Below are 135,471 nucleotides of genomic sequence, written 5' to 3'. Positions count from 1 at the left end.
TGCATGCGTGGGTGCTAAGTCGCTTCAGCTGTGTCCCGACTCTCTGTGACCCTATGGACCGCAGCCTGCCAGGCTCCTCTGTCCATGGGATTTCCCAGGAAAGAATACTAGAGTGGGTGCTCATTTCCTCCTCCAGGGGATTTTCCCGATCCTGGGATCGAACCTGCATCTCTTACGTCTCCTGAATTGGCAGGTGACTTCTTTACCACTAGCACGAACCCCCCAGAGGCCATGGGGAACCATCAAAGGTTTGGACCTGCGTGCACAATTAGAGCTGTGTGGTTTCGGAGTGGAGAATCAATACAGCAGGTAGGCTGGCAGGAAGACCAGCGCGGAGGAGGCTCAGGAGGTCCAGGGGAGAGAGACAGGCTGTGAGGGAGGCTCCCTCTCAACCTGGCCCAGACCTGGGATAGCAGTGGTGGTGGGGCGAGGGAAAGTGGGCACAGAGACCCTTCAGGCAGGACTAGAGCTGTGCTGCGTCTCGGCTGACCCCTGCCCACTCCCACCTCTGCAGCGAAGAGAGGCTCCCAGGCAGGCTTCCGTCGTAGATAGGGAGGAGTTTATGGCAGGAGGTGACTCCATGGGAGTCTTGTCACTTGGGCACAGCCAGCACCATCTGCTCAGGCATCTGCCTGCCTGGGGTGGCGCCTGCTAATTGCCTTGGGGGTGGATACAGGAAAAGGCCTGGGAACTTCCATCCCCCACCGCACCCCATCACAGAGGGGCAGGGGATAGGGCCCCAGGGCCCTAAGAACAAATGGGCCAGGTGAGAATCGGGGAACCAGGCCAGACATCTACACAATAAATCTTTTTTTTTTTAGTTGCACTGGGTCTTAGTTGCAGCAAGTGAGATCTAGTTCCCTGACCTGGGAAGGAACCTGTGGCCCTCTGCACGGGCAGCTCTGTGTCCTAGCCACTGGACCACCAGGGAATTCCTTACACAATACGTCATTATAGAGGCTCACTGTGTTCCAGGCCCTCATCTCTGCAGTTGACATTCAGGGAGAGGGAGAGGGACCACGAAGGGCGCCTTGTGAAGAAAATGGGCCAGTGGGCAGAGCCAGCGCTAAGAGGGGGACCAGTGTGGCCGAGGTGCTCCCCTAGGGACTCCTTAGGAGGGGAGGAGAGGGACTGGGGAGGGAGGGAGAGGAGACGCAGCCAAGCGGAGAGCCGCTCCTGGCCGCGCTTCCGGAGGATGCTGTGGGCTGGGGGCTCAGACTCTGATTTCGACACCGGGAGCCCTTGGCCAGTTCCTCGCCCCTCACCCTCAACGCGGGCTGCCGGCGCGCATTCCTGCCGCCCCTGCTCGTGCGGTGGGCCAGCCCAGCCCGTGGGAAGGGCCGGGAGCGGGGGCCCGCCGTGTGCCGGGGAGGCGGGGCGGGGCACAGCTGGGCCACCCGTATGTGGCCCGAGCGCAGAGGGACCAAATGGGACAGAAGGCGGCCTTTCGTCCCGCGCGGGGAGGGGCGGCCTCGGCCTCGGATTTCGGGGCACTCACCCTCTCCCCCGCCTCGACGCTGGGCCGAGAGGAGGGAATTCGCTCGGGTTTAGGGATGGAATCTGGTAAGGTGTTTTCCCGCTGGAACCTCGTTTCCCTACCTGTGGCTCAACTGGCTAAGCCCTTCCTCGGTTTTATTAATAAGGGCTGCTTTGGATGGAGCGCTGAGGTCCACCAATCCTGTGACCCGGCCTGCGCCAGCCCTAGCGGAGGAAGCCGGCTCGGGGAGGGGAAGTGCCCAGCGGGGAAGGACCGACGTCCCCCGCGGGACGACTGAGCCCAGAGTCCCTGTCCCGGAATCGCCGTCAGAGCGCTGAGGGCGCGCCCCTCCGCAGGCCAGACTTGGAGCTTCGGCCCCGCGCTGGCCCGCCTGGGTTTTTCCCCTTCAGGGCCACCGGGGCGGGGCGGGGCGGGGCAGGCCCAAGTCCCCGCGCCCCCAGGCTGCCCGCGGGGGGCGATCCGGGAGGGACGGGGCGGGGCGTGCACGTGCGGACCGGGGGCGGGCGCGCGGGCAGCCGGCTCCTCGGTTCCCAGACCCCCGCCGCGGCCCCACGTGGGCGCTGCCGGGCGTCGGGGGCAACGCGCGAGGCCCCGCCCCCGGGCCCTGGAACCAATGAGCTCGCGACGAAGGCGGGGCCTCGCCAGAGGCCACGCCCACTAGGCGGAGCCAGGCCGGGGCTGTTTAAGAGCTCGAGCCGCGGGCGGGGCGCCGCTAGACGTGCGGCGGGACCCCGGAGCCTCGGCGCGGCTGAGAGGGGCCGGGCGCTCCGCGCTGCCGCCACCCCACCATGCTCAAGCGCTGCGGCCGCCGCCTGCTGCTGGCGCTGGCGGGCGCACTGCTTGCCTGCCTGCTGGTGCTCACGGCCGACCCGCCGCCGCCCCCGGTGCCCGCTGAACGCGGTCGGCGCGCGCTGCGCAGCCTGGCGGGCCCCTCGGGGGCGGCCACGGCCCCTGGACTGGAGGCGGCGGCGGCGGCGGCGCCCGGGGCGCCCGTCCGCGAGGTGCACAGTCTGTCCGAGTACTTCAGCCTGCTCACCCGCTCTCGCAGAGACGTGGGCCCACCGCCCGGGGGCGCCCCCCGCCCCGCTGACGGTCCTCCGCGGCCCCCGGCCGAGCCGCTGGCCCCACGCGACGTCTTCATCGCGGTGAAGACCACCAAAAAGTTTCATCGCGCGCGTCTCGACTTGCTTCTGGAGACATGGATCTCGCGCCACGAGGAGATGGTGAGCCCCGGCAGGCTGGGCAAGTGGGCAGGGGAGGAGGTGCCCTCTTGTCCAGCTGGTGGCAGCATCCAGTGGGCGCCAGGCTGCCTGTTTGTACCGCTCCGGGGAATATCGGGTGTAGCGATGCCGGTTCATCCCCTTCCAGCCCAGTTTGCCTGATGTGGAAGCAGGGTGGGGACTCATTCCCCAAACACCACCGGCCCGTGGCCTGTGGTGAACCTTCACCAGCCACCAGAGCTTGGGGCTGGCGCCTGGTGATGCTTCTTGCCCTCAAACACTGGAACTTATCAGCTGGGAATTACTGTCCCCAAGCCTCCCCAAGGTGGATTCAGCGTGGGGAGTCCTCCCTGGCCTCATACCCTTCCCGGGGAGGAAGACTCTTTCCTGAGAAGTGGAGTGAAGGGTTAGGACCCCTGGGCACAGGGCCATACCTGTCCCTCATCCCAGCCTTTGCAGTGGGACGGAGGACAAGTCGCTGTTGAAGTTGGGGGTGGGCACTGGTGGGGGCCCTGGGGGTCCATCTCAGGAGAAGAACAAGAGCGCGCACACTGGGCTTCAGGGTGTGTTCTGGGGCCCTCTCTCCACAGCGCAGAAGTCTCTGGAGCCTGGAACGCAGTGCTTAGCACATCCTAGTTGAGCACTGACTTCCTCCACACACATAAAAAGACACACCCCACTCTGAAAAATCTCCCTCCAGGCTGCAGCTGGATGGCTGGGTTGGGGCAGGATGGGGGCAGAGAGTGAGCACTGCTGGGGAGGGGGTCGGGGAATTCCCTGAACTGGGAGATACAAGGGACTGCCTGGGTATTTGGGATGAGGGTGAAGCAGCCTTGACTGGGCTCGGGGCTCAGAGAAGACCCCAGCTCTCTTCCTCCCTCGAGGCCTGGGGGCCTTCTGGCCTGGCTGAGCCGTGTTTTGGGGCAGGGCCCCGACGAGGTCACGATGAGGGCCAGGGGAGCAGGGTCCTCCTGGTCCCAGCGTGGGGAGGGGGCCCTGGGAGCCCCACGGCAGCCTCCTGGGAACACGGCGTCCCTTTCCCAGGGGCTCAGCAGGCCGGCAGGAGGGGGCGGCGGGGGCTGCGGGTTTTGTTTGGCTGCTGGGCCGTTAGGATTCCCAGCGCCGGGCGGCTCTCACGCCGGCCGCTCGGGCAAGGTAACAAAGCCCCTTTCTCCAGTGGAGAAAGGCGTCCGGCCTCTTGTGTGCAGCTATGTGCTCCATGGGAACCGCCGCCGGCGCGCTGGCCACTCAGGTTGCCTGGCGATGACGGCCTGCGGGCCCCCCCTCCCTGAGTGACAGCACTTGCGGGGCGCTGTCCCTGAGCCAGGCACCACCCCCAGGACTCTGCCTGCCTGCTGTGTGAACTTTGGCAGTGCTCAGCCCTCTCTGGGCTGCCACCAGATCTGAGCACCTCTCATCTTGGACTCTGAGGACTTCCTCTAGCAGAGGGGATATGGTCAGGGGGTCTCGGGGAGCAGTCCCGGCCGAACCAGGTGACCCTGGGCACGCCCAAGGGCCTCTCTGGCCCTCAGTCTGCTCATCTCTGGAATAAGGAAAGCGCTGGCCTCTGGTCGGGGGCTGTGAAAGAGGACCGCCAAAACCTGGAGAGGCAGGAGAAGCCGCTGTCCCCACTGAGGGTTCCCTCAGGCTCCCCTTTGCTGGCTGGGCACTCCCGGGAGGAGCTGAATCTGGCTCCCAACCGTCGGGACACATGTCGGGTCGTGTGTCCTGTCTAGCAAGAACGCCTCTCACGGTGTCCTGTGGGTGAGGGGTCCTTGAAACTGTTTCAACGGAGAGACCTCTCCTCCTAACCCTGTGCAGGGTGGTTCAGACCCGGTTTGATGGGGGAGACTCCGGGAAGTCAGGGCTGCAGTGGGGGAAACCCAAAGAGGCTGTGTGAGCTGAAAGGGGGGCATCTGACCCGGGTTGGGGAGGGAGGGACTTCCTGGAGGAGGTGCCATTCGAGCTAGACGGAGAGTAGGCAATGCCCTGAAAGGGCGACTGGGCACCTTGAACACGAGCTGGGCATGCAAGAGACTTCCAGCCATTGGAGTGGCTCTGGCGGGGGTGGCAGCAGGGCCCACGCTACAACAGCCCTGAGGTCCAGGCCGAGGGGCTGGGCCCTCGGCCTGCACTTTGCTCCCCCGTCCCTCCCAGGAGTGGGCCCGGCTGCGGCGGCTGCCACCGCAGAGGCCACAATTGTCGGGGGGAGAGCTTGGCATCCTGTGTTTCTTTGAATCGCAGCTCCAGGAACAATGCCGCTTCCTGTGGGTGTCCCCCCGCCCGCCCTCCGCCAGCCCTGCCGCCCCGCCGCCTGGCTCTTCCTCCCCCAGCCCTGCCGTCGTCGGGGAAGTGGGGAGGGGTCCGCGGGGCACGGCTGGTGGGGACCAGCATCTCCTTTGTACCGGGGCGTGACCGCAGGCCAGGGCCCGCCTCTCGCTGGGGCTCCGTTTCCCCACCTGTACACTTGGAGAGGGATGGTGCCCTCCTCCCTGCTGGAAGAAGAGAAGGAGCCGGGTGCTCTGCTCCGGGCGCGTGAGCTCTGGTTACACCCATTGCACAGAGGGCGGAAACTGAGGCTCGGAGCTGTGGGTGAGGCCCATCCCCTCCTCTCCTGACTGCTCTGATGTGGCGAGACAGGAGGCCCGGCACCCTCACACCCCCACGCTTCCAAGCGCTCCTCTCTGAACAAAGGTGACTTTAATCTCCGTAGCCTTGGGCTGGGTTTTTGGGGCACCACCGAAGCGCGGGAGAACAGGCCTCGCTTGATCTCATTAAGAAGGCATTTTCCTTTTAATCCAGTGGCGGCAACGCGCGTCTGCACGGGCCGGCCTCGGCCTCCCACGGCATTCCTGGGCCGAGATGCCGGCGAGCAGGCAGGGGGCGGGATGCGAGTCCGTGCGTGTGGGCCCCTGGGGTGTCTTCTCGGGAGGAGGGGTGCGTGCGTGCAGCGGCCAGGAGGGGGCCTACCCTCCCTCCCCCAGTGCCTTCTGGGCCCACCCAGCTGGCAGCCTCACCTGAATGTGTGGCCTGGGTCTGGGCTCAGGCTGGACCGGGAGCTGGGGCTACCAGGAGAGGGTGGGCACCCCAGGTGGGACCCCCAGCCCCGAGTACACACGGCATCAGGCCTGCGCGCCCCGGCCCCTCCCTTGCACCCGTTTGTACCAGGAGGAAACGGGCCTGGTGGCCACGGAGGTGGCAGTGGGGGTGTCTCCTGCTGCCCGCGCTCACAGCACCCTCCGCCGGCCTGGGCTTTGCACTCGGCACGCCCGGGTGCGCTGGGCGGCACGCGCTGGGCGGGCGGCAGAGGAAGGAACATTCCTCCCCGTGTGCCGACGGGCCCAGGCGGGCGCCGGCAGCGCCTGGCCCCTCCCCGTCGGCCCCCCCTTCTTCCGTAGAGCGATCCTGGCAGGGGTGGAGGAGCCAGTTTGGCATAGCTGGAGCTTCAACGCGGCCTCAGGCAAGGCCCGTCTGTGAGCCCGGGCCGCGGCCGGGGGTGCTGGGCCGCGGGGGTGCAGGGGCGTTGACCCCTGTGCGGGGTCCGTGCGGTTTCCCGGCCCAGCCCTACGGACTTGTCAGCGTCTTCAGAGAACCCTGGAGGCTGCTTTGGCTCAGGGAAGGCGACCGGCTCTGTGGGCTGACCACACGGCCAGCGGTGTGAAGGGCCCTGTCCTGAGGGCCCAGCCTGGGGGACCGCGGGGCTGTGGCCACACCCCTGCCCTCCAAACCTCGTGCCCAGCCCAGCCCAGTTAACCAGGCCAGCTGTATGGTAATGGGCCGTGTGGCCACTCCCGCTTAATGCGGCCGAGTTCCCCTCGCAGCGCGGCCCGGGACAAAGCTGGCGGACAGTGCCTGGTGACTCACCCTCCCTGTGGGCCCTTTGTCCGCCAGCGCCTGGCAGCCGCCCAGCAGAGGCCTTTGTCCCCGACTGATTGAGATTTGGCTTCCCGAAGCCGACCTCCTCCGCCTGTGCCCTGCCCCTCCCGCAGGCCGGGCACTGTGTCAATAAGGGTGTGTGCCTGCCAGGTGCGCAGGGCGGCCGCGAGCGGTTACCTGGCGGGTGGGCGGGGCACCGCACCTGGCTCGTGCCGCTGCAGCTGCCACCGGTGACCTTGGGCGCAGCTGCGCGGTAGTTGGGGCTGGGGTGGGGGTCCTTCCCGAGCCCCCAGTCCACTTGCACTCATGGTAAGCCCTGGAGCCCCGCTCTGCATGGGGGGAAATGGAAGCTCAAAGGTGCGGTGTGGGCACGAGGGGCCTCAGCCCTGGGCCCTGCGGTGGCCGGGGTGGCCCCCCCGAGCTGCCCGTTCAAGGCCACGTTTCTCCCTGCAGACGTTCATTTTCACGGACGGGGAAGACGAGGCACTGGCCAGGCGCACGGGTGAGCCCTGGACGTGGGGAGGCGAGGGGAGGGTCCTGCCCGGAGGAAACTGTTCCCTTGGGAGAGGTTGCCAGCGGGGGGGCGGTGCCAAGGGCCTGGGAGGGCAGTTTACTCAACGGGTTTTCTCAGCGCCCCGCCCCACCACTCACCCCCCACCCCGATTCTCATGCAAATGAGGCCCTTTCAGCCCCTGGGCCCTTTGAGCTGATGTGACGGCAACAGGTGGCTGGTGCTGGGAAAAAGCCGCCTGAATGGGCAGGGGCGGGGTGGGACGGGGCGCCCAACGAGGTGGCGCTGGGGGGTGGGGTATGCAGGCCCGGGTCAGCTCGGGGGAGGGCTTGAGTGGGGCGGCCGCTGTAGGCACTGCTTGGACCCTGGCGCCCCGGGACAGACTGCCACCCCCCCACACCCCTTCTTGCTCTGCTTGCCCTGGGCCTGCTGTGTGACCCCAGGCCAGGCTGCCCTCTCTGAATTGCCTTGGACCCACTCACAGCCCCTCCCTTGTCCGCAGGCCACGTGGTCAACACCAACTGCTCGGCCGCCCACAGCCGCCAGGCACTGTCCTGCAAGATGGCCGTGGAGTACGACCGCTTTATCGAGTCGGGGAGGAAGTGAGTGCGGCCTCTGGCAGGGCCCAGGGAGCATTCCCTGGTGGGGCTCTGGCCCTGGCGGTCCCACCCGCACGATACCCGCCCTGACGGCCCTGCCCCCTCTCCCCAGGTGGTTCTGCCACGTGGATGACGATAACTATGTGAATGTGCGGGCCCTGCTGAGGCTGCTGGGCAGTTACCCGCACACGCAGGACGTCTACCTGGGCAAGCCCAGCCTGGACAGGCCCATCCAGGCCACGGAGCGGGTCAGCGAAAACAAAGTGGTGAGTGTCCCCCCTCCCACGCCAGCCTGCACCGCTTCACGGGGAGGAGGCTGGGGGTGCCCCGCAGCCTGGCAGCGGGGCTCTGGGAGTCTCACCACGTCCCCCCGTCCCCACAGCGTCCTGTCCACTTCTGGTTTGCCACTGGCGGGGCTGGCTTCTGCATCAGCCGAGGACTGGCCCTGAAGATGAGCCCCTGGGCCAGGTGAGTGCCCTGGGGTGCAGGTGAGGCTGCCTCCGATCTCCCAGGGTCCCCCCACGGCCGGCCTGGCGCTGCTAATCTTCCCAGCACCAGTGTCCCCAAACCTTACATCCACCGGCAGGGTGAGTCGTCCCCACTTCCACCCGCCAGCCACCAGGGGGGTCAGGACCCCTTCCTGCATCTGGTAGCCCCCCCCACTCCATGCGCAGAGAGTCCTCAGGCTTGTACGGAGGAGGGGGCTGTCCGGGGGCTCAGGGAGGCTGGGAGCTGCCCGCATGGGAGCCCCATCAGGGACGCCCACAGGGCACATCCACCTCCTGCCTGAGCCCAGCTGGCCGAGCGGCACGCTGCCCCCTCGGCTCACTGCGGCCCTCGGCCCTTCCCTCCCGCAGCGGAGGCCACTTCATGAGCACGGCCGAGCGGATCCGGCTGCCTGACGACTGTACCATCGGCTACATCGTGGAGGCGCTGCTGGGCGTGCCCCTTGTGCGCTGCGGGCTCTTCCACTCCCACCTGGAGAACCTGCAGCAGGTGCCCGCCTCCGAGCTCCATGAGCAGGTGCGCATGTCCGGGAGAGGAGGGGAGGGGCAGACAGGAGGGAGGGAGGGAGTGGGCAGGGGGCCGTGGAGGGGCCGCAGCTTTGAATAGGTCACCAGAGGCCCGGCCGTTGGTTGCCACCCAGGCACCCAGATCTGCCCAGCAACAGTCCCGTGGTCCATCCATCTTGCCTCTGTCTTCAGCGGGACACCTACTGTGAGCCTTTCGGGTCTTCCCTGTACCCATAAACATTCCCTTGCCGTGACTGGCGAGGCCGCCGCCCCAGCAGAAGCCCGCTTGGGCTTTACTCCTGGGGCTGCAGAGCAGGGGGTGCAGCGTGGACCTTGCTTCTTGGCCCCGAGGTGGGCAGAAGGCCAGGTTGTCCCCTCATGCAAAGCTCACCTGTGTCTACCTTGGGCAGAGCCAGGGTAGGCTGGCCTTGGCACCCCAGCCCCCACAGGATCACTCTTTCCGACTCCCTGCAGGTGACCCTAAGCTACGGCATGTTTGAAAACAAGCGCAACTCCGTCCACATTAAGGGGCCCTTCTCGGTGGAGGCTGACCCGTCAAGGTGAGGAAAGGGAGGCCTAAAGAGGGCGGGTCACCGAGGTCCCTCGAGGTCCGCTGCAGCTCGACAGCCCCCAGGGGTCTGCTAGGGTGGAGGAAGGCCCCCAGCCCGCACGGATGAGTCCCCCAGGGGTCTGCTCGGGTGGAGGCAGGCCCCCAGCCCGCACGGACGAGCCCCCCAGGGGTCTGCTCGGGTGGAGGCGGCCCGGCCCGCACGACGAGCGCCCCAGGGGTCTGCTCGGGGGGCGGGGGGGCGGGGGGGGAGGCGGCCCGGCCCGCACGACGAGCGCCCGCTCTGTCCCCGCAGGTTCCGTTCCGTCCACTGCCACCTGTACCCGGACACGCCCTGGTGCCCCCGCTCTGCCATCTTCTAGCGGCCGTGGCTGAAACCCCGTCCCCGGGCGCCCCTGGTATCCAAAGGGCCCGAGGACCCCTGTCGTGCCACCCCGGTCTGGGCCCTCAGGGCCACCCCGGGGCTGTGCCTGTGTGTGTGCTGTGTGCCCATCCCTGTAGCAGACTGCTGGGCAGCTCTGCTCTGCCAAGGGGCAGGCAAAGTCCCGCCTGTCTGTCTGTCTGTCCGTGTTCCGCCCCGGAAGGATTTGTGTGTCGGAGGTCACTCTGAGGACAGTTTTGTTACCCTTTCGGGGTCTCTGGGCAGCGTGGGGCCCAGGGGCTGCTCTGCAGGGACGTGTGGGCACCGCTCCGTCCTGCTGAGTGCAGGCCCGTCGCTGTGGGCACCTGGCCCCCCAGGACTCTGGCTCCCCGCTCAGAGCCCCCAGGACAGCTCCTTGTGTTCAGTGCGAGGAAGCTGGGTTTGGGGGAGTGCCCTGAGCCCCCTCGCGCTGAGCTCTGGCCTGGGTACCACGGCTCCGAGTGACCATGGCCCCAGCGACCTTGCCGCTGGGTGCAGCATCCCGGGCAGGGGTCTCCCCTGCTGTCTCAGCCGGCTTCCCTTTGTGATGGGGAGTCAGCTGAGCATGTTAACTCCTCTCCAAAGTAGAGAGAAAGTCGCCCATAGTGGGCGTGTCTGTAAATAGCGTGACAGTGTTTTTACTGTGATTGTTTTCTTGGGAGGGGGCGGGTAAAAAAGTAGGGTGTTTTTGTCTGTGTTTTCAGGGGCTTGGGGAAGGTGTTATCTTTTCTGTGGATCAGAAAAAGCAGAAGCCAAACTTGGGATAATCTTTGTTGTTAAAGCTGATGGAAACGTCTAACACTCTGTGTATTTATGTGTCATGGTATCTGGCCTCTCCTTGCCCACCTCCTTCACAGAAGTTGTCTCCTCCCAGCCCAGCTCGGCGCACCTGACCAGTGAGGTGTGTTTTGCCTGCTGTTTTTCTTTCTGCAAGACATAGCTAGGAAAATGAACGATAAGGGAAAAGTTCTCAGGGAATCGACGTGTGTTGCTATGGTGACGTCCTTTGCTGTGAATAAAGATGCTCTTTGGGGCAACCTGGGGGTCCTGGTCTTGGCTGGAAGTTGCACCCGAGATGCAGGTTCATGGAAGCTGGCTCTGGGGGCTCGTTGGCACTCGTGTGGGGTAGGTATGGAGAGACCACCCCCCAAGCCAACTATTGTGGGACGGAAACTTGGGCTCAGAATAGCAACTTGTACGTTCCTGAGAGGCCCAGGAACTTGGGTGGCCAGCCTAGGGCACCCTTAGGTGTAGGCGGAGATCTCACGTGATCAGACACGCTGCCCTCAGACTCCGCAGCCCTGGGCTGTGCAGACCCGGTCTGGGCCAGCTGCTAGGGAGTCCAGTCCTCCCTTGAGAGCAACAGGCACTCTCCATGGTTTGGCCTGGGACCTCCTTAGCCAGCTTTGTCTCTGTCATAAACCATCCAGGCCACCTTCTTGCCCCCATTGTGCAGATGGGAAGACTGAGGCTCAGAGCAGGTGACATCCAAGGCCAGGCAGCTGGGCTGGTGGAGGAGAGCTCCAGGTCTGAGATTGGGCTGGCCTGGATCCTGGCCTCACCCCCCACCCCGCCCACCCCTGCCCATCCTGTTGACCCTAGACGGTGGTGATGTTTTCTACGGAAGGCAGCTTCTCAGGCCCTTCCTCAAATCAGCCTCTGTGATATGGGGTGGGGAGGGCCTGCTCTGGCCTCTGGGGGAGTCCCCTCCCCTGACCCTCCCTGGGGCCCGGGGCCCTCACTTCCTCTTCCTCAAACAGCCCAGACAGGCTGCTCCCCTACCCTGACCGCAGCCCCCAGCCTCCAGCTGCCCCCCCACGCCCCGCGGGTCCTTGCTGGGATCTGGGGCTCCCACCTCCACCTCTGCTCCCTGCTGCTCATTTTGTACCCTGTTGGCACATCAGAAAGCAGACCAAGGGTAGAAGAGCGACTCTCCTCCTACCCCTGATGTGGGCACAGAACCCCCCCAACCCGGCACACTCCCCTACTCAGCACTCCCACTGGGCCGGGGAGGGTGCCCCTTCTGCATGGCCTGGCGGTGCCCGCTCTGGCCCGGGGAGCAGCCGGCCGGCGCCTGACCCCACCTGGGCCTTGCACAGCCCTGAGTCAGCGTGTGGTTTGCCCAGCAGCTGCCCTGGGGGTGCGGCAGGGACAGTGCAGGGAGAGACAGCCCTTTGCCGTCACACGGCCTGACCCTGTCTGGGGGACGCCCCCAGAGCCTGCTGTTCCAGGCTGGGTGGGGGTAGGGTGGTCACAGCGGAACTTGCTGCTGTGGGCAGAGGCAGCGGGTCTCCTTCCGGCCAGCGTGAGTCAGAGGAGCCTCTGCCCGGAGCGGACCTGTGGCCCGGCGCCCCGCCCCTAGTGGGTGGCATCGCCTCTCCACAGAGCGGCGGGGCCCTGGGGCCCAGGGGTGGGCATCAAGGATTACAGCTGGTCCGGGCTGTCCCGGCAGCAGAGCAGGGAGCCCGGGGTGGGGGTGGGGGCAGTCCCCACCTCCATGTGGGAAACGGGGGTCAGCGCGAGGCAGCTGAGTGCCTGGCCTCCGGGTGGGGTCGCAGAGGGGCATGCTTGGAGCACCCTGGCCCGTTCCTCCTCAACACGAAGCTGAGCGAGGCGGGACGGGCTCCGTCCTCAGAAGGGGAAGTGGTACAGGAGGCCTTACAGGAATGGGCATCCGCCACCCGGGGGTGCGGGAGGCGGCCCTCCCCCAGTGAGTCACGGAGTAGAGAGGTGCCCTCCCTCCTCCTGTGGGCACGACTGGGGTCACCACGCCCCACCCTTGGTGGCATCAGTGCGCCTCCCCGCGCACTGGGCTGAGGGCTGGTTGGAGAGGGTCCTGGCGGGCTCAAGGGGCTCCATGTCCCCCAGCCTGGCCCTCCCAAACGGCGGGTCACTGTGGGCTTTCAGAAACAAAAACTAAAAGCACAACCCGGGGACCGCTGGGTGCCCCAACCCCGCCCTCTCTGGCTCCTGAGCTGCCCACAGGCGAGGGCCTGGTCAGCTGGCCAGAGCAGAGGCTGAGCCACGTCTTGGAGGGGCTGAGACGGGTGCCAGGGCGCCAGGGCGGGGCCCTGCTCTATTCCGTTGAAATGAGCTCCCTTCTGCTGGGCATCACGGTTAGCTGCCCTGAAGAGGCCCACCTGGGCTGGAGCAGGAAGGCTCTGCAGAGGGCAGCGGCAGAGGAAGACACTCCAGGCCTCGACACAGCCTGGACGAGGGGCGGAGGGGTGCTCATCAGGGTGTCTGGAGACAGGGTGGACTCCACGGCCCTCGTCCACCTGGCCCATGGCTGCCCACGAGTCTGCATCCACGCTTCCAGAGGCCAGGCCTTGCTGCAGCTTCAGCCAGCCCTGCCCTCTCTGAGCCTGGGGTCCGGGCAGGGACCAGAGCCAGCCCCGTTTCCTGTCGAACCAAAGGCCAGTCCTGTTGCCGCCCCAGCCCCGACCTCAACGAATGCTCCTAAAGGCAACCTCTGCCCCAAGTCCAGCCCAGGGCTGGACACACAGAAGGCACTTGGTCCATCATCACTAGGAGGGGGGACCAAGGGGCCTGGAGGGCTTCTCCTCTTGGCCCCTGGAGGTTGCCCAGATGATGTTGCCATGCTGAGTTTGGGGGTTCAGAGCTGTGGCTGCTTCCCCCACCACACGCCCCTGCTCCCCCTGCCCGGGCAACGGGCAGTCCCCTTGCATAACCCGCCGCGGTCCTTGGGCGCCGCCTGCTGGCCAGAGTTGGTGGTTTCTCTCCCAACCCCGAATCCACCTTCCCCAGGACCCTCTTTTTGGGCTCCAAAAATCACTGCAGATGGTGACTGCAGCCATGAAATTATAAGATGCTTGCTCCTTGGAAGAAAAGCCATGACCAACCTAGACAGCATATTAAAAAGCAGAGACAACAGTTTACCAAAAAAAGTCTGTCTAGTCAAAGCTATGGTTTTTCCAGTAGTCATGTATGGATGTGAAAGTTGGCTATAAAGAAAGCTGAGTGCCGACAAATTGATATTTTTGAACTGTGTGTGGTGTTGGAGAAGACTCTTGAGAGTCCCTTGGACTGCAAGGAGATCCAATCAGTCCATCCTAAAGGAAATCAGTCCTGAATATTCATTGGAAGGACGGATGCCGAAGCTGAAATTCCAATCCTTTGGCCACCTGGTGCGAAAAACGGACTCACTGGAAAAGACCCTGATGCTGGGAAAGATTGAAGGCAGGAGGAGAAGGGGACAGAGGATGAGATGGTTGGATGGCATCACCGACTCAATGGACATGAGTTTGAGCACGCTCCGGAAGTTGGTGAAGGACAGGGAAGCCTGGCATGCTGCAGTCCATGGGGTCCCAAAGAGTCGGACACGACTGAGCAACCGAACTGAACTGAACCTGATCGAGAGGTGCAGCCTGAGTGGGAGGGAAGACCGTCTCTGCATCCCCTTGCTTGCTCTTAAAAGTTCACATCACGAATCTTTGGTTATTATCAATATTTGGTATATTACCAGTATTTGGAATCTACTAATTATTACCAGTATTTGCTTTCTGAAGTACATGTGCTGTCAAGAGGCAAGCTTGAGCCTTCTGCTGCAGACCACCCAGGCCACTGCCCTGTCCCCTGGCTCTGGTGCATGGCTGGTTGCTGCATCTCCTTATGGCCCATCCTGGTGGAATCCCCAGATACTTGCCAAGTGACCGCTCATTTCCTTTTTGAATGTGGTGGTCACAGCTGAGCCCCAGTCACTGGGAACTTGGTGGGAATGCCGATTCCCGGGCGGGCTCCTCCAGCAATCTGTCCTGCCCTTGTCTTTCATCCTCCGAGGACTCGGCGCCCCCTGCTGGACATTTGCTGTCCTCACTCCTGAGGATGCCCTTGCCGCCACTAGCCCATGCCCCTGCTCCAAACAGGCTCACAACCTCTGCCGCCCCCTCCCCGATGTGGGTATCCACAGACCCCCTCGTCCTGGGGCGATCGGGAATCCTATTTCATGGCCAAACTCTCCCACACTGCTCCTGGGGACTTGGTGTCGGGGACCCTTCCTGTATCCTTGGCATCTCCTTCCCCAACGACCAGCAGGCAGCCACACGCCCACCCGGTCTTGGCTGCCACTCCACCCAGACCTTACCTACCCCGTGGCCGCAGCATCCTACCTTGCCTCTGCCTGCTGTCTGTCCAGCTCCCATTTCCTGACCCCACGGGACCCCAGATTCCTCGCCCCTGGGCTTGTCCTCTCCTGGCTGAAATCTCCAGGTTCAGTCACGCCCTTGAAGTCACCTTCACTTCCCTTGGCCTCTCTTGCTTCCACATCTTCTCTTGGCCAAATCTGCAGCCTCTGACCTGTTGCATCCGGCCCGCTGCCCGCTCACTACCCACACCTGGGTGTCTGGAGGGGCTGCCTTCCAGCCTGGTGAGTCTCACCTGAGTTCCAGACCAAGTGCCTCAGGGGCCTTTGGGAGGCCCACTGCCCCTCACACAGCAACCCCACTTCCTCTCCAGCCTCCTCTACCTCGTAAGACCTTCTGCACCCCAGCCCCAAGCTGCCCATATGCTCTTGGCCCAGCAGGAGGGGCCACACTCCTGTCTGCAGCCAACCCCTCACTGGGACCGAGGTCCCAGCCCCTCTTGGTAACTCAGGAACATCACTCCTCCAAAGAACTCTTTCCTTTTCCCGAGTGCAGCCATCTCCTCTGCCTACGAGATCATCACCATCATAGCATTTCCCCATCTTCAAACACACACACACTTCTCTGGGTCATGCCCCCTCCAGCTATAGCAGGGTTTTTCTGCCTTGCAGCTAAACTCAAGAGGAGAATCAATTCCTGTTGTCCCCACACGGCACTGCAGAAGCACAGAGCCTCAGATGTGTTCCCTCACCTTTAAGAGCTTATGTAACCTGGGCCTCTTTCCCCAGGAATCAGGCAAATCGGAAACCACTGGACCAGGCTGCTGATGTGTGCTGGGGGCAGAGGCTCTGCCCAGTGGCCCTGCCAGCCCAGGCACCCACGGGGGTGAGAGCCAGAACCTGGGTGTCTTCCATGGAGCCTCGCGGCTCCCTTTGCCTACAGGTGCACCCGGCATGGGAGACAGATTCTCTCCTGGGAAAATGTGCCTCCCCCAATTCCACAGGCCCTGACGATCTTCCTGTGAGGTGGGGGTGTGTGTCTTGCCACCCTGGGTCATGTGCCCTTGGACAGCACTGTGCCTTCCCCAGCTGGCTTCTCAAATGAGAACAAGAATGATCCTTCCTACCTCGGAGGGCGGGGGTTGGGTCCCTGCTCAGGCCACTGATAAGGACTCTGGGGAGGCGCCCCAGGAACCGGAGCCCCGCCTCGGGTTACACCGGGGGACTCAGGAGATGTTCCTGGGGACACACCATTTGGCCTCTGCCCTCCTCCAGCAGCCCTGCCCAGGGCCAGCTCTGTCACCTCTCCTGGTGACCGGAGACGGGGACCCTCCGCACAGCAATTCTAGTCTCCTCAAGGCCTCTCCAGCACAAGATGTACAAATAGGTCTTTCAAGACTAGAAACCACCGCTCCCTGCGCCAGCAGCTCCGCCCACCCGTGTCACACCCCGCCCATCGGACCTCGCCCCATCAGGCCCGCCTCCCGGCGAGGCCCCGCCCACCAGACCCTCCTCCCACGGGGCCCCGCCCCGTCAGGCCCTTCTCCCCGCCCACCAGACGCTCCTCTCCCCGAGGCCCCGCCCCACCCTTCTCCTCACGAGGCCCCGCCCACCAGCCCCCGCTCCCCGCGAGGCCCCGCCCACCAGGGTCCCCCAGGCCCTAGTGGCTCCCGCACGTGGCCGCCTGGCCACAAACCTGGGAGGGTGCCAAAACAACTCAGGAATAAGAGGCCTGTTTTTTAAAATTTGTTTATTTTAAAACATGAAACCCAAGCTGAATAGAAACCACAGAAATTACATTGACGAGTTTTAGTATTTGCCAAGAAAAATAAAACCCCCAGCGAAATAAAAATCAAACCCCAAACCATTTTACAAAAAAAAAAAAAAAAAAAAAAACCACACACACACCCAGAAACACAGCGACAGCACATACAGCCATGGCCCTATGGAAGTTTGGAGAATGCCAAGCGGTTCAGGCCTCGATCCCCGCTCAGAATGCTAAATCGATCCTGGGTGGTGGGGGCGGGGACCGTGGAGGGGGAGTCTTAACAAAATAACTTGGAGAGATATATGTAACAAGTATAAAGTGGTGTGGCACACAACCATTATGGTTTAAAAAAAAAATCCCGCACAAGAGGCCCCGGTCCCTGCTCGTCCCCCTTTTGGGACCATCACCCACGCACCCGCTCCCCGGCTGGGCAGGGATCCTGGGACGGGGAGGGATTGGCGCTTGGACTGGGATTGCATAGTGAGATGGGGTGGACATGGAGGGGACATCCGATCAGGCCAGGGGACCTGGGGACCGGGAACGTGCGCCTGCCCGCGGAGCCCCATCGGGGAGGGACCGGCCTGGAAGCCCTCCTACACGCGGAGCCCCCGGGGCCCTTGCCTTCTCATCCACGCGGTCGGGGACCACGGCCCGAGAAGCAGCAGGGCCTGCGGCGGGGCGAGGACCGCAGGTGCGGGATGTGGAGGCCCTGGGCCCGGACTGGTTAGAAGGGCCTGAAAACAGAGCAAGAAGAAAACCAAGGGCGGGAGGCCCCCCCCCCCCCCCTCACCCGCTCAGGACCGAGGCTTGGTCTTGCTGCCCTTTCGACGTCCGCGTATTCCTTTGTGCACCATTGGTGACTGGGACGAGCTGGGCGGAGACTCGGGCGGGCGGGCACGCGCACGCGCACTCGCAGAGCTACTCCAGCAGGTCCGCCACCGGCTCTCAAGCTTCTACATTCACATTTCGGTGGCCTCGCGGCCTTTGTGCTTCTGAGCCGCCCCCGGGGCAGCACAGTTGGCGTTCCCTCGGGCCGAAGCAGAGGCAGGGAGGCTCCACCTGGGCAGGGGCGCCCAGAGAAGAACTGGGCAGTTGGGCTGTGGCTCTGGCCTGGGGGGGGCCCGGGACAGGGCACCGGAAGCCCCTCGGTGAGGTCTGGCCATGCGCCAGGGCTCAGATGCGCGGCAGGGGGCACCTCTGTTTGCCCACTCACTGCCCCCTCTCCCGGGCAGCCTCTCCCCTGTGGTTAGAGGGCCAGGGGCCACTGCAGTCTAGCCTGGGCCCACCCATCCTTTTGGTCCCAGACACCAGCACACAGAAGAGACCTTGGAGAGAGGGGAGGCGGCTTCTCTGCGGGCCGCCTTAGGGAAGGGGCGCTGCCCTGCCGCTCCAGGGGGAGCCCCCCACAATGTCTGTAAACTGCCGGGCCTTGCGGGCGCCGGTGGCCTGTGCCCCCGAGGGGCGGCCCTGTGGCTCTCTGCTGCCTCTGGAGGGACACAGGCCAGAACCGCACCTGGCCTCTCGGTGGCCAGCTGGCTGGGCGGGGCAGGCATCTCCCCGCCTTGACCTGGGGACGGCCCCACCCTCTGCGGTAGGAAAACACAGCACTGTACACGAAGCCAAAAGCACCTTAGGAAGCCTTGCTCCCACTTCACAGGTAGGAGCCCGAGGCCACAGGGGCCTCGGTCCTACAGCCGAAGGGACGTTCATTCCTGAGGACATGGTCCCTCGGGGGCAACACCTGCCCAGGGAGGGGTCTCCAGGCCCTCGGGCTGCCTCTTGGTCTTGACCCCCCCAGCAGCGCCCCGAGAAGAAATGCCTTCTCCACCCCAAAACCCAGCCGGCTCTTTGGGGCTTCATCTCCGGCCTGGACTTGGCCTCACGCTCGTGGACCGTGGGGTGCCCAGGGCGATCTTTCTCTCGGAGGCTGGAGTGAGGTTAGTGGTTAGTCCAAAGAGGGGCGGCGGGGGCCAAGTGCACCGTCACAGCCGGCTCGGGGGCAGCTCCCAGGCCGGCCTGTCCTGGATGCAAAGGGAACCGGGAAGGGGTGGCAGCCGGCCTGCAGCCCCAACCGCCCTAGAGATGACAGATGTGGTTAGTGCAAAGAGCGAACTGGGCGGAGCTGCCGAGTTTCCGGGGGTGAGGGTGGGGGTGGGTGGCAGGGGGTTTGGCACCAGGAGGGCGGCCGGTACTAGGTCAGCAGCCTGGGCTCGGCAGGCACCTGTCTCCTGCCACCACGGACGGCCAGATGCCACGGGCGGGGGCTGCTGCGGGGAGAGAGCGGTGCGGGGAGGGAAGCAGAGAAGGGGGTACCCCCTGGGAGGCTTCTGGCAACTGAGGCGGAGGAGCCTGGGGTGGGGCGAGAGAAGGAAGGACAGATGCTGCAGGTGTGCAAGGGCGCCGCGGGGGACTCTGCACGCGGGAGACAAGCAGGCGGGCGCACACGCCATCGCTCGAGACGCCCGGCACCGAGGGGGGCACCGTGCCCGGCAGCCTGTGGAAGGAGAGGGGGCAGACGCGGCCCAGCTGTGTGTGGGGGGCGGGCGCCAGCAGGGCGGAGGCGCGTGGGGGCCCGGGCAGCGCGAGCAGCACCCCCAGGTGTCCAGGCTTGTGACGGAGGAGAGGATGCGGGCCCAGAGCCCCCGCGTTGCCCCAGGAGGCAGGCCAGGTGTCTGTCTCCGCACCCCTACAGGAAGGGAGGGCAGGGTCGAGTGGCGGCAGAAGCCCCCACGGCGGGCCCGGCGTACGCGGGGAGGGTCCGGCAGGTGGCCATGGGTGCAAGCAGGGAGGCTGGCACGGGAAGGAGCGGGGCGATTGGCACGTGGGGCGGGTGGCGGCCGGGCGTCTAGTGCCCACTGCTGCTGGACTCGGGGCGAGGCTGGCTCGTGGCGAGGTACTTGGCTCTCATGCTGGAAGTGTACTGGAGGGAGAAAAGGGGAGGCCGCCGGTCAGCGAGCGCTGGGTGCGGCTGGGCAGGGCCTTATGGGCTGGCGCAGAGGCAGAGCGGACAGCCCCAGGGGATGCGGCTCTGGGGAGCCCGCTGGTCCAGGCACGGTAGGCGTCCGGAGCCCCGATCCCCAGGCCCAGGAGGAGGACCGGCCCCTCTCCCAGCGAGGGGAACCCATCAGCTCCTGACCCCCATCTCGGGCATGGAGCTGGAGCGTGGGGGTGCCCCCTGCACTCCACACGCCCAGGACCTGAAGGCCCCATAGCGCAGCTGGGCGGCTGGGAGGAGCGTATCGGCAAAGGCGGGGCCAGGTTGTGTCCAAGGGAGGGTGGGACAGTCCCCAAGGACCCAGATCGCCAGGGTCAGAGTCACTGGAGAGGCGGACCTGCAGCCGCTCTGCCCTGGCCCCCAGGGAAGGAGCCGGAAAGCCACAAAGGCCCCTGGGGCCCGGGTGACACTGCCACCCACTCAGGTGGGAGCCAGACTGTGGGGCCTGGCGGGCCACAGGCACGGACGGAGGCCGCTGGGGGTGGGGACAGCCCACCCATCTTGGCCCTCATGTCCAACCTGAAGTGTGAAGGGCTCTCTTGCTATACACACATATGCACACGTGTGCTCAGAATGAACACATGTGGAAGAGATGTGTGCTCAGAGCAGGCGGTGTACAAAGGGCCACACGCCCATCGTGGGGACAGAAGCCAAGGTGTGTGCCTAGGCTGCCAGCGGGAGGGAGCCGGCCCTGTGGGCACGCACCCCGCAAGCCCCAGGTGCCCACCGTGCGGGCATCAGGATGGACTCTGCCCCCTGGGCTCGGGGAGCCCTCCCAGGACTCCTGGTGGGTGGCCACGGAGGCGAGCTGGAGGAGGAAGGAGCAGCGGGCACTGGGAGCCGTGTCATCATTCCAGGGACATGCAGCGGGGGTCGGGGGGCAGCTCAGAGCATGGGAGGAGCCGTGGCGGGCGCCAGCACTGGGCGAGGGTGGCTGTGGCCGTCGGCATGCGTGCTTCTGCACGCGCACGGTGACGCCTCGAGGGCCGGGTCTGCTGCCCCACCTGGGGCTCCAGCGCTCGGCCTCCCAAGCCCAGGCACCCAGCACTGGCGAGCACATGCTCCCAGGCCTGGGGAGACGGTCTCCTCCTCACGGAGGACGGCATGGGCGGCGGCCACCTGCAGCCGGACCAGGCGTGAAGAGGGGCTCTGCAGGAGGCTCGCTACCCCTGGAGTGAGGGTGACAGCCCAGGGCCAGGGTCACTGAGACCCATGTACCTGCGCTGGCCCTGGGGCCTGCCGGAGCGGGTGGCAGTGAGCAGTGGGCATGAGGTGCAGAGGTGTGGGCGGGCAGGCGGCGCAGGGCGGGGGGCCCAGCTGGGTCAGTACCTGTCACTCTGAGGACACGGCCACCACAGCCTTCAGGCACTGTTCAGGGGCTTAAACTGCCAGCCCGTGTGGCCGCCAGAGTCCAGGGCGGCCAGATAGCGCTAGGAGAGTGCGGGGCAGGAGGAGTGCAGGAAAGAGAGAGAGAGAGGGCAGCCTCAACGCCAGGCGAGGACCAGCCCGGGGCGGGCCACCGGGAGCCCGTGCAGCCTGGGGCCAGGGCAGGCCCGAGGTCAGTGCCGTGACGCGGTGCCCAGTGGGGCCACTGCACCAGGGGGCGTGTGTATCTGAAGCCAGATGGCCCTTAGGTTCTCAAGCCTGTTCCTGGAGGCCTGCCACCTCCAGGAAACGCTCCAGGACCCCTGGCCTCGTAAGGTGCTTTCTTTGGCACCAAACCATCCTAACCCCTTTTTCACATCTCATTCCCAAGACCAGAAGCGAAGCTAGAAGAACCCAAGACCAGGCCCATCTGGAAGAACCTGGGGGGAGACCTGGGTCGAGTTCAGGAAGCTGAGAAAGCAGAACAGGGCTCAGGTAGGCGGAGGTGCCCTGGCCTCCTGGAAGAGCTCGCACGCACAGGCCACTGGCCCGCCTGAGGGCCCCGGCTGGGGCTCCCCCTGCAGCCCCGCACCGAAGGCTCAGGGCAGCCTGCGGGGCCTATGCCGCCCGGGAAGCCACCGCGGGCATGAAGCGGCGGGGCGGAGCCCCCACCCTGGCCTTGGACCCCCCACTCCAGCTTCTGCCCCGAGACTTACTGAAGGCGGCGGGGACTCGCGCCCAATGAGGGGGGTGTTCTCACAGCGAGGGTTCTGGAAATTGGCATTCTGGCTCCTGAGGTGAGGAGAGGGCCCTGGGTCAGTGGGCTCACCTGGGAACCAGGCAGACCCCATCCCATAGATGGCCCGCTAGTGAGCGCCTGGGGTCCTGAGCCTAACACACAGAGAGGGCTGCGAGCACACCCACGGCCGCCTCTGCCCACCCTAGCCCGGCCGGAGCCTCGCCCACCCGCCCCAGCCCACCACATGTCCAGGCCTGGGGCCCTTGGCCACAGGATCCCACGTGCTGACCACAGACTCTCGGTCTAACAGTGGTCCCTGTGGCCTCCACCCAAGGATGTGGCAGCAGCAAGCACTCAGCCCGGGAGCCCTGCCCCGTGTGCAGGACCGTCTCTGCCCTGGCTCCGCCCCTCGCCCAGGCACCCCAGGGCAGCGGCCCCACCCCGAGCTGCCTACCCAGTGCCCGCCGCGCTGCGCGCGCCCGACTCACATGTACTCGGTGACCGGGGCGTTGCTGACGGTGTGGGCCGCGGCTGGGATGCTGGCCTCGCTGCCGTAGCTGCCAGCGCGGGATCAGGCCTGATGCTAAAGCGGGGCCACAGGCCAGAGGCCAGCTCTAGGGCAGACGTGCCTGCTTGCAGTCCTGGGTCCGCGGGGCTGTGGGTAAGGCTCCCGGGACACAGGGGTGCTGCCTGCCTACTAAAAGGCGGGGCCGGGGCTGTCCGGGGAGCACAGGGGCCGGTGCCCGTGGACAGCCCCAGCCTGCAGGACGGGGCTCAGGCAGGGACCCTGCCCCCGCCGGCTGCTCACTCACCCGTCTCCCAGGCTGGGGGCCCCTCTAGGCCGGGCGTGAAGAGGGAGTGCCCACCTCAGACCCATCGGCCTAGTGGTGGCTGCATAGCCCCGGGAGCGTCAAGGGGCGGGGACTGCACCTTGGGGAGTCGCGGAGTCGCGGCCCCCGGCGCCGTGCGGCCCCCCAGGCAGGCCCAGGAGTACTCACCTCTTTTGCTGCCAGGTGTGCGGGACGCTGCAGACGACGGAGCTGAACATGAGGGCCGTGACAAAGGAGAAGAGGGCCAGGTAGATGAGGCCCTCGACGCCGTCGTAGCAGAAGCCGGTAAGGGCCTGCACGTAGTCCTGGGGCCGGGTGGAGGAGAGAGAGCAGGAGATGCACAGGGTGAGATGGAGCGCGTGGGCCTGAACCATGCCAGACCCAAGGCGGGCAGAGGCCCCGTGACCCGCCCCGCCCCCGCTGCCCCCTCCAGCCCCTCCCCCAGCCGCTCCCCCTCCTCCCACCCCTCTCCAACCGCTCTCCCTACTCCCTCAGCCACTCCCCTTCCTCTCCCAGCTGCCCCCTCCTCCCACCCCTCCCCCAGCCGCTCCCCTCCTCCCCAGCTGCCCCCCTCCTCCTGTCCCTCCCCTAGCCGCTCCCCCTCCTCCCCTAGCTGCTCCCTCTCCTCCCCCAGCTGCCCCCTCCTCCCGCCCCTCCCCCAGCCGCTCCCCCTCCTCCCCAGCTGCCCCCCTCCTCCTGTCCCTCCCCTAGCCACCCCCTCCTCATGCCCCTCCCCCAGCCACTTCTTCTCCTCCCCTAGCTGCTCCCCCTTCTCCCGCCCCTCCCCTAGCTGCTCCCCCTCTTCCCCCAGCTGCCCCCTCCTCCCGCCCCTCCCCCAGCCGCTCCCCCTCCTCCCCAGCTGCCCCCCTCCTCCTGTCCCTCCCCTAGCCACCCCCTCCTCATGCCCCTCCCCCAGCCACTCCCTCTCCTCCCCTAGCTGCTCCCCCTTCTCCTGCCCCTCCCCTAGCTGCTCCCCCTCCTCCCCCAGCTGCTCCCCTCCTCCCACCCCTCCCCCAGCTGCCCCCCTCCTCCTGCCCCTCCCCTAGCTGCTCCCTCTCCTCTCCCAGCTGCTCCCCACAGGGCCCAAAGACAGCTCTGGGAGGCTCTCACCAGGTGCAGGCTGCGGCAGTCCACCAGGGCAGTGAGATGCTGCAGATTCACCTCTGTGCCGTTCAGCACCTCCTGAACACGAAGCAGGGGGTCCTGGGGGGTGGGCACCACGAGAGGTCAGCACAGCGCTCAGGAAAGGGTGGCGAGCCAGCCAAGGCGTCCCTCCACCCCTCACCTGCCAGCAAGAACCCCTCCTTGACTGCCCCCCAGCCTTGGCACAGGCCCTGAAGACCCTGGGCTTTGAGAAAAGGTGACCCTCCAAATCTGTGCCCTGGCCTTGGGGGGCGGCTGAAGGCATGAGGACAGCGGGGAGCGTGGGGCCCACAGCGCCTGTGCACACGCCACCGCTGCGGGCCTGCACTGTAACGGGAGCAACAGCAAACACGCATGCGTCTCCCGACACGGACCTTAAGACTGTTTTAAGGAACAGTTTAAGACAATGAAAATTTTCACAGTATCTTAAAGGACAAAACATTATCCAGAATACTCTGAGCAGTATGACCCTGGTGCTATAGTGTGTGTGTGTGTGTGAGCATCACTAAACCTACCCAAGTCCTTGGGGGCATGAAGGGAAGGATGGAAGGAGGGGAGGACCAGATCCCCGGCAGGGTCCCCCAGGAAGCACCTGAGCAGTGACTGCACCTGCCTTCCTCTCAAGGTGACGGGAGGGAGCTCGCCGGCTCCAGAGCTGGCCCCCAGCCCCTCACCTTGGTGGCAGGATGCTCCCACGAGACAGTCTTCAGGAGCTCAGCCACCACGTCCTGCATCTCCACCAGCGCCTTGTGGCTGCCCGACAGCTTCTGCTCCACAGAGAGGCTGCTGAGTCCCGTGCGGGTGGGGCGGCCCGTCTTCCTCCCCGAGGTCCCCAACCCCCCACAGGGCAGGCTGGCTCCAGTGCCAGCAGCTCCCGCAGCCCCAGGGCCGTCCAGCCCGTGGGGCCCCGAGCTCCTGAGGTGGGACGGCTGTGCCCAGCAGTCTGCTCTGTGGGACACCTTTCCTCAGCCCCCAGGATGAGCACACAGAGACAATACAGACCAAGGAAAGTACAGCATCTTTAAAGTAGATACGCAGTCCGGAGGACCCAGAGGGCCGCACGGGACGTGGGGTGACGGGCAGTGGGCTATGTGGTTTCCCTTCAAATCCACATCGGCCCAGACAGTGACTCCACACGGTGGGCACAGGACCCCTCTGCCATGGGACACTCCCAGGCTCCTGCTTTGCCCGGGAGGCATCCGGCTCTGTCGTAAAGGGCAGCCCGGGAGATGCAAGGTGCCCAGGGACTTGGAGGCATTAAGCAGGCCACCCTGAAAGGCTTGTCCCCACCAGAGTGGGGACCCCAGGGGCCCTGACGAGGTGGGGGGCCTCGCGGTCGGTGGGCGTCTGGGAGTGGGGGCCAGGGCACCAGATGCTCTGCAGAGGCAGGGCTGAGCTCTCACCTGCTGGAAGGGGTTGGCGGCGTGAGGTGAGCAGGCCAGGTAGTACTGCAAGATGTCTGCGGAGAGAGGTGAAGGCGGCCCAGTGACTCCGGCTGTCCGCATGCGCTGTGTGTGTCTACATGCCCATCTGTGTACACGTGTGCGTGTGTCCACGTCTGCGTGTATGCTGAGTGTACGTGTGCTTGCTTGTATCTTTCCGTGCATGCGTGTATCCGTATGCACGTGCCTGTGTGTGCATGTCCGAGTGTAGGTATACCTATACTCAGATGCTCCTGTCTGTACACACAGATGTCTACGTGTGCACGACTGTATACGTGTGTTGCACGTACTTGTGCACGTGTCCGTGTCTGTGTGAGCGTGCAGCTGTGAGAGGGAAGTGGTCTCCAGGGAGCCTGGGGCCAGGGCCCAGACCCTTCTGCCCTGAGCCGTATTCCTGCAACGGGCACAGTTCCCTTGGAGGGCTGCCTCATCCCTCCCCTCCCTGGGAGCAGCAGACAGGCCATGGTGGGAGGTGGGGGGCAAGGAGTCAGAGGTCAGCTGGGCAGGCATCTGCTCACAGACCAGTTGGGCAGAACAGTTCTTAGGCCAGAATGTCACCCCAAAGAGGGTGCAGGGGGCCTGCCTGCTCATCCCCATTAAAACAGGTGTCCATCGTGTCCAACACTCAAAGACGGGGATTCACGCACAATTCTGATTTTGCAAACCTAGGGGTGCTGAGCCCAGCCAGAGCTGAAGAAAATCTGTACCCCAAACACTTAACCCTGGCCCCGCCCCACCCTGTGCCCTCTGGCCCCTCTGGGGGGCTTTCTGGGGTCCAGCGCTGGGTGGGCACTGGGAGCAAGGCCTGGCAGAGCCCAGGGCAGCCTCTCCATGCCGCATCTGTACTTGGCCCTGAGGTCTGGGCTCCTATGGAGCTTATGTTGGAAAACAGAAGCGAGCACGCACTTGGCGCGAGCCGCCTGTCCAGGGAGCCGGCACGTGGCCTGACCAGACGGCCTGTGGCTCGCGGGCAGGAGCGGGCACTTGCGAGTGGTTGGGACTCGACCGCAGACTCACCCCCGCTCAGCACAGAGTGCTCCTCCACCATCCGGGTCACGTAGGTGTCGGGGTCCACACAGAAGTCACTGGAGCCCTGGGGTGGGGGCAGGCAAAGAGGATGGGATACCAAGCTGGGCCCCTGAGCCCTCAGCTCTCAGGGATGGAGCCTGGCCCCCCAGCATCTGTGTGTGGCTCAGGAAGGTGGTGCGGCTCTTTGGGGCTGGGGGTGGGGACTGACTTGCTGTGTGCGTGTGACCGGTCCCCTGCCTCTCAGGATCCCGGTGTCCCGCGGAGGAGAGCAGGGAGGTGAATGTGGCATCCCCACCCCGTCCCCATGCTCCGCCAGCAGACAGGCACCCCCGCCCCTCCGTCACCTACCACAGACACAGCCAGCTCCAGGCCCAGGGCGCCCCAGCTGATGATCAGGGCCAGCACCCCCAGCAGGCAGACCCTTGGGGCAGAGAGAGTTGGTTGGCTCTCTCCAGGCTGGGGTGAGGGCTGCGCCCCACACCAGGCTGGACCCGAAGACGAGGGAGGGCGGGTCAGGGCTGACCTGGGGGATGGGTGCCACAGCTGCCCCAGCCCCTGCCTCAGGGCCCTGACTCACCCTACCAGGATCCCCTTGGAGCTGCGGATGAGGCCAACCAGCACCAGCAGGCAGATGGCCACGTCAAGCAGCAGCAGGCCCAGGTAGCCCAGCCACCTGCAGGGACACGGCACGCCTAGGCTGGGCACAGGGCCAGTCCCAGGGTAGGAGCAGGGGGTGCTGGGCAGAGCTGGGCAACAGCCTGGGGCCCAGAGGAGCGTCCACGGGCAGTTCTGGGTATGGAGATTGGCCTCTGACCTTGTAACAGACGTCCCCATGGGGGACTCCTGCCAGTGACCACCAGTGGCCCCAGCCCCTCCCCCAACAGGACCTCAGGCACTGGGAGCTGGAAGCCGACCGGCCCAGAGAGAGGAGCGGACACCAGCGGGGGCAGGCAGGAGAGGGGGACGCACCTATACCAGTCGTAGAGATCCACCTGCTCAGCCAGCGCCTCCAGCGACACGGCTGGGTTCCTCCAGAAAGGGATGGCCGCCGTGTAGCCCAACAGTGTCTGCAGCAGGCCCTGCAGCCGCTGGACCGCCCGCAGGGGCTCTGGCCGCGTGGCCAGCTGCCGCTCCAGGCTCTGCAGGCTGGGCTCTGCCGTGCGGTTCAGGGCGGCTGCGGTGTCCCACACCTGCTCCAGGTTGGAGGAGACAATGAGCCGGGGCTCCCGCACTCTCCGGCACACGCCCACGTCTTAGTCTCACACACATGCACATCCACGGGTGTAGGAGCAGGAAGAGGCCACCCCCACCGACCCATGCGGCCACTCACGCGGTCCTGGACCCCTGCCACCGTACGGTTCGCGTGGCGGAGCGAGTAGGTGGCCCGATGGATGCCGTCACTGGTCTCCCCGTTGCCATAGAACCCCACGGCGATACCGGCGCTGGGACAGGATGGGGCCGCGTGAGGTCGCGGGCCTGGGGTCTCCCCACGGGACTCGGCCTGCCCGGCCCCTTCCAGCCTGGCCCCGCCCATGCCACGCCCCGACAGCCCCGCCCCTTCCAGTCGGACCACGCCCCCGACGGCCCCGCCGCGCCCCGCGCGCTCACCTGCAGACCAGCGTGGCGATGATGACGCACCAGGCGGTGCAGCAGCAGTCTGCGTCCAGGTGCTCCTCGCTCTTGCGCCGCCGGCAGCACAGCCAGAAGGAGTAGAAGAGCAGGAAGATGAGGTCCAGGGCGAGGCAGGCCAGCGCCGCGGCCCCCAGCAGCAGCAGCGCCTGAGAGTGGTGGGGAAGCAGTGTTGGAGCAGGGGGTCCCAGGCTGACTCTGCACCCAACCCCAGGAGCGGCCAATCCCACCGGTGTCCCTGGCCCAGGGGCCACAGGTCCCCAGCACCTGAGTGATGTGCCTGTGCTCACCCTGACCTGGGACCCCAGACTCAGCGTCTTCGTTCCTAGACATCTGGGCACCGTCGAAGCCCCACTTGCGGGGGTCAGGTGGGCAAGACCATGGGATCACCTCTCCTAACCCCTCCCAGGCCTTCTCTGGACACCCTTTGGCTGCCCTTGCTGCAGAGACAACCAGCCGTCAGGGGGACCTGGAAACACCTTTCTCATCTCTTAATTCTCAGCGGTGTGGCAGAAAGCCTGGGCAGCCATTGTGGGGTGGAATGCCCCAGGCCCACCCACCCCTGCAAGGCCTCCTTGAGACCAGAAGCTCAGCCACTGAGGCACTAGGACTGCTGGATCACAGCCCTGGTGTGCAGGGACTGTCTCCCGGGAGATGGTTGCCAGGCAGCAGATGGAGGATGGCACTCCCTACCCTCCCAGGAGCCAGCTGGCCCCAAAGGCCTCCTGCCCGGCCCAGCACCCCGGCTGACCCTCACACCCCAGGGCAGGGCTCTCCCCTGCACCCCCGGCCGTGGTCCCTGAGGGCTGCTGTGCTGTTTGGGGGCCTCTGTCCTCCCTATGAAGTACAGAATGGGCACCTTCTTGGGAGAGGCCAGGGCACCAGTGAGGTTGCAGCGTAGGTGGGTGGGCCTGACAGGACCTGACCACCTGCTCACCCGCTGGGCGGCGCAGGAAGCAGCCTGTGTGCTGGCTCCAGAGGGGCCGCCACTCATCACGGTCCCGGGGGCTCACGTTAGAGGGACTCTGAGGCCAGGCGGGTAAGTGTGTTCAAGATCACACGGGGACACCAGCCAGGCCACAGCAGGGAGCCTCTGGTGGCCATCAGGGGCCTGCCAGAGAGACAGGTGCCAGTCACGGGGGTGAGTGCTCATCTTAAGGTGCCTAGCATCAGCTGCAACCCCCACCCCGCCCAACGCTGCCCACAGCAAACTAAAGGGTGCTTGGAAAAGCAGTCTTGTGGGTGGGCTCTGCCCGCGCATGCACAAGCTGGGCACCAGGCACAGGGGCCGCGGATCCTGCAGGCCCCCTCCTCACCGGTCAGATGGGTCACTGCCTCCATCCTGCCTGCAGGCTCCTCCCCTAAATCCTCAACCAGAACCCGCCGGCAGTGAGCTCCCGACCCCACGCCCTGCCTGCCTCAGCTCCCAGGATTCTGCAGGCCCCGATGACCAGCCCCAACTCAGCCCTGCGTTGGCAGCAGCCACCACCCCCTCCTCCCCCAGCAGGAGGCTACCCTCTGGTCCCCAGCAGTCCTCTGGCCAGCTTTCTGCTCCACAGACCTCGTACCTCCTCCTCTCCTGCCTGACCCCACCCCACCCCCAATAAGCACATCTACACACGTCCTCTCGAGGAAATCCTTCCGGGGGTGAGGAAGCCAGGGATCAGGGGTGCAGGGCAAGGGGCGCCCAAGCTGGGGCCCTGAGACCACCCAGCCTGGCAGCGAGCGAAGCCAGTGTCTACAGGGTCATCAGGACTCATCAAAGAGCTCGCAGGCCTCGACCACAGCTCAGGCGGAGCCAGTACCACCCACTCCTGTCCGTCCTGTGATAAGCGTGACTGGCCAAGCAAGACCCCAGCACCTGGGACGAGCCTGGGGTGGGGCTAGGGTGAGGGGGCACCGCTCCTGTGGGAAACGTGGTAGGTGCCAGGGCCTGGCGGGCCACCAGCAGACACAGCCTCTGTCTGCGGGGCTGCCACGCTGGTGGAGGAAGCAGGCGCCGAGGCCTGCAGGGTGTGAGCCGGGGGCTATGGAAAACCCAGGAAGCAGGCCCAGCGGGAGCAGCAGCGCAGGTCAGCGTGGACGCAGCCCAGTCCAGCGGGCCAGGGAAGCACGCTCCGGGCAGAGGCCGCCACAGCTGACCGCCCAGAGGGCACTGTGCCAGGCCGGGCGCTCAGGAAGCGCTCCGGGATCTCCTAGGCTTTGATTTGTCTTTTTTATTGTTGTTACTGGTTTTCTTTTTTTCCTTTTTTTGGTTTTCCTTTTTAAACCACGAACCGTACTACCTTTATAATTACAACACAAACCCAGAAACGTGTTAGTAGCTCTTTTCAGCCAGGCGTGGGAGGCGCCTGGCCCGCACCCAGCTCCGCCGCGTGAGTCCCAGCGCGCCTCCCTCCCACAGGCCCGCTTCCCCTCCTGGGGGACCGACATGCCCACGCCCTCCCTGGCTGCCACGTGATCGTGATCGCGGGAGCCGGGCGGTGTGCGGTGGAGCTGCAGTGCCCCAGGAGCAGAGGTCAAGGGGAGGGACGCCCTGGGAGTCGCCACCAGGAGGCCGAGGACCGCCTGCTGCTGGACAGGGTGGAGTGGGGGGCGGGGGAGCTCCTGCCCAGGCCAGTGAGCGGCTGGGCCCGAGGGGCCCCGAGTATTGGGGTCAGACGCTGCTCCGCCTGGTACCAGGAGCTGACCTAGTCAGTGCCCCTATGCCTCAGTTACCCTGTGAGTAACACAGAGGCAGGGCAGCACCGAGGAGGGCGTGAGCTCACAGGTGTAAAGGCTGAGAGCAGCGCCTCCATCGGGGAGCCCCCCGGGGTGCCGCTCCCACGCCAACGCCGCCCGGGAGGCTGGGTCCCCACTGCCAGAGAGGAGTCCAGGCCGCTCACGGACAAGATGAGTGTGTGCCTGCTCACGCCCACACACGCACGTTTATGCCCGTCCATGGCCACACAGGTGCACACGCTCCCTTGTGCCCACACACGCACACTCACACCCACACGCGTGCACGTGAAGGCGTTGTCCTGAGCCCCAGCAGCAGCGGGCGCAGCAGCCTGCACTGGAAGCTCTGTGAGCGTGGACGGGCCTGGATGCTTGTCACAGGCACAGCTGCCTGCCATGGGCCCTGCAAGCCACAGCCCTGGGGGAACAGCCGCTTCCCGCCCCCGCCCAGCCCCACCTCACAGAGCGGAGCCCACCTCCAGCGCCAGGAAGGCCTGGTCTGGGCCGTGAGAGTGAGCCCCTGTCCTGGGGCTCAGAGAGGGACAGCTGGGGAGGAGGCTGACTTCCAGAGGCTTCCCTGGGGACAGCAGAGACCCCGGGGGCCAAAGTCTCCCCCTCAGCCCAACGCAAGGAAGCCGACCCCTGCCCTCCTGTCCGTCTGCCCAGCTCCAGAAGGCCCTTCCTGGGTGAGGGCGCTCCACCACTTCTGCGCTGGGCCTGTCTGCCCACAGCCCCCTCCCCCCCGCCCCCGCTGGGTGCTGGAAAGGCCTCGCTAAGCTCATCAGCCTGGCTGGGGTGTTGCTCCCTCTGGGCCTGAGGCCTGGCCTCCAGTGGACACTCAGAAACACGAGGCCCCTGCCCCCCACCCGAAGCTCGGACAGCACAGTTTCCCCTTGGATGGGGCTCGCCTTAAACCACGACCCCCCCCGCCAGGCTGCTGGTGGGGCCCCCTGTGCGGCCCCAGCAGGTAGGCTGCGGGGGCCGAGGCCAGGACAGCCCCCCTCAGTCCCCTCAAGGAGGTGACAGCATCCTCCAGTTGACACGGGGTGGGGCCGGCCCTCGGGGCTCAGGGTCCCAGGCCCCTGACTCAAACAAGCCGGGCCCACGTGGGTGCAAGGGCCAGGGCAGGGCGGGGGCGCCTGGCCCCGGGCAGCAGCCTCCTCCAGCCCAGGGTCCCAGCTTGCCCTCTGCCCTCATCCTGAGGCCAGATTCCCAGAGAACAGCCTTCCGCTGGCACTCCCGCGGGTGCCCCTCCCCTCCAAACCGCTCGGGGTCCCGGCTGAATGGGAAATGTTTGGTCAGCATCTGGGCTCTGACCAAATGGAATTTTCCATCTGTGATGGAAGTGACGTCAGCACGCGGCCAGGCACTAGGGATCCTGTCCTGACCGCGGGCCACAGGGCTGGTGTCAGCGCCTGGAGCGTCGCAGGCTCGCTGCGAGGCCTCGGCTGGACACACATGCTCCCACTCCTCCAGGCCCTGCAGCTGCCGTTTCTCAGCCCTGGACCACCTGGCCCCTCCCAAGGCCCTGCAGCCCCTACCATGGGGCGTGTCCACCAAGGAGGCCTGGGCCTGGCCCTGTGTCCACATGTCCCACGGGCTGGGGGCCCTCAAGCCCCCACCCGCTCTGGAGACGCCTGACGAACCAGTGCTTGGGGTCTGAACTCACTCCGTCCAGGGCGGGCCCAGGCCCATGTCTGAGGCCTACTGGGCGAACCAATGAGGCCTCCACCTCCAACAAGTCCTCCCAGCGCAGCAAGGGGAGCAGGGCCAGGGGCCGCAGGGAGCGGTGGGCTGTGTGTGCAGCTGGGTGGTCCCAGCAGGGTGCAGGGAGCCCCAGCTCAGCCTCAGGCCGGCTGGCTGCAAGTGGGGGGACCCCGGCCAGGCCTGTGAGGGGAGGGCCACGCAGTGCCACCAGATGTTAATAACAGAAGCCCCTGGCATGGCGCTCAGCTCCACTGCAGACAGAGAGCACGAGGCTGCGGGCCTGTCCCGTCCACTGCCTGCCGCTGGCCTGCTCCTTCGGCACAGCCTGGACACAGGCTCACAGCGTCGGCCCAGCTGCACTGAGGTGCCCCAAGCCAGCAGGCTGGGAGGGCCAGCGTGCCACCCTGGGGCAGCCCTTCTGTGTGCCACCACACAAGGCAGGTCCAGCTGGGCGTCCTGGTAGCACGTGGCCTGGAGGCCTGCGAGGGGGCGCGCCCCACGCGGTGAGCTCGGCGGAACCGCGGACAAACTGCCGGCGAAACACCCGGTCCTCCCACCACACAGCCACTGTGCCACCCGGCAGCTGACCCTGAGAGCTGGCCGGCCCGCTCAGCCCTCTGCAAGCCGCCACGGCCCGCAGCCAGGCTGGGAGACCCTCCCGGGCATTCTGATGGGAAGTGGGGGCCTGCAGCGCCCCGCCTGCAGGCCCTGAGGCTGCATCCCTGTCACCCTGCCATCCCAGCTCCTGCCCCTTGGCCGGCCTCCTAGGGGAGACAGTGAGCACCCCGGGGCGGGCACGGCAAGGGAGACTTGCAGCCAGCAGTCCAGGGGAGACCGGGTGGGCTCTGGACGTCCTCCAGGTCACGTGGCTAGTGGGCGGGATAGGATCTCAGCCTGGGTGTATGACTGCAGCCTGAGGCCTCACTGCTGCTGGGTCAGGGTCTCTCCCTGGGCTGGAGCCCCCGAGAAGGCCACAGCCAGCCGGCCTGCCCCCCACCACGCGGGCCCTGCCCCCCCTCATGCCAACATTCTCTGGGAGGTAACATGACCAGGTGGTAAAGGGCAAGGCTCCCAAGAGGAGGCAAGTCCAAATTCCACCAGGGGCCTGTGAGCTCACGTGTCCACGCGCTGGCCACACCTGCCTCCCTGGGGCAGGGAGGCCGGACTCAGCACACACTGGGCCCTCGGCCCAGAGCTGGTCCCCAGAAACTAGCACACAAGTGTCCAGCACCGGGCCTTGGCCCTGGGGGCATGGGACCCCCAGACAAAGCTTCTGCTGGGCTGGGCAGGCATCTGCCCGGATCTCCGCAGTGCAGAAGGGCTGAGGCTGTGGGAGCCAGACAGAGCAGGGGAGGGGCACAGAGGCTTCAGGGGGCGTCCCCTCAACCACCATCGTGGGGGTGGCGGGTGCCAGCAGGGCATGGTGAGGCGTGAGCACTCCCAGGAAGGGACAGTGAGTGAGAGCCAACCAAGGTCCAAGCTGCAAACCCGCACCCAGGAGGGCCCCTGGCAGCTGTGACTAGGCAGGGGATCCCCAACAGCGGAGCGAGGGCTCTGTGGGACGAGGTCAGGGCATGCGGGCGGAGTGGGGGGAGCCAAGGGACTCTCCAGCGCCTCCGGGGTCATCCTCCCTGGCCCTGGGACTGCCAAAGGCCCTTCTCCAGAGCAAGAGGCCAGGTAAGGGCGTCCAGGAGGCTGGCCGGACCCCACACCCAGGCGCCATCTGGGAACGCATAGAAGTCCTGGCTGGAGCCCTGGCCTGGGGAGGAAGGGGAGGGGGTCTCCTGCTGGGAAGGCCCCAGGCCACCTGGCACTGCCCACTCCCCCAGGGTCTGGGCCTGAGTGCCCTGGCAGCCCAGCTGTACCCATGGCCTTGTGGGTCCCCAGACCACCTGGGGCAGAGGTGGCCCATCTTCTAGCCCAGGGGCCTGGGGCCAGTAGGACCCCCAGGGCCCCTCGCACTGACATAACGGAGGCAGGCCCGGAGCCAGCCCAGGCCTCCTGGGGAAAGTTCTGGAAAAGGCCCCCCTCACCTCCTGGGCCGGGCTGGGTGGGAGCTGAGCTGCCTGTGCGGCAACCCCACCCCCAGCACACTCACTGTGGCTCCCACACGCTGGCCAGAAATTAAAAACAGATTTTCCACCAAACCAGGCTTGGGTTTCACAAATTCCAGGATGGTGAGCTCGTGGCCGTGCCGGGAGCGCGGGAGGGGCCCAGATTTCGGCCGAGCCCCCCGACCCGGTCTGAGGTCCAGGCTGCCAGCGGCACCTCCCCTCCTCACTCACTGCACGCCCGCGCCTGGGGACCGGCAGTGAAGAGGTCCGGCGGCGTGGGGCTTGGGCTGAAGCCGCGGAGAGACGCCCAGCCCAGGACCCCTCCTGCGCCCCCCAGGCCTGGGGCCACGTGCAGGGAGGCCGAGACCCCGCCCTCGCCCCGCCCGCTCGCGGAGGCGACACCGAAGAACCTGGCGGCGCTGCTGCCCTCGGAGCCGCGAGTGCGTCTATTTCCGTCCCGGCGCCCTAACGCGTCTCCCGACCCAGAGACTCCGCGCTCTCCGCCAGCCGGCCTGCGGGCGCCGGCCTCAGACGCGGTCAGGAGCTGCCAGACGGGCGGGCGCACCAGCGGGGCCAGACCGGAGCCCTCGCGGCCCTGGGCGCCCCGCCCCACCCCGGGCCCGCGTCAGCCCCTAGGGGTGCCCGCGGTGGTCAGGACCCAGGTCAGGGTGAGCGCAGCCAGAGCAGGGGAGCCTGAGGGTGGCACCGCGGCTGGCACTCAGAGGCAGACAGAAGGGGTCACGCGGGCTTTGGGCAGCCTGGCCTCACCCTGCGCTCTCAGCCCACACGGGACATACCCAGCCACAAGGGGGGCCCTGCGGAAAAAACCAAGCCCCGTGAGGCATCTGCCCTCCGGAGCCCACCAGCCCCAGTGAGGGGACCCAGGAAGGGCTGGGGCACATGGGTGGGCATGCAGAGCCCAGGCCTGGAGTAGGGAGGGTGAGATGGGGCGGGGGTGGGGGGTCATAAGGGCCCCACCCGGCCCATCCGCTCCCTCAGGCCTGGCCCAGGGGGTCACTCCACCCTCCCCTTGCCCTGTTCCCTGAGGCACACCTCACATCGGGCACCTGCCCAGCTCTGGGCAAGGACTAGAGCGGCCTCATGGGCAGCCGGCACCAGACGTAGGCCGGGTCCTGCCTCGGACTCTGGGCTGGAGGCCTGGGGGCCCGCTGCAGCCTTCGCAGCTGTGTCCACAGCACGAGGGACACGCGCTGCCTCGGCAGACGTCCACTGCCTGGGCCCTCAGGAGTCGCAGACGCAGTTCTGGGGGGCGTGTGCCATCCCCGTCTGCAGCAGGGACCCCGGGGCAGGCCAGGGCCCTCGGTTCGGGGGTGTCCTCCAGCAGTGAGGGGCTCCCCGCGCTGGGCACCGGTGCCTGGGGTGCGTCATCTGAGCCTCGCCGCGCGGAGCAGGAGCCCTACTGCACCCCCCAGCACCCAGGGAAGCCCCTGAGGGCCATGGGTGCGTCCCCGCGCAGCACAGGGCTGGGGCGGGCTCCCTGCAAACCCGGGAGACGGCATGAGCGCAGCTGGGCTCTTCCAGGGTCCTGCTGTTCCCACCCCGCCCTTGGTCACATGCCCCCAATCCCTCGGGGGCCACATGGGGTGCTTTCCACATCTGTCACCCAGTCCCTGGATGCAGATTCGGTTCCTCTTCCCCAGCCAAGGGCTCGGCAGAGCTCCTGTGGCCAGTGGGGGTCTGGTCCCATCCGCTCCTGAGTCCTCCTGAACCGGAGTCAGTGGAGGGAGCCAGGGAGCCACCCAACCAGCCTCGGACCCACACACAGGGCTGTGTCTGCAGGCAGGGGAGTGCCGGGCTGGAGCCGGAGGCTGCCTGTGGATTCCTGCTTCTGATGCTGGCTGGCCAGAGGCCTCAGTTTCGCTTCTGCAGGGGTAATGGGGTCCACCCCCAGGGAGGCCGTGTGGCTTCCCAGAAACATGCTTACGACACAGCCCAAGCCTCTCAGGGTCACGGACACCTGGCCAGAGCCTGATCCAGCGCCCCTGGTCAGAGTCAAGACAGCTGCCCGCCCTCCCTCCACGTCCCCGAGGCCAAGCAGCACAGTGCTGGGGACAGAACCAGGAGCCCCGAAAAGCCCCAAGATGGGGCCCAGCAGTGCAGACCCTAACCCTGACCCGCACAACACCAGGCCCCTCAGCAGGCGCAGATCTGGGCAGAGGCAGCCGCCCCTCCCAGCACCGTGACCCTGGCCAAGAGGCACACAGCCAGAGTCGGTTTCACCTGGCAGGGGCTTCCCGACCCCACCCCCCATGCATGGGCCCTGCACCCCCAAAGCCCGGCGCACAGATGCTGCCCACACAGGGGGTACTCAGCTTCTACACCCCCCTTGGCGCTATTCCTTTGGGGATGTTTCCAGCACTTGCAGCCTCAGAATCCTGACCTGAGAGGTCATGGCATGCTGGGCAAGCTAAGAACCCAGGACCAAGGATGTGGTCCCCAGGCTCGATGTTTAAAAGCAGGTGACAACTTCTAGTCTCAGGCGGCACCCTCCCCGGGTTTAAGGCAGGGACAGACTCCAGCTGTAGGGACTTCTTCCCTGTCTCCATGCTCTTTCCTACTCTCCAAATATTCCACGAAGGTGTCTTGGTTTCATAAACTAGAAGAGAGGCGAGAGACGCAGGTTGTAACCAAAGCAAATTTTCTTCTGAATGTGGGGACGATGCAGAGAGGGCCAGCCTCACCCGCGGGCACATGCAGACCCAGCCTGAGTCCGGAATGAAACCAAGGGCACATGCAGACCCAGCCTGAGTCAGGAATGAAACCAAGGTGCTGTAGTCTATTCGAGGAGACCACCAGCCCAGTGGGGCCCCCAAGTGGCCCTCCAGGCTGGGCTCACCCCCCACCCCCCACTACCCTGGGCACAGAGAACTCCCAGCTCAGGGGCAGCACTTTCAGACCCAAGGGACTCCCTGGGCCGAGGCCCAGGCTTCTCTCTGCTTCCAGGCCTTTGCGTGTGCCTAGAACACTCCTCCCCAAGGTCTCAGCCACCTCAGGCTTATCTTCAGGGTCTCAACAGGAACATCCAGGCACTCAGGGCTTTAATAAATAAACGGGCCCCACACACTGGACTGGCCTGGAAGGTGAGCTGGTGTGCCCACTGCATACCACACTCCAGGTGAGTCCTCACCCTCTGGGTATTCCAGGAGAGGGAGCTCCTCCTACAGGAAGCCTTCCCTGACTGCCGGGCTTCTGCGGGCCTAGTCGACCTGATCACAGCCCCACCACACCAGGCTGCAGGCTTCTCTAGCTCACAGGTTCGAGCCTCTCCTGAACTAGCAGAGGCAGTGAGCGAGAATGAGAGGGACAGAGGGCAGAGAGAGGGTTTGAACTCTACCTCAGGACACAGCGGGTGTGGGAGGCTTGGGAGAGAGGGGTTGGGAAGGGCTGGTATAAGTTAAGGGGGCAGTTCCCCCCAACTGGAACCAGAAAGAAAGAAGAAAGTCAAGTCGCTCAGTCGTGTCCGACTCTGCAACCCCGTGGACTGTAGCCTCCCAGGCTCCTCCATCCATGGGATTCTCTAGGCAAGAGTACTGGAGTAGGTTGCCATTTCCTTCTCCAGGGGATCTTCCCAACCCAGGGACTGCAGAGTCTCCCACATTGTAGGCAGACACTTTACCATCTGAGCCACCAAGGGGAGCCCAGAGAGATGGTTAAAGCCACCCAAGTGGGTCCACCTTCACACAGGTGGGAAGCTACAGAGCTGGGGCCCAGGCCTGGCGCCCCCAGCCAGGCACTCCCACTCTAGTCTGCAGAGAAGGCAGGCTCTGAGACCAGCCCTACCCCCGCCCCCACCTGCAGCCCTGGCCTTCACTGTGGACTCCAGATCGGCCTCAGGCCACTCCAGGTCACGGGCTGTGCAACCACCAGGAGGCCTCCTCCCTCCTCCGGGTGGAGTCCTCCCCCTACATCCCACCACCAGCTGCCCCGGGGTTTGGGGAGTCCTGGCACCCTGGCAATAGCCCAGCCCCTGGGGAGTCAGACCAGCAGCCAGGCAGGCGGAGGCTGTGGGGTGGAGCAGCACAGAGCAGACCCCAGAGTCCCTTCCGCCCACTCCCAGTGCCTGCCAGCCCACCCGTCCCAACAGTCCCCAGAGAACCCACCCTCCTGCAGTCTGTCCACTCAGCAAACATCATGAGCCCCCAGGAGGCAGATGGACGGGCCACAGAGTCCCTCCTCTCCGGGATGGAGGCCTTGGGAACACGGGAGGCCAAGACCCTCAGTCCCCAAAGTAACTGCAAGATTTTAGGATGAAAAATCCGATCTGATTCTGGCTCCTCGAGGGGCAGGAACAAGAGGCCTGAGGCAGGATTCTGGTCTACCGCCCACTTACCACTCACAAGAGCTGACTCATCAGAAAAGACCCTGATGCTGGGAAAGGCTGAGTGAGGGCAGGGGGAGAAGGGGCAGAGGATGAGATGGTTGGATGGCATCACTGACTCACTGGACATGAGTGTGAGCAAACTCCGGGAGATGGGGAAGGACGGGGAAGCCTGGCATGCTGCAGTCCATGGGGTCACAAAGAGTCGGACACGGCTGAGCGACTGGACAACAACCCGCTCGGTGTGTGATTCTGGGCCAATCTCCTCTTTAAGCCTCAGTTTGCTAATCTGCACAATGGAAACAGTTATGCTCACCTTCCAGGCTTGTATGAGAAAAGGCTACTGAGAGCCCCAGTGAGCACCCCCACACAGGGTTTGGCCCTGGGGTTTCCAGTGGGTTTCACCGGGCTCCTGGCAGTGGAAACAGCACAGCACAAAGGCTGGTCTCCCCAGGCCACACCACCCCCGCTCCTGCCTCAGGCCCCACCCTCCCCCTGGATGGCCTCAGAAGCAGAGGCCCCTCTCTGCACAGCAAGAAGAGGACACCAGGCCCCTGTAGCCCAAGTGGGCGCCAGGCACAGACGGGCCCCCAGGCTAAGTGGGGCACCCCAAGTCAGGAGGACAAGGGGTTCCCCGTCCGCCAGCGGGACAAGGGCAGCTGTCCTCGCACAGCTACGAGTGCTCCACCAGGGGAGGCAGGGGGAGGCCCCAGGCGCGGTCCTCGCCAGACCATTGCCCACCTGCCCAGGAGGGGAGCTCCGTGGGCAGCACAGCCGGCACAGAGCGGGAGCGTGGGGCCCTCACATCCCTCCCAACACTGCAAAGGAGGCGCCCCTGCCCAGATCTCAGGATGGCACGGGAGGGCAGGGGCAGGCCGCACGCCCGGGCCCAGCTCGCTCCACAGCCCCGAGCCGGCGGTGGAGGTGGCGGGGGATGGAGACAGGCTGGTTTCCACACCGTGAATTATTCAGTGGTTAATTCTGCTCCTCGAAGAGGAGGCGGGAGAGAGAGTGAGTCAGAGCCCTCCCACAGCAGGGCAGGAACAGCGCTCTCGGAGGAGGCCGGGGCACCAGCCGTGGTCCTCTCAGGGGCAAAGGGCCCTGCAGGAGGCCAGGGTCAGTGGGGGTCAGGGCGGCCCGGCCACCACATGAACGCCTCCACTGGCCAGAGGCATCGGCCTCTTGCTCACTTCCCACTGCAGGTCCAGGCAACTCAGGGGGCACCCCTAGGAGGGATGGCGGCCAGGTCAGCCGGGGTTGACAGCGTGTGCAGGTGGCAGCCCACGGGCCAGTGGGAAGGCTGTGTGGGTCACAGACACCCTGGTGCCCCTGGAGCTTCAGGACTGACGACCGGCAGAGAACTTCCTAAAGTAGGTGGCAGCAGAGCCTCGGGGACAGGTGTGGCAAAGTCACCCGAGGGGAAGCTCTGGGGGTGTGCAGGAGCAGTCACCCCACCCTGGTCAGCCCCACCGGGCTGGCCTTCTACAACACGGGCGTCCAGTTTTGTAAGAATCCTGCTGCCTTGGACATGCCTAGGCCAATCCCTCGCCCCCTTTCTAATCTGCTTAGAAACAGATCAGCAGGGCTGGGGAACCAAGCACCAGGTAAGCGCTGTGTGTGGGGCGGCAGGCTCCCTGCAGAGCTGGGGTGCTTCCGGTTCTCCTCCTCTGGGCAAGGGAGGCTGTGAAGACAGAGCTCTGAACGGGGGTGACTCGAGCCTCGGATGCTGGACGCCTGGGCCGTCTTGCGAGCAAAGCCGCTCCCCCTACTCACCCTAGGGCTCTGCATTCATCACCAAAGAGGAACTCAGACATGCTCTGGGTGACCAGGCACCCCAGTCACTGGGCCTGTGGAATCCGGATCCCCAGGCAGGAAGGAAGTGTCCACAGCCTGGTGCCCTGGCCCGCACTCAATGGCACTGGCATAGTGGTGGGGGTGGCAGTGGGGCTTGGCACGACCCCAGACCTAGGGCTCCACTGGTAGAGCCTGGTTCCTCAGGGAGAGGGCTGCAAAGGGTCTGTGCCCACCCCCACCCCACAAGCTCTGCCCAGACTCAGCCCCTTTCCAGCCTCCCAGCCTGAGGCCCATCTTTTGTCCCTGTGGCCAGGCCTCCCTCCGTCCCTCCCTCAGGGCTACAGGCAGTTGGATCTCCGGGCAGGCACTGTGTGTACACTCCATAGCTTGGTCCAGGCAGGGGGTCATTACCAGCCAGGGAGGACTGGCATCCACGCAGACCACTCACCCACTGAAATCTTGGCAGTGAGTGGCATTTCCCGGCTGGGGCTGAGGGGGCCAGGACTCCCCTCCTGGCTGCACCACTGCTCTCAAGCATGGACGTGGTTTCAGAGCCCTGGGTCCTCTGGGTCGGGGGCTCTGTGGGCAACACCCACCGACTGCCCCTGCTCAGGGGCCTGGGCAGACACACTGACAGCAGGCAGAGGGGTCTCCATGGAGGGGAGGGAGGCGGCTCCTCCTACCCCAGCAAGGAAGGAGGGTCTTAGCGACTCCAGAGGAGAAGGCTAGAAACGGGAGGAGGGCTGTGGACCCTCCATGCGGGCTGGGGGGGGGTCCCCTTAGATTCTACAGCAGGGGAACCCCGTGACCAGGAGGAGACTCTCCAGAAGAACCGGGTGCTGTGCCCCACAAGGAGGTGTGGGCCATAATCCTGGATGCGGGGTCGGGGGGAGCCTTTAGACCCTAAAGGAGGAGGGGACCATGACACTCGGGGGGAAGAGGGCCCAGGGTCCGCGGAGGAGGGGGCCGTGACCGCCGGTAGGTGACAGGAAGACTTTAGACCTTGCAGAAAGCGAGGGCCGTGACCCTGGGAAGGGGGATCGTGACCCGCGGGGAGGGGGGCCGGGACCCTCGGAATGGAGGGGCGGTGACCCGGGACCGGACCCGCGACCCAGGGAGCCCGCGTCACCTGCTGGTAGTCGCTGTCCTCGGGCCGGAACTGGCTGCTGGTGGCCTCCCAGTGCAGGTCGAAGTGGGGCAGCCGGTGCAGAAGGCTCACCCACCAGGGCGCCGCGTAGCTGACCCCGGCCATGGCGGGCCGGCCGCGGGGGCGCGCGGCCGTCGCGGGGCTCCCTGGCTGGCCTGGGGAACGGCGATCAGGGGCCCGCCGACCCCGGCCTGGCCGCCCGCATCGCCCGCGCGCTCCTGGGCCCGGCCCGGCCCGGCTCGGCCCGGCTCGGCCCGGCTCGGCTGCGCTCGGCTCCGCTCGGCCGCCCGCGCCCGCCGCCTCTTTGTTCGCCGCCGCGGCCGCCGCCGCCGCCGCCTCCGCGCGCCCCCGCCCACCGCCCGCCCGGGCCCGCCCCCGCACCGCCATTGGCCCGTCGCCCGCCGGCCACGCCTCCCGCTAGCCGCGCTGCGCGCCCCGCCCCCGGGCTGCCATTGGCGGTCTGGGCGAGGCCCCGCCCACTAGGGCCTCCCTTCCGACCGGCCGCAGGGCCCCGGACGGGGAAGGCGGTCTGGACACGCCAACCCGCGCCGCGGGTCCTCCGTCTGTTGCACGTGGAGCGGCGCCTCTCCCGGGCGCGCGCCCGTTGGTGGGACCAGTGCACGTTCACACGTCGGCTGCAACGCCAGGCAGGGGGCCCAGGGGCCTGTCTTCGTGGTTTGGTGACCTGCAGCCGAGTGATCTTGGGCAAGTCACTTAACCTCTTTGTCCATCAGTGTCTGTAAATAGGGAATACGATAACTGTAAAAGGCTCAGAGCCATCAGAGTGCGATCCAGTGGGAGTAAGTGGCCGCGTGAGGGGAGCGACTAAATTCAGTCCCTACTGGGCCTGCCTTTGGGGACAGTTGGGTCTTTTGTCAAGACCTAGAAGAAAGACCGTGCCCTATCCTGGTATTCTTGAGCCTGGAGATTCAGGCAGCTGCCAGAAAGGGCTGAGCATGGACTTTGAAGCCACACACACGGCCACACTTCCCAGAGGACGTCGTCATGTCTGTTACTGAGACAGGGAGGCTGGAAGCGCGGCAGTGCCAGGCCCTGCACACCCCTCTCTGTGTACCCCGGGGGCAACAGGTGCTTCCTCTTGGCTCTGGCTTGTCACCACCTTGGGGCACCACTTCTGGACCTGCTGTGTTCTGAGAAACAGGTTTCCACACCCAGGACTCTGCTGTCTGTTATGCTTGGGCTCAGCCGACTCTGCAGCTGGGCTGGGTTGTTGCAGGCAAGGACAGTTCTGGGCGGTGGCTTCCCAAGGGGCCTGTCTGTCTGTTCACCTGACCGCCCTGACTTGCCCGCTTTCCTGTGATAAGTCTGTGGAGCCCCAGTGGGACTCCTGCAACGCTATGGCTTCTGCTCTCCGGTAATTCACGGACGCCACCCAACTGGGGAATAACAGCTGGTCAGAAAGAAGGTCACATTCTCCATTATTAAAGAGTCTGATTCTAGTTCCTGTTATAAGCAGCGGGTCACATGTTCACAGAACCCTGGCTCCACTGTGATTCCCAAGCCCCCAGACCATCCTAGCAGGCCTACCAGGGTCCCCATGTGGAGGCATAGGTCCCTGAGTTCCTTTCTTTTTTTAAACATATATTTATTTATTTGGTTGCACTGGGATCTAGTTCTCTGACCAGGAGTGGAACCCAGGCCCCTTCATTGGGAGCATGGAGTCTTAGCCACTGGACCATGAGGAAGTACCCTCTCACACACACTGAGTTCTTTTCTACCTTCTAAAAAACATCACAAAATTATGCATTTTTCTCTGGTAGTGTCAGAAAACCAGACCCAAACGTTGTATAAATGATAACTTGGGTGTGTGGGGTTGAATCCTGTCCCCACAAAAGATACATCTAAATCCCAACTCTCGGTGTCTGTGACTGAAATCTTATCTGGAAGTGGGGTCATTGCAAATGTGATCGAGGTAAGATGAAGTTGGATGAGATTATGGAGGGCCCTCCTCCAATGACAGTGTCCTTATTAGAGGGAAACTGAACACACTTCAGAGACACAGTGATGCGGAGAGAATGAAGACGGAGGCAGAGACGGGGTGATGCGTTCACAAGCCAAGGGACGCCAAGGGCTGCTGGTGCCACCGGAAGCTGGGAGAGAGGGTGAGGCAGATCCTCTCTCACAGCCTCTGAAGGAACCACACCTGGTGACACGTGAGCTCAGACTTCAGCCTCCAGAACTGAGAGACAAGACCTTTCTGTGGATTAAGCTGCCCGACGTGTGGTCTTGTTACAGCAGCCACAGCAAACGCATACACCGGGCTCTTCAGAGCTTCCGGTGGGCAGGCACTCCAGGTCTCTGGTTGCACAGAATGGCAGAGGGGCTTGTCACTGATTAATACTTGCAACAGACTTGGTACATGAACACTTTTCCCAAGGGGATCCATGGAGGAGGAATGATAAAGGAGGTCCAGGGTAGAGAGAAGGAGGAACCCTCAACACGCAGTTCTGGGAAAGCGCTGCCAAGGCCTCTCCTAGTGGAGCCTGAGCCTGGGACTCAGGTTCAGACCTCCTCAACATAGGAGGTCCGGTGTTGCTGAGAAAGTCCCCGTGGAACTGAAAAGCTCCTGAGAAACTGTGCTTTCCTAGGGCTAAGTAGGCTCCGGGGCCTCTGGGGTCTGGCGCTTGCAGCTACGGGATCGGGATCCCAGCCTCTTTACTCCTCTTTGATCTGCAAAAGAGGCACCCAGCCGGGGGAGGGTTAGAGAATGCCAGGTGGCAGGGGAGAGCACAAGGGAGACTCCCCACCCTCCTTTTGCCTGGTGCTCACTGACTGGAGCTGCTGTGGTTTTTCTGCCTGTCCTGGGACCCCTGCGACGGGAGACTGACTTTAACCCCACTCTACAGATGGGGCAACTGAGACCCAGGCCCCACCATTGCTTGGGAAGGAGTACAAGAATCACCACCCAGTCAAGGAACCAGGTTCAGCCTCATGCTGTCGGCCACAGACTAGATGACCTGAAATAGGGCTCCAGTGGCCTGAGAAGTCAGAGAGGACTTGGTGTGCAGTGCTGGCCACTGGCCAGGATGCCAAGGGACAAGCCTTCAATGACCTTGCAGTGTGACTCAGGAGGAGGCGGCTGATGGGGAAATCGCTGGTCTTCCCCTGGCTACAGAAGCAGTCCAGGCCGCAATAAGGAGCCACGGCCTCCAAGCCACTCCACCATGGGGACCCGGAGCTGGGGAGCCCGGAAGAACTCAGCAGGGCCAGGCCTGCGCCGGCAGGAAGGACCAGCTGAGCCATGCTGAGCACCTGCACCCATGACCTCCTCTGGCCCCCAGACAGGTTCTCACATCACAGAGCGGGTGGTGAGGGGTTTTCAAGGTTCAGAAACGAAGACATTTGCCCCCAGTGGACACATTAAGTGGCAGGCAGATGGGCCTCAGTTTCCTTTATTTGAAATAAGACTAAAAATAGTCCTGCCTCCTGCGGAGGTCGTGCATTCCAGGCTGTGTGCGCCAGCTCCCGGGAGGTTCCATCTTGGGACGCTGTTCTTTTCTTGCTCTCAGTCAGATCTTCTCGGCTCCAAAGTCCAGGTCATCTCCTTTCTTTTCTTTTAAAATTAACTACTTCCTATTCTAAGTCACAGGTCCTCTGAAAGTGAAAGCCACTCAGTCTTGTCCAACTCTTTATGACTCCATGGACTGAATTCTCCAGGCCAGAATACTGGAGTGGGTAGCTGTTCCCTTCTCCAGGGGATCTTCCCAATCTAGGGATTGAACCCAGGTCTCCTGCATTGCAGGCGGATTCTTTACCAGCTGAGCCGCAAGGGAAGCCCAAGAATACTAGAGCGGGTAGCCTAACCCTTCTCCAGTGGATCTTCCGGATCCAGGGTCTCCTGCGTTGTAGGCAGATTCTTTACCAACTGAGCTACGAGGGAAGCCCCGAGGTCCTCTGAGCCACAGCCTTTTCATGGCTAAAGTGGGTAGAGTCCTGCTTAGCTCACGGGACGTGAGGCGTATGTAAAGTATTAACATGACACCGCAGCCCAGCCCTATTCGCCACAGCAGAAAGCTGAGAACAACCCAGACGCCTGTCAGCTGGTGAAGGGATCAGCAGAAAGCACCGCCATGGGGTGGACTGTGACTCACCAGAAGCAGGCTCGAAGCACTGGTAGCTGGTACAACATTGCAAACAGCGTGGTCAGTGAAAGAAGCCAGACCAAAACTTTGGAATCCTGGAGCTGCAGGATTCCACTCGATCTGAGTGATCCAGGATAGGCAGGTCATAGACACAGGAGGAGGAGGAGCTGTTGCCAAGGGCTGCGGGGGAAGGCCAGGGGTTTCTTTTCAGGGCGACAAAAAGTTTTGGAAATACATAGTGATGGTTGCATAACACGGCACAAACTCAGTGATACTGAATTGACACTAAAATACGGTTGAAAGGGTTCTGCATGCTCTGTCGCAGGCACAAACGGCTGCATGTGACGGGGCCTCGCTCAAGGGCCCGGACCACGTCTCTCCCCCTCCCCCTTCCCCCTTCCCCTTCCCGTCCCCTCCCCCTCCCCCTTCCTCCTCCCCCTTCCCCTCCCCTCCCCCTCCCCTTCCTCCTTCTCCTCCCCTCCCCTCCCCTCCCTCCTCTCCCCTCCCCCTCCCTGGGAAGTAGAGCTTGTGAGGGACGGCCGGTGATGAGAAAGTCTTCAGAGAGAGCACTCTGAGGGCTGAGCTGCTCAGAAGCGTCCGGTAGGAGCATCCGGAGCTGAGGAGGAGGCCGGCCCGGCCAGAAGCTCCCCAGGGTCTGTCTCCCAGGCCAGGAAGGTGGCAGGGTTGAGGCTCTTGAACGGTTTGTCCCAAGACCTGGAGGCGCCGGGAGAAAGGCCAGGCAGGGGCTGGGTCCCCAGACGCCGGGGCGGAAGCCAGAACAATGGAATCCCCTGTGTTTGGAGCCCGTCCAGCACGGTTCATATTTTCCATGAGAGCAGGCGGGGAGAGAGGAGAGAGTGCGAGGCTGGGTTTCCCCAGCCCCCGCCCGGACGCTCAGCCAGCCCAGCGCCTGGTCCCCACAGTCCGCTGGCCACAGCAGAGCCTCAGGAGCGCTGTTGTCAAGCTGGCTGCGGCGGAGGTGCCCTGTGGCTCTGGAGGCTGGGAGAGATGCCACAGAGCCAGCCCGCCAGCCAGACCTGGCCAGAACGACAGGTGCACACCTCAGATTTGCCCAGCACCCCCCAGCCAGCCGCCTTGCTTATCCAGAAGGCCTCTGGGAGCCAGGAAATCAGCAGGGGTGCCCTCGGAGTGGCCAGGGATGCTGTGCAAAGCCCAGCACGACCGCATCACGGTCTCTCGCTCGGCGCCTACTTACTCTTACTTCACACACAGTACTCACAAGGCTGGTCTCTGTGGCCCAAGCCCAAGGCAGACCAGAAGCAGCTCCTGCGGGGAGGTAGCCCCGGAGTGACTTGAAGAGACTGGCACTGGGTGAAAAGGACTTGCAGAGGCCCCTCCCCAGGGTAGGCCTCTCATTCCCGCCCTCCCGCCCCGCGGCGGCCTAGGAGGCGCGAAGAGCGATGAGGCCGCAGTGAGGAGTCACGGGTCTGGGCTCGGTCCAGGCTCTGCCCACCCACTTTGAGCCCTTGGGGGAAGCCCTGTCGCCTTCAGGGGCTCAGAGTTCAGCAAACCCAGCTTCCCCATCTTGCCGCTGGGAGGCTCAGGCTCCAGGCCACAACCTTGACCCAGGAGAATGCAGGAGCTGTATTCAGGAGGTCTCCTTACTCGAAGGAGAGGGTGACTGTGCGCACACACACGCATCTGTACAAACACCTTTCGTGCCCAGAGTCTCACTGAATTCTTGCAGGAGGCAGATGGCCACCATCTCTGTTTAAAGAGAAGGAAACAGAGACTTCAGAGAATTGGGTGCAGAGACAAGATGGAACCCTCCGTCCTTTTTTATTTCTGGTTTAATTCTCTCCAGTGCAACCCACTGAGAGACGTATCTCTAAAAGGCAGAGGTACTGGTTACCTTAGGGGGGCTTCCCAGGTGGCTCAGTGGGGAAGAATCCGCCTGCCAATGCAAGAGACGTGGGTTCGATCCCTGGGTCAGGAAGATCCCCTGGAGGAGGAAATGGCACCCCACTCCAGTACTCTTGCCTGGAGAATCCCATGGACAGAGGAGCCTGGCGGGCTGCAGTCCATAGTGTCTCAGAGTCGGACGCGACTGAGCAACTGAGCGTGCACACACATGGGTTACCTACTGCTCAGACAACCAGCACTGTATCTGTTCTCAGCTCCGGGGGCTGGCAGCTTGGGCCCGCTGGGTGGCTGCGTCCCCCAGAGCCCCAGGTGCCCTGGGCTGCGCTCAGCCGGCCTCGGTGGGAGGTGGTGCTGACTCAGCGGTTCCCACGGCTCCAGCTGGCGACCTTGGGCACCCTCACCTCGAGTCTCAGGGAGGCCAGAAGGTGCAAGCCAGAGGCCCGAGGTCTGGTCTGCTCGTGTCCGCTTTTGTGATGCTCCGTTGGCCAAAGCCAGTCGCAGTGCCGAGGGGCGGTCAGGACAGGACGAGCAGGACAGATCAGGGTGTGGGTGCAGGGCCACGGCTAGGACGGCCTTGATTCGGGGCTCTCCAAAATGGGGAAGGACTTTGTCAAGTCCTGCCGCTCTGCGGGATGGTCTTCGGTCGCCGGTCTGTTCCGCTCCACCCTGGGAGCCTCTGGGAGCAGCTGGGAGAAGGGGGTCTGGAGGCTGAGGTGCACGCGGGCTCCTCTTGGCCGCCTCCCACACTTCCCTCCGTCTCCAGGAGCAGGGGGGCTCTCTGCCATCCCACCCCCACCTCATGGGCTGGGATCCAGCGGGGAAACAGGGACTGTGCCTCCCGCGGCCCTGAACTTTGGAAACGGCCCAGCAGGGTGGGCGGGCAGAACTGGAGTTCACCGCCCCCATCCCAGGCCTCAACACCTGCCTGGGGCCGTGGGCCGCCGACCACACTTCCCCGTCAGGAGCCGCCAGCTGCTCCCAGCTTGGTGACTCTCCCAACTCTGAGAGCAGAGACCCTTCCACCGGCAGCTCTCCAAGCCTCGGCCTCTGCGTCTGCAGAAGTCCATAGCTCTCCAGGGGTCCCAGGGGCCTGCTGGAAGGGACTGTTCAGAGCTTGGCCCAGTCTCCTCCCCTCCCTGTAAACTGGGTCCCCCCCACCCCAGGGACCAGCTCAAGTCACTGGTGGGGGGAGGGCTGCCCCACGGCCAGGAGGTCTCTGCCTTGCCTGGTAGACGCAGGCCACTGGCTTCCATGCTGGGGGGGACCTGGGTCCCCAGATCCAAAGCTGGGCCAGACAGAGCTTTTTCCGTCACACATGGGGAGGCCTGTTTCTCTGCCAGGGCAGGGCCTGGGGACTCAACGGTGAGTCAGGCTCCCCCCACGTCCCCAGGACGGGTGCCTCTCCTGGGGAGCCCTGGAGGCCGCCCGCTCCTCAGGGACATGTGACCCCAGCCTGGGTTCAGGAGAGGAGGGCTCCCCCACCATTCCAGCCACCAAGAGCTCGGACAGGAGGGGTGCTCATCCATGTGCCGGGAGCGTCTCCCACCACTGGGTCTCTGCGGAGGGTGGAGCCATGCCCTTCTCTCATGGGCCCTCCCTGGCTCCTGAGCCTCAGAACCAAAGTCGCCCACACCTGCCTCTCCTGCCTCATCCCTCCCAGAGGGCCTGGTGGGCGGGGTCAGGCAAGGAGCAAGGCCACGGCTTCCACGATGATGACCTATCACAGGATGACCACATGTCGTGGGATGACATGTTCTGGGATAGGTGCTCCGTGTGTGTGTCCAGAATCGACACCATCAAGGCCTCAGAGAGCAGCCCTGGCCGGCGCAGGCCCGTACAGGCCAGGCTGACGGCCACCCAGAGACACAGCGGCTCCAGCAGCGCCTGTGCCCGACCTCTGTGGCGGCTGGTGAAGTTTTCCCGACTCAACGAGGACCAGCGCCGGGACACCCAGGGCGCCAGGCATGCCGTCCGGCTACGTGGAGCGGCCGGAGGACACGTCCCTGCTAGTCGGGGCCTGACAAAACGTGGCCCACTGGAGCAGGCATGGCAAAGCACTCGGGCATTCTTGCCTTGAGAACCCAGGAGAACCCCTTCTTACAGATGGGGGAGCTGAGCGCCCCCAGGTCACTGGGCAGGACGGCCGGGACCCTCGGCTGAGGGCCTTCTGCCTGTGGGCTCAGCGGCCCCTTCTTCCCCCAGACACCCCAGCTGGTTCTGCGGCGTGGGCGGGGGGCGGGGGAGAGCTGGGGGTCCTATCAGGCCGGCCCGCCTGCTGCCCAGGGCCTCCCCCTGCCCTCTGGGCTCACTCCGCTCGCAGACGCCCCCACCCTCCTGCTCCCTGCCGAGGAGGCAGCTTCACTGGGCACCGGTGGCCTCAGCCGGGGGTGGGCAGCATTCACAGGCTCCTCACCAGCCCTTGGGGCCATTGTGTGCCCTCCCGGCAGCCAGCCTTCCTTCCACCTTCTGAAATGCAAATCCAGCCCCGTTGTTCTGCCAACAGCCCTTCCCCATTCCCACGGCTCCCAGCTCCCAGGGAGAAGGCTGAACTCTTCAGCAAGTGTGCCAGCCGCCCCCCTCCACCCCACCGTCTCAGCCTCTGCGTGGCCCCTGCTGCTCCAGCTGCCCCCTGCCAGTTCTGTCTCTGGGGTTGAGGGGGGGGCGGGCTGATGGTTCCCTCAGCAGGAAGACGCCCTCCCCACCTGCTCAGCCTCAGCCCCTCGCTTCCTCTTCTGGGTGTGTGTTGGGGGGGTACAGCATGTTACTGACCCCCTGGCCACTGCCCCCTCCACACTGTGCCCCCAGGTCTCTCCTGCCAGGGCCCCCGCCGCCCTGCTGAGGAGTGCTCAGCCAAAGTCCTGCCGACCTGGAACCTGGCACCTGGGCAGGTAGGCATTGGGTGGGGAAGGGGGGTACTCCAGCCACCCCAGAGCCCAGCCCGGGTGAGAGGCAGACTTCGCCTGCAGATGAAATCCACCTTGATGCCGAGCACAAGGTGTCTTTCCCCCCCAGCGCCCAGCACGCTACAAGCGTGCAGGAAATCTTAACTCGCGGGGAATGAACTCGTTTTCTGAGAGCACAAAGGAGGGAGGGGCTGATCCCTGAGAGCTTCTCAGCAGTGCGGGCTTGGCTTGGTGGAGAGGACATTCCTGGCTGGGAAACAGCCCAAATGAGGGGCCGGCTGGAGGCGGGGACGGCCTCGTGTTTCTGGAAAGGGCGGGGAGTGGTGGGCCGAGTTGGGGCGTAGAGGGGATCCGGGGCGCCACGTGGAACGTGGAATGCACGTGAGTCTGTTGGGAGGGGAAAGGCGTGTGTTTACACTGGGTTTTACACTGAGGACCACAGAGGCAGTGTGGGGAGGAGGATCACAGGGCCTGACGCTGGAGGAACAGGGAGGGGAGGGCGGCCACCCCCCGCGTCCATCCTTCTCTTCCTCCTTAGTAACACTCTCGTTTGTGTTGAGTGCATTGCCACCCAGAATCAAAGACACTATTTCCAGGCTCCCTTGTAGCTGGATGTGCAACTGTTCTGACCCACGGGATGTAAGTGGAGGTGTTCTCAAGTGAGAGGACGCCCCCTTTTACCTTCCTGCTGGCTGAACTGCATCTGTTGTGGCTGCAGCTCAAGCAGCCACTGTGGACCACGAAGCCTTGTATTCAGAAGCGGGAGGCAACAATAAGAGAAGTGGAATCCCACAGTATTTGTCCTTTTCTGTCCGGCGTATCCCACTGAGCATCATGTCCGGCTTATCCCACTGAGCATCATGTCCGGCTTATCCCACTGAGCATCATGTCCGGCGTATCCCACTGAGCATTGTGTCCTTAAGGTCCATCCAATATGGTACCAAGTATCAGAATTTCTTTCCTTTAAAAAAAAAATCCTTATTTAGGGACTTGCCTGGTGGTCCAGTGGCTGAGACTGTGCTCTCAATGCAGGGAGCCTGGGTTTGATCCCTGGACAGGGAACAAGATCCCACTTGCTACAATTAAAAGTTTTCATGACTCAACTAAAGATCCCATGTGCCAAAAGTAAGACACAGTGAAGTCAAATAAACAAATGCTAAGAAAATAAAAATATTTATTTATATTTATTTATTGGAGCAGAGAAAGTTTTACTGCAAGGCCATGCAAGCAGACAAGATAGCTCATACCCTGGGAAGCCTCCAGCTCCTCAAAGGACTTTGGCAAAGCATTTTTACTTTATATTTTCCCCAAACTTTAAACTTTCTGTTTTGGGGTATAACCGATTTATATTTATTTATTTGGCTGTGCTGGGTCTTAGTTCCGGCCTGTGACCCCTTAGTTGAAGCACGTGCGATCTAGTTTCCTGACAGGGATCGAACCTGGGCCCGCTGCATTGGGAGCACGGAGTCTTAGCCACTGGGCCACCAGGGAAGGCCCTTCCTTCATTTTAAAGCTGAAACATATTCCACTGAATGGATGAACCCTGTTAAGATTGTCTGTTCACTCGATAGACCTGGCTAGCTTCCACCTTTGGGCTTTTGTGAATAATGTTGTAAACACGGGTGTGCAAATACCTGTTTGAGTCCATGCTGTCAACTCTTTGGGGTGTAGGTGGAGAAGTGGAATTGCTGGATCATGTGGTGAGTCTACGGACTTCCCCTGGGAGAACCCGCCTGCCAATGCAGGAGATACGAAACAGGTTCTGTCCCTGGGACGAGAAGACCCCCTGGAGGAGGGCATGGCAACCCACTCCAGTATTCCTGCCTGGAGAATCCCATGGACAGAGGAGCCTGGCGTTTGCAAAGGGTCAGACACGACTGAGCAACTAACTTTTAACTTTACGGCGCGTCTATGGACTGTCCCTGTGAAGAATCCGCCTGCCAATGCAGGAAACTCAGCCAGTGCAGGCTCGATCCCTGGGTCAGGTAGATCCCCTGGAGGAGGGCATGGCAGCCCACTCCAGTATTCCTGCCTGGAGAATCCCATGGACAGAGGAGCCTGGTGCGTTACAGTCCATGGGGTCACAAGGACTTGGACACGACTGAAGCCCCTGAGCATGCATACATGGAGTCTATAATTGACTTTTTAAGGAATCACCATTCAACTGTCCACGACAGTTGTCATCTTAAATTCTCACCGTCAGGGCACAAGATTCCTGCCTCCCCATCTGCTCACCAACACCTGTGAGTTTTATTTTTGTTTTTATAGTAGCCATGCTAACGGGTGTGAGGCCTGTGTCATTTTGGAGAAGATGTCAAGACATCTGAAGAGAGACGGTGAGGAGGCGGCTGGAGAGCCAGGCGTGGGTGAGGAAGACTCGGCCGGGGGAGACACCTGTGGCTGTCCGCGTGGAAGGAAGAACCGAAGCCGGGGGTGATGTCACTCTGTGTTCACAAAACCAAAGTTTGCGTTGTTTTATATGATTTCAAATATGTGTCGCCAAATTAATGCATCATGAGCAAGTTGGCTTTTTCCAGTGTAATTCACCTCTATAGAAAGTATCGCAACTTTCAGGTTGGTTTTTGTGGGCGCCTCAGGAGAAATGGTGGAGCTTCACACGCATCGCTCCCCGAGGCTTCAGTCAGAGTGTGTGTGTTTGCTCTGCCTGTTGCAGCGGTGTGCGGGGGGCACGGCATCATCAGGAGCTGGGCGGTGCCTGGGGTCTGAGGGGCGCCTGGGGGCTCACCAGGCTGCAGAGCAGATGCTGGGGCCTCAGAGGAGCAGCTGCTGGGGTCTGGAGACTGCGGAGGGTGAGGAGGCTGGGGGACATGGCGGGGACGCCTGTGATTCTCTGAGGTGGGGCCTCTGGCGGGGGGCAGGTTAGGGGCAAAGGTAAGTCAGCGCTGGGCTAAGCCAGGTTTGAGGCACTGGAGAGGCGTGTGTGCAATCGCCCACGTCCACACTGAGGGTTCTGGGTGTTGGGGTCAGAGTCCTGGGGACACCCATGTCTGACCGACAAGCGGAGGAAGGGTCGGTACAGGCCAGGGTGCTCGGGGAGGGGCCCCTGAGTCCCCAGCTGCAGAGAGAAGGGCCGTCCCTACGCTGAGCAGGAGACCCTCTGAGACGGACGCCAGTGGACGAGGCTGCTGTGAGCAGGGACAGCAGCCTTCTGCCATTTCCACGCGCTGCGCCCACAGCCCCCTACCCGCAGGCTGCCAGCTCTCACCCCTGCAAGCCCGGCCGGAAGGGAGGGGCCGGGAGGCCGCCTGGATGCAGCCGGGAGCCCTGGCACACACTGGACCTGCTGCTTTGAATCCGGGCTGTTCTGGGCTTCATTAGCGAATAGCTCAGGGGCTCCCCGTCTCCCTATTCAGAAAGGACATGGCACCATGGAAACGTTCCCCCAGGGCCCCAGGCAGGACCGTCTAATGCGGCTCCAGGCAGGACAGGCAGCACTGGCCAGAGGCCACGAGCTGGCGACCGGTTCCTCACCCCACATTCACACTCTGACCCAACGACAGCTGAAAGAAACCAGGGGTTTGCGTTCCGACATTTCCTCTCTCTGTTCCTCTGTGACTTTGAGGAACCTTGTACTTAAAATCATCCTGGCAGGGGCCTGCAGCCTCCAGCGAGGCTCAGGTGCACCTTGGCAGACCAGACTGGGGCCACCTCGAAAGTGAAGAGCTGGAAGGCGTCAGGAGAGGGTCCCGTGTGTGTGCATACGTGTGTGTCCACAGGTTCACACCCACGTGCCGCCTCTCTTCTTGTTGGGGGGGGGCATACTCCATTCTCCTCCCACCACCTCCCCTCGAGGCTGCCTCTCTGCTGCCGGACCCCAGCCTCACGCAAGAGTGGGTGCAGCAGGCTCGTGGCCAGGCTGAGGTCTGACAAGCCCTGCTCTCCTCTGCTGGAGCCTCCTGAAGCCCAGCCCGCTCCTCTGACAGCACCAAGTCTCCCAAATGAACGGCTTGCCCACAGGGCACAGGGTGACTGGCTCGGGCTGGCGCTGGAGCCAACCAGCCAGCCCTGGAAGGGCTTCAGACAAGTTCAAGGGCCCGGCAAGCCACCGCGAGCAAGCCAAGACACTGGTGCACCTCGTGCTGAGATTTTCCCACAAAATGTTGGAAAACAGTTATTTTTCTAGAAGTCAGCTTTTTGAGGGGTCCTTGGCATCTGTGTGATTCCTAAGTAAGTTATTCCTCCTCTGCTCCTAAAACAAAAATTAAAGACTGAGGGGGAGAAACCCCCCTCATTTTCACGTTGTGATGCTCATGCCCTCGCTCACAAGCGAGGAGGAGAAATCCGAAGAGACAGCAGAGGCTGCACAGCAGGAAGCTGACTGTGGGGCCCCCACCCCCAAGCCTGCGCCGTGCACGGAAGCCCAGGAGCCTCAGTGACTGCACCCCCGAGGGTCGTGCATGAAAAGCCACAGGTCTGCGGGGCAGTCCAGACAAAGACCCGCCAAACAACGTTTATTTACAAAAGCCGATACCGCGCAGAGGGAAACCTGATCCCTTCCAAAGGTTCACGGATAAGTTAAGCGTAAGGTCGGGAAACTACACGGCCGTCACCGGGGACAAGTGATGGCGCCCCGTCCCACGTAGGCTGCCTGCTGGCGTCACCCTGAGACTCCCTGACGAGTGAGACCTCTGGCACTGAAGGAGGCTCGCCTGGCTCTATTAGCTGCTGACAGACCCCGGGGAGCTCGGGGAGCCCCCACTCCCCCCACCCCCGAGTCCTGGGGCAGCAGCCGGCCGACCCGGAGAAGCTGTGTACGCCCACCCTCCGGTCCTCAGAACTTCTGAGACCGAACACTGCTTCCCAAACCACAGCAGGGATTGAACTGGCTTAGGTGGGTTCTCGGGGATTTTAAATATTCAGACCTTGAGGGTGAACGTGGCTTTCCCAGAGGGTATTTACTGCTCAAAAATGAAGCAGAGCTCTGCAGCACTGGCCCCGGTCAACCTGAGCTGGTGGCTGTCCCTTTCCTAACGCACTTGGTCCTGCTGCTGGGACCAGCGCTCTCGTCCCTCTACGGGGCGCCCTGGTGGGGCAACGCCAGACAGGCGGGCACCGCGGGAGGCGGGCACCGCGGGAGGCGGCCCTCTAGCCCAGGCCCTGCTCCTGTGCCGCTCAGGCCCTAGAACCCCAGCCTGAGCCCCGGGCCCTGCAAGCCCGCGGGCACCTGGCATTCCCCAGGGGACGGAGCCGCACAGTGTCAGAGGGTCACAGCCTTGCGGTCAGCCGTTCACTGAGCTGGCTGCAAGACTCCACTTTTCCTACATCAACATTGCCGGACGCAAGGAGCACAGGCATCTACGCGTTTACAATCCTCAGGGCCATTTTCTTGTAAAACTCGGGTTCGGGGGCTGACTTCGCCCAGCTCTGCTGATGGCTAGCCTGCTGCACACGGCCTGGTCTCCAGGCCCTGGGGCGGTGGTGGTGGTGTCCTGAAGGTGATCTCTGCTGCAGGGCCCAGAGCCTTGGGCTCCTGAGTAAGGACTGAAGCTCAAACGCCCGGTTTTGAGTGGGTTGTGGGGAGCAGGACCCCTGGGGACGAGCAGGCCCACGGGCACCGCCCCCACCACCTCTGGGTGCCTCCTACGGGCCTCAGCTGAGCCGGCACCAAGAGGAGCAGCGGACCCAGTGGACGAAACAGGGCAGAGGTCAGCCGGAATCCAGCCGCGTGAGCCATCAGTCCAATGGGGAAACAGACGGAAAACAGTGGATTTGGCGGCTCAGGGCCAAATAAAGAAAAAAATAACTCAAGCCCGGTCCCCAGCCGGTGTTTTCTCAAGCTACGGTATGAATAATACCTAAGCGGTGAAGGGGGCCGGGGTCCCCCGAGTGACCCGGGGTGGACGGGGCTGGGTTGGGAGGTCGCCGCACGCATAAGCCAGAACCACACAGGCTCCTTGGGCCACACACCTCGTCGGTGCTGGAGCCAGAAGCTTCTGACCACCGTGAGGAGGGCCAAGAGATTCCTGAGAGGAGGACATGTCTGAGCCGGAGCCCCTGAGGTTCAACACCAGGAGCTGTAGGTGGGGTGGCCTGGGGGTCGGCGGGGACAAGACCCAGGGTGTGGGCAGGCCCCTGCGCTCAGCTGAGAGCCGGCTTTGTGCCGTCAGCCCTCCCTGAGCTGCACGGCCCGCCCCGGGAGAGGCTGGGCAGCAGCCTTGGGTGTTGGGGGCCTGGACGCCCTTAGGCTCCCCCCGTCAGCCAGGGCTGATCTCCCAGACAGGAAGCAGACCCGAGCTCCTAAAAGGCCCTCATGTCCACTCCCGCCCCAGGCTGCGGCCCCTCAGAGCTGGGTTCTGCATGCGCTGGGCGCGCGGGGCAGTCCCGCGGAGTCTGCAGCACCTGCCGCTGGGCTTGGGGGACAGCAACACCCCTGCACCAGCTGTGTGCTGTAGAAGCGGCCTTGATGCTGCTTCTGTGACTGTAATTTGGTGTTTTTCTAAGGCTTAATCCACTCAGTGACCAACCTACCCCCAACCCCTGACTGGGATCAGTGCCCCAAGGGAAAGTGGCAGAAGAGCCTGTGTGTGGGGGGGTGAGGCACACGGGCCATCTGGGGGCCCTGATGTTGCCGACGTCTCCGGAACTGCGTTCTGTCTCAGGAATGGAGAGACTTCCCTGACTGTAGGCCTGTCTCCTGCTCACTCGCTCTTCCAAAAGGCACAGCAGGTGCGTCCAGCTTGACCCGCTGGCAGAGGCGTCCGGAGGGTGATGGAGCGCCATCGTCGGTGCCGTCCATGTCTCGGCCACAGGGGCCCGAAGGGGCCATGCAGACCGTCTCTGTGGGCTCCCTGCAGCCCTCTAGTCCGGGGAGAAAGTCTGTGGGCTCTGAAGACCACTGCGGGAGGGGCAGCCAGGGGTCAGAACAGGGCGACCCCTTCCCAAAGGTAAAGGAAAGGCCTTGGGTCCCTTCAACAAACAAGCAAAGGGGCAAACAGAGAGAAGAGGCAGGGAAGGCCGAGGTGTCCAGCAGGTAGCGTTCTTTTCCTAACAAGATACATTACTCTCCAATCTCTAGCCTGTCCTCTGAGCCCGGCATCCCTGACGGGCGTCACGGCATGCAGGCCAGCCGGGGGCCTAGGGCAGGCAGGCGCTCTTCCTCGTGGGCAGAGACGGTGCTAGGACGATCTCGTCGGAGTCGTCGGAGTTCACATCCTCCGCGGGTGTGGGTGCCATGGGCTGCAGTCCCGAGACGGGGGGCTCCGCTGAAACAGAGACGGGGGGTGTCAGGGCCACGCTTGGGGCCCCAGGGTGGACAACCGGCCCGCGGCCCACTGCACAGCCCCACCCCCATGCTCAGCACCAGCAGGTTGGCAAGGCACCCACGAAAGGGAGGGGACACGGGGCTGTGGCGGAAATTCTCCATGAGTCGCCCTTCTGGCAGAGTCCAGGGGTCTGGTGGCCGGTGGCCCCAGCGTCCGCAGGAAGACATGAGCCCTGAGGAGGAGGGGGCGGGGCTGGACGGGAGATCTGGGGACCACTGTGACCATCCACTCCTTTTCCCACACACGACTACGCTCTCCATCCCCCAGCTGAGGCGAGGCTGGGGCACTGCCTGCGGGCCACCCTGCAGACCACCTCCAGCCTCCATGGCCCCTGGATAGGGAGCGAGGGAGGGGCCGGGGCGCCTTGCTCTCACTGCTCCGCAGAGTGGAATAAAAGAGGCGCCGATCCCCGATCTGAGATAAAAGAAGGGAGGAAATTACGGCCCAGCCGCTCTGCACATGCTGTGACGGGCCAGCTTTTTCTCTGTAACTTCCAAGAAAATGATTAAAGTGGAAGCTTCTGAAATTAAAAACATCAGTTTTCGAGGTTATCTTCAGTTATTTTCCTTCAAAAATACTCTCACAATCAGATCAGAGAGGCACTCACTGTCCAGTTTTCATGGAGACTGCTTCCTCGTGTGAATAGGAGGCCTGACAGAGACCTGCGAAGGTGCCCATCAGGCAGGAGGGACAGCGGCCGCTTCAAAATGACACACGTTTAAGGAGAGGAGAAAAAGGCAGCACAAACAGACACTTCAGCCCTGATCGAAGCCTCTAAAGGTCACCCAGCGTGGGGTCTGCTGACATCAGAGTCAAACTGGGTTCTGGAGGAAAACGTGCCGGCGTGGGGAGCTTGATGAGTGAGGTCTGGGAGGGAATGTCCAAGGTGGCTGTCCCGGCTCTGACAGAGCCGGGGGGCGGGGGACTGAGCCGGACAGAGGGCGATGTCAAACGTGGGGCTTCCAGGTCAGTGAGGACGGCTTTCTTGCCTCTCCCTGCCATCCTTTGGAACTCTGCCTTCAAATGGGTATATCGTGCCTTCTCTCCTTTGCCTTTAGCTTCTGTTCTTCTCTCAGCTATTCGTAAGGCCTCCTCAGACAACCATTTTGCCTTTTTGCATTTCTTTTTCATGGGGATGGTCTTGATCACTGCCTCCTGTACAATGTCACGAACTTCGAACCTCTGTCTATAGTTTTTCAGGCACTCTGTCTATCAGATGTAATCCCTTGAATCTATTTGTCACTTAGGGATTTGATTTAGGTCATACCTGAATGGTCTGGTGGTTTTCCCTACTTTCTTCAATTTAAGTCTGAATTTGGCAATAAGGAGTTCATGGTCTGAGCCACAGTCAGCTCCCGGTCTTGTTTTTGCTGACTGTGTAGAGCTTCTCCACCTTTGGCTGCAAAGAATATAATCAGTCTGATTTCGGTGTTGCCCATCTGGTGATGTCCATGTGTAGAGTCTTCTCTTGTGTTGTTGGAAGAGGGTGTTTGCTATGACCAGTGCGTTCTCTTGGCAAAACTCTATTAGTCTTTGCCCTGCTTCATTCTGTACTCCAAGGCCAAATTTGCCTGTTACTCCAGTATCTCTTGACTTCCTACTTTTGCATTCCAGTCCCCTATAATGAAAAGGACATCTTTTTTGGGTGTTAGCTCTAGAAGGCTGTAGATTCTCCAAGCCAGGCTTCAACAGTACGTGAACGGTGAACTTCCAGATGTTCAAGCTGGATTTAGAAAAGGCAGAGGAACCAGAGATCAAATTCCCAACATCCGTTGGATCATCAAAAAAGCAAGAGAGTTCCAGGAAACATCTACTTCTGCTTCATTGACTACATCAAAGCCTTTGACTGTGTGGATCACAACAAACTGTGGAAAATTCTTCAAGAGATGGGAATACCAGACCACCTGACCTGCCTCCTGAGGAATCTGTATGGAGGTCAAGAAGCAACAGTTAGAACTAGACATGGAACAACAGACTGGTTCTAAATCGGGAAAGGAGTGCATCAAGGCTGTATATTGTCACCCTGCTTATTTAACTTATATTCAGAGGACATCATGTGAAATGCCAGGCTGGATGAAGCACAAGCTGGAATCAAGACTGCTGGGAGAAATATCAATAACCTCAGATATGCAGATGACATCACCCTTAAGACAGAAAGCGAAGAAGAGCTAAAAAGCCTCTTGATGAAAGTGAAAGAGGAGAGTGAAAAAGCTGGCTTAAAACTCAACATTCAGAAAACTAAGATCATGGCATCTGGTCCCATCACTTCATGGCAAATAGATGGGGAAACAATAGAAACAGTGAGAGACTTAATTGTTTTGGGCTCCAAAATCACTGCAGATGGTGACTGCAGCCATGAAATTAAAAGACGCTTGTTTCTTGAAAGAAAAGCTATGACCAACCTACACAGCATATTAAAAAGCAGAGACGTTACTTGGCCAACAAAGGTCCATCTAGTCAAAGCTATGGTTTTTCCAGTAGTCACGTATGGATGTGAGAGTTGGACCATAAAGAAAGCTGAGCGCTGAAGAATTGATGCTTTTGAATTGTGGTGTTGGAGAAGACCCTTGAGAGTCCCTTGGACTGCAAGGAGATCCAACCAGTCCATCCTAAAGGAGATCAGTCCTGGGTGTTCATTTGAAGGATTAATGCTGAAGCTGAAACTCCAATCCTTTGGCCACCTGATTTGAAGAACTGACTCACTGGAAAAGACTGATGCTGGGAAAGATTGAGGGCGGGAGGAGAAGGGGAGGACAGAGGATGAGATGGCTGGATGGCATCACCAACCTGATGGACCTGAGTTTGAGTAAATTCCGGAGTTGGTGATGGACAGGGAGGCCTGGCGTGCTGCAGTCCATGGGGTCGCAAAGAGTTGGACACGACTGAGCGACTGAACTGAACTGAACTGACTTCCAGGTCAGATGAGCCTGGAGGGCAGGGGACTTGGCCACGGGATCCCACACTCACCGGAGCAGGGTGGCGGCCTCGGCGCTCCGTCCTCTGGAGCCGGCCCCTTGGCGGTCTCCCTGCCGCTCCCCTCGCTGTCTCCCTGCCCTGCGATGGCATGCAGACAGAGGCTGTCATCTGCACAGACTCGTGGTCACACCACACGTCTTCCCACCCGTCTTGGTCAGAAATGCCGCTCCTTTTGTAGCTTTTCCTTGATGGGAAGCGCCCTTCCCTTCCCACGACCCCCTTTCCGCGAGTCCATCTTCACGACCTCAGGGCTCAGCCCTGAAAGCCCATCTCGGGAGGTTCCCGCCTGCAGGCCTCGCTCCCGAGCCAGGCTGAGGACCGTGCTTTTGGTCTAGTGACCGCTCTGCCCCCAAACACTGCCTCTGCCCATCTCTGGCCTCACCGTCCAAGCAAGTACAGACAGAGCCTTCCCAGTTACAGGAGGGAAGGGCTTGGAGGACAGTCGGGATCAGCTTTCGGGCCAAAATCGACGGGCAAGTGGTCTCACCCCGTGCTCTGTCTCACACAGGAGGGCCCGGCCGCGAGGGCCTGAGTGCAGAGCGGGGCAGAGCGGGGGCAGGCCTCTCCTTGGGCGGCCGCCCCACCGCTCCAGGGGTTTCTGCGCTGACGGCTGGCAGGTCTTAAGCAGGCAGAAAAGGAAATACAGTTTTGCTTAAAAGCAACAAACAGGAAAAACATTGGCCCAAAGGAGGGAAACCACCTCACTGTGGTTAGAGCTGAGAATAAAAATCAAAGCCACAAAGCTCGGACCGTGCGGCTGGTGGTCACCGACCCTGGACCCAGCTCCGGGCCCAGCGCCCTGACGCGACTACATGGCCCGGCTCCCGGGAGGCTGGCAGCTCTTTCGGTGTCCACCTCAGAAGGCCAGCCACCCCCGTGTGAAACCCAAACGAAATGCACTTACCGGGACCGGCCGCAGGGCAGGGTGGAGAGCAGGGGGCCCTGGGGGGTGGCTGGGCCGGCCTGTCGGGAACCGCAGCAGTACTGGCCCCGGGACCGGGGTCGCTGGGGAGAGAGACACCTGCCGGCTCAGACCTCACGCAGGCCAGCCCCAGGCCGGCAGCTGGGGCCCCAGAGCCGTGGCCAGCACGGCCAGCCGGCACCCGACAGGCCCAGGTCCTGAGATGGGGGCTGTGAGGGGCCTCAGACGTGCCCCCCACCTCCCGGCCTGGGCCCCGACCTGAGCTCCGCCCCTGGCCCGCAGTCAACGCCACTTGGCCGAGTCGAGGGCTGTGGGGCTCTGTCCAGAGGGAAGGGAGCTGTGGACAAGAGTGAGGGTGGATGAGGGGAGCTCTGACGACACCCCCGTCTTCCTGAACACGGCTCAGGCCACGATCTCCTCCAGGAAGGAACAGGGTCTCAGGACAGGCCACAGCCAGTCTGCAAACCAGTGGCTCCCAGAGCCGCATGGACTCTAACGCTTCCAGCGAGAGGAAACGGTTCCACGAAGGGCTCCTCTGAGGACGGGAGCCTGGGGCCCCCAGCAGCGAGAGGCGGGTGGAACACGCTCCGGTCCCTCACCCTGTGCCTCCCTGGATGGCAGCCTGCTCCCGCCCGGTGGTGTCTGGACACAGGGGCCTGCAGGTGGACCGACCTGTGCCTGGCCCGTGCCAGGTGTGCCCGGAAGGCAGACTGGATGATGGTGACGGCCTCCTCTTGCCACGGGTCTCCCTCGGCCTGGGCAGCAGGGCTCGGGATGCGGGGCTCGGGCGAGTCCTGGGGCGCAGGGAGCGGGGGAGGGAACCGTCTGAGACTCCTGCCCCCTCCCGCACGGTAAGGCCTGTCACCCTCGACCCTCAGCGCAATCTGATTCAGGTGGTTCCTCTCGTTACTTAGGTTAATTCTTAAGACTCTAGAGATCCTTAAAATTTATGTCTTGTGGTTCACAGGGTTGGGGGTGCTCCTATCCCACTTTAGGCCTGTCTTGACGCTGCAGTGGAGACGGTACTCCGTGTCCCAGCGCCTCCACGCCACTCAGCTCCTGAGCTCAACCCTGCCAGGTGCCCAGGGGCAGGGGCCAGGGGCACACCCAGGGCAGGGCAGGATGCCAGGGCCTGGAGACGCCTGCACTTGCCCTGTTTTGATTTTTGGATGTGGACCAATCTTAAAGTCTTTATTAAATCCCTTACAATATTGCTTCTGTTTTCCGTGTTTTGGCCACAGGCATGGGGGATCTTATCCCCCCGACCAGGGACTAAACCCACACCCCCGGCTTTGGAAGGTGGTGTCTTAACCACAGGACCGCCAGGGAGGTCCCAGCGCTTGTCGGTGGATGGAGTGTGAGAAGAGATGGGGAGAGAGAGAGAGGGCTCGGGTCCGAGGGCAGCCCCAATGGTACCTGGGTGGGAGGGCTCGGCATCCTGGGGGGTTCTGAGACACAAGCTGCCCTGGACAACAGCCTTGCCCGAGCTAGATGCCCCCGGAAAGCCGCCTGCAGCACGGTAGCCGCCTGGCAAGAGAGACAGACAGACAGAGGTCAGTTTCCCTGGAAGAGGCGAGGCTCCCGCAGCAGGGGTCCTGTCAGCAGAGAAGGCGCCCCGCTTCCTCCTGCCCTTGAGGCTCCTGCTCCTCACTCGCCCCGGACCTCTCCCAGCCAGAAACACGCCTGGCCTCCACAGAGAACCGGCCCAGACGCTGGACCCCACGGTAAAGCAAATCCTGGAATACAAACGAATCGTCGGGTAGAGGCTCTCCCGTCTCACCGCTAGTGTGAGTCCGTTACCAGGTGCGTTTGCTACCGAGGTAGTTACTCCATTTCCCACACTTCATTCTGTGTGTGTCTTTGTGGTCGAGCAGGGTAGAGCGTGACCTCACACTATCGCAGAGGAATGATTTATCCTTTAACCTTGCTCTTGAGCGCTTTTCTCTAGAAACTTGCGTGGACGCTTTGTAAGCTCTGGGATCAATGGGCCGGGTTTCAGGAGCGGTGCTGTCATTTCCATGATCCCGCTTCTAGCCCCAGTCAGCAACAGCAGAGCCCGAGGACGGGCCTGCAGCCCTTGTGAGGCTCGGGAGAGCGGCAGCCTAGGTGCCCGCATCCCGGGCGCACCCTGGCTCTCCCCTTCCCAGCAGGCTCTGCTCGTGACAACTCTGCCCGGGTGCCCTTCCTCTCCTCCCGGTCCGGCGAGGCCTCTCCTCCTCAAGGCCCCGTGCAGGGACGCCCCGGCCGGGCAGGCGGGACCGGTGGCCCCACGGCGCCGGGGGCGTGCCCTGAACCCACCTTCCAGCCTGGACTGGCCTGCCTTACGGTCCGTGCTCCGAGGGCCCTCAGCTCGCGGACGCAGAACTGAGGTCCGCACGAGTGTGCTGAGGGGATGCTGTGAGTGAGACGGAAGTGTGAAATCATCCACGCACCAACTGCACGCTAGCAGCACTCAAGTGTTTCGACTCGGTGTTGGGGTCTAGCCTGATTTCGTGAAGACAGGGACCCCCTCCCCCACAGGCAGTGGAACCAAAGTGAAACGTGTGCTTTGGAAATTGGTGAAATGAAACTTGCTTACTTCATCCAGAAGAGCCCTTTCTTTCTGAAAGAGAGAGAGAAGTGGCGAGTTAACACGAGGGTGAGCTTTTTGCAGTGCTGTGTCTGTTTCTCGAGCCCACCCTCCCCCCACCCACACCACGGTGCTGGCCTCCCTGACTCCCTGGGAGCAGCAGGTGGAGCTGGGGGAGCCGGACACGCCTGCAGCAGCGAGGGCGAAGCGGGCGGCCACGGTCAGGACGGCAAATCACTGCGGAAAACGCGGCCTGGTGGGGGTGTCTGCCGTGAAGTGACTCGTGGGGACGCGCTGTGACGGGGCTGTCTGAGGCTCCGGACGAGGGAGGCCCCCAGCTGGAGCTGTCCGAGCACAGGGTGCCCTCTGTGGAGGACACGCTCACCCTAACCCTAACCCGTGCAGGCTCTGGGTCCCTGGCTCCCGAGCCTGAACACGCATCAGAATCTCGGGGGCAAGTGTCTCGAGTGTGGCCACAGTCCTGCGGTTTGCAGCATGTCCTTATTCAGAGAAGATACACACGGAGGCCTCATAATGTCTAAAACTTACTTGCAAACAATTCCAGAAAAAAACAGCACGTGTGGAAAATAATCATGACTAAATGTTAACTCTTGTTGAATCGAGGTGGTGGGCAAGAATCAGAATCTCACTGAATGCACTGAATCCTTTCAACTTGCTGTGTTTTGCACACTTCTGTAATAAGTCCGGAAGAAATTACAATAACAAACCTCCACTGCCTACTTTCTGGAGCTAAGATTTTACAACGTTCAGGTAAGCAGAGAACTCTGGTTGTGCTTGTCCGGCTGGGGGAATGAGGACTGAGCTGCGTTTCATAAACCGGAGGGCTCCCGTAGGGCCCTCCACCATCAGAGAGCCCCTGCCCTCTCTGCAGGCCACGCGGGGGTCCCCCCAGGGCTCGGGTCCGCGCTGCCCCAGCTCACAGGCACCAGTGCGGGCCCACGGCCCCTCTGGCCCGGCCCGCCTCCTCCCCCCAACCCCCAACAGCCTCTCCCTGCCCCTAACAAAACACGGTCCCAGGAGCCCTGCGGAAGGGCAGGAACACACTTGGGGGAGAGGATGTGCCCGGAGCCAGCGTTCCAGGGAGCCGGGGACCCGGCCCGCCACTGTGTGAGCCCACCAGGAGGGTGACAGAGCCTCCAGACCTGCCGCTGCACCCCCAACTCCCACACGCCTCCAAGCGCGCCTCCCTCCCGCCCCTCCACGCTCACACCCTGCCTCCCGCCAGCGGGTGGAGCAGGGCCGTGGGGCGCTCACCTGCCGCTGGTACCCCTTCCACCTGCGCTGCAGGACCCTGGCGGCCTCGTCTCTCCTCCCCTCTGAGCAGGTGGAGGGGGGCCGGGAGGAGCCCCCCTGGCTCCAGTCCGGCTCAGCATCCGGCTGGGAGGGGCTGGCGGTGGGGCTGGGAGGCTGGCTGGGTTCTTCATGGGTCTGCAGGGAATTCAAGGTGAGAAGGATGAGCTCCAGGGGGTTCCGGGGGGCAGAGAAGATGGCCTTCGGGCAGGCAGTGGCAGGATATGAGAACACCGGAGACGCTTATCAGACCAGACTCTCTAATTTAGAGGAAACTGTGTCCACAGTGCTCAGAGGCCCACGGGTGCACACGGTCCGCTCTCCCGTGAGGCGGCAGGCCCCGTGGTGCCACCCAGGTGACCGCGACGCCCTGTCTGGGCTCGTGCACCTGGGCATCCGTGCGCGAGTGTCCGCCTCGCGGGGGTCCTGTCACGGTCTTCCCTCCAGTGCAGTACGGGATTACGTAGGTGGGACTTCTGAGGTAAAAGGCAAGAGATCCCTAGCTTGGTTTTTAAGGGGGAAAGAATCAAGAATTGCTATCACGACCATAAAAATCGCACTTATTTCTACTATTTTAGGGTCCACATTTATTATCTACAGGGAAACTTCTCTGTAAACAGAAAAACATTTGGACTTTCTCACGGGAAGACCGCAGGCTCTGTGCAGACACGTGCTTCTCAGTGGAGAAGTCCGTGGGGCGAGCTGATACAAGTGGTATGATGAACTGACCGTCGTCGGTTAGTCCAGAAGCCCAGGACTCAATGGCACCACTCACAGAAACCGACAGTGATGGTAAAACGAGACTGTCACCGAGGGCTTCCGGAGAAACTGCGTGTGTGGGAACAAGTGGGACCTCAGAGCGTCAGCTTAGGGCTCCCCCACCTCCCCGCACCGGCAGGAGGTGAAAACAGATAGCCCTACCTGGGGAGCCGCCGCCACGGGCTCATCTTCCTCGTCCTTCTTACTTCCTTCCAGCTCCTGAAACTTCCTGGTCAGCGTCTGAACCTCCTCTCTAAGGTGAGAAGGGGGAGGACACCTCACCTGCCATGACGCTGTGTCAGCGTCTGGAAGTGACAGCAGGGGGCTGCCTACCGAGCCCCGTAGGCCTGGGGGACCCCACGGCCGCTCACGGGAGGAACTGAGGTGACCAATGACTAGGTAATAAACAGCGGGAATGGGAGATACAACGCATGTCCTGGCCACAGATCTCAAAGGTAAAGTAAAAACAGTTCTTCACCACATACCCGCCCATTCTGATTTACTTTAATTCTAGGCTTCTGACAACGTCTAGTCACGTTTATTCTGAAAATAGTATTTTTTTGTTCCTTTCAGTAATGTGTATCTTACTAATTATTCTGAGCACCAAATATTTCTGCTTGGATTTCTAATCTACTTTTGGGGCCTTTGTTATTGAGATAAATTCACAGAACCCCAAGCCCACGTTTTTGAAGTGTGCAGTTAAGTGGGTTCTCACTCACAGTGCTGTGCAGGCGTCATCACTGCCCAATTCCAGGGCGCTTCCGTCCCCTAGAAAGGAGCCCTTTAACCTGACACTCACTCCCACCCCCACCCCACAGCAACCACCATCCACTGTCTTCTCGAGGAATCTGCCTGCTCCGGGTATTTCCGAATCAGACGGTCTGAGAGCGTCTCCGCCTGCCTCTGTCACGGCATCACGTTTCTGAGGCTGGCCCATGTTGCAGCAGGGGTTGGGCCTCACTCCTCTCTAAGGATGTACTTCAGTTTTTTTAATCTGATGGACATTTGCCTTGTTTCTACGTTTTGTCTCCTGGGTCTTATCCTGACCAGGGTGTGGAATCCGGGCGTGCTCTGAGGCTGCCCAGGAAGACATGCTGGAGGAGGGGGGCCGTGAAGCCCAAGAGCCAACACCGGCCTGACCGTGAGGGGCCTCTCCCCGGAGGCCGGGTGTTCACCCTGAAGGCAGCAGCAAAGCCATGAAAGACGTCAGGAGAGCCGCCGTGTGATCAGGCTGGAGCTTTACGAGAGCCGCTCTGGGCCCAGGGCGGGGGTGGGCCTCGGTGGGGGGCAGGCAGGGAAGTGGGGACAGCCTGGCACCACGTGGCTTCCTGATCCTCGCCCGCTCACCTCAACGCCTTCTCTCTCTCTCTTCTCTCCCTCTCTCCCTCCTTCATGCTTTCCAGCTCCTTCTCCAGCTCGGCCTTCGTCTGCAGCAGCTGCTTCACCTCCAAACTGAACAAGAACCAGAGACGTTTCAGCGTCACTGAAACAGGCTCACAGTGCCGGGGTCATCGGAGCAGGGGGAGCTCTCGGAAAAACCAGCGGGTCCGGCCTCCTCGCTTCTGCGCAGACGAGGGCGCCGACAGGCCCTTCTGGGTGACGCTGGGAGCCCGGGGCCGCCTCGTCCGCTCAGCCGTTTACCGAGCACCTGCCTGTGCCAGTGGTGGCCAGGAGCAGGGCGGCCACATGAGGCGCAGGCCCCGCTGTCGTGGGCGTCACCAGCCCAGGCACAGGCATTAGCCAGGGTCACACTGTTCGGTGATCGACCTGCACTCAGATAAGAGCTCCTGGGGCTGGCAGTGGGGGGTGCAGCCTGAGGACCCCCGTCCCCGGCATCTCCCCCCAAGCTCTCCCGTGCCCCACAGGTGACACGTGGCCAAGAACGTGGCTTTAAAATGTTCCACTGCTCACTGAGGTGGTGACCTCACATGAATGAGATACATGCATGAGTCACGTCGTAAAGGCTCAATGAGTAGAAACTGTTATCACGTCACGCGGTGGCTTAGATCATCAGAGATGCTCTTCAGTGTGCCAAAGAAAGTGGAAGTGAAAGTCGCTCAGTCGTGTCGGACTCTTTGCGACCCCGTGGATTACAAGGTCCATAGAATTCTCCAGGCCAGAGTACTGGAGTGGGTAGCTGTTCCCTTCTCCAGGGGATCTTCCCAACCCAGGGATCGAACCCAGATCTCCCGCATTGCAGGCAGATTCTTTACCAGCTCAGCCACAAGCAAAATGACTCCTAATGTTTATAAACCCAGCGCATGGATGCACTGTTAGACTTCCACTGGAGGTGAAATGATTTGCCTTCTGCTGTGAACCACAGACCTAAACGTGCACAGAATCGGGGAGGGGGGTCTCAGAAGACAAAGCCGGGTTCAGGAGACATGGGCAGGGCCCGGCTGGGCGGGGCCCGAGGGTCTCTGCCTCTAAGAGGTCCTGTGTGACGCTGAGGCTGCTGGCCCCCAGGCCACGCTCTGAGCAGCAAGGCCTGAGAAACAGCATTTCCGAACTGCAGCTGGAGAAGCCACAGGTGAACAGGAGACAGGCGTGTCTTCTGTGGGCTACAGAGCCAGAGGCGAGAGAGCAGAGAGGAAATAAACCAGACCTCAAGGCTCTGCTGTCCACATGCTCATAGTCGCCCTGACGACTCTGTGCTCTTCAGCACCAGGGCCTTTTCTGATGCACAGATTAGAGATCGTGAGCAGAGCACGGAATCTTTAAACCCCTGTGTGTGAGCTCTAATGGAGGGCCGACATTTTACACAGACCAATGAAAATAAGTTCTTCTCTAAGAAAGAATTTGGAAAGCCCTCTGGAATTTCGTGTAAGATTTCCATGGCACTCCCCACGCATTTGATAACGAAATAGGCCAGCGAGTGCCTCCTTGTATCACCGAAGCTGCCCTCGCCTCACGGGTAAACCCTCAGAAGATTAATAACCAGGTACAGAGGCTTGTGTGACAGCCGCTGTGCCCTGTGCCTCCCCAGACCCACGGGCAGCTCCGCTGCAGCGACGGCACGCATCAGCGGGCGTGCCCTCCCCGCCCCCCTCGCCCTGGAGCGGGCCACCTACTCTCTCTCCTGCAGCTGGGTGTGCAGGGCGCTGCGCTCGCCCTTCAGGCTCTTCACCGCTCCGTGCAGACGCTCGTTCTCCTGCAGGTGCAACGTGGGGCTGGACGCCGAGGGGGTCAGGGAGGTCGACCTCGCCGCCTCTGAAGCCTGGGGCTTGGGGCTTTCCATCGAACTGAGTTTCTGGAGGCGACACAGGCATCTGTTAGATGTTATTTCTGATTTTACTTTCCTAGAAAAGGGACAGCAGCCAGAGGGAACCTCCACCCAGAGAGGGGGGTGGGGAAACCTCTGTGTGTGACCCGAGAAGCCTGGGACCCTGCCCGGGGAGAGGGTAGCTCCGCAGAGTCCTGGGGGCGATGGCAGGGAGTGGGCCCCAACCCCGTCACTCTCCCCCTCCAGGGTAGGGAGGCCCAGCCGGCTTGGGGCGGGCGCTGCAGCAGCTGGAGAAGGTGAGCCCAGTCTGCCCCTCCCTGTGCTCGCTGGCCTGCTGGCCCCAGGATGTCTGCAATGTTCTGTCCCAGGCTGTCAACCGGACGGACAGGCCCGCTCCGAGCCTGAAGGTTCCCAGCACCCTCTCCCACCGATGTCAGCATCACCCCACGTGGAAAAACGCTGCCCACTGGCTCCTGGACTGCCTTCAGGCGCCTTGCGTTCCTGACGGGTTTCGTTCTTAAATTACCCGCAGTTTACAGAAACTCTGTCTCCTGCCTTTGTAAACAGGTTCGATTTTTATTTTTACTGTTCCCCTCTAGGTTGACTCTGCTCCAACAACTGAGAGCTCTGACTCTGTGTTTTACCAATACTGGAACAGTGTAGACACGTCTGACCAACCTCAACAGAATCAGATTCGCAAATTCACGTGGGGGACGTGAGGACCTGTTAACTTCCTGGTTGGTAAAGTGCGGATGCGCAGTTTTCTGTGAACTCAGATACTACACAAGCGGTGAGAAAACCCGCCTGGTAAGTGACTGGCGGCACAGAGCCCCCGGGTGCCCGTCAGGCTGGCTCTCTGAAAGGCTCGGGGTCCTACGCATCCCCGACGGTTACCTCCAAAGCTGGAAGTGCTGTGGCGTGCTGTGTGACCACGCCTTGCCGTCTGTGACCCAAGGGCAGACTTGACACGGCCAGGCGTCCTACCTAGACCCTAAGAGTCTCCTCTGGCCAACTCATCCCATGCGTAGCTGTCCCTGGGCACAGACGGCCCCCCTTATGTCCCGGGAGCAAGGCTCCTTCTGCCCACTTCCTGGGACCTGCCCCTCTTGCATCGGCAGGGTTGGGGAGGGAAGGGCACGTAGGGGCCCACCACTCACCTTTTCCAGCTCTGCGATCCGCCGAACCAGCCGGGGCTTGCTCCAGTCTGTGTAGCCTGCTGGGACAACGGGGTGTGAGGGACACACCTCCACAGCCATCGGACGGATCCCTTCGGCCAGGACCTCCTGTCTGGGGCACGGCCAGACGGCTCCCCTCCAGGGACGGCCCCCAGCCCAGGAACCTGTGGTGCCGGCACGGCTCTGCGGTGACCACTGCTCCTTTCAGCTCCTCCGTGCGACCTCTCCTGACTGCCCCGCCTGCCAGGACAGCCCTGCTCCGGCTCACCAGCGAGCCCTGCGGCCGATCCCAAGCCCACCCCGGCCCTCGTCCTCCCAGACCCAGCGGGACTCCTCCAGCGCCCACTCCACCCGGATCTGTGGGTGCTTGGTGTCCACTACCCGCCCAGAGGCTCCACGGTCACCCCCCACCCCTGCTCACGGGCTGGGCATCTGTCCCCTGACCTGGTAAGTCCCAGGTCCAAGTCTCCCTCCGGGGCCCCGCCCTGACGTCACCCGTGTGCCTGATCCCCGTTGGGCCCTCGAGCACAGCCGCAGCCTCCCCCTGTGGCCCCCCTCTGCCCGCACCGGCTGTAGCCAGACCTCACGCCGCCTCCCGCCACCGCGGAGCCCCGGGCCAGGCCACCAGCAGCCCCAGAGGACCCTGCAGGGTGCTGTCCTCGCGCCCCCTTTCCTGCGTGGCCTCCATGCAGCACAGGAGCGGGGCTCCTCTCCTCTCCGCACAAACCCGCTGCCCTCTGAGTGGCCTTCAAGGCCCCGTCCGCCACCGGCCCCCGCTTCCAGGGGCTGGGCCCGCTGGCTGCCTCACAGTGCCAGGCCCACTTGGGGCTCTGTGCCCGCTGCCCAGAGCGCCCCTCCCGGCTGTGGGCACGGCTGACCCCCTATCTGCCCCTTCCCAGTGCTATTTCAGCAGGTCAGCCTCTCCCACCTGCACGCACCCCCACAGCTCTGCCCGGGGCCCAGGACCATGCTTGACCCATGGCAGGCTGGTGACACGGGGCAGCCTCCCCCCACTGCACGGGCCTCCACGGCTCTGCCTGGGGCCCAGGACCGTGCTCGGCCCACAGCAGGCTGGTGACACGGGGCAGCCTCCCCCACCCGGCACGGGGGGCTCAGGACCGTGCTCAGCCCAGGGCAGGCTGGTGACACGGAGCAGCCTCCCCCCACTGCACAGGCCTCCACGGCTCTGCCCGGGGCCCAGGACCATGCCCTGCCCACGGCAGGCTGGTGACACAGGGCAGCCTCCCCCCGCTGCACAGGCCTCCACGGCTCTGCCCGGGGCCCAGGACCGTGCTCGGCCCACGGCGGGCTGGTGACGTGGGGCAGACTCCCCTACCCGGCACGGGGGGCCCAGGACTGTGCTCAGCCCAGGGCAGGCTGGTGACACGGGGCAGCCTCCCCCCACTGCACGGGCCTCCACGGCTCTGCCCGGGGTCCAAGACCATGCCCTGCCCACGGCAGGCTGGTGACACAGGGCAGCCTCCCCCTCCCGCACAGGCCTCCACGGCTCTACCCAGGGTCCAGGACCGTGCTCGGCCCACGGCAGGCTGGTTGCGCGGGGCAGCGCTGCCCAGCGGGGTGGCCGAGGAAGAACAGGTCCCCTCGCATGCCCTCCGCCCCCGGGGGCCTGGGCAGGTACCCTTGATCTTGGAGGCGGTGGGGGAGTTGCTGAGCATGCGGTCCAGGTCCTCCTTCAGGCTCTGGTTCTCCTCCGTGAGCTCCTGGACGCTCCGGGACAAGCTCAGCAGGGCACTGCTCATTTTCTTCTGCCTTTTAAGGCCTATCTTCTTCTCCACTGGAGGCCTAGGAGCAACAAGACCCAGCGGCTAAGGTTCAGGTCCTGAGCTGCCTCACACACATCCCAGGGGAGGGGCAGGCACACGGCGGCCTGGGCGCTCAGGGTGTCCTGAGCATGAAGGTGTGCGGTTCACGGGGAAGGCTGACTGCGATTCCCAGACCAGCGGACTGTCACCCTGGACAGGGGTTCACTCTTCTCATGGGCACGCCTGCCTACACGGGACTGCGTCCAGTCGTCAGCGACAGACAGAGCAACATCACCAGAAGAGCCGTGGAGGGGTCCCGCCCCTCCTGCTCCATCAGTCCTGTCCTTGGACGGCTGTTCTGATCGCGCCTCCTTCTCTGCAAAGTCTAAAGTGCGGTCAACGCTGGTTGGTTACAGACTCCTCATCTGCCAAGTTGTCTGCTCGCTAAATCTTCTCTGTGAGCGCCGGATCGACGCCTGCGGTGCCTTGTGGTATCTCCGTGGCCACCCAGGGCAGAGGGGAGGAGGCTCCGAGTCTCGGGGAGCCCGCTCCCGGCGGCGGGACAGGCACTGCCCGTGTCTGCTCTCATATCTGCTCTCAGCAGGGTGGACCACGTGGTCTTTCCCGTTTCTGGGCTGACTTCACCACTTTCCCCAGCCCCCTGCAGCGGAGTTCGTCATCGGGAGGAGCTGAGACGTGGCTCCGGGGGGACTGCGTGTGTTGGGGCTTTGCTCAGGCTCAAGCCAAGGTGGGTGGAGGGCTCAGGGCTCATGAGCTAACAATGGGCACCAAGTGAGGCGCCTTTAGACAGAAACACGGGGAGGCGGGCTGTGCGCTGGCCGGGTGATGGGAAAGCTGACCAGAGGGTGTCAGGATGGAGCCCGTGCTTCCCCGGGGGTGGCGGGCCATCACTCGCCCGTTCACACGGAGGGCCCGTTCACACCGAGGGCCCGTTACAGAACACAACGCTGCCCACCATGGATGCCACCTGCAAGTCCTCTGGCCCCTCTCCCGCCCCCACTTTAAGCTACTGGGGGAAGGAAAAAGGGAAGAGCGTGCTGGCAACTGTGAAGGCTTAACTGTTGTTGCTGTTGTTTAGTCGCTCAGTCGCTTCTGACTCTGCGACCCCGTGGACTGTAGCCCACCAGGCTTCTCTGTCCATGGGGTTCTCCAGGCAAGAACACTGGAGTGGGTGGCCATTCCCTTCTCCAGGGGTCCTCCCGACCCAGGGATCGAACTCACATCTCCTGCATTGGCAGGCGGGTTCTTTACTGCTGAGCCGCCTGGGAAGCCCAGATGATGAGTAACTGTCAGTAATTCACGGCGGAGGCCGGTGACATGACTGAATTTGTGACAAGGGACCCCTCCTTCCCTGACCTGCTGAGAGCCTGACATCATCTGGGGACAGGACAGGGGAAGATGTACGTGCTGAGGAAACGCTCCGTCTCTCCCAGTAAAGGTACTTGGCAAGACGATCCTGTACTCGGTCCTAAATGTCTTCCTAAAAGGAAGATCTGCTTTGAGAAAGAGTGTTTCCTGCTTCTAAGCTGGAAGCTGTGAGGTAGGAGCACCAGCGGGAGCCCAGAGCACCAACCACGCTGCCAGGGGTCAGAGACAGCAGCTGGGAGGGGGCATCCGTGACCCCCCAGGGAGGGCACACAAGAGCCTGAAGCTCGAGCGGCAGCTAGAAGCCCCAGACCCAGGGCGGGGTCCACGCTCCACGGAAGGAGCGCCCCTACTCTGCCAGCCGCTGAACACACAGACAGCATGCAGAGCAGGGCTCCCAGACAGACAGACAGACAGAGGGTCGTACCTCTTTCCTGTCATCTCGGAGCTTGCAAGAAGACCATGGAGACGGTGAATCTGCAAACACCAAGTTAAAAGGCGGCTAACACAAAGCGAGCACCAAGGAGACTGTCCTCTGAAAAACTGAGTCTCTGTCGGCCCAGTGGCAGGAAGTTAGCACTAAGTTGCTGATTTGTGTTCCAGTCAAGATAAACTAGAAGGGGAGGGTCCCACACAGCAGCAGGGCCACCACCCAGCTCGGCAACTGACCGTGCTCCGACCCGAGCCCACCGCCTGCCCCGGGCAGGGGACACGCACCTCCTCGTAGTACGTCTCCATGGCGATCCGCATCTCCTCCAGGTTCGTGGTCTTCACATCGGTCTGCAGTTTGCTAAGAACCCAAGGTCGAAGTTAATGTGGCAGTGCCAGGCGAGTGAAAGGGGAAGTCGCTCAGTCGAGTCCGACTCTGCGACCCCACGGACTACACAGTCCATGGAATTCTCCAGGCCAGAATACTGGAGTGGGCCTATCTTCCCAGCCCAGGTCTCCCACCTTGTAGACTCTACCAGCTGAGCCACCAGGGAAGCCCAAGAATACTGGAGTGGGTAGCCGATCCCTTCTCCAGTGGGTCTTCCCGACCCAGGGATCGGACCGGGGTCTCCTGCACTGCAGGCGGATTCTTTACCAACTGAGCTTCCAGGGAAGCCTGAGGGGCCTTCAGCTGGTGGGTGGCTTGCACAAAACCCACCAGAGAATTCTCACACCTACGGGGCCCTTCCCGGTAGGACCAGGCACCCTCCAGGGTGAGGTAAAAGGCCTCCTTCTGGGGGATATTCTTTGCTAATAAGACGGTGTCTAAAAACCGGAGTAATTATGAAGAAAGACCTCAGGGTTAGAAAGGACAAGCCGTCTTTGGGGAAGGTAGGGGAATGATTATTTTTTAAAGGAAAGAGAACCATTTTTTTTTTCTCCTTGTACTGTCCATATAATTCTCCTCATTCTCAACACTTAACAGACTCCAGAGAAAAGGCTCTACAGAGAAATGAAGGTAAAGTTACTAATACAGTTTAGGATTCTGAGACAGAATGATAATGAGACAGCTGATAACTCCGGCCAGAAACAAAGGAAGACGGGGTCTATTGTATAAAGAGGACACACGGGGCAACGGAGAGTGCAAACTCGGATTTCCTTAAATAAACTCCAACACACCAGGAAAGGCTCCCCTCTGGGATAAAAGAGCAGGCAAGAAATCTGTATAGCTGCTCTAAAAACAGCACAGGACCGTGCGGGACAGTGAGAGGCAGCCTGGGGAGGTGTCCAGGCAGCAAGAGCCTGCGCGTCTAGTCCATGAAGTCAACACTGGAGACAAGACATGATCACAGGAGGTGAAGGAGAGAAGGCGTGTCTTCAAAGAAACGGGAGTGAGGAGAGAGAGGGGAGAACATGGCTCCTTGGTGGTGTCTGGAGGAGGCCACTGCTCAAGCTTTGGTGACAAGCGAGGCTGGGACGTGGGCGGGGGAGGGGTGGGACAGCGGGTGCCGACGCTGGGCTGGGAGCAGGACGGGTGCGTGCGCCCAGCTGGCACCCAGGCAGGGCCCCCCGGTGCCCCGGGCCCCGTACTTGATAATGTTGTCCTTCTCCTTGCACTGCTGCTCCAGCTTGAGGACCCTCTGCTTCAGCCCGTTGATCACCTGCCGGGGGACCACACCCATCAAGCTGACCGGGGGAACACACCCCAGCCTCAACGGCCACGGCCTCCCCTGCCGCACGGAGACGCAGCCGGACCTGTGCCCTACCTGGGGCGGGTCCGCGGCCCACTCCCTAGGAGTGTCCCCCCCATTCGATGGCTGGCGTCTCTTCTAGACTTGGAGCAGGGGGCAGTGGGGCTGGGAACAGGGTGCTCCCCTCCTCAGAGGGCGCCACCCTCGGGAGGAGGGACGGGACATGCACCACCTCAGTCACCAGGCACGGACACCCCAAGCCCAGCGGCCCAGGGCAGCCCCATCCCCAGCACCCTCCCCCGGGCAGCTAGACTGGGGTCCTGGGGAGGCCCCTCTGCCTCAGTGCTTCCTGCTCTCTGCTCACACAGCGCTTTGGGAGATGATACCCTGCATTCCTGACAGGACTTCCCTTTCTTTTTGAAGAGTCAAACACTTTTCAACTGGATTTTAAGGTGATTTTTAGTTATACTAGAAACACCTGGGCACATTTACCCTTTGCGCTTACCCCTGTCAACTAACTGATGTTACCAGCATAGCATGTGTTCACTCTCCAGACCTCATTACGCACACGCGCACGCGTATGCACACCTGCTGAGTGGTGGTGTTTTGCTGTTGTTTACATAAATGGCAACCCCACGCATACCATCCTGCACACTGTTCTCACTTCACAAACCGCCGTGGAGCCCTAACCCGAGTCGTTCCTACAGATCTGCATTATTCCTCCCAGGTGTGAACGCACAGCATGGTTACCTGTCCTGCTACTGACGGACACTGAGCTCGTGACCCTCACAGAGAGTTCAAGCTCTCACAGAAACCCCAGCCAGCCCTCCTAGTGCACACGGGCAGGTGTTTCTGGAAGGCAGATGATTCAAGCAGAAATGTTCAGTCACAGCCACTTTGATGGGTGATTTGGTAAGGGGCAGCAGAGCGAAACTGGCACGTATCTATGATCTAGGATTTCCACTTTTAATAAACTTTAATTAAAAAAAGAAAGAAAAAAACCCGGAATTATCTGGCGGTCCAGTGGTTAGGACTCTGTGCTCCCAATGCAGGGGCCATGGGTTCAACCCCTGGTCGGGGAACTAACATCCCACAAGCCTCAAGGTGCAGTAAAAAAAAAAAAAAGCTGAGGATCGAAAGAGCGGTATGCTAATTTGAATGGCTCCTCCTCCATCTGCCCTCCCAAACTGGGCAGCTAGAAATATCCTTGTGCAAACGGCCTTTTGTGCTGGATTTGTTTTTCTCAAGACATAATCCTAAAGAGCATCATTAGGACTTTCCTGGCGGTCTGGTGGTTAAGCCTCTGTGGTCCCAACGCAGGGGCCATGGGTTCGATCCCTGGTCGGGGAACTAAGATCCCACATGTTGCCTGGCGCGGCCAGAAAATAGAAAAAAAAGAAATGAGCATCACGGGATAAGTGGTGAGCGCAGTGTTACAAATGGCGGCTTGCACAGCCACACGGCCCAGCCTTCAGAGCCTACGGTCACTCACCGTGCACCCAATTTGGGACACACCTCTTAACCTCAGTTTCCTGATTTTAAACATGGGGGCTGAAGTCCCGACTGCAAAATGGTCACCGAGACTCTGTACCCCTGCAAACCGCATGGCGTTTGCTGAGCCGCCGTCAGGCAACACGGGGTTTCCTCCTGCCTGTGTGCGCTTCCTCTGAGCTGCCCAGGCACAGAGCCGGGCGAGTCGTCCGTTCATGGCACGCTGCTTCCCTTCTTTATACACGGGGGTAGATTCTTCGCATCTTCTGGATAAAATCTGTTTTACTGATCAGTCATCTCCCCCTACCCATTATACGGATCCATTTTCAATTGTAGTCGTATGGGTTTTCACTATAAATTCTAAGTTTATGTTATCAAATCCATTAATCGCATCATTAATGTGATTTTGTGTTCAAGACCCTCAGAAGTGAATCGCATCTCAGGTTTCTAAACGTTCTTCCTTGACTCAGGTGACATTTGCTGTGACTCATTTCCCTCCGACTGCGGCAGCTTATTCCACAGCAGCAATCACGCAAGGGCTCCATTCTCCGTAATTCTGTTTTGCTCATGTGCTAAGTGCTGTCACACGGCGCACAAGAAGGGTCTGCACGCGCCTTAAGGCCCTGACGCTACTCCTGCTTTGACTCCTTCTTGAGTCGGCGGCGTCGTGTGCTGCGCCCGAGGTGTCCGCGCCGTCACGGCCTTCTCCTGCCGCGCCTTTTCGCCCCTGCAGTCAGCCTGCTCAGCCCGCCTCCTGCTCCCACTAAGAGCCCCCGCGGTGTCGTCGTGTAAGCCCCACCGCTCGGTGGAGGAGGGTTTCAGGAAGGCCTTCCGCTTGCCTGTTACTCCTCTGCTCTGAGTGCTTCAGAGAGAAGCTCTGTCTCTAAAGGCCGTTTGAAGATCAGATCTCAGCGGACAGATGAGCTGAGCTGCCGGAGATTATACTCACCCAGCCAGCATCAGGCCTTTTCTCTGCCAGAGTCCGAACAAAATCCGGGCCCTGTGGTAAGCAGATCGAGAGATGAAGACGAGGTGCGCTGGGCCTCCCCCGCCGGGGGCCGCCTGCATCCGGCACCGCGTCCCGGGCCCCGCACTTACTCGGGACGCGTCCAGAAGCTGCTCGATCTGCCGGTCCTTTCTGCTGTTTTCCTCTTCAAGGCGCCGAAGCTTCGTTCTCATCAGATCCACATCACTCTTTTGCATGTTTAGTGACTGAAGGAAAGAAGGGCCACACACACACACACACCGCGCGCACACAGCATCGGGTGAGACACGGAGACGGAGGGGGGCGTTCAAAGCGCCTGGTTCCCGAGCGGGCGCTGCGTGCACAGAGGGCGAGGCAGGTCTGGACGTTACCGTGGAGGTTGGGGCTGGGGGGCAGACACCCCGTCAGGTGCAGGGCGACCCAGGAAACCAGGAACCCTGCCCCCTAAAATGCGAGCAGCGCCCCCGCCGCAGACGAGCGCCGCTCACAAACGGCACGGCCAGTGGCAGTCCTGGGGGCCGTGGGAGCGTTCCTCACGTCACAAACGGTCACGGGCTAACGTCTGCTCAAGACTCATCCTCAACTAAGGCTCAGCGGGTCAGAGCGCCGGTCCCCACACGTTTATCTGTGGGTGAATTTCCCACCCATCTGCGGTGAATTTAGAAGGAAGACTGTCTATTTTTCATAAAACTAAGTTTATTCACTGTTTACAACTATCCTGTATTTTGAAATGATGTCCTTCCTATTACACCAGACACGTGTGGTCCTTTGAGGAAATGCTCACGGGAGGGGACTTCTAACAGCCTCACTTAAGGAAACTTTCTCCTGGTCCGGGGAACCCCACGGCTGGGAAAGTGTCAGGTTAAGTCAGCGCGTGTGAGCCTCGTCCAGAAATGCCCACGGGGTCAGCCAGCACTGGAGCTGACCGGCTTCCAGCACAGCCTGGACCCGAATTAGCCAATCATCTTGGAGACGTCCTGTCAAGGGACTCACAGTGCTCAGCAGAGTCTGAGCATCAGAACAGACCTGGCCTGGCCACTGGAGAGACAGTCGGGCGTCCACCCACTGCGGGCAGTCGGGAAAGCCGGCCAGCGGCTGCAGCCGGCAGGAGAGATGCTTGGCCCTCAGGGCCCGTTTCGTGAATTAATTAGTTAACGCCCATTCACTGGGAAAGACAAGAAATCCGATAACGGGAATTCTGCTTCCAGGAATACCTACCCTGCTCAGCATAGCTAAGAACCCTGCACTAAAGCCCTCTCGTGGATTACTGCGTTGAACCCTCACAAAACCCCATGAAGCTGCACTTACGACCCTCCCCATTTTCAACAGCACACTGAGACGTCACTTGCCAGAGAAAAACCACCCTGTGCCCCTGCCCCCGGGGCAGCAGAGTGCTGAAGATAAACCCTCCCCTCGGAAGGGAGAAGGAGGCCCGTGTACTGGGAATAAGGCAGTGATCCCACTCAGAGACCCGCTTCCGGCCCCAAGAAGGCTCCCCCTGAGTGTCGCCACCCTGAGGACGCAGGGCTCTTAGTCACCTCCCCGGGTGAGGACCCTGAAGCTCCCACAGGAGGGCTGTCGTGTACGGGGACCCTCGCCCAAGGTGGCTTCCTTCCAGGCTCTTGTGTGCTCTGGGCACGCCGGCCGCCAGCACCCTGCTTGACCTCGTGCCAGACGGGTCCCAGCTCTACTGGCGGGGGGCGGAGCGCAGCCTGTGAACAGACCCGTGTCACGGACGGGCAGGGCCCCCCGAGTCTCCGGGCGGCACCAAGAGCTGGGCGTGGCGTAGGGGGGCGAGACGGGGACAAGGGTGAGGCTGCTCACCTTGGGGCGGTTTGCGCTCTGGGGGCGGCAGCACGGGTTATGCAAATGGAGCCGCGGCCCCAGGAGGTAGGCGACCTTGCACATCCTGGGTCTGCTAGAGGTAAACCCTGGATACACTACGAGCCTCAAGGTCATCACCTCTCTCACGGGAGCATCGAGACAGAGCCACTGAGAGCTGTGAAATGCCATGAGTGCCGAAGAATAACGCAAACGGGAAGTTACTGATCACAGTAACAGCCAAAGAAAGACTCATCCTAACGCCAGGGCTCGGGGTGCAAAGGGAAATAACCTTGTCCCCCTGGGGCTGTCCCCCCAGGGAGACCCAGAGCTTGCTGGCTGACCGCAGTCCAGGCTCCCTCGCTGCTGGCGGGTGGCCCCCCAGGAGCCAGCGTCTCCCAGCTGCTCAGGCGCCCGGCCAGGGCTTAAACTCGGTGTCACCCTGCAACCCCTGCTCTTCCCACGGGACACACCCCAGCACAGGTGTGGCCCCCCATCCACGTGACCGGGGCCCTCCCCGCTTAACAGTCGCAGAGGACGGGCGGGAACTCTACCTTCTTCAGCTCAATGATCTCGTCATACATGTCCTCCTTCTCTCTGTAGACAGGGTTCCCCGGAACGTAACCTGCGGGGACACACACAGCCCTCTGAAAAGAAGAAGGAACGCTGGACTATACCTTAAGGGAAACCTGGAGGTTAATAAAATTATCTTTAAAAAAAACAATAAAAAAAGAACAAATGCATTTCGACATTTTTAACCTGATTATGGTCTTTCCCCAGAAGTAAGAAAACCCAAACAGGTATTGATTTGGAAAGAAGAAGCAAAAGAAAACTAAAAGATGTGAACACAGGACTTAATTACACTCAGAGGATTAAAGGGGAGCTGTTGTTGTTAAGTCACTAAGTCGTGTCCAACTCTTTTGCAATCCCGAGGACTGTAGCCCGCCAGGATCCTCTGTCCATGGGATTCTCCAAGTAAGAATACTGGAGTGGGTAGTCATTCCCTTCTCCAAGGGATCTTCCTGATTGAACCTGGGTCTCCCGCACTGGCAGGCAGATTCTCTACCACTGAGCCACCAGGGAAGCCCATGTGTGCATCTACAAAAGGATTAAAGGAGGGAGTCACAAAGAAAAGCCGTGTCTTTAGACTTGAAGCCGCAAACAAACAAACAGTCAAAAACAAACGCAATGGCATCATCATGCAGGTGCCAGCAGCCGGCCCTGCGCCCACCGTCGGCACAGTGCCCGGGGCACTCTGCTTCAGCGCGGTCCCTAATGGGGACAGGACTCTAAAGCACGTAAGCCTGAAACAGCAATGCCGGCCAGCAGCGCCGCAAGGGGCCCAGCCCGGCCACTGGGACAAGGCTTCTCGGGGCTTCCCACGGCACCGACGCAAGGGCAGTGGACGCTGGGGAGCAGGCGTGTGGACTCGGGCCGGACAGGAAGACAGCAGCACGACACCAGCCGGCCCTGCTTTGTGAGATTTGGGCTGTCTATCATCCTCGCAGCTTTCATTTCTAAGGTCGTTTGCACAACCCGTTTCACGACGACTCCAGGGAGGCAGACACCACTGAAGCCAGGGATGACGTCTCCCTCCACAGCAGGAAAGCCACCCTCCAGGAGGCAGCAGGGACCTTCAGGACACTCGGCGGCCGCCTGCGGGGGGCCCGCCCCTCACTCTGCAGAGCACCCCCAAGTCCCCCGCCCGGCCTCGTGGCCGTGTCACCGCGGCGAGCTCACCGTGGCTGGCAGAACGCCTGAGGTTTGACCTCTTCATTCTCAAGGCTTCGGTCACAAAGTCGGGGGCGCTGCTGGGGGAGTGGGTCCAGGCACAGTCCAAGGTGAGGCCTGAAGTCAGGGCTGGGGTCAGACTGCCTGGTTTGAACGTGCACGGTTTTAACGCGACAGGTACGAGCAGACACAACGGACGGCGCTGCCTCTCGTAACTGGGCTCGGGGGGTTGAAGGAAGCTCACGGGACCCGTGGTGTATGAGCAACGTTCAGCCACCGGCCCCAAGATCAGCAAAGCCCTCCCTGTGGTGCCTGCCCACTTCCAGGCTGCGCATGTGCCTAGCACATCCCCTTCCAAGTTGCCGGCATGACCTCAACCGGCTCACAAGACTCCCAAAGCTGTCGGGAGGAGGGCCTGTGACCCACCACAGCCAGGCCCACTCAGACAGGCCGAGACCCACAAGAGCAAACGTCAGAGGTCGCACACACTCGGAGTGTGCGCCTGAAGGCGCCACGGCCTTGACAAGGTCAGAAATGGAGTCTTTCAGACAAGGCGCATTCAAAGCTCTGTGTCGTCAGCACCTGGGACCGGGCGCTGCTCGTGAGCAGGACGGGTCTATTTCTTTCCTTCTTTTTAAGGAGGGCTCTATTTCCGAGGGGCGCGTGGGTACCTTGCTTGGAGCTTCCCAGACACAGCTTCTGGGGCGTTAAGGACATCCGGCCCCCGAGAGGCATGCTCGCCGCGGTCCTCAGAGATCTCCAGGAGGCCACCTTCCTCGGTTTAGAGTGATAAGGTGACTCTAGAAAGGCAACACATGGTTTTAGAGGTGCAGAACACTGTGCCCCCCAACATCTGTGCTTCAGAAAGACAAAGACGGTACAGGGAAACACTCACAACCGCCCCAGATGAGCACATTCCGGCAAAAATAAAAAAATACGGAAAAATACGGTTATGTTTATATACTCACATTTGCTTTTTAAATTTTATTATAAAGAAGTAACTGGAATTGATTTTAAAATATGAGCCTGAAGTTGTACCAATATTACAGTAGTTAATTTCCCATTTTCTCCCCCAGGGCATTTTTTTATTTTGTCACCAAAACAAAGGAAGGGTTTTAAAATTATATTTTAATCTGGAATTTTGCTGCTTCACATAAAATATAGAAATTGTGCAAATTTATGCAAAACCAAGTTGTTCATAAAACATGCTTATATTTCTTAAATACCAAAGCAATTTATATCTGTAGAAGGTCCTGAGATTCTAAATCTAATGCATTTAGTTATTAAAATTTCTAAGATTTTTCCATGGCTTATGGAATTTATGGAAAATTCCCCTTTATCATTTAGGATGTGGGAGTAAAGACACATTGGGCCCTGAGGCGTTTCCACTCACCCAGGACCACTGTGCTCACTCCCAGGGTATTTGGAAGGTCTTCCAAACTTTAAACATGCATTTAAGTGCATATTTATGAGGGTATATTAGTGATCAGGAAAAAAACCCCACAAACGACATTTCCCTCCTAAATGTACAGGGTTCATCAATAAATAGTGAGAATTCCACAAGATGCACGCCCATGGATAAAGCTGCAAAGCAGAGGGACTCAGGGGTGGTTCCTGCTGGTGGCTGACGCTGCGGAACAATGAACACGGAGGGGCCAGAAGCCTCGCCACCTCGGAGCACGGCGAGGACCGGAAGCCTCAGCACACGGGGACTACAAACCCTGGAGACCCAGAGTGGGCAGTTGTTCAGTCGCTAAGTCGTGTCCGACTCTTTGAGACCCCATGGACTGTAGCCCGCCAGGCTTCCCTGTCTTCCACTCTCTCCTGGAGTTTGCTCAAATTCACGGGCACTGAGTCAGTGATGCCATCTAACCATCTCATCTTCCGCCGCCCCCTTCTCCTCCTGCCCTCAACCTTTCCCAGCATCTGGTCTTTGCCCATGAGTCAGCTCTTTGTGTCAGATGGCCAGTACTGGGCAGTAGAGACACATTTATGAAGTGAACGGGACAGCCTGGGTTCCTGCTGTTGTGGCTCGGAAATCAGACAGGGGTACACCTATTAAGGGAATGTTAGGAGTTAGAACTGGACATGGAATAACAGACTGGTTCCAAATAGGAAAAGGAGTCCGTCAAGGCTGCATATTGTCACCCTGCTTATTTAACTTATATACAGAGTACATCATGAGAAACGCTGGGCTGGAGGAAGCACAAGCTGGAATCAAGACTGCCGGGAAAAATATCAATAACCTCAGACATGCAGATGACACCACCCTTATGGCAGAAAGTGAAGAGGAACTAAAAAGCCTCTTGATGAAAGTGAAAGAGGAGAGTGAAAAAGTTGCCCTGAAGTTCAACATTCAGAAAACTAAGATCATGGCATCTGGTCCCATCACTTCATGGGAAATAGATGGGGAAACAGTGGAAACAGTGTCAGACTTTATTTTTCTGGGCTCCAAAATCACTGAAGATGTTGATTGCAGCCATGAAATTAAAAGACACTTGCTCCTTGGAAGGAAAGTTATGACCAATTTAGACAGCATATTAAAAAGCAGAGACATTACTTTGTCAACAAAGGTCCGTCTAGTCAAGGCTATGCTTTTTCCAGTAGTTATGTATGGATGTGAGAGTTGGATTATAAAGAAAGCTGAGCGCTGAAGAATTGATGCTTTTCAACTGTGGTTTTGGAGAAGACTCTAGAGTCCCTTGGACTGCAAGGAGATCCAGCCAGTCCATCCTAAAGGAGATCAGTTGTGGGTGTTCACTGGAAGGACTGATGTTGAAGCTGAAACTCCAATACTTTGGCCACCTGAGGCGAAGAGCTGCCTCATTGGAAAAGACCCTGATGCTGGGAGGGATTGGGGGCAGGAGGAGAAGGGGAAGACAGAGGATGAGATAGTTGGATGGTATCACCGACTCAATGGACATGGGTTTGGGTGGACTCTGGAAGTTGGTGATGGACAGGGAGGCCTGATGTGCTGCAGTTCACGGGGTCGCAAAGAGTCGGACACGACTGAGCGACTGAACTGAACTGAACTGAGGAGCTTGGGATTGGGGGGGGGGCTGTGGGGGAGGGGACACAGTGCATCCTGCAGTGAGCAGGGGGCCTGGGATCAGCCCTGGTGCCTGGACAGGCGTCCGGTGTGGCTAGGGGAGGGCCCGGGGGCTGGGGGGAAAGCACCTATTTGGTGGTTTTGATGCTTTGGGGGCTCTGGCCACCCTAAATTATGCAAAACACACCTCTGACATTTACAGAAGCCAAGATAAAAAACAATTTGATTATTAGTATTTTCAACACTTGAAATGCTTGACTTCCAGTAAGTAAGAATAATGGAAGAGATCTCACATTTACCTTAGTGATGCCTTCTGGACAAAAGGATTTAAACAAAATAGTCTGAAAGAGAAGTTTTAAAACACCAAAGCCCACACTTTCACTTTGCATCAATTCCCGATTTGCTCCACAGGAGGAGAGCCAGAATATTCAAAGTCCACACTGCTAGATGTTTTTAAATTAACTTCTGCTGGAGTAGAGCCGCTTCACCGTGCCGCGTCGTCTCTGCTGCACAGCAAAGCGCAGCCGCTGCACTAGCGCCAGGTCACTCGGCCGTGCCCGGCTCCCTGCGACTCGGGGCTGCAGCCCGCCAGGCTCCTCTGTCCGTGGGATTCTCCAGGCGAGAACACTGCAGTGGGTTTCCACGCTCTCCTCCAGGGGGTCTTCCCGACCCAGGGGTAGAACCCACCGTCTCTTGCGTCTCCTGCGTTGGCAGGCAGGTTCTTTCCCACTAGCGCCACCCGGGAAGCCCACATGCACGTATATCTACTCTTTTTTGGATTTCCTTCCCAAATAGGCCACCACAGAGCGCTGAGCGGAGCTGCCTGTGCTGCGCGGTCGGTTCTTGCTGGTGCGTATACGTCGGGCCCACCTGCCGGCTCATCCCACCCCCGTTACCCTCCGTGGTTTCCATGTCTGTTCTCGACGTCCGTGTCTGCCTCTGCGTTGCAGTTAAGTTCGCTAGGTGGTTCCTTTCTAACGCTTATACTTATTTGTACTACAAAACGTGCTTTCTTTTCTTTGCAGGAATTTATCTTTCTATGTATGTTTTTCTTGGGCTCATATGAAAGTTCATCTGTATTCTCTGACTGTGTCATACATAAGACAGTATGTTTGACTGTATATATGTATATAAGAAATGTAAATACACACACGTGAGTATGTAATAAAGCCAGGCAAAGCCACAGGCTTTTCGGCAGCAAAAGAAAGCTGACATAGGATCTGATTGGTCACAAAGAGCTTGGGAAGCATAAAATTCAGTATATCGCCCAGATGAACTCTTTGTGTCTCAAGAACAAATCCTGTGTTTCCCTCACTCTGGCAGCTCAAGAAGGAGAACACAAGAGGCCATTGCTGTGCCCTGGAGCTGGGGGCTCACTGGTGCAGGGAGGGCTCAGGACCTCTGCCCCACGGGGCCTCCGCCCACAGGGACGCCTGCAGAGGGCGAAGACCTGAGAGTGAGCCCCAGCACGAGACGGAGCCAAGGGGCAGAAGGACGTGCATCAGTGGTCCTGCATATTCAGAGAAGACAGACGCAGCTGAGCCTCCTACCAGGACACCCGGGCAGGAGGCCTTCTGAGAACCTCTTCCGAGCCAAGCTGGTCATACTTACTCAGGGATGTGGGTGGAGGTTTGTGGAAACTTTTCTTTTTTGCTTTCTGAAAGAAAGAAGAGATGGTTGAGCCTTCTCAGGCAGCCAGTACGGCCCCAGCCACGCAGCATAGGAGTGCTCAGAATGGGGGGAGGCGGGTGAGTGGTGGATTAAGCGGCCAACACCAAGAGACCAAGCAGAGTGCGAGCGGAGGGCAGGGAGGCACCCCTGACACAGGAGTGGGCAGCCCAGGGGAGGCGCCCCCGACACAGAGTGTGGCCAGCAGGCCCCAGAGATGGAGGTGGGGGGACGCCCACAGGTGAGACGTGAGATGGGGGCGCGGGGCAGCGCTGGCCCATCTGGAGGACACCCCCGACAGCCTGGGCCACACGCGGAGCTGGGCACCACCCAGGCTCGCCCCCGGGGCCCCTTCCACGCCTCCACCCTCCGCTTCACTCCAAACGGGAAATCTCGCTCAGGACACTGAGATCCCGGGAGACTGGTTCAGATCCATGGATCCCTCTCACTCCCGGGAGCATCTCGGCCGTGTCCTGAGTGTTGAGGAGGAAACTCTCTGCAGAGGCCCTGCTCCTCAGACCGCGGACCCTGGAGTCCTCAGAGCTGCGGGGGCAGGAACGCGCTGGGCTCTTTCTCACACCTCCCTGCTCTGCTCTCTCTCCTCCACACAGGGCTCAGGGGCTGGGGGCAGGGGTGGGGGCGTGCAGGCCAAAGCCAGACTGCTGGCAAGGAGCTTGTGGTCAGCCTCAAATGCGCTCTGCTCACACTGACTTCTGTCGAAGTCCTAAAGTTATCGTCTCAGCTGTACAGATCTGGCCGAGGGCATCTGGAACCTGTGATCTGGCCCTGAATGCAGCGTCTGTGGGGAGACCCGCGGGAGTCGGCGGGTAAACGGAACACCAGCCCTCCGACTGCACTCACCGTGTCAGAGTCAGAGTCAAAGGTGATCACAGACAGACTGTCATCCCCCTGGAGGAAGAGACGCAACAGTGAAACCGTCGGGCACCACTCGGTGCCACGGCCACACTCACAAGGTGGAAACAGCTGGGCCGAGCTGCGGGGGAGAGCCCCGCATCCAGCAGGAGGGGACAGAACACTCGGAGTTGGTGGCGGCCGGTTCGGTCCACCGCATCCGAAGGGATGGTGCAGACACGAAGCCGAACTCTGCTGGTGGGGCGGCTCCAGCCCTGTCAGTCCAGCAACAGTGTCTCCACAGAATCGACAGACGACTTGAAGTACAGTTGCTTTAAAAGATCCTTTTCCAGTATAGGTTATTGCAAGACACTGAATAGAGATCCCCGCGCCATATGGGAAGCCTCCATTTTTTCTCTGTCTTATAGTAGGGTCTGCTAATCTTGCACTCCCAGTTTATCCCTCCCCCAGTGAACGGTTCTTGATAAAAGCATTCCATCGTTGCATCAGAGCACAAGGAACTCACGACTGCACCCCGGTGAGAGTGATCAGGGCCACCCCGCACCACCAGCGCACGCCTTATCTTCGTGTACAGAGGTTCCTGCCTCTGGTTCCAGCAATCTGGTGCACGGAGCACAATAAAATCTGTACTATCCTCAATGCTAGCATGTCCAGGAGAAAAGGGAACTTGCTCAAGTGGGTGATGTGTCTGTGTTAATGTACTTAGGCTTACATCCTAAAAAGAGAGAAAGCAGAACGACCTTTCAAATCCTTTTCCTAGACTATTATCGTTAAGAGACTATAGTGTTGTTTAGTCTCTCAGTCGTGTCCAACTCCTTGCAACCCCAAGGACTGTAGCCCGCCAGGCTCCCCTGTCCATGAGATTCTCCAGGCAAGGATACTGGAGTGGGTTGCCATTTCCTTCTCCAGGGGAGCTTCCCGACCCAGGGATCGAACCCGTGTCTCCTGCACTGGCAGGTGGATTCTGAGGTACAAACGGCAAACGACAAGTATACTGCAGAGCACAGGGAATTCTACTCGGGGTACCGTGGTGACCTAATGGGAAGGAAATCCAAAGAAGAGGGGACGTGTGAACAGGTGTGGCTGACTCACTTTACTGCACAGAAGAAAGTAACACAACGAGGTATGGGAACCATACTCCAATACAAAAATTTTTTAAAGTAGCAAATGACAGTTACAGAGGAAAGTCTTCATTTAACAAACTGCACGAGAATGACGTGGAAAGCTCAAGCGGGGGGATCAGGGCGGCGAGGTGAAGGCCGTCTCAGCCCCAGCGTCACAGCACAGGCCCGCCAGCCAGCAAGGGGAGCTGTGGACAGTCCCACGGGAAAGCGGCAACACTTTCTCGTGTCAACACTTGTCACAACTCTGTTCTGAATAAAACCGTGATGACTTTTCAAGGACCTGAAATTTCAACAAAGGAAGGAGGTGGCCTGGGGGGTGAACAAAACCAGGTGGGCTCACGCACTCCATCGCGTCCCCCCAGTCAGCCCCCGAGTCTGCTCCTCCCCGTCCCGCCGAAGGAACTAAACAAGTGGAACACTGTCAGCACCTGAGCTCACCGAGCAGCCCTAGACCCATCCCTTCAGCAGAGGCCACGCACAGTATCCGAGAAACAAAAGAGCACGTAAGGGTCAAGGTCAGTTCTTCCTCTGCAAGCAGGACCGGAGCCTGCGCGGATTCCTACAGGCGCGTGCACGCAAACCTCGTGCGGGGGACTCTGGGGCGGTGGCTGGCGGGCAGTGCGGGGGTTCCCAAAAGGCCTGGGGCAGCAACGTGGCCCCGCGTCAGCTGTGCGAGGCTGGTCGCGCCACGGACCCCTCCGCGTCTCAGCTTCCTCGGTGACAAGGACACGTTCTCCCGTCGGGATTTTAAGCATTAAATCGACATTAACTAAGACACTGGGGGAAGAGACATACTGTCCAGAATGAGATGCTGGAACATACAGGGTTTTGATTCTCAGTGAATGGGGGGGAGGCAGGGATGCCTTCACAGAGGGGTCATCTCCCAGGACGGTCGGGTGAGGAGCCCGGAAGGCCCGCCCCTCAACCAACAACCATCTAACAGAAGAGCCCACAAAGCAATCAATCTTCATCGGTTAGTGAAGATAATCAATGCATCTTTCATTCCAGAAAATCTACTAAGTCAGGGGCCCCTTGGCTCCCCAAGGACTGAAGTGACCCGAGTGCAGTCCTGCAGGCGGGCGGGTGTAGTCGAGACCCCAGGGCTGGGTGCTTAGGGTGTGAGCTCCTCCCCAGACACTGCAGGCTAAGACCCCCACGTCTTTGGGGTGGGAGCTCCATGCAGGGAGGGGCCAGTCCAGAAGGAGCACCGCTCAGGGGAGACACCCCTGCCCTGCTGTGCCGGGGACCAGGGGCCCTTCTCCAGAAGAGGCAGGACGGCAGCTGTGCCCGGGGGACTGATGGCACAGTGCCACCCGCCTGGCTCCTTTGCCAATGAAGACAAAGTGGGGAGCGAGCTGGGGCCCCCAGCTCCGGGGTCACGGCTGCAGAAAGCTCACTGCAGAGCAGCTGCTAGTCGAAGAGCCCAGAAGCGCCCTCCTGGGGCGGCAGTCAAGCCTGAGGGTCAGGGAGGCTGGGGGCAAGGATTGGAGTGCAGCCTCTGGGCAGACATGGAAACCGCCCCCGCCCGGCACCCAGGCCAACCAGAGGGTGTGAGCCCCGGTGGTAACCGAACCCTGGCAAATGGGGGACCCCCCTGGCCCGAGAGCAGACCTCAGGGAGCCAGGCTTAAAAACCACTGACAGGAGCTTCCCTGGCAGTCCAGGGCTGAAGACGGGGCGCTTTCACCGCAGGGGACACGGGTTCGACCCCTGGTCGGGGAACTAAGATCCCATGTGCTGCGTGCCCGAAGCGCGGCCAAAATAATAAAAAAGGAGTATGAAGACAGATATCCCAGGAGGGCTGGAGGACCACGGCACTTCCAAGGCTGCCCTCAGGAGAGGCGGAGGGGGAGAACCACGCACGGGTTCCTGGCTGCGCGTGGGCAAAGCTGTAAACCCCTGAATGGCGACAGCCGCCTGCACACACACGCACACGCAGGGGCACGCACACGCAATGAGTAACGGCAGAAATCTGACTGACCCAGGGGGTGAAACAACCTCTGACCAACAAGTGGCCTCTGCTGCCCCAAGGGTAACCCCAAGGTAGTTGGGCTAAAGGATTTTTTAAAAGTCTGAGCAGGGAAACAGGCTGCACAGTGTGGGGATGACAACTTCAGAGAAATATCAGCCAAGTCCCTCCCCAAATAAACAAACTGGGGGGAGGAGGCGTGGGATAAGCTGTAACGTATTATCTAAATGTTGCGGGGGGGGGGGGGGGGGTGAGCTGCAGTAATATATTAACTAAAGGTCAAGTTTTCAACAAAAAGACTGAGATAACAGAGGAACAGGAAAAGTGCGACCGACATTACAGTCGTACAGGGAGACAGCAGGCGATGGAAGCTCCGTCTGAAGGGCCCCGCTGCAGGCTCGGCGTGCGCAGGCTTCAGGGCAGCCGCCTCTGTAAGTTCAGAGGAGGGCTGTGGTGGGGCTGGGGAGGACGGTGAGGCGGGACAGCCCAGTGGATGCAAGCAAGAGGTCTGGCATGGGGTGGGAGCGGGGGGCCTTGGAGCAGGTGACGGAGAACCTCGGGAGCAGGAAACGCTCTACAGATGCTCCTACCCTGTTCTGGAACCTGGAAGCCCTTCACCGGGGACCCCAGCACCGTACGTGCCCCGTGAGGTGCACGAGCAAGTCCAGAGGCGGCTCTGCTCCCAGTGCCTGCCCTCGAGGGTCTCGTCTGGTTGAGAACAGATGTCGGCTCAGCAGGGAAACCGCCAGTCAGCCAGGGCCAACGGCTGCCAGCCTCCTCGCAGGGCGCTGGCGCTGGTCCCTCCCACGGGACCGCGCTCCTGTGGACCACGGCACGCGGGCACCCGGGTGGTCTCAGAGCCAGCGTGTGTCAGGGGCTTGACAAACGCTTCTGTGCGTAAGAACCGTTAGAGCAGCGTGGTTACCAATAGCACAAGGTGAAAACAATGGAGGAAAAGCAAGAAGTGTTAGTCACTCAGTCGTGCCTGACTCTTTGCGACCCCATGGACTGTAGCCCACCAGGCTCCTCTGTCCAGGAGAGTCTTCAGGCAAGAAAACTGGAGTGGGTTGCTATTCCCTTCTGGGGATCTTCCCAACCAAGGGATGGAACCCAGGTCTCCTGTATTATAGGCAGGTTTTTAACTGTCTGAGCCAACAGGGAAGTCCAAAAGGAAGGGAATGCAGAGTTAAAACAGGAGTGTCCTATCAGGTTAGAACCTCTTGATGAAAATGAAAGAGGAGAGTGAAAAAGCTGGCTTAAAACTCAACATTCGGAAAACTAAGACCATGGCATCTGGTCCCATCAATTCATGGCAAATAGATGGGGAAACAATGTAAACAGTGAGAGACTTTATTTTTGGGGGGCTCCCAAAGCACTGCAGATGGTGACCATCGCCATGAAATTAAAAGATGCTTGCTCTTTGGAAGAAAAGTTTCGACCAACCTAGACAGCATATTAAAAAGCGGAGACATTACTTGGCCGACAAGGGTCCATCTAGTCAAAGCTACGGTTTTCCCAGTCTTCGTGTATGGATGTGAGAGTTGGACTATAAAGAAGGCTGACTGCCAAAGAATTGACTCTTTTGAACTGTGGTGTTGGAGAAGACTCTTGAGAGTCCCTTGGCCTGCAAGGAGATCCAACCAGTCCATCCTAAAGGAAATCAGTCCTAAATATTCATTGGAAGGACTGATGCTAAAGCTGAAACTGCAATCCTTTGGCCACCTGATTCGAAGAACTGACTCATCTGAAAAGACCCTGATGCTGGGAAAGATTGAAGCCGGGAGGAGAAGGGAATGTCAGAGGATGAGATGGCTGGATGGCATCACCGACTTAACGGACATGAGTTTGAGTAGCTCCGGGAGTTGGTGATGGACAGGGAGGCCTGGCACGCTGCAGTCCATGGGTCGCAAAGAGTCGGACACGACTGAGTGACTGAACTGATTAGGTTATTTTAAAAAATATTATCTTTCCATTTTTGCATGAATTATACTTGTGAAGACTTTACAAATGTATTTATTTATTTTGGCTGTGCTGCAGGTCACATGGGACCCTAGCTTCCTGACCAGGGATCAAACCTGTGTCCCCTGCAGTGGAGGCTCAAGGGTCCTAGTCGCTGGACCTCCGGGGAATTCACAAGTTAGAGTTTTATTTTTTCATTTTATTTATTTAAAAAACTTTTCTTTTGTTCTTTGGCTATGTTGGGTCTTAGTTGCAGCACGCAGGGCATGCGGAATCTTTTTAGTGGTGACATGTGGGATCTTTAGCTGTGGCATGTGAACTCTTAGTCCTGGCACTTGGACCCTAGTTTCCTGACCAGGGGTCGAACTCAGACCCCCTGCATTGGGAGCGAAGAGCCTTAGCCACTGGACCCACCATGGAAGTCCCCCAAATTAAGAGTTTAAAAATTTTTTAAAGTGAAGTACAGTTGATTTACTATATTATATTAGCTTCAGGTGTACAGTAAAGTGATTTAGTTATATTATATACATACTTTTTTCCAGATTCTTTTCCATTATAGGTTATAAGATATTGAACGTAGCCTGTGCTACACAGTCAGTCCTTGCTGTTTAGAATTCAGCTTTTTGAGATTCCATATGGAAGTGAGATCATACAGCATTTGTCTTTATCTGTTTGATGCATTTCTCTCTCTCTCTTTTAAACTGAAGTACAGCTGATTTACAACGCTGCGTCAGTTACAGGGGTGCAACAGAGTGATTCAGTTATACGTATACACAAACTTAGCTTTTAAAACATGTTTTTGAAAACGTAGGTATGGGAAGATGCTAGCAGTAAATTAAACGGCAAGAATTACAAAACAATATAAACAGGATCCCAAGTTTTAAAAGCCATATGAGAAGAAAAAATGTTGAAAAAAATATCAGAAAGAAATATACTAAACACTAACTGGTTTTCTGCAGGCAGTTAGATTACGGGTCATTGACTTTCTTTTCTGGGCGTGAATGACCTTTACAGTCACAGTGTGAGGAGCTACTTTTAAAGGTGAAGGAGCAGTAACTGAGACCAGCGCGGGCAGCCGGCCTTCCAGGTGAGGCAGGACTTGGTGCCTTGGGGAACAAGGGGCAGGAGCCCTGAGCCCCCACTTGGGGAAAGCGCCGGGCAGCCCTGCGGGTTCTGCCATCTCCTCCCAGTGAAGGAAGCAACCGTGAGTCAAGCTCCCTCTGTCTGGAGCCCTCCAAAGCCTTCCCATTGTGGCAGGAGTGAATTCAGACCCGGAACTGCCTGCAAGGCCCAGGGCTCCCTTCCATCCACACAGGTCGCCCAATGAGATCCCAGCAAGCTCTCTTTCGCGCCCTGAAACCCTGCACTTTCCCACCTCAGGACCTCTGCACCTGCTGGCCCCAGTGTCTCAGATCTTCACCCCGCTGCCTCCTTTTCATCGGGGACATCAGGACACTCCAGCTTCTCAGGGGCTGCTCCTGGCACCCAATCTAAAGCAGCCCACCACCCCGCCTCTCTTACATGGGCTGTTTTATTTTCTGCAGGGCACTTTCTGACTTGATGGACACGATCCGCTTTGGGTTTTTTTTTTTGCCTTGTTTTCCCTCACCCCCACCCCAAGTCCCGTCACCCCGCCACCGGAATGCAGTTTATTCACCCACAGTGGTATCTACAGCTGATGGCTGACGCCCCAGAAACAGTGGGTGAAGGAAGAGTTGAGAACACGCCCGCTCTGACCCGGGGGAGCGACCCTGGGCGGGCGGCACCTCCTCCGGAAAACATGCCCTGATCGGCGCCTGGGGTTCCTCCCTCACACCTGGCACGGCTCGTGTCCGTCGCCCCGTCCGAGGCCCCCAGCCCTGGAATCACCGGTGGGCGGGCACTTACGCAGTGAGCTCCGTCACCCCGGCGGGCCGCGATCGCAGGCTCCGCTCAGGCCCGGCTTCGCAGGCGCCAAGCGGCGAGGGCGCAGGGTCCGGGAAGGCTTCCTGGAAGCGGCGGCCAGGGCAAGGACGAGTGGGGAACTAGAGGCGGCTGGAGGCTGGGCGAGGGGCGGCGGCCGCAGGTCCGCTCTTATGCGGTAACAATAATGGCTACGGTCACCGGCGGCCGCCGGCCTGCGCCCCTTCCCTCGGGCCCGCGCCCCGGCGTGGGAGGCATTGAGGGCGCCCCCCGCCCCCGCCCCCGCCCCCGCCCTCCGCGCTTACCGTCTCGGAGGCCGGCTCAGCGGTGCCCTGCGACATGGCGGCGGCGCTGCCCGATTGCCCCCGGGCGCGGCGGGCGCGGCCGTCGGGTTCTGGGGCTCCGCAGGCCACCGGGCGGCCCGCAGCCTCTCCGTGGGCCCGCGCGCCCGCCGCGACCCCGCTTCCATGGCAACCGCGCCAGCCCGCCGAGCCCCGGATGTGGCGAGCCCGGCCAACTATAGGTGTGCCCGGGGACACCCTCGGGCCGACCGGCTGCGCGCCCAGAGTGTGGGGCGGAGCTGAAACAGCGCGCTAGTCCCCAGAGCTGTCATTAACAAATACTTAGTAGGTTAACGCTGAAAGGGACAGGGAGCCTGGGCCGTGTCCACAGCCTGCTAGCTCTGAACGCCTGGCATTGAGAAAACCATCTTCCTAATCTCGGATCTTAGGCTCAAGGGTTATGATGTAAAAAAAAAAAAAAAAGAAAGTCGCTCAGTCCTATCTGACTTTTTGCAACCCCATGGACTATAGTCCAGGGAGTTCTCCAGGCCAGAATAATGGAATCGGTAGCCTTTCCCTTCTCCAGGCGATCTTCCCAACCCAGGGATCGAACCCAGGTCTACCGGCATTGCAGGAGGATTCGTTATCAGCTAAGCCACAAGGGAAGCCCAAGAATACTGGAGTGGGTAGCCTATTCTCTGATGTAATCAAAAAAAAAAAAAAAAAGATCTTAGGCTCAACGGTTATAATGCAGTCACAAGACAAGAAAAAAAATATAGAGTTTACACTCATTGTATTCAGTGTGTATCATGATCTTTGGGCCCGTTGGGCTGCAAGGTTCATTTAAACTATTAGCAAGCATAATCTGCCCTTTCTCTTCCTACAGGCTTCCAAGGGCATTTACTCTGTTCCTCTGCCCTGCTGTATTTTTCCAGCCCAATCTTTATTATCTACAAGAACTCCCCTTGTCTAGAATGTAAGCTCTCCGGGGCAGGGCTTTGTTTTGCTTCCGACTGTACTGCTGTCCCTTGGAACAGTGTCTGGCACACAACAACTGATTAATCAGTAGGTATTTGGTGCCTGGCAAGTGACTTCTTTGTGCTTGTGTCCTCTGGGAAAGAAAGAGCTGCTGTGAAGACCAGAGCGCCAAAGAATTGATGCTTTTAAACTGTGGTGCTGGAGAAGACTCTTGAGAATCCCTTGGACTGCAAGGAGATCCAATCAGTCCATCCTAAAGGAAATCAGTTCTAGGTGTTCATTGGGGGGACTGATACTGAAACTCCAATACTTTGGCCACCTGATGCAAAGAACTGACTCATTGGAAAAGACCCTGATGCTGGGAAAGATTGAAGGCGGGAGGAGAAGGGGACGACAGAGGAGGAGTTGGTTGGATGGCATCACCGACTCCATGGACATGAGTTTGAGTAAGCTCCGGGAGTTGGTGATGGACAGGGAGGCCTGGCGTGGGGCAGTCCATGCGGTCGCAAAGAGTCGGACACGACTGAGCGACGGAACTGAACTGAACTGAACCAAAAGTGCTTAGAGCAGCTGCGGGTTCCAAAGTGCGCACAGTGTGACACGGATGGAGTCCGCACACCGGGCAGGTGGTGTGGGCAGGGACAGTAAACGCATTCTGAACTTAGTCAGGATGAAACCCTTCTGTAAGCGGAGGAAGGTGTGCCTGCTGTGCGGCTAGCATTTTGCTTTGCTGGCCGGCTCAGACAGGCGGGCCTTTGGCCGGTGAGGCCGCGCCCCTTCCGCCGAAAGCCACGCCTTCCAGGCGCAAAGCCTGCTGGGTTCCGGTGCACACACCTCTGGGCGCCCTGGTCGGGTGACGGATCCAGGCAACGGGCTTGGCGGAGGCTTGTCCCGCTCCTCCTTAGCCCGTTCCCTGAGCCTGGGCCTTCGGGGCTCTCAGAGTGGCCTCCAGGGGCGTCCTCCCCGTCCTCGCCTCCTCCAGTCCGGCGGGTCGCGCGGCCCGAGGCGGGGCCTGCGGCGGCTGAGGGAAGCGAAGCGGGTGAGGCGCGCACCCGGGGAGGGGTCGCGGTCGCTGTGGAGGGCCCGGCGGGGTCGAGGTTAGGGGCCAGGGCCTCTCGGGCCGTAGAACCGCCTGGGGCCCACGTGCGCGCCCCTGGACTGGGCCCCAGCACCACCGCAGCCGCCGGCCTGGCGTCCTCCGTGGGGTCCACGGGGATGGCGCCTTCCTCAAGAACTTAGCCTGGCCAGGGATGGACAGACAGACGTCCCAGGCTTGCTCTTGACCCCGGCAGACAGAGTCACTGGCCACGCCATCCTCCGGCGAGAACCCTCCCTAACCACAGGACGGACGGGTTCCCGGGCCCCCTCCCAGGCCAGACTCGCAGGTGCTCTTGCAGTCCCCGGAGGAACCGGCAGTGGGCAGAGCGCCTTCCCCTCCACACGCTGCTGGCTGCAGGGCTTTCACACTGACCCTGGGAGGGACAGACAGAAAAACACACACCTCCCAGCTGGACTGAGACCCTTACAGCTCTGACTGACCAGCCTCCTACACGTGGCTGGCCCCAGAACGCGCATGCGCCCCTGGCTCTGACAGGCCTGCAGCCTAGATCAATTTCACGCTCGTTTCCTCCCACCAGAGTCCAGAGTTGGCTGCCTTTGAGCTCCTGAGGCCGCATGGTTTACCCCAGACTCCCGTCTCCACTGCCAGACTCGAGGGCTCCAGTTTGCTCTTGACAACCTCCAATCCTACCCCAGCCGAGGCTTCACTGCAGTCCTGGCAGCTAGGAGTTTTCCTCTGAAGAGTCATCACCTGGCCTGAGGTGAAAGTCCTGGGGCTTGGTGGGGCTGGGGGCTGCCTGTGACTAGGCGGGTGGGGTCTGGCCCTGCCTGACATCTCCTCTGCAGGAACCCCAGCCCCATCATGGACCCAGAGTGTGCCCGGCTCCTCCCGGCTCTCTGTGATGTCCTGGCAGACCCCAGGCAGCCGGTGGCAGATGACACTTGTTTGGAGAAGCTGCTGGACTGGTTTAAAGCAGTCACTGAAGCAGGTAGGGTGAAGGCGTCTGCCGACTCTCCCTGAAGGCTGGAGGGTGCAGGGCTCCCCTGTGGTAGGAAGAGGCCGTCTGTCTGGGCTCGTTCCTCTACATCTTAGAGAGTCTCCCTGGCTTTTCATATTTCCTTACCCACAAATTAGGGTTAGGGTTAGGGTATATAGGCTTTCCTGGTGGCTCAGTAAGGCCCACCTGCCAATGCAGGAGACTCGGGTTCAATCCCTGGGTCAGAAAGATCCCTTGGAGAAGGAAATGACAACCCACTCCAGTATTCTTGCCTGGAGAAGCCCGTGGACAGAGGAGCCTGGTGGGCTACAGTCCATGGGGTCACAAAGTCAGAAACAACTTAGTGACTAAATAACAGCAATAGGTGGGTGCACACACACATGCACACTCTTTTTGAGAGTGTTTTCCATTATAGTTTATTACAAGATGTTGAATATAATTCCCAGTGCTATACAGTAGGCCCTGTTGTTTATTTTAAATGTAGTCGTTTGTATCTGCCAGTCTCAAACTCCTAATTTATCCCCCCACCTTCCCCTTTGGGAACCATAAGCTTGTTTTCTTTGTCTATGAATCTGTTTCTCTTTTGCAGACAAGTTAATTTGTGTCATTTTTTTAGATGCCACATGTAAGTGATATCAGCGATACTTGTCTGACTGACTTCACTTAGGACAGCAGTCTCTAGGTCCATCCATGTTGCTGCAATGGCATTGTTTCACTCTTTATATGACTGAGCAGCATTCCATTGTATGTATGCGATGGAACCACACCTTCTTTATCCCTTCCCCTGTTGACGGACATTCAGGTTGCTTCTACGTCTCGGCTGTTGTGAGCAGTGCTGCTGTGGGGTGTAGGCGTTTCAGGCGCCGTGTCTGGAGAAGAATGCCCGTTGCCTGTGTGTCTTGCTGTAGCACTCTCCGTTTAAGAGAGGATTACCCACTAGAGAGGCGAAGACTGCTGCTCTTGTTTGTGTCTTTTTTTATAATCAGCAGGCCAGAACTTCTTTTCAGGTTTGCTGGCCATTTGTATTTCCTGTCCAAGTCCCTTGCCTGTTGTCGAGGTGTTGCTGAATTAGAGTAATGAGTCCTTTGAAGCAGTTGTTGCAAATACTTCCTCCCGGTTGGACTGCTGAGTCTAACAGCCTGAGAGAGGAGGTCTGGGAGTTGCCAGAAGAACGATCCCTTTTGGACACATGCATGGTGCCCTGGTAACGTGCGTCCTGGCTGGGCCTGTCCCCAGGCTCCAGTCTCCTGTTACTGCAGGATCACCCCTGCCTGGTAGAGCTGCTGTTCCATGTGCTGAAACCCCAGGACCTGAGTTCCAGAATCCTGTCCTTTGCGCTTCGCCTCGCGGGGATATTTGCAGCCCAGGAGAACTGCTTCCAGTACCTCCAGGTGAGCCTGGGCCTCCCACTTGCATGACCTGCCTTCCCGTGCAGGTGCACAGCAGTGGGGGCTGTCGTGACCCCCGAGTCTCTGAAACTCGCTTCGCCCCCGTACCTTGATGTGTTCCACAGGGTTTTTATTCCTGGGTATAGTCCTCCTTTGAAAAATGGAGGAATGGATTGGAGTGAAGGGTGAACTTTTTGGAATCAGACAGAGCTGGGCTTGGGCCTCTGCACCCTTCGTGGGTGCCCCTCAGATCAGCAGTGCAAGCTCCCGAGGCCCTGCCCACCCCAGCTAACTGTGGGGCAGACTTTCCAGGGTGTTCTACACTGAAGCCTGTTATAGGAAATGACTTCACATCTGATCATCCTTCCGTACATACCTCAGCGTTTCCAGAATCATCTTCGGGTTATCCTGAGAGCCCTGGCCAGTTCACAGGTCAGGAGCCATTGCCTCTGTCTCCGGGTGAGGAGATAACGAAGGCTCAGTAGAGGAACCCCACAGGACCGGCAGGGTTCACAGCGGACCCTGAAAAGTCGGGCTGTTGGCGTGGTCTGTCACACCATCTGCTTCTCTGGAAACAGATCCTCAGTCCCAATCACGTGGGTTTTCCCAGCTTCTCTGACTTCCTGGGTGCTCCCCGGTTCCCGTCTCTTCTTCTCCATCTCCTCTTTTTCCTTCCTACAGCCAACCGTGGCTGTGGAGGCTTAGCAGGCCACAGGCTGCCCTTCTGTCTGGTGGCTGGCCCCTGTACACGGGGACAAGGGACACGGCAGGTTTGTGCCCTGCTTTGCAGAGGGAGCCTGCCCTGTGCCCTGGGCCCCTGGCATTGGCTTGGGTTCCAGTTCCCTTTTCAGCTTCCTTTTCACAGAACCCCAGGGCTGCTTGTTAGTGAGATGCTCAGCACGAGCCCCATCTGGGAAGGGGGCATGCAGACAGACGACACGAGGCTGGGAGCTGAGGCTTGGTGCCCTCCCACTGGCTACAGACTGCCCCCAGGAGGGCTGTAACTTTGGAGGGGCCATTTAGATGACAGGTGGTCCCACAGAGGGCCTCCCTGTGGGCTACAACCAGCAGCGGCGGCCCGTAAGGCCATTGTGGGGTCAGACTCATCCTCCATTGACTGAAAGAGCGTCTCCTCGGCCCGGGGATCTCTCACCCAGAGTCTGAGATGACTAGAGGCACCCTGTCCCTCGAGGCTGGGGGCCAGCATTTTATTGTCAAGATAGACAAGGCTCTGAGCAAGTCGTGGCCCCAGGGAGGGGCTCTGGGGGAAAGAGGCAGGCCCTGTTTCCCACTCACTGTACTGGGCCCTGTGGGGAACAGGAACCTCGGGCACATGGCAGGGGGTCAGGGAGGCATGCTGTTGTGCTGCAGGTGGACACCCGTGCGTGGATGGGCAGTGAGTGGGGAGTCGGGCACTGCCTGCTGCGGGCGGGGGGCAGGGGGCAGCTTCAGGGCAGCGGGCTCGCAGCTGGGTCGGAAGGGCTTTGAGCAGGTGTATGTGCAGGGCAGGCCTGGCACACAGGGTGTGCTGGGGAGTCTGGGGTGGGGGACATCCGGAGGAGGGCACATGCCCCGTGTGCCAAGTGCAGAGCCCAGTGAGCTGTGGAGACCTGCGGGGGTCTTCGGGCACAGGATGTCATGGTCAGAGGGGTCATTTGGCGTTTTGGCCAGTGTTTGTTGTGGGAGGGGCTTCTGGAGCGGACTGTGACCAGTTCAGGGCCTGAGTGTGACACCCAGCCCTCCCTCCCAAGTTCTCTCCCTGGAAGGCGGAGCCGGACTCACTCGGCTCCTTCATCCTCCACTTCCAGCAGGGGGAGCTGCTGCCTGGGCTCTTCGGGGAGCCGGGCCCCCTCGGGGCAGCGGCCTGGGCAGCCCCCTCCGTGCGCAGCGGCTGGATCCAGGGCCTGCACTCCCTGGCGCAGCACCCCAGTGCCTTGCGCTTCCTTGCCGACTCGGGTGAGTGCCCCGCCCGCTCCCCCCCGGCACCTCTGCCCTCCCCGTCCCTGCACTGTGTGAGCCCCAGGGCCACGCTGGGCCACGCTGGGTTCTTCTGAACGGGAGAGTGGCCATGGTATCACAGGGCTGTTGAGAGGATGTGACTCGGGGTGACCAAGTGTAGGGGCCCCTCTAGGCTGTGTGGTGTGCTCTGGTTTGTAGGTCAGACTCAGCAGCTGGGGTGGCTTTGAGACTGGTTAGAAGGCTCCAAAGTGGCGAGGGTTCTCAAGCCCCTGCCCCGGGAACCCCCAGCTGGTTCCAGCCTTCGAGCCGGGGGAGGCTGGGCCTCCCACCCTGCCTCCCCAATGGGCGGGATTCAGGCTCTGAAGCCCCTCAGTGTCTCCAGCGTCCCTGCTGCCCCATGGCACTGTCCCAGCTGAACCCTGTCTCTCCCCCCTCGCCCCGTTGTCCACCCCCAGGTGCTGTTGACACCATCTTCTCCCTGCAGGGAGATCCCAGCCTGTTTGTGGCCTCCGCCGCCGGGCAGCTCCTGGTGCGTGTCCTGGACTTGGCCCTGTGCGGACCCGCTGAGGGGCGCATCTCCCTGCAGGCCTGGGACTGGCCGGCCTGTGCCCGGAAGATTGTGTGTCACCTCGAAGACTGCCTGCGCTCCGAGGCCACCCCGCGGGTCACGCAGGCCCTGCACGTCCTGACCACTGCGTTCGGGCACTGCCATGGCCTCTGGACGCAGGGCCTTTGGGTGCAGCTGAGCCCCCTCGTGGCCCGCCTGCTCGAGAAGGACCCTGTGCCGGCCCCGCACGCGCTCGTGGATCTCCTCCTCAGCGTGGCCCGGTCAGGCCCCCGGGCGCAGCTGCTGGCAGGGGGTGGGGGGGGTGGTGCTGCTCGTTTCCTTTGAGGTCTCAAGGTGGCCATCACACCCAGGGCCGCAGCTCATTGGCTCCTCAAGAAGGCTGCCCCGAGTCAGGGGAACCCCTCAGGGGGTCTGAAAGCCCGCACACTGGGAACGACTTCCGGTCTTGGGCTGGGCACGCCCAGCACCACGGGGCACAGCTGCCCACTGGGCGTGGTGTGGGCTGGACAGAGGAGTGACGCTGGCTTCTGGGGCTTCCCCTGCAGCTCTTCCATGCTGAGCTCTGACCCTGGCCTGTGGGAGACGGCAGCACAGACCCTAAGCCGCCTGAGCCCCACGCAGGCAGGGCCTCTGGCTGCGGGGATCCTGAAACTGCAGGACTGGTAAGGGCCAGGGTTCACGTTTTGCGGGGCAGGCAGTGAGGTCAGGGACCTCCCAGGACCCCTGCCCCTGGTTGAGTGCAGTCAGGAGGCTACGGGGTCGCTGTCTCCCGGTCCCCGGCTCTGACCCCTTGCCCCAGACTCACTGGGGGTGTTAGAGGGGCAGCCAGGGTGCCCGGGTCGGACGGCCTCACCCTGTCCTGTCTTCAGTCCCCAGGCGCTGAGGATCCAGGCCTTCGGCGTCCTCCTCCAGCCCCTGGCCTTTGTCCTGGAAGCCACTGCTCAGGCCCCCGGAATGCCAGGTAGGCTGTCGGGGAAGGGTGGGCGGGTGCAGGAAGGCAGAACCCTGGGGTCCTGAGCGTGTCCTTGGGGCTGGGGCAGGCCGGTGGGCATCAGGTACCTGGCTCGCCTCCCCACCCAGGAGTGAAGCTGGCAGGGCTGTGGGCTGCCATTTCGGCAGTGCCTCCCCACCCAGGAGTGAAGCTGGCAGGGCTGTGGGCTGCCATTTCGGCGGTGCCTGGCTTGTGTGTCATTAGGAGTTGGTAGGGCAGCGTCCCCCTCCCCACCCCGTGGCACCATCGAGGGTGGCCCCGGAGCCGCCAACCCTGCAGTCGGTGGTGGTTCCTGGGGCCTTGGCCGCGTGGAGCGTTCCTGACCCACATCGGGTGCCTGGGCCTGGCACTCGTCCTCCCAGACTGTCTGTTCTGTGATGGGAAAGTGGGTCCCCTCTGCCGCAGCTTGTCTTGCTTCAGTTGCATGGTGGTTTGGGGGTTAGACACAGGGAGCCCACTGTGCCCAGTAGCCCCACGTCGAGGGAGAGAGGGGCCTTCTGACCAGCAGAAGCCAGCCCCTGCACAGGCTGCCGGGAGAGTGGGACTCCACTCTAGAGCCCTGCAGACAAGTTCAGACCACATGTCACCCGGCATGGCCACTGCTCGGAGCCGCCCTCCCAGTCTGTGGTGGGACTCAGTGACCGGCAGCCTCACGGGAGGCGCCCACTCATTGGGAGCCATGTCCGGTTGTCCCCAGGCTTGCTGGAGGGGGCTGCAGGCGACCTGATGGCCGTGGACACGCTCCCGCCCTCCAAGTCGGCGTGCGTGGGTCTCCTGTGCAGCGCCCTGGCCCACCTGGAGCTGCTGCAGCCCCTGGTAGGTGTGGCCCAGCCCGCGTCTGCCCTGGCAGCGGGACTTGCGGCTGGCACTGACGCTCCCGCCCCGCCCCAGCCCCAGCGCCCCTCGCCCTGGCCCCAGGCGCCCCTGCTTGCAGCTGTGGTGGCGATACTCCGACTCTGCAATGGCTCAGCAGCCCCCAGCTCCGAGGCGGGCAGCCGCCTGTGCGCGATGCTGGGGGGCTGCGTCCGCGTCCAGCGAGCTGCCCTGGATTTCCTGGGGGTCCTGTCTCAGGGATTGGGTAAGTGAGAATGCATTCTCTTGCACAGCTCAGGCATTGCTCAGTGGCGTCCCGGGACCGCTGTCCTCTCCTGTCTCCTCACAGGAGGGGCCGGGATTCAGCTGCCTGAGGGGGTCTGTGCCCCTGTTCTCCTTGGGCTGACACCTCTGGGCGGGGGAGGCCCCAGGGCGGCAGGCTGGGCGCTTCATCCATCCACGTTCGTCTCAGGCCCCCAGGAGTTGGTGACACAGGTGTTTGCCATCCTGCTGGAGTACCTCGTGAGCCCCGACTCCAGCCCCACGGTACGGGCGGGGTGGGCGTGGGTGGGCAGGCAGCTGCTTGGGGCTCGGCCGGGCCTGGGGCTGGTGGAGATTGAGGGAGGGGCCACGGGAAGCAGGGAGAGGGCCCAGTCTTCCCAGGAGTTCTCTTTGAGAGACGGGTGGGCCTAACACGCGGGGACCAAGCTCCCTGAGGTTCCCTGCGAGCCTCCCTGTTCCCACAGCCCCAGAGCTGTTATGCTGTGAGGTGGAGAGCCAGAGGTTCATGCGCTGAGCAGGCGGCGACGTGGGGGTGGTTAGATGGCAGGCCTTCAGGAAAAGGCCCTGGTGGGCCCGCCTGACCCCGGAACCAGGGGTCCCGAGGAGAGCCGCCCTCCTCTTCTCCATCTCATGTTGATGCCCGTGCGCCTCCTTCAGAGGCTCCTGCCTCACAGAAGCTGGGCCCAGGTCCCCTCTCACCCTGCACGCCATCCCCATCGCACAGCCCAGGGCCGGGCGGGCGCGGAGGGCGCTGGGTGGGGCGGGGGCCGGCTCACCCCTGCCTGCCCTGCTGCACCAGGTTCTGAAGAAGGCCTTCCAGGCCACACTCCGCTGGCTCCTGAGCTCAGCCGCACCTCCCGGCTGCTGTGACCTGGAGCCCTACGCCCAGCTGGTCCTCGGAGGTGACCCTCGCCGCCCCGGGGAGCCGAGGGATGTGCGGGGCGGGGTGGTGGGCCGGGGCGGGTGGGGGAGGCCGCGGGCAGGGCCCATCGGCGCCCCCCGAGCCGTCCCTCCATCCTAGAGCTGCTCTCCGTGCTGCGGAAGCGCCTGTGCAGCCCCTGCTGGGAGGTGAGGGACTCGGGCCTCGAGTTCCTGACCCAGATGACCAGACACCGGGGAGGTGAGCACAGGCTTCAGGGGCTGGCCTGGCCTTGGCACCGCCCCCCAGTTGTGGGAACTTGGGGCCCCCTTGGCTGCCTTTGGGGGAGCGAGGCGGGGCCGTGGACTCAGCGCTTGGTCACCACTGCTTGTGGCTCTTGGACCCCCAGGGCAGGCCGGCTTCAGACAGGCGCTGCTGGCCTCGAAGGTGCCCGAGCTGACCAGGCAGCTCCTGCAAGACCCCGAGAGCTATGTCCGTGCAAGCGCAGTGGCTGCCGTGGGGCAGCTGTCCAGCTGGGGGCTGCTCGCCGCCCCCTCCAGCCCTGAGCACGCAGCCACCCCGCAGGTAGGACACGGTGGGCCCCGCGGCCCCATGGCCCCACCCTGGCCAGCATCCTGATAGCCAGGGTGAAGCGGGTCTGCCACGGGTGTGGGTAGGGCCTGCGAGTCTCCCGCTCGGCCTCCTACACCCCTGTCACTTGGACATGGTCACCCCCATTTGACAGATGAGCAAGTGGGGGGCCCAGGGGCACGTGGCCTGAAGGAGGCAGAGCAGGCCGAGCCGCATCGCTCCCCCGGGGTCCCTCAGGGGTCCGCCTTGCCGCCCCCGTGCCCGGCCCCCCACCCTCCTCGCACTCTGTCTTCCAGAAGACCCCACTCGAGGAGCTTCTGCTTGTCCTGACCACGGACTCGGAGGGGTTCCCCCGGCGGGCCGTCATGCGGGTCTTCACAGAGTGGCTGCGGGACGGCTACGCAGACGTGGCCGAGGACCCGGAGCGGTTTGTGGCCCGAGTGCTGCAGGCGGCGAGCGGGGACCTGGACTGGGAGGTGCGCGTCCAGGGCCTGGAGCTGGCACTGGCGTTCCTGGAGCAGCTGCTGGGCCCCTGCGGCCCCTCCGCGGCGGCCCCGCCCGGCGCACTGGCCCAGGCCCTGCAGGCGCTCTGCCGGGTCCAGCTCTTCGAGTTCGCCTTCCGGTCCTTGTTTGACTGTGACCGCCCCGTGGCCCAGAAGTCCTGTGACCTCCTCCTCTTCCTGAGGGCCAAGGCCACTCCCTCCAGCAACTCGCAGGAGGCGGGGGATGGTCCCGACGTGACGTCCGTGGAGGCCGCCCTACGGAGGTGGCAGGCCGGTGAACAGGGTCAGCCCCTGGGGGAGCTGGCGCCCGAGGCCGTCCTGGCCGTGCTGAGGTCCATGGACCTGGAGGCCCTACAGGACACCCTGGCTGAGAGCAGTGACCACGTGGAGAGGAGCCCCCAGTCCCTCCTACAGGACATGCTGGCCACTGTGGACGTCCTGGGAGATAACGAGGCCGACTGCTACTGACCAGCCGAGCAGCGCCTCCCCAGGACCCTCCCCACGGCCCTCCCTCGGGCACTGCCCGCCCTGGGACCTTGCTGCGGCCCCACGGCCCTCCCCGGGACCCTACTGCGGCCCCACGGCCCTCCCTCGGGCCCTGCCCTCCCCAGGACCCTGCTGTGGCCCCACGGCCCTCCCTCGGGCCCTGCCCACCCCGGGACCTTGCTGTGGCCCCCCGGCCCTCCCCGGGACCCTACTGCGGCCCCACGGCCCTTCCTTGGGCTCTACCCTCCCAGCGGCTCTGGTCTGGATGGGTGCCCAGGGGACCCTCCAGGGGATCCAGGACCAGGCGAGCCCAGCAAGGTCAAGGAGTCCCCATTTTGATGTATTGTTGAAGAAATGGCTCATTTTCTACTCAAAATAAATGTCTTGTGACCGTGCCGGTGGGTCACACGACTCTGAGCCGGCCCAGGGGTAGTCCAGGCCCCTGGGGCTCAGAGACACAGCTGGGGAGGGCCCTCTGCACGGGGGCACGTGCTTTCTTGGCCTAGGGTGGGGGTTCCTCTGCTTAGATCCCGCCATGCCCCAGGGACACCCAGGGTCAGAGAGCCAACAGCTCAGGCTGGAGAGTGTGGCCTTGGCCTCTGGGCCCTGAGGCTAAGTGACCCCAGGCCCAACCAAGCCAGATTTTCAGTCTCCAAACCCCCCAACCTTGTAGCAGTTCAGCACTCACAGGCGACGGAGTTGCTTGTGACATCAGCTGAGTCTAGCTCCAGGCTGGTCCTCGGGACTGGGCAGAAGGTACTCCAGCCCAGCTCTGCCACCTCTCGGCCGTGTGGGCCTGGGTGAACCTGCTTCCTCATCTGTGAAATGGGGATTTTACTGTCTGCCTCCCGGAGGTGAGCCTCAGTGTTCTAAAGCACACTGCACAGTCAAGAAATCTCAAGAGAAACTTAAAAATATTTTTTAACTGAATGAGAATGAAATTACAGCTTATCAAAATTTATGGACTGCAGCGAAGCAGTGCTCAGGGGGTATTTATAGCATTGAATACACGTATGAGAAAAGAAGAAAGATCTAAGATCAAAGAACTAAGCTTCTACCTTAGGAAACCAGGAAGAGAACAAATTCAACCCAAAGTAAGGCCAGGAAAAGAAATAATAAAGGAGCAGAAATCAGTGAAAACAGGAAATTGATAGAGGAAATCATGAAACCGACAATTGGTTCTTAGAAGAAATCAAGAAAGTCAGTAGGCCTTGAGCCAGTCCTCCCTGGTGGCTCATTGGTAAAGAACCGCCTGCCAATGCAGGAGGTCAGGGTTTGATCCCTGGGTCGGGAAGGTCCCCTGGTGAAGGAAGTGCAACCCACCCCAGAATTCTTGCCTAGGAAATCCCATGGACAGAGGAGCCTGGCGGGCTGCAGTCTATGGTGTCCCAAAAGAGTCAGACAGGACTTGGCGACTAAACAACAAAGGCCTGTAGCTAGGCTAAGAAAAAAAAAAAGACACAAATTACTTGTGTTAGAAGTAAAAGCGTGGGCTTCCCTGGTGGCCCAGTGGTTAAGAATCTACCTTGCCATGCAAAGGACAACGGTTCCAATCCCTGGTTGTGAAAGATCCTGCATGCCATGGGGCGGCTAAGCCTGTGCACCCAAACCATAGAGCCTGTGCGCCCTGGAGCCCCTGCTCCACAACAAGACAAGCCCGCAGACCGCAACAGGGACTGAAAAGTCACCGCAGTGACAACCCAGTAAGCGAGTAAGCAATGGAAACAGTGAGAGACTTTATTTTTTAGGGCTCCAAAATCACTGCAGATAGTGACTGCAGCCATGAAACTAAAAGACTCTTGCTCCTTGGAAGAAAAGCTATAACCAACCTAGACAACATATTAAAAAGCAGAGATATCACTTTGCCGACAAAGGTCCATCTAGTTAAAGCTATGGTTTTTCCAGTAGTCATGTATGGATGTGAGAGTTGGACTATAATGAAAGCTGAGCGCCGAAGAATTGATGCTTTTGAAATGTAGTGTTGAAGAAGACTCTTGAGAGTCCCTTGGACTGCAAGGAGATCCAACCAGTCCATCCTAAAGGAAATCAGTCCTGAATATTCATTGGAAGGACCGATGCTGAAGCTGAAACTCCAATCCTTCGGCCACCTGATGGGAAGAATTGACTCACTGGAAAAGACCCGGATGCTGGGAAAGATTGAAGGCAGGAGGAGAAGGGGACAACAGAGGATGAGATGGCTGGATGGCATCACCAACTCAATGGACATGAGTTTGAGTAAGCTCCGGGAGTTGGTGATGGACAGGGAGGCCTGGTGTGCTGCGGTCCATGGGGTCACAAAGAGTCGGACACGACTGAGTGAACTGAACTGAACTGAACTGAGGCATAGTTACCCAGGAAGTAATGTTTGCAAACAGGTGTCCAAGGGGAGGAAAACAGGGAGCTCTGCTCCAGCCAGGCTCTGTGGCCATGCCCACCTGCTCCCACACATCGCAGGACCTGGGCGGCTCACCCCGCCTCTCTGAAGTGCTGTGGGCTCCCAGGAGGCAGCGGTGGTCCTCTCCACCGCCAGGCTCGGGCACAGGGTGGGTCTGTGGACAGCCACGCGCTCTGGCCTGTGCTGATTGCATGAGGCCCTTGGAAGAGGGTGTGTCTGTCAGCTACTGCTGCGTAACAAGCAATCTCAGGCCAGCAACTGAAAACCACACTTTCTTGTATCTGAAGGGTCTTGAGGCCAGCCTGGCAGGACTGCTGCTCTGGGCTCGTTCTGTGGCGGGTTGGGGGGTGGTAGGCTCAGCCAGGAGGCCCTGTGTCTCCTCCCCTTGCTGCAGACCAGCCCAGGCTTGTTCTCGTGCTACCGCAGAGCCCACGGGAGAGCAGGCAGGAGCACACCGCCCTGTGGCTGAGCCCCACATGGTGTCGCTGTCGCCTCCGGTGGCCAAGGCCAGTTACGGGGCGGGTTCCCTCCTTCACAGGCATTGTGGCACAGAGGATGGAGGTTCAGGCGGGGGTGCAAAATCGGTCGCTTTTGCGTTTGGTCTTCCAGTGGGTGGGCGGGCGGGGAGCACGGCTTCCTTGCCCCATGTAAGTGGAGGGTGGGTGGCCAGGCCTCGGTGCTCAGGGACCACTGACCTGTGGGATGGGCCTTAAGCCAGATGCCGGGACGACGGTCTGGCCTCATTGCAAGCTTCGGTGAGCCAGGCCTGTGCCTCAGGTGACTGTGCAGCCGGCATACAGGGTTTGTTGAATGACTGAGTGACCTTCACCCTGGAGCATGTAGCCCAGAAGTTCCAGAGCCGCCTCCTCAGGTGCCAGCCTCATCCAGGCTGGGGCAGGGGCGGTATCTCCACTTTGGGGAGCACGCGCCCTTGCCTGCCGGTGGAGCTGGTGGATGCAGAGACCTCGAGGCCTGTCCCCTCCATGGAGGCCGTCTTCCCTGCTCCCGGCCGAGCTGAGATGTGTCGCCATGGAAACTGCTTGGCAAACACGCCAGCAGGCAGAGGCGGCAAACAGCAGCTCAGGCGCCTGTTGGAGTGAGGGTGGCGGGGACGGCGTGAGCAAGCAAGCTCGGCTGTGTGTGTGCCCGTGTGTGCACAGCCTGAGCGCCCTGTGTGTGGAGGGGCGTGTGTGCAGCACGCTGGGAGTGAGTGCAAGCATGCATGTGCATGTGTGTGTGTGCCTGGAGGCCAGCATGTCTGTGTGGACGTGCTCGGAGAGCCGTGTGCGGCAGGGACGTGGGGTGTGTACAGGGGTGTGCATGCTGGGCTGTGACGCGTGGCAGTGTGCCCGCCTGGGCTGAGCGCTCACTATGGGCTGGGCGTTGCACTAGCCGCTCAGGGGAACACAAAACCCCCAGCGTGCTCTCACGGCCGGAGACAGACTGACCAGGTAATTGTGTGTTGGTGGCAGTGCGTGTCAGGAGGGCGCCTGGGAGGAAGTAGCCGTGGGGCCTGACACCTAAGTGAGGGGTGGGGGTCCTCCCTGTGAGGGCGAGGGGGTGGGACTGCAAGCAGAGACCTGGAGGTGAGACCAGGCGGGAGAGAAGGGGCCAGGGTGGACAGGGGGCAGCTAGGAGTGGCAGCCGGGCTCCGTGGCCCCCCACCAGGCTGGGGCTCACCCTGACTCGGGAATCCGTGCCGGGGTTGCAGGGGCTGGGTGCCTTCTAGGCTGAGGGACCCCAGAGGGAGAAAGAGGGTGGTGTCTGGGTCAGACAGAGCCGGCAAGCCTGGGACATGGCAGGCGGGGTGGCCAGGACCCTCACGGCTCGTGGGGAAGGCTGGGCTTCATCCTCAGATTCGGGGAGTCCTTGAAAGGCTCTGTGGCCACGTGGCTTCATCCCGCTCTGGGCGTGTGGTTGGACGGGCCATGGGAGGCCCGGCCTGGGGCAGGGGGCCGTCAAGGGGTGTCTCGGGGGCCGACCGGATGCAGCCTGGCCTCCTCAGGCGGCCTCTGCCTTCACCTGGGACCCTCCCTTCATCTCCTTCCCCAACCACCCCCACCCCTCCTGTGCCTGCCTGGAGAAGCTTCTGGACTGTGGACTCTGAGTACTGAAACTGGCCACACAGCTGGGACCCCTGGAGGCAGGGCTCTGTGTGGCCAGGGCCCCGGGTCCTCACAGGCCTGCCCAGGGAGCCCATGGCCTCAAGGTCTTCTACTGGACGCTGGGCCTCCCAGGTCTCCCTGTGGGGCAGGGGTCTCAGGTCATCTGTGGGGGTGAGGACACCCCAAATCTCAGGGAGATGGCCTCAGGCAGGATCCCTGGCCAGGTTCCCATATTGCGAGCCCCCTGTGTCCACCAAACATGCGCTGGGCCACTTGCGCTGGGCAGGGGTCTCAGGTTAAACCATCAGAGTGAGTGTAGATGGTGTTCCTCTCTGCGATGCCCACGTCCTGGCTGCTCCATCAGCCCTTGTGACCACCCAGGTGGGGGTTGGATGGCCTACGTCCTTGGGTGAGGACCTGGGTGGGGCAAAGGGGAGGCCGCCATTTGCCTGGACTCAGCCCTGTTGCCGCTGAGCAGGATGCGGCCTCGGTTCTGGGAACCCCCGTGCCTGCCCTGCCCTGGGCACCTGGGGACAGAGCTGTCGTTGTTGGGGACGAGACAGCAGGGGCCAAGCTTCCCCAGAGCCTGCACAGGCAACATTCAGATCCAAGGGGAGCATCGCCCGGTTCCCAGAGTCCAGACTGGCCTGCAGGGACCGTGTCGCCAGGCGGGGAGCTGCTTCCGAGGCGTGCTCCGCAAGAGCCACCGAGCCCCACCTCTTCTCTGTTTCTGTGGGATGCCTCTGGCCCCCCCGCCCGCAGGGACCACTGTCGGGTGAGGATGGGGGGGTGGGGGGGCAAGAGGCCCAGGAGGAGAGGCAGATGCAAACACGGGGCAGGGGTCTGCCCTCTGGAGGCCAAGGACCCCCACGCCCTTCCCCAGCCTTTACTGAGCCTGTGGATGCTGGGAAGGGACCCCTGCTGCCACCAGGAGGGGCGGGCTCACTGGTGTGTGTATATGTCTGAGTGTGTGTGTGTCTGTATGCATGTGTGCATGTGTGTGAGTGTATATATGTGTGTATATGTCTATGTGTGTGTGTGTGCATGTGTGTCTATGTGTGTGTGTATGTGTCTGTATATGTGTGTGTGTATCTGTATGTGTGTGTGAGTGTGTGTGTAGTGTATGTGAGTGTATATGTGTGTATGCATGTGTGTATGTGTGTGTATATGTGTGTGAGTGTGTGTGTGCATGCGTGTGTGTATATGTCTGTGTGTGTATCTGTATGCATGCATGTGTGAGTGTGCGTGTGTATATGTCTCTGTGTATATGTCTCTGTGTGTGAGTGTATGTCTGTGTGTGAGTATCTGTGTGAGTGTGTATGTGTGTGAGTATCTGTGTGAGTGTGTCTCTGTGTATGAGTGAGTATGTGTGTGTGAGTATGTGTGTGTGTGTATGTGTGTATGTGAATATGTCTGTGTGTATACATGTGTGTACACATGTGTATATGTCTCTGTGTATATGTCTCTGTGTGTGAGTGTGTATGTGTGTGTGAGTGTGTGTATGTGTATGTGTGTATATGTCTGTGTGAGTGTGTATCTAGGTACAAGTGTGAATGTGTATGTGTGTGTGTATGTATGTGTGTGTGTGCAAGTGTGTATGTGTGTGAGTGTGTATATGGTGTATGTGTGTGTTGGGGGTACCTGAGGTGAGCCCACCCCCGCAGCCCAGCTGGCCTGGCTGCTCCCTGAGGGACACGGGATTCCAGACCTTGGCGCCCAAGCGAATGCTGACCCTGAGCTCTGAAGGCGTCCTCACAGGCAGGGTGCAGGAGGTGGAGGCCCTTCCTGCTCTGCCCGCCACACCCACGGGGGGCCCTTCTTGGCCTGGGCTGCATGTCAGGCCCACTCATCCTGCCTCTGATGTGGGGGACCTCCGAGTCCCCCAGGCTGTGGGGAGCCCCAGCCAGCTCTAAGCTCCAGGGGGAGGTCGCAGGGTGCCCCGTGTGCACTGGCATGGAGTGGGTACTCAGGAAACGGTCACTTTACATGGCCATTGGGCACTTCCCCAGGAGGCCTGGGGAAACTGAGGCCCGAGTAGGGCGCCCACGACCCAGAGGAGGTTGGCAGCACACCCCTGCTCCCCATTCAGGCGGGCCCCAAGTCCTCCAGGCACGAGGTGCTCCCACATCCCCCTGCCTGGACCCTGACTCAGCCCCCATTGCTGCCCACCTGAACATCACCTGCCTACCCCTCCCCAACCCACTGCTCCCGGAGCCCTAGTGAGACCCTTGTTCCAGGTCCCTGCCCCTCACTTCCCGGCTGTCACCTCCCCACAGAGCCCCACCCCCTGGATCCCTGCCTGCTTTACTCCAAACCACCGAGATCCCACTCCCCGAAGGCCCTGCCACCCTGACTTCCAGGTCTTTGGCTGTGCTGTCCCTCTGGCCGGCAGGACCCCATCTCTGCCCAGAGACCCTGCTCAGCTCATCTTGCCCATTACACATGGCACGAGCCCCTCAGCCCCTCTGTCCCTGTCTGTGCCCACAGGACGTCCGTCTTCACCCTTGTCTGCTGCCCATGGACAGAAGGGAAGTGCCCGGTCCCCACTCCCCAAAGCACAGCAGGTGTCCAAGCCTCGGTCAGATGAGTGCTGTAAGGAGCCACTGAGTGCCGAGAGCATTCTGGATGTTTTCCTCACCCTAGGATAACCATAGGAAGCATCTTCTTATTTTCCAACTCCATTCGTTTCCTACAGCGTGGTGGTAAAGAATCCTGCCAATGTTAGAGACATGGGTTCCATCCCTGGGTCGGGAAGATCCCCTGGAGGAGGGAATGGCAACCCACTCCAGTGTTCTTGCCCAGAGAATCCTGTGGACAGAGTAGCCTGGCGGGCTACCGTCTATGGGGTTGCAGTCGGACATGACCGAGTGCGCACACACACACATTCCTTTCCTGAGGCTGCTGTAACAAATGACCATAAACAGGGCAGCGTGGGGGCTTCCCTGGGGGTCCCGTGGTTAAGAATCTGCCTTGCAGTGCAGAGGAAGGGGTTCGATCATTGGTCAGGGAACTAAGAGCCCACGTGTCCTGGGGCAACTAAGCCAGCATGCCGCAACTAGAGAGTCCACGCACCGCAGTAAGAGCCCACGGGAAGGGGCGAAGACCCAGTGCAGCCAAATACATGTTTGAAAAATAACAGAAATTAATTTTCTTAAATGGAGTCCAAAGTCAAAGCCAGGGGAGGGCCTCCTTCCAGAGGCTCTGGGGGGGGGTCCTTCCTGGCTCTGCCGGGTTCGGGGGTCCCTCCGCTCACGGCCTCACCCTTCACCTCTGCCTCTGGTGTCCCTGGCCTTCCCTCTGTGCCTCTCCTCGTCTGTCTCTCAGGAGGAGTCCTGCCACTGGGTTTATTTACTTTCGTATGTTTAAACTTGTATCTTTTAAAACAACTTTATTGACATGTAGTTGATTTACAGTGTTCTAATTTCTGCTGTGCAGCAGAGTGAGTCAGTTATACATGTAAATTCTTTTTCACATTCTTTCCCATCATGGTTTATCAGAATATTGAATAGAGTTCCCCAGGCTATACAAGAGGACCTTGTCTACCATCCTGTATATCAGTCTGCACCCGCTAGCCCCGAGCTCCCAATCCCTCCCTCCCCGCTCCCACGTGGCACCCCAAGCCTAGTCTCTATGTTTGTGAGTCTGTTTTCGTTTCGTAGGTAAGTTCATTTGGGCCATATTTTAGAGTCCACATGAGAGTGGTACCCTACGGTGTCTGCCCTTCTCTTTCTGACTCACTTCACTGAGTGTGCTCGTCTCTGGTTGGTCCCTGTTGCTGGAGATGGCACTATCCCGTTCTTTCTCACGCCCGAGTGGCGCTCCACTGTGCACGAGGGCCGCATCTTCTGCGTCCACTCCTCTGTCGACGGCCGCTTAGGTTGCTTCCCTGTTTTGTCTGTTGTGAATCTGCTGCGGTGAACGTGGGGCTGTGTGTATTTTTTGGATTAGAGTTTGGTCTGGATCTATGTCCAGGAGTGGGACTGATGGATCATATGGCAACTTCATTTTTGGGGGGAAAAAGTGAAAGTTTTAGCTGCTCAGTCATGTCCGACTCTTTGCAATTGCATCGAGGGTAGCCTGCCAGGTTCCTCTGTCCATGGGATTTTCCAGGCACGAATACTGGAGTGGGTTGCCATTCGCTTCTCCAGGGGATCTTCCTGACCCAGGGACTGAACCCTGGTCTCCTGCATTGCAGGCAGATTCTTTACCATCTGAGCCATCTTTAGTTTTTTGAGGAACCTCCGATTTCTGGCAGTTGACAGGGAAAGGTATCATGTGATAAAGCCTCCAGCAGAGCAAAATATGCAGAGCGCATTCCTTAAAAGTTCTGTGTAAATGCTGAGAGAAAAATTATTTGAAGCATGTCTAATAGGAAGTTAAGAGAAGTAACCTCTTGATGGTTGGATTATGGGGTCTTTTTTGTTTCTTAAATTTGTTAGAACTTTTCGCATCTTCTACAATGGATGTCTATTGTTATAGGATCGTTTCTTAAGGCTTAAACAAAATTCCCCAGCAATGCTGGGGACGACGGTGACACACCCCTCAGCCACGCGTGGGGCATTTCTCCAGAATGAGGCCAGGCAGGCGGGGGTGGGCGGGCTGCCGGGAAGGCCTGGGAGCTGGCAGTCCAGAGCCGGGGCAACATTCGCCTCAAAGGAAGCCCTTATCGTAAAGGTTTCCAAAGAGATAAAGGGCAGCTGGAGGGAGCGTCTCCCCCTTGGGGCCCGTGATGATGCCGGCCTTCACGGCCAGGCTCTTCCCACCCTGGGGTGGTGGCCCCAGGTAGCTCTGGGGACCAGGCAGGAGGCTGCTGACCAGCCACGATGAGCCGGAGACGGGACAGATGGCGGCCCTCACTCAAGGTACGTGTCCTGAGGACCAGGCCCCTCCCTCGGGGAGCCCGCCCCTGCAGACAGGACCCTTTTGGGGAGAGACTATGGAAACCAGGCAGGCGGCTCCTCGCCTCCCAAAATGCAGGGGGAAGCTCCTCCAGGAGGCAGGAGGCGGGAGGCTCTTCCCGGTCACCCAGGTGACCCTGGGGTGCCCTGCTCTCAGCCCCCAGGACACACACCCACTGGACCGTGTCGGGGGCCCACGGCGTTCAGCTGTAAAGGGGCACCGAACAGGGAGCCCAGGCTGCTGGGTGGGTCCCCGCCTGCGCCCCCCTGGGGGTGCTCAGCCCCGCTGCTCTGCCTCTGGCTGGGCCTGCCCCTTCCCCTGCCCTCTCCTCAGTTTTTTTTTTTTTTTTCTCAGTTTTTCATCTATAAAATGGAGACAAAAAGGATAGTTATCTCACAGACCTGAGATAATACATTTAAAGCATTTAGTGTATATATTATGCCTGGCATATATATACTAAAAAAAAAAAAATCATTATTACATTTTAATAGGGAGGCCACCAGACAAGGTTCCCAGGGTGGGGTGGGGGGTAGTAATGGCCGGGCTAGGCTGTGAGGCATTGGTTGGAGCTATGGCCGTGCAGCGCTGGGTAACCCTGATGCCAGCGCCGTACCAGTCTCACCTGGGGACCTTCCCTGGGCAGATCCGGTTTACCTGTCTCACCAGGGGCCCTTCTGGGTGGCTCTGGTTTAGCCCTCTCATCTGTGTGGCCCTAAGATCTCAGGCCCCGCCCCTCCCCCGGTGTTTCTGCGAGTGGCGGGGGCGTCCCTGGCCGGCTGTACGGGGATCAGCAGAGGTCAGCGCCTGTAAGCCCACGTCTGAGGCCCAGGGACCCCTGCCAGCACCCTGCCCACTGTGGCCCGCGCGTGATGCCCCAGAGCGGCGGGAGGGGGGCGGCACCCACGGGCGGCCCCTCGGTGCTGACGTCACGAGGCCTCCCTCCCCATTCCGGTGGCCCACGCGCCCTGGGCCTGGCCGGCAGCGAGGTCGGGGAGCGGCGGGGAGCCCGAGGACCTAGAAGAGACCGCCCGGGCGGACCGGAACGCGCAGCGCCGGGTGCAGCCGCGCAAGCCCCGAGGACGGCCTGGCGGCGGCGGGCGCGCTCCTGAGCCGGGTCCGCGGGGCCCGCGGGAGGTGAGGCGCGGACCGGGGCGCCCAGGAGGGTTTGGTGCAGTGCTGCGCTCTGTGCTCCGCGCCCGCCTGGGAACTTTCCGGCCTGGTCCTGGAAGAGGGGAGCCGGTGGAAAGAGAGGGCTCGGAGTACCCTTCCTGGCCTTCGGCTCCCGGGGGAGGGCGACCCGCGGGCTGTCTTCCATCCTGGTGATGGGGGCTCACAGGCTGTGGGAGAGCCCGGGGCCAGGCACGGGAAGAGGGCACTGCCTGGCCGGCCCAGGTGGGCATGGAGTGCCTCCCCCCGAGCCTGGGGGTGGGGAGGGGCCCCCTGATCGGCTCGGTGTTGGTGGGGAGGAGGCTTAGTTGCTGCTCCCCAGGAAAACAGGCAACACCTCCAGCCGGAAAAGCCGGGCATGGGGTTCCGCGGAGATGCAGAACTGGGGAATGCCTTCGGGCTGGGCTGGGGAGGACAGGTCCTGCCGGCCCGTCACAGGGAGGAAGCTGTCCGCCTGGTGGCGGGGTGGACGGGAGGTGGGCGCAGCTGCAGGAAGCAGGGGTCTGCCGCCCAGCTGGGCCCCTGCAGTCAAAGCCCTCGGAGCCCCTCTGAGCAGGCGGGAGCCTGAGAAGTGTGAAACCCCAAAGCCTTTACATGGCTCCAGCACGGGGCTGCTCGGAAGGCAGGCGGTGATGAATAGCTCGCTGCAGCTGCCGGGATGTTTTGCAAAGCGTATTCAGAATAGCAAGAACCAGAGCGTGCTTTCTTGCCTCTGACTCTAAGGCACTGCCCGGTTGGGGGCAGGGGAGTGGGTGCCTGGCCGAAGGCTTTGGGGCAGACCCTCCTGTGGGAATGGAATCAACACACGTCCTTCCCTGGCCTCTGAGCAGGACCATGGACAGGTGAGGGGGACGTGGGTGCCTCAGGGAGAGGGGAGGCGGGCTGAGAAGTGTGGCCACAGTCCCAGTGTTAACAGGGGCAGGGCAGAGAGATCCCACCTGGTTAAGACTTAACCAGGTTAACTCTTGACAGTTAAGAGTTAACCAGGTTAACTCTTGATAGTTAAGAGTTCTGGCTCTTTCCTAAGTTTGCTGATTTGAGCATGTTACTTTTTAAAATTAAAGGTCATTGATTTGGGGTTAAAAAAAAAAAGTTCCAGCTCCATTGTGAAGCAAGTCTCTGAAATGGGGCCTGGCCTCAGTTTCCCCATCTGAGACATGGGCACCATATCAGCACCCCCAGCCGCCCCGTGTTGTGCAGCTTGAGTGAGACAGTGCGGGCGGGGCTCAGGCAGGTGGCTGGGGTCCCATGTGACAGTGTATACAGAGGAGAGCCATGGATGTCGCAGAGCAGGAAAGACAGCCGGTGTTTCTGGAGGTCTCCCTTCCGGAACGTTCTCTGTTGCCAAGATTAACGGTGTGCAGGTAGCGGGGAGGGCGGGGAAGCGCCTGCTCTGGTGGCAGCTCCCTCCGTCAGTGCCCTGCGGCTGCATCTCTGCCCACGCTCAGCTTCTGCCTCTGCACGAGGGGTGGTCTTGTGCAGAGATGACCCGGCAGGACTGAAGCGTCCCACGAGGGTTTCGCTTAGCGACCCAGGAAGGGAATGTGGCCGCCTGGGGCTCTTGAGAGGAAACACTGTATGGGCAGATGGGTGGACGGACCCCAGAGAGAGTGGGACCCAAGTGAGCGGACAGGATCTCACACACCCTGGGGCGCGACCTGGAGCCTCCTGTCCCCTGGACCCCCAGCCCGCACTAGTCCGCAGCTAAGGCCCGTTTCTTCCAGGCTCTTCTACGTGGCTGGCAGGGCAGCGGCTCTGCCCCAGGGGTGTTGTGGGGTGTCTCTGGCTCATGCCAGGCCTGGTTTTCCCATGTGGGTGCTCCAGGCACAGGCGTGCCCACGTGGTTCTCGTGGGTTGTGATCAGCTGTTCCAGGTAGAGAATTCAGTGCGATAGTGGTCCTCACAGTCTGTTCCAGGGACCCTGCAGGGGACTCTCAGGTCAAAACCGCCTTCACGATGGCGCGGATGTGCGTGCCAGGTGTGCGCTGCCGACGGAGGCAGGACGCTGTGTTCCTGCGTTTGACACGGTTCTTGGTTTTAAGTTCAGATGCAGAAGATGGTTGATGTAACCGGATGACCCAACGTTCTCGGGATCCCCCGCGGGGTGTGACGCTGTACCCGGTTCCTGGGGTGGAAACTCCGCTTGTGCCTTGGGTCGCTGTGGGCCGCACGACCTGGCCCTCTCTGCACACCTGGGAGGAGCCTGGGGTTTACAGTGTGGGCCCAAGTCACCGGTGGCCCTTGAATTTTTGGTGAAAAGCAGGCGGTTTTCACTTCCTGAGGCTTTGCGGAGCTCTCTGGCACCGAAGTCCTCGAGCGGGGTCCGTGGGTTGTGACGGGCAGTGGGCGCCACAGGAAAGACCCTTCGGGGGAGGAGGTCCTGGCAGGGAGTCCCAGAGTGACACGGACAGTATTTATTGCCGTTTACTGTCTGCCTTACACCTCTGTCCGAGCCTGGAGCGCCGTGTCTTGTGAGCTGTGCGGCCCTGGGTAAGTGGCCTCCCCTCTCTGAGCCTCCGTGTCTTGTGAGCTGTGCGGCCCTGGGTAAGTGGCCTCCCCTCTCTGAGCCGCCGTGTCTTGTGAGCTGTGCGGCCCTGGGTAAGTGGCCTCCCCTCTCTGAGCCTCTGTACCCTTGCCTGTAAGACGTGCGACTGCTGAGAGCTCTGTTTCATGAAGCGGTGGGTTCAGAGGAGGTGCTGGGTCCAGAAGTGACCTTGGGGTTTGCAGCAGGGTGGAGCTGAGAGGAGGGGTGTCCTCTGCTGGGGGCCTCGGTCCCGCTTTCACCTCTGTGGGGGAGGCTGAGACGCAGACCCTCCGGGCATCCGGAAGGTTCCCGCGGCCCCACAGGAGGAGTTTATAGTCACTCAGTTACAGAAAGCATAGTTCTGAACGGCCCGTGACACCAGGCAGTGGGGTAGCCGCAACGGTCGGCGGCGAGGCCTCCCGTCCGGCTGCAGCTCGTGCGGGGCGGGTACTGGTGAGCGGAGGGTCTGGGAGAGCCCGGGGCAGCCGTGCAGAGCCCACGACCTGCATCCAGAAGCCAGGGCAGGTCGGTGAGGTGTGCGTGGTGTCAGATGCTCCAGGCTGGCCCTGGATGCGAGCTGGCACTGCCTCCTCTCTGCCCGGTCCAGCCTCGCTCTGGGCAAGGGAGGCCAGTGGGACCAGGCCTGTGTGCCTGTGAGGAAATGAGGCCCAGTGGCGCTGAAGCTCAGAGGGTCACGTTCAGGCCAGAGCCCTGCTGGCCTTCAGAGCACTCCCTCCTCAGGGTTTCCCGAGAGCCCCTCTGTGCCTGTGGCCCTGAGTCCCGGACAGCCAGGAGCCCGGAGCCCGCTGACCATGCCTAAAGCTTCCTGGAGGGCTATTCTCCACCCCCAGGACACAGGGGAGGAGGGCTTCCTAGAGCCCTGAGTCCCCTGTGTGGCTGTGCGTGCACACGCGGGCGTGTGCCGCAGGGCCCTTGCACATGCCCCTCCACTTGGGACCTCTCCCAGGCTCCCCTCTATGCGGCTCCTCCCTCCAGTCTGCTCAGGCCGTGCCTCCTCAGGGACACCCACACTGGTCACCCTCTTGCAAAGGCAACACAGCCACGGCCATCTGAGCCCCAGCCCCGGCCAGCCTCTCCTCGCCAGTAGCGTTTATCACCTTCCAACACACCAGACAATCCTTAATTTTTATCTTCTCTTCCTGTCTGCCCCGGATCTCTAGAGTTTAAGCCCCCCAGCCAGGGCCCTCTGCTCTGTCCACAGGTGTAGGCCAAGCCCCACTCAGTGACGGTCAGCTGGAGGGAGGGTGCCACAGGGGCTCCACCCCGGGAGCCTGCCCGGCCCCCTGGGGATGCTGACCACGTCCTCCTGCTCACACGGTCCGTCCTCACGGGGTCCTCCTCACACGCTGTCCACGCCCGGGAGAACTCGCCGCTGTGGCGCTGTGGTCCTCAGGTGCCTGGCGTTTTCCCCCACAGCCCAGGAGCAGGCTGTCCACCCCGTTACAGACCGTCAGTGTCGCCCTGGTGTCTGGCGGCACGGAGCGGGGTCAGGGCAGGGGTCTGGAGAAGGTGGCGCTCTGCAGCTTCGGGTAACAGGAGCCGTGGCCCTTGAAGATGGGTGCATCCCGGTCTCATCTCTGATTCTTGTGAGTGGTGTGGCTTTGCTTGCTTGCTCGCTCCTGCTCAGTTACTCAGTGTCCAGCTCTTTGCAGCCCGATGGGCTGTAGCCCTCCAGGCTCCTCTGTCCATGGGGTTCTCCAGGCAAGAAAACTGGAGTGGGTTGCCATTTCCTCCTCCACGGGATCTTCCTGACCCAGGGATCAAACCCATGTCTCTTGCATTGGCAGATGGATTCTTCACCAGGGCACCGCCTGTGGAGCTCATGGCTTCGGTTGCTGGTTTTAACCTTATTCTGCCTCAGTTTCACCTTCTTGAAAAAGAGGGTAACTGTCCCCAGCCCCCTGTCTGGAGCGGAGCTGGGGATTTAGTGCTGTTGGTGATGATTTTTATTTGCTGCTGAGCACTTAGAAACTTGGCGGGTGATGGGGCTGCAAACTGGCGTGACCTTTCTGGAAAGCAGTTTGGTGACACAGACGGAGAGCCCTTAAACATCCATACGCAGCATCTTCCAGGAACGTCTCCTGAGGAGATGGAAACACACCCAGGTACACATTGCAGGGTTTTTAGCCAGCCATTAAAATGACATTAAAAAAAAATAGGCTGTTTAAGGATTTGGGAGAGCACTCATCATACACTAAGTCAAGAGGATGTAAGATTTCGCACACAATTGGATGTTACATTTGTAAAATGTATGTGCAGAGAGAAATACGCAATGCTGTCCACTGGCAGGAATCTCAGTAAGCCTTCAGTCCTGGCTCCCTTCCCCTCATCTAAGCCAGCAAGTAACTCTGAAGAGAATACACCCGTATGTGTGAGTATGTGTGTATATATGCACACATGTGTATAACATCCCTGGAAAAAATCATACATATATAATTTTCCAGAGGAAGGTTTATAAATTATACATACACCTAGTTTTCTTCTCTATATGAATACATGTATATATATTTATTTCTACATATATGAGTGGGTACGTGTGAGTTTCTTTTCTGGATCAACGCTTTAAACCGGGGTTAACAAGGTGGGCGGTCTGTGTGATGAAGAACCCACCTGCCAGTGCAGGAGATGGAGGGGACGACCCCTGGGCGGGGAGGTCCCCTGGAGGAGGAAATGGCAACCCCTCCAGGATTCCTGCCTGGAGAATCCCTCGGACAGTGGGCCTGGCGGGCCACAGTCCTTGGGGTCCCACAGAGTGGGGCTCGACTGAGCACACACGCATAGAGGAGTGTGGGCTCCTTTCTTCTTTCTTCCCACAAGAGCAAGGCTGTTGCTGTCTCTCCAGCGCGGGCTGGGAGGCCTCGCCACTCTGCTCTGTAGAGAAGGGTTTGCGGGTTTGCGTCGCTGCCTGACTTTCTAAATCAGGACTCTGCCGTTCTGGCCTCAGTCCCGATCTGTTCTCTGTGCGGCTCCTCCGGCTTGTTCTCTCTGTCGACTCCCCCTCCATCTCTGTTGGCGAGGCTCCCCCCGCCCCACCCCTGCGTCTTTGGGGAGACTCAGTCAAGCGCAGGCAGCTGGGCCCTTCCTGGACGCTCTGCAGGGTGTGCGGTGGGAGGGGGCAGTGTTCTGATCCACACGAAGGCGCCAGCTCGCACCTCTGGTCTGGGGGAAGCCCTCTCAGTGCAGTGACCGGTCACCAGCCTCCCCGCCGTCCGACCCCCCGGCCTCCCCAGGGGCTCAGGGCCTCCCCTCTCCCTGCTGGTGGCTCCCCTGCTGGCACGGTGCTGGGGAACTTCCAGGGGCTCAGTGGAGCACATCCCTGTCCCTGCAGGCGCCGACAGGCCAGGAGGCCCAGCGCCAGGTGGAGCCAGGCCTCGCGGGTCCTCGACTCCCAGTCTGTGAGTGGGGAGCCCGCGTGGCCGCCACGCTCGGCCCCCAGGAAGGCTGCAGACGAGCCGGTGGCCAGGCCCTGGGCGGTGCGTGAGCCGCCCTGCGAGGCCAGGCCCATCATGCTGCAGTGCCGGCCGGCCGAGGAGTTCAGCTTCGGGCCCCGGGCCCTGAAGGACGCGCTGCTGTCCACTGACCCCGCCCTGCGGCAGCTCTACACAGCCGCCTTCTCCCCGGCCGAGAGGCTCTTCCTGGCCGAGGCCTACAACCCCCAGAGGACGCTCTTTGGCACACTGCTCATCCGCACGGCCTTCGACTGGCTCCTTAGCCGCCCCGAGGCCCCTGAGGACTTCCAGACCTTCCATGCCGCCCTGCCGCCCCGGAAGCAGAGCCTCGCTCGGAAGCACATTTACCTGCAGCCCATAGGTACCTGCGCCCATGGGTACCTGCACCCGTGGGTACCTGCAGCCCATGGGAACCTGCAGCCCCTGGGTACCTGCGGCCGCTTTCTCACAGGTCTCCTGGCTCCCACCTGGGTCGGTGTCCCGGGTGGGGGCTCTGAGGAGGGGACAAGGGGCTGGGCAGGGCTGACGGTGCTGCTCTGCCCCCAGGTCTGAGCGAGGGTCCAGCGGGCAGCGTGCTTCTGGACCAGCTGCGAAGCTGCACGGAGGCCTTCTTCCTGGGCCTGCAGGTCAGATGCCTGCCCTCGGTGGCGGCCGCCTCCATCCACTGCTCGTCCCGCCCCGGTCAGGACCCCGACAGGCTCCAGCTCCACACGGGTGAGTGCGTGTGATGTGTGCACCGGTCAGGCCCCACAGCCCGGCTCGTTCGGCGTCTTCTAGTGGCCGGGGCCGGGGGGCGGGGGGGGCCCCCCCACCCCGGCGGTCGCTGCAGGGCGTTCAGGGCGGGTGCCACCCCAAGGGGGTGTGTTCCTTTCTGTGTTCCGGCTGTAGCTTCAGCCCCTTCCTGGGCACAGCCCTCCCGCCCCCGCCCCCCAGGGTCTGAGTGGGGCCTGAGCACTGACTGGCTTGGCCCAGCCCCTCCCTGCTCCGCACGACATCTTCACGCCTGTGGCTGCTTCTGCCCCACTTGGGAGGAACCCAGCATCCGCCCACCCACCACAGGGGCCTTGGAGATCCCAGCGCCGAGATGCAGGGGTCCAGAAGTCTGCCCTCTGCTTGGTGAATAGATCACCCCGAGTCCCACACTGCATGGACTGCAGGGAAGGAAGGGGACCCAGGAAGGCTCGGGGCAGGTGGGGCGCAGAGCTTGTGAGGGGCTGAACTCCTGTGGCAGATTCCATGGTTTCGCAGCTGCGTTTGTTTCCGGGGGACACTGTGACAAAGCACAGCACCAGGGGGCTTAGAACAGCAGCACTGCATCATCTCACGGCCTGGAGGCCAGAATCCTGGCCCGGGTCAGCAGGTCCTGCTCCCTCTGATGTCTCCAGGGCCCCCCGCCCCCTCCTGGTCAGCCCCGGTGGTGGCCGCGGTCCTCGATGTCCCTCGCCTGAAGCTGCCTCACAGCCTGTGTGTATCTATCCTTGTCTAATAATGACTCCGGGCAAACTGCATCAGACCCACCCCGCCGACTTCTTAACTTGAAAGTTAAGTCGCTCAGTCGTGTCCGACTCTTGGTGACCCCATGGACTGTAGCCCACCAGGCTCCTCCGTCAATGGGATTCTCCAGGCAAGAATACTGGAGTGGGTTGCCATTTCCTTCTCCAGGGGATCTTCCTGACCCAGGGATCGAACCCAGGTCTCCCTCATTAGAGGCAGGCGCTTTAACCTCTGAGCCACCAGGGAAGCCATCATGTCTGCAAACCCAGGGCCCAGATAAGGTCAGGTTTCAGGTACCGGGCGTCAGGACTTCCGCGTCACGTTCTGGGGGTCACAGCTCAACCTCTAACAGGCATCACTGTCAGCACCACCCCAAGACCTGACACCTCTCGGTCTCTCCTCCAAGGCCTCGGCCACTCGCCTCAGGTCACACCTGGACCTGGGCTGTCCGGACAGTGGCCGCCGGCCATGCGTGGCTGCTGAGCACACAGACGCACACCTGCGTTGACGACTCGGCGTGAAAAACGACGTAAACAATCTAACTTTTTAGTATTTGATATATTAAATTTTTGGATATGTTAGGTTAAAATGCATATGCTAAAATCCATTTGATCTTTTAGTTTTTAAAGATTTTATTTTTTTTTGGCATCGCTGGGTCTTCACTGCCACATGCAGGCTTTCTCTAGTCCTGTCGAGTGGGGCTACTCTCTCCGTGCGGAGCACGGGCTCTGGGCGTGTGGGCTTCAGTACTTGCAGCGTGTGGGCTTCGTAGTTGGGGCACACAGGCTTTGTTGTGCTGAAGCATGGTGGATCTTGCTGGATCAGGGATCGAACCGGCGTCCCTTGTATTGCAAGGTGGATTCTTAACCACTGGACCACCAGGGAAGCCCTGATCAACTTTAAAATTAGTAAAACGTAAGTCTTAGCTATTGGAGAAGGAAATGGCAACCCACTCCAGTGTTCTTGCCTGGAGAATCCCAGGGACGGTGGGCTGCCATCTCTGGGGTTGCACAGAGTTGGACACGACTGAAGTGACTTAGCAGCAGCAGCAGCAAGTCTTAGCCACACGTTCAGCTCACACTGTGTTCCTGTGGACAGCACCGGGCTAGGCCTCGTCAGTACCGACAGCAGGGTCGTCTCTTTAGCTGGGGCTTCAAGCAGCTCCCTCGCAACGCCTCCCCCGGGGTTTCGCGCTCCACGTGCCCTGTTGCATGGCTCACGGGTCCCAGGTTGTCAGGCCCAGCCCCTGGCTCCATGCCCGCTCTGGCCGTCGAGATCTGCCTCCTGCCTGTGCGGTCCCCTCGTAACGCGGGACTGTGAGCCTGGGGCCCTCACGTCTCCGCCTTCCTCTTATTTCTGACCTTGCTTTTCCAGCGGAGGAAATGCAGGCAGAGGGGAACTTCCACGCCCCCTTGGCACGGCTGCTCGCCTGCAGCCCCAAGCCCCCTGTCCACGGGTGGACGCCCAGCTCCACATCACGGCCCTGCCCGAGCCCTCCGCCCTCTCCCGGAGAGGAGCTGCTGCTACTTCTTGACTCACCTCTGCCCCCTTCTCTGCCCCTTTTTATAGCCACACCTCATGGAAAGGATCTTTCGCGCCCTCTCGCTCTGATCACTCCGAGACTCTCTCCTGGCTGTAGACTTGCCACTGCTCTGCTCATTGTCTCTGGGCTCCTCCACATCCCCACCAGTCCCAGCTCCATCTCTGGCGTCTCGTCTGTCTACGCCCGCTATGGGTAGTTACTCAGCAGTAACTTAACACCTTAAATGACACGCATTCTCTTAACAGCTCCGAGGATCAGAGTCTCCCTGAATTAAAATCAAGGTCAGCTTCGTTGCCCTGCAGCCCCTCCAGGTCTCTCTCTGACCTTCCTGCTGCTCCCGGGAGGACCCTGGTCTTACAGCGGGTCCAGCTGGATAATCTAGGATCACCTTCCCTCTGGGAGACCTTTCATTTAATCACATCTGCCAAGTCCCTTCTGCCACGAAAGGACCACAGGCACGGGTCCCGGGGGCGAGAGGCAGCGTCTCCAGGGCCGTCTGTCAGCTGCGCAGAGCTGCCGCGGCTCTTCCTGTGAAGCACTTTTGGGAGCAGAGACCCTGAGCGCTCTCTTGTCCCTGAGGAGGCCAGGCCCCTGGCCCCCTTCACGCCGTGCACCTTGGCTGCTCTGAGCTCTGACCGTTCCTCACGGGATGTCACTGGCATATCTGACTCTGGGATGAGCTGGTGGTGCCAGGCAGGGGAAGAGGGGAATGGCCTGAGGGCGGGGGCGCCCAGTTACCGCCTCACTGTGCCCTCTGGCCCTGTCTCCACAGATGGCATCCTGTCCTTCCTGAAGAGCAGCAAGCCGGGGGATGCTCTGTGTGTGCTGGGCCTCACGCTGTCCGACCTGTACCCTTGCGAGGCCTGGACCTTCACCTTCGGCACGTTCCTTCCGGGGCACGGTGAGCCAGCGCCCGGGGCCCCTGCCTCCGCCCTGTGGCTTGGGCACAGGCCTGGAGCTCCCGGGAACGTCGGCCCCTCGCTGCGGCTCCCAGGGCCCCTCCCCGGGAGGGGAGGTGTCTGCCCCAGGCCGCCTTCATGGGGACACCTGGCAGGGCGGGGCCTTCAGGACCTGTGCTCCTTGGCGGGGAGCTTTGCCCCTGGGCTCCCTGAGCTGAGACCACGCCTGGCACCCCCGCCTCTCTGCCTTCCCCCAGAAGTGGGCGTCTGCAGCTTTGCCCGGTTCTCAGGGGAGTTCCTGCCGCGAGGGCCCAGCACGCCTGACCTGGTGGAGGTGGAGGCGGAGGCGGCTGCCGATGGCCCCGAGGTGCCCCTGCAGGATGGAGGCCAGGCCATGTGCTTCAGCGCCCTGGGGATGGTCCAGTGCTGCAAGGTGGGTGTGGAGGCCGGGGGCCGTGCTGCTGAGGTGGTGGAGAGGACGGGGGCCAGGGGCCGGGGGCCAGGTGCTGCTGAGGTGGTGGAGAGGACGGCGGACAGGGGCCGGGGGCCGTGCTGCTGAGGTGGTGGGAGAGGACGGGGGCCAGGTGCTGCTGAGGTGGTGGGAGAGGACGGCCGACAGGAAGGGGGAAGGGCTGGGGGCTCGGCAAGCTCCCGGGAGAGGCTGGGAGGTGGAGTCGGACAGAAGGACGTGCATGGACAGCCACTCCTCACAATGTGCTGACCACCCGTCACTTTAGGGAGTATGGACACTAAGGCTCAGAGACGCCAAGTGCTCTGTCCACAGTCACACGGCTCTCAAGAGGCAGGGCTGGGATTTGAGCCCTTGCCTCTTTGATGTCCAAACCTCCATGCTGCCAGGCCCCCAGAGCTGGCCTTTCTGCCAGCGTGTGCCCCTCCCCAGGGGTCCCGGGGTTCTGGTGGGCGGCGGGCTCCAGGCTGCAAGGCGGTGGCCCCGTCTCCCTCAGGTCACGTGCCACGAGCTGTGTCACCTCCTGGGCCTGGGAAACTGCCGCTGGCTCCGGTGCCTCATGCAGGGCGCGCTGCGCGTGGACGAGGCCCTGCGCCGGCCCCTGGACCTCTGCCCCATCTGCCTGCGCAAGCTGCAGCACCTGCTGGGCTTCAGGCTGGTGGACAGGTACAAGGTGAGTGGGCGGGGCAGGAACGCGGTGAATGGGCGGGGCCGGGGCGGGAACGAGGTGAGGGGGCGGGGCCGGGGCGGGAACGAGGTGAGGGGGCAAGGCGCGGTGTGGACGCCCGCGCTGTCACTCCGGGAACTTTCGGGATCCGGCTGAGTCCTCGGCCGGGCGCCTGGCCGGGTGCTGGGGGCTGTCCCGCGGCGGAGGGGGATCGGGGGCGCCAGGCTCCTCTGTTTCCCAGCAACTCTAATTAGAGCCGGTCTCTACCGGGCACTGACCGCGTGCTAGACCCGTCCTTGCACGGCTGTCCGCGGGCGGCGCCGGCCTCACCGAGGGGCCGCGCAGCATCGCTTTCTCCCTGCTTGGGCGGAGACGGGAGCGGAGGAAGCCAGAGCGGCCGTGGAGGGGCGGGCAGCGAGTAATCCCGCCCACCCGGGCAGGGGCCGGGCCGGCGGGCGGTGCTGCCCTCTGCTGCCGGCTCGAGGAGCCGCGGGGAGCGGGGCCCGGAAGGGCCCAGGGAGCCAGGGTCATCGGCCCCATTGCAGACCCGGGGACGGGGCTCTGAATTCACAGGTCACAGGCAGGTGGTGATTCCTTTTCTTTTTCTCTTCTCTTATTGGAAGCATAGTTTATTTACACTGTTAATTTCTGAGTCACAGAGTGATTCAGTTATATACATATGTATTCTTTTTCATATTCTTTTCCATTATGCTTTATCCCAAGACACTGACTAAAGTTTCCTGTGCTATACAGCAAGACCTTGCTTATGCATCCTATATATAATTGTATATGCTAATCCCAAACTCCCATTGCTTCCCTCCCCCACCCTTTACCCCTTGGCAATGGAAAATCTTCTCTGTGAGTCCGTTGCATAGATAGGCTCATTAGTGCCGTATTTCGGAGTCCACACATACGTGATCTCATATGGCCTCTGTCCTTTCTCTTTCTGACTCACTTCACTTAGTATGATAATCTAATTGCATCCATGTTGCTACAAATGGCATTCTTTTTTTAATGGCTGAGTAATATTCCATTGTATGAGTAACAGTCCATTGTATATATGTGACACATCCTTATCCATTCATCATGAAAACCGTGAATAATATGTCAGGCTTGCAAAGCTCCTGCAAGTTTGCTGTCTTTAGAGGTTCTAGTCTGACATCTGCCCGGGGTCACGGGCATGGTGGGGTCTCCTCGAGTGGGTCTCCTGGCGGCTCCCTGGCAAGGGACGTGGCCGGTCAGGCCAGCTCAGCCTGTGTCTCTCCCTCGTAGAGACTCTACGCCTGGACACAAGCGGCAGCAGGGACGCAGCCGAGCCCAGCGGCGGTGGGGGAACCGTCTGTGTCGGAGGACACCCTTCCCTGCAGTGCAGACTCGGGGCTGTGTTGTGAGAGCGACTCGGAGCCGGGCAGCAGCCTGTCGGAGCCCCTGTCCCCCGACGCCTGGAGCCAGGCCTTCCCCGCGGGCCTCGAGCTGGATGCTGAGGACGGGCTGGGCTCCCTGGCAGCCGCGGAGGGCCCGGGGGAGGCCCTGGCAGAGCACGGGCGCTGGCTGGCCGCCTGCATCCAGGCCCTGGAGAGGGACGTGAGCGAGGGGGAGCTGGAGCGGGTGGATGGCGCCGTGGACGCGCTGGCCCCCTGGGACCTGTTCACGGGGCGGCTCCCGGCCTCCCGGCAGGACCTGCCCTGTGGCCGCGACGGCGCGGGGCTGCGCAGGGTCCTGGGGGACACGTTCTCCTCCCTCCGGAGGAGGCTGAGCGCTCGCAGGCCGTCCAGGGCCGAGTCACCCCCCCGGCGCCGGAAGACGGAGGACGACTAGCACGGCCAGTGTGGCTCGTCCAGTGCCTACCTGTCCCCAGACACCGCTGCCCGGCCGCCGGGGTGCCGCAGGCCTGGCAGGGGCAGGAGGGACGGTGACTCGGGAAGCAGAGGGTGACGCAGCTGCACCCCCAGGCCCGAACGTGGCCTCACGACGTGGCTGGCAGAGGGCCATCCCACCTGACGTGGGTGGGGCGGCAGGTACTCACTTCTGCAGCCCGGGGTCTCAGCTACTGCAAACTCAGCTTCCAGAGCCCGCACACGGGGTCTCCACTCAGAGGGGAAGTCACGGCCGTTGTGTTTCTCTCTAAACTGACCAACCCCCACCCCTCCCACCCCCGCCCACCACGAGCCCATAGAAAGGGTCCTCTGCTGCGGTCTAACCGTGGTCCTGACCCTTGACATTTTCCGCGGGTGTCTCCCTGAAGCTCGGGGTGGTCACCGCCGCTATGGGACCCTGTGCCCACAGACCTGCCGTTTCCCTTGCCGACTCTCGGGTGGGGAAGGTCCCAGGTGCGGCGGGATGGTGTGGCCCCGCTGGGGCCTGCAGAGCAGACCCCAGCTCCATTCTTGGGACAGCTGGACACAGGAGGCCTGGACCCCACATCCACGAGGGCAGGGGGATTAGGGTTTTGTTCAGAACATCCGTGTCTGTTTTTTGGTCTAGTTCTGCCAGTTGCTGAGAGAACAAGCGATTTAGATGTTAAAACACCCACCGCCCCAGTAGAGGCATCTGTCTGCCTTTAATTCTGTCAGATTTTGCTCCCGGTTCTCCAAGGCTCCTTCTTGTACATCTGATATGTTTTCGTGACAGATTGACGGTTTTCCTTCTCACCCGCCCTGGGCTGTGGCTCACGAGTCCCGCGGAGATGCTTCCGGTCCCAACAGCAGGGCACCCATGGTGTGATGGGTAGCGGGGAGGGTTGGGGGGCCCGGGAGGTGGGGGCAGCTATCTTCCCGTCTGGGGAGAGACAAGAACGGGGCAGCTCCTACGTTTTGCACAGAGCTTAGTTTGGGGAGGCTTTCTAAGAACAACAGTACAAGATACACAGATCAGGAGGGTGGTCCCACAAGCACCGAAGCCCGAGGCCCTTTGTAACCTGACCAGGCAAGTCCCGGACCAGGGAGACATAAAAGGGGTGTTTCCACCCTGGAAACAGAGCAGCAATGCCGCAGCTCTTCAGACCTCCATTCTGTTTTGCACGAGGACCTGGAGGTACCTGATGGAGAGACAGATGAGCCGGGCTTGCAGAAGTGTGCTGGGGCAGACCCCCCCAGAGAGCAAGGCACAAGAACAGGAGGCGGCCCGGGTATCTCTGAGCAGACCATTCACACCTGGGGGCGTAAAGCCCCAATAGCTATCCACTCAGGAGGCTCGGTATGGTCAGGGAGCTGGGAAGGTGTGCCCCGGTCCTGGGCTGGAGAGTCTGGCTTGTGGGACGGCCCAGTTGGGGAGGGGTGGTGGTGGGGGGAGCTGTCTCGTGGCTGCTGAGGACCAGGGCTGGGGTCCCTGGCGGCCAAAGGCGGGACTTCCTGGAGTCCCGTGGGAGAGGTGTGGCCTCTCAGGACAGCCGGTTCCAGTAGGGCTCACGCCTCTTCACGGGGGAGTGGTGAGGTTCTGGAGGAGCATGGGCGGTAGGAAAACACTTGTGGAAACCTGTCCCTGTGAGCACACACTGCCGGCTTGGCCATCACACCTGCCACACAATCTCACCTGCTTTCCTTCTGCAGGGAGTTAATGACTGGAGAGAGTTACCTGGTCTTCCAGTGGTTAAGAATCCACCTTGCAATGGAATGTCTTCCCTGGTGGCTCAGATGGTAAAGCGTCTGCCTACAGTGAGGGAGACCTGGGTTCAATCTCTGGGTCGGGAAGATACCCTGGAGAAGGAAATGGCAACCCACTCCAGCATTCTTGCCTGGAGAATCCCGGGGATGGAGGAGCCTAGTAGGCTACAGCCCGTGGGGTCACAAAGAATCGGAAATGACTGAGCTACTTCACTCTCACTCTGCAGTGCAGGGGACGTGGGTTTGATCCCTGGTCGGGGGACTAAGATCCCACCTGCCACGGGGCAATTAAGCTCTAGTGCTCTAGAGCCCATAACCCACAACTAGAGTCTGAGTGCTGTGATGAAAACTCCCCCATGATGCAACACAGGTCTGGTGCGCTGCAGCAAAGCCCGACGAAGCCCCCCAACACACACAAATAAGGACTGGAGTGACGTTAAGAACACATGCTCAGCTGAACCCTGGCTCAGGCTGGGGCCGGGGTCTCAGGGGCTCAGGGGGGTCATTACCAAGTTCTCAGCACCATCTACCTGTGCCCGTGGCCTCTGGCTCCCAGCCGTGCTGAGTGTCCCCAGAAAGCATCCTGAAACGAGGAGGGACAAGCCACTTCCTCCTTGGCCTGCACCAGCTGCAGAGTATACTTTGAAGATAGCTGCTGGGAGGGACGTTTCTAAAGTAAAAAACTTCTAGGAGCAGAGATTACAGCTTCCTTCCTCTGCTCCTGCCCCTGCGGGGAGTGGGGAGCAGCTGGGGACGGCCCCCAGGGAATGGCTTTGGCGGGGCAGGGGCATAACCAGCCCCATCTCTTGAATCAGTGTCTCGGATCGCTAAGTCCAGGCTCGAGACGCCGGACGCTGGGCACCTTAATGGGCTGAGTTGAAACAGCTGCAGATAATGGTTTCCGAGAAACGAGGGCCCTGGCTTTTATTTCTGCTGATGCATGAAGTCAATGTCATCTCCTGTCAAAGGCCCTGTGAGTCAGAGGAGAGGGTCTGAGCTTTCCCACGGACCCTCTCCGAGCCCCCCTCTCTCTCGTGGGCCCAGCTGGAGGGGCTCGATGGAGCTGAAGATACACTGGGGTCGTGACGTTTCGTGCGTGTCACTGCTCCTGTGGACACCGGGCTGGGATGCCCACACTTGCCCTCAGAAGCAGCCTCAGCTCACGCAGGCACACCATCCTAGTGGAGGGGGCGAGAGGCGGCGTCCATCTAAGGGCTGGCTGGCCCCTCGTCCTTTTGGAAGCTCGGGCTCGTCATCAGGCGAGGAACCTGATGAGAGTCGTCCTGACCTCCCTCCTCCCCCCTCCACGAGCCCCTCCTCGCACCGCGTTTCCAGAGCTTGTTAATACCGTCCTGCGGGATGTCTGATTCAGACCTTTCTGGGAGGGAGGCAATCTCCGAAAGGGCTTAAGAAAATAAACACACAATAGCTTAGCCAGCAGCTAATATTAAAGCAAAGACTCCAAATTTAGATCCCACCAAGTTCAAAGGAGCGGCTGTAGCATTCCAGGGGTGCGCGCGCACACACACACACACACACACCTGGCAGGGCCACAAGGATCTGATCTCTGACACACACACACACACACATCCCACCAGCGGGGCCACAAGGAGCTGCTCTGTAGACCTGCTGGGCAGGGCAGGGCAGACCCACACCCCTTTGGGGAAAGACAGGCAACTTGTCCCTGCAGATAACCCTCTCTTTGAGCCGGCCCTTGTGGGCGCGAGGGGATTCCTTCGTCCCTGTGAGGCAGATACTCTGATCGCATCTGAAGGTTTAGGGAGCGGAGAGGTGTGTGTGGTCACTGCCTGAGGCCTCAAAGCTGGGGCTGAGGCCTGACCAGGTCCGCTCTGACCTGATCCTCCACGTTCCGGGGCATTCTTAGGAAAGTCTGTGCAGGGGCACAGTACCCGGACTCCTACCCACGCGGTGGCGGCCCTTGCCCTGCCGCCCGGAGTTCTAAGACGACCCGGAGGCTGTCTGACAGCCGCCGCCCTTTGGGGCGGGGAGCGGCCTGGGTGGGTGGCCGGCTCTCTTGGGCGAAGATGCCAACTTAAACAAAGCCCAGAGTCCCGGGGCCTCGCTGACTTGTTTGTACAGAGCGGGCGAGGCCCTGCAGGAGTATTTTTACCCTGGTGAAGGCCGGGAGGACCGGGGTTCCTCCGGGCCGCTCCTGACCTGAGCTGGAGCCCGTGTGCCAGGGGGTGGACTGAGGCCTCATCCAGGCCGGCTCCGGCCAGGCTGCAAAGGGCAGCAGGCGCCGGGGACCCCCGCCTGCTCCCAGGGTCTCCAGCGGGGCTGGCCCCGTCCTGACGGCTATGGGGTGACTGCACAGAGGACCCCGGGAACCCCAGCAAACAGTGAGTTTAGGGCTCCAGAACAATAGGCTGTGAACACGTGTGCTGCTGTGGGGAGGAGCCCCCCCAGAACCTTGCCTTCTCAGCACCTTCGTCGTCGGGGAGAACCCAGAATTACTGAGATTTATTTTTGAACTCGGCTTCTTGGGTCAAGAGGCAAACGAAAACAAGCTTATGTCGGGGGTTTATTTTAAAAAGATATTTCCAAGAAGTGTCCTGGGGCCAAGGCGTATTCGGTCCAGCCCCCCCACCTCAGGGTGACCGAGGACACGCTGGGCAAAGAGGCGAGGGGACACAGCAGCCCCCCACCCCTTGGGCCGCCAGAGCAGATCCTCAGGGCCGGCCCACCTTGCACGGCCTCCCGGACGACCCCGGCTCTCAACAGAGTGGCCAGAATCGAAGCCAGGCTCCACGTGAGGCCTCTGCAGATGCCATGAGCCCGCGCTTCCATCAGGGCTCATCAGGGCTCTCTGTGTGCCTGGCCTGGGCCGCCTGGGGCCGCCTGCCTCGCACAGCTGCCCGCCCCGCCCCGCCCCCGCCCCACACAGCTGCCGGCTGCAGCACAGCTGGAAGGCCCCTCAGGGCCCCGTGGTTCCCCAGGGGCCCCTGATAGTCCAGCGACACTTACCGTGCTGTTCTTTGTGGCTCTCTGCACTCACCACGGGGACAGGTGAGGGCCTCTCACTGGCCTGTGGCCCCTGGGGCGCCAGTCAGGCCCGCACTCACCGGCAGCGTGGATAGGGCAGGGGCCTGGCGGGAGGCCCCCAGGGTGGCCAGAGCCCCGTCTCTTTCCCTCCTGCAGCCTCTGAGCCACAAAAGGAGGTTTCTTTACCCTGTATCTCCCAACACCTGTCCACAGTAAGAATGGATTTCAAATGGGGGTCACTGACCGTCTACACTGGATGGCCTTTCATCTCGAGCCGCTGCAGCCGAACCGGGGGCAGGGGGCGGGCAGGGAGCGCGGGGCTGCGTCTGCCCTGTCCTCCTGTCTGTTTCGGTGGTCAGCGGGGACGGGGGCGCCCCTGGGGCAGCTCTGCTGCTGGGACAGCCGTCCTGCCCTTGTGGTTAAAGGGGGGACAGAGCTGGTGGCAAAGGGGTTCCTCGAAGGAGAGGGGGAGCCCCGTGGGGCCGTGGGTGCGGGAAGGAGCTCTTCTGAGGTTAGCACTCGAGACACAGGCAGGAAGCAGGGAGGTGCGTCCACAAGGGCCAGCAGCAACCTGGGCAGGGAGGGGCCCCGCCAGCCGGAAAGGGTACCGAGCCGTCGTCCTTTCCTGCCGTGTGGGAAGGACCAGGGCCGTTCCCTTGAACCTCCGTTTGGGGAGCGTCCCCTTCAGTGGACGGCGGGGACAGTGCGTGTCTGTGAGCTTTAGTCACAACTTGATCGGCCTTGTCCTTACATTTAAAAGTACAGAGGCCACGTGGAAATAGAGCTACACGTAGGCATCTTCACTGGGGCTTCCCTTGTGGCTCAGTTGGTAAAGAGTCGGTCTACAATGCAGGAGACCTGGGTTCAATCCCTGGGTTGGGAAGATGCCCTGGAGAGGGGAATGGCTACCCACTCCAGTATTCTGGCCTAGAGAATTCCATGGACCGTACAGTCCATGGGGTCACAGAGAGTAGGACACGGCTGAGCAACTTTCACTTTTTTTCAGGCATCTTCACAGGGATTACAGATGGCCTTGATGTGCAGA

The 135,471-nt window shown here is 61.2% G+C and overlaps 6 protein-coding genes across 33 annotated transcripts in view; 4 read left to right on the top strand and 2 right to left on the bottom strand.

Moving 5' to 3' along the window:
* LOC133238810 (MAPK-interacting and spindle-stabilizing protein-like) overlaps positions 1–820 on the top strand; it is a 6,007-nt gene extending 5,187 nt beyond the window's left edge. The window contains exon 4 of the mRNA XM_061402337.1: positions 1–820. This exon is cut by the window's left edge and continues 1,885 nt beyond it. The gene's annotated coding sequence lies outside the window, so the exon portion shown is untranslated.
* A 1,376-nt stretch (positions 821–2,196) lies between these two features.
* LFNG (LFNG O-fucosylpeptide 3-beta-N-acetylglucosaminyltransferase) lies at positions 2,197–10,722 on the top strand. The gene is made up of 8 exons (XM_061402336.1): positions 2,197–2,721; positions 7,048–7,096; positions 7,608–7,707; positions 7,817–7,970; positions 8,087–8,172; positions 8,562–8,727; positions 9,192–9,277; positions 9,581–10,722. The coding sequence occupies exons 1-8, from the start codon at positions 2,287–2,289 to the stop codon at positions 9,645–9,647; spliced, it is 1,143 nt and encodes a 380-aa protein (XP_061258320.1). The 5' UTR covers positions 2,197–2,286; the 3' UTR covers positions 9,648–10,722.
* A 5,797-nt stretch (positions 10,723–16,519) lies between these two features.
* On the bottom strand, positions 16,520–41,754 carry TTYH3 (tweety family member 3). The gene is given in 14 exon segments (XM_061402338.1): positions 16,520–19,474; positions 21,631–21,706; positions 22,142–22,236; positions 22,579–22,788; positions 23,594–23,686; positions 24,301–24,393; positions 25,030–25,085; positions 26,086–26,161; positions 26,446–26,518; positions 26,675–26,770; positions 27,067–27,287; positions 27,428–27,539; positions 27,706–27,875; positions 41,468–41,754. Coding segments are annotated over 14 exon segments (1,569 nt in total). The 5' UTR covers positions 41,591–41,754; the 3' UTR covers positions 16,520–19,399.
* Positions 41,755–54,810: 13,056 nt separating this feature from the next.
* On the bottom strand, positions 54,811–94,876 carry IQCE (IQ motif containing E). Of its 17 annotated transcripts, none has more exons than XM_061402314.1 (24): positions 94,739–94,876; positions 87,469–87,516; positions 86,551–86,596; positions 82,562–82,690; positions 81,900–82,034; positions 80,714–80,784; positions 78,452–78,565; positions 78,303–78,353; positions 75,762–75,832; positions 74,460–74,532; positions 74,170–74,219; positions 72,233–72,396; positions 70,576–70,631; positions 69,267–69,445; positions 67,543–67,647; positions 66,358–66,448; positions 65,401–65,574; positions 64,135–64,158; positions 63,855–63,951; positions 62,973–63,083; positions 62,229–62,350; positions 61,539–61,639; positions 60,626–60,712; positions 54,811–57,598 (listed from the first exon to the last, which is right to left on the bottom strand). In XM_061402314.1, exons 1-24 carry the CDS (start codon positions 94,772–94,774, stop codon positions 57,445–57,447), a joined length of 2,289 nt encoding a protein of 762 aa, XP_061258298.1. In that variant the 5' UTR covers positions 94,775–94,876; the 3' UTR covers positions 54,811–57,444. The 17 variants fall into 17 exon arrangements, with proteins under 17 accessions (XP_061258298.1, XP_061258299.1, XP_061258300.1 ...); XM_061402306.1 differs by lacking the exon at positions 54,811–57,598 and adding an exon at positions 57,980–59,381; XM_061402322.1 differs by lacking the exons at positions 54,811–57,598; positions 94,739–94,876 and adding exons at positions 57,980–59,381; positions 94,419–94,443.
* Positions 90,424–106,584, top strand: BRAT1 (BRCA1 associated ATM activator 1). Of its 11 annotated transcripts, none has more exons than XM_061402331.1 (15): positions 96,427–96,731; positions 97,330–97,512; positions 97,598–97,740; positions 98,986–99,140; positions 100,889–101,093; positions 101,552–101,924; positions 102,210–102,326; positions 102,534–102,625; positions 103,353–103,471; positions 103,547–103,733; positions 103,941–104,014; positions 104,550–104,652; positions 104,772–104,870; positions 105,019–105,194; positions 105,500–106,584. In XM_061402331.1, exons 3-15 carry the CDS (start codon positions 97,614–97,616, stop codon positions 106,169–106,171), a joined length of 2,499 nt encoding a protein of 832 aa, XP_061258315.1. In that variant the 5' UTR covers positions 96,427–96,731; positions 97,330–97,512; positions 97,598–97,613; the 3' UTR covers positions 106,172–106,584. The 11 variants fall into 11 exon arrangements, with proteins under 11 accessions (XP_061258309.1, XP_061258310.1, XP_061258312.1 ...); XM_061402330.1 differs by having other exon boundaries at positions 96,430–96,731; positions 105,497–106,584; XM_061402333.1 differs by having other exon boundaries at positions 96,436–96,731; positions 100,946–101,093.
* A 2,702-nt stretch (positions 106,585–109,286) lies between these two features.
* On the top strand, positions 109,287–132,122 carry AMZ1 (archaelysin family metallopeptidase 1). 2 transcript variants are annotated; one of them, XM_061402302.1, is made up of 7 exons: positions 109,287–110,035; positions 122,629–123,110; positions 123,296–123,463; positions 126,559–126,687; positions 126,943–127,118; positions 127,651–127,827; positions 129,094–132,122. In XM_061402302.1, exons 2-7 carry the CDS (start codon positions 122,807–122,809, stop codon positions 129,637–129,639), a joined length of 1,500 nt encoding a protein of 499 aa, XP_061258286.1. In that variant the 5' UTR covers positions 109,287–110,035; positions 122,629–122,806; the 3' UTR covers positions 129,640–132,122. The 2 variants fall into 2 exon arrangements, with proteins under 2 accessions (XP_061258286.1, XP_061258287.1); XM_061402303.1 differs by lacking the exon at positions 109,287–110,035 and adding an exon at positions 115,283–115,551.
* The last annotated feature ends 3,349 nt before the right edge of the window (positions 132,123–135,471 follow it).

This window comes from Bos javanicus, chromosome 25 (assembly GCF_032452875.1).
Source record: "Bos javanicus breed banteng chromosome 25, ARS-OSU_banteng_1.0, whole genome shotgun sequence".
NCBI lineage: Eukaryota > Metazoa > Chordata > Mammalia > Artiodactyla > Bovidae > Bos > Bos javanicus.
Note: the sequence above shows the minus strand (reverse complement) of the source record. Positions and strands in the feature narration are given on the sequence as shown.

What these genes read in the sequence shown, in the direction of transcription:
- AMZ1 (XM_061402302.1), top strand. Translation starts at nt 122,807, where the DNA reads ATGCTGCAGTGCCGGCCGGCCGAGGAGTTCAGCTTCGGGCCCCGGGCC. An exon ending in CACGTTCCTTCCGGGGCACG is followed by an intron (nt 126,688 to 126,942) that starts GTGAGCCAGCGC and finishes GCCTTCCCCCAG; the next exon opens with AAGTGGGCGTCTGCAGCTTT. An exon ending in GGCTGGTGGACAGGTACAAG is followed by an intron (nt 127,828 to 129,093) that starts GTGAGTGGGCGG and finishes TCTCCCTCGTAG; the next exon opens with AGACTCTACGCCTGGACACA.
- BRAT1 (XM_061402325.1), top strand. Translation starts at nt 97,614, where the DNA reads ATGGACCCAGAGTGTGCCCGGCTCCTCCCGGCTCTCTGTGATGTCCTG. An exon ending in ATCCTGAAACTGCAGGACTG is followed by an intron (nt 102,327 to 102,533) that starts GTAAGGGCCAGG and finishes TCCTGTCTTCAG; the next exon opens with TCCCCAGGCGCTGAGGATCC. An exon ending in GATGACCAGACACCGGGGAG is followed by an intron (nt 104,871 to 105,018) that starts GTGAGCACAGGC and finishes TTGGACCCCCAG; the next exon opens with GGCAGGCCGGCTTCAGACAG.
- IQCE (XM_061402306.1), bottom strand. Translation starts at nt 94,774, where the DNA reads ATGTCGCAGGGCACCGCTGAGCCGGCCTCCGAGACG. An exon ending in GGATCGCAGAGCTGGAAAAG is followed by an intron (nt 69,446 to 70,575) that starts GTGAGTGGTGGG and finishes TGTCGCCTCCAG; the next exon opens with AAACTCAGTTCGATGGAAAG. An exon ending in TGCCGAGCCCTCCCACCCAG is followed by an intron (nt 62,351 to 62,972) that starts GTACCATTGGGG and finishes CCTGCGCCCCAG; the next exon opens with GACTCGCCCGAGCCCCGCAT.
- LFNG (XM_061402336.1), top strand. Translation starts at nt 2,287, where the DNA reads ATGCTCAAGCGCTGCGGCCGCCGCCTGCTGCTGGCGCTGGCGGGCGCA. An exon ending in AAGATGAGCCCCTGGGCCAG is followed by an intron (nt 8,173 to 8,561) that starts GTGAGTGCCCTG and finishes TCCCTCCCGCAG; the next exon opens with CGGAGGCCACTTCATGAGCA. An exon ending in CCTCCGAGCTCCATGAGCAG is followed by an intron (nt 8,728 to 9,191) that starts GTGCGCATGTCC and finishes GACTCCCTGCAG; the next exon opens with GTGACCCTAAGCTACGGCAT.